General features: G+C 42.2%; 4 protein-coding genes across 5 annotated transcripts; 1 reads left to right on the plus strand and 3 right to left on the minus strand.

Annotated features, from left to right (window-relative positions):
• Window positions 1–1,058: 1,058 nt before the first annotated feature.
• alox12 (arachidonate 12-lipoxygenase) lies at window positions 1,059–15,772 on the plus strand (the record flags this gene model as incomplete). The annotated part of the gene is made up of 14 exons (XM_079257658.1): window positions 1,059–1,205; window positions 2,176–2,377; window positions 3,678–3,759; window positions 3,833–3,955; window positions 4,030–4,136; window positions 7,470–7,642; window positions 7,791–7,934; window positions 9,090–9,293; window positions 11,051–11,137; window positions 12,741–12,910; window positions 13,461–13,582; window positions 13,790–13,890; window positions 13,961–14,131; window positions 15,593–15,772. 14 exons carry the CDS (start codon window positions 1,059–1,061, stop codon window positions 15,770–15,772), a joined length of 2,013 nt encoding a protein of 670 aa, XP_079113784.1.
• A 1,573-nt stretch (window positions 15,773–17,345) lies between these two features.
• On the minus strand, window positions 17,346–18,773 carry LOC306769016 (P2Y purinoceptor 3; the record flags this gene model as incomplete). Its single annotated transcript, XM_079257516.1, has 1 exon — window positions 17,346–18,773. The coding sequence occupies one exon, from the start codon at window positions 18,771–18,773 to the stop codon at window positions 17,346–17,348; it is 1,428 nt and encodes a 475-aa protein (XP_079113642.1).
• A 6,213-nt stretch (window positions 18,774–24,986) lies between these two features.
• LOC306768926 (schwannomin-interacting protein 1) lies at window positions 24,987–38,990 on the minus strand. Its single transcript, XM_079257405.1, has 7 exons — window positions 38,492–38,990; window positions 35,362–35,604; window positions 33,555–33,679; window positions 31,124–31,223; window positions 30,925–31,044; window positions 26,113–26,230; window positions 24,987–26,039 (listed from the first exon to the last, which is right to left on the minus strand). The coding sequence occupies exons 2-7, from the start codon at window positions 35,602–35,604 to the stop codon at window positions 25,939–25,941; spliced, it is 807 nt and encodes a 268-aa protein (XP_079113531.1). The 5' UTR covers window positions 38,492–38,990; the 3' UTR covers window positions 24,987–25,938.
• A 3,717-nt stretch (window positions 38,991–42,707) lies between these two features.
• On the minus strand, window positions 42,708–79,413 carry ache (acetylcholinesterase (Yt blood group)). Of its 2 annotated transcripts, XM_079257464.1 has the most exons (10): window positions 79,305–79,413; window positions 76,829–76,952; window positions 56,840–57,326; window positions 56,513–56,736; window positions 56,174–56,434; window positions 54,168–54,390; window positions 53,713–53,955; window positions 49,422–49,611; window positions 48,457–48,626; window positions 42,708–46,364 (listed from the first exon to the last, which is right to left on the minus strand). In XM_079257464.1, the coding sequence occupies exons 3-10, from the start codon at window positions 57,267–57,269 to the stop codon at window positions 46,243–46,245; spliced, it is 1,863 nt and encodes a 620-aa protein (XP_079113590.1). In that variant the 5' UTR covers window positions 57,270–57,326; window positions 76,829–76,952; window positions 79,305–79,413; the 3' UTR covers window positions 42,708–46,242. The 2 variants fall into 2 exon arrangements, with proteins under 2 accessions (XP_079113590.1, XP_079113589.1); XM_079257463.1 differs by lacking the exon at window positions 76,829–76,952 and having other exon boundaries at window positions 79,305–79,410.
• Window positions 79,414–144,179: the final 64,766 nt, after the last annotated feature.

Raw genomic sequence — 144,179 nt, forward strand, 5'->3', positions numbered from 1 at the left:
TGCTTTGTGGACTTGAAGAAATCATTCAACAAGACAGCACTCAGATAGAGAGTGCTCCTGGAGTATAAAGTACCAATTCCCCATGAACGAGTTGTCCAGTCCTTGTATGACTGGTGCTAGAGCTTGGGGAACCTTGCTGGTAGTGATTTGTCTTAATTTTTGGTGGGAGTTGTACTCCATCAAGGCTACCCTGTCACTAATACTGTTCATGACGTTTGTGAACAGAATTTATGTTTGGTGGACTCAGTATTAATCTCTGCTCTTTGTAGATGGTGTGATTATGGGCTTCATTAGGTCATCTCCATTTGTTGCTTGAGCCAAATGTGAAGTGATTAGGATAAGAAGCAGAACTTCTAAATCTAAGAGCATGGTCTTCAAAAAGGGTAGAGTGTCCTCGCTGGGTCTGCAAAGACATCCTGCCCCAAGTGAAGGAATTCAAGAATAGTTTACGAATGTGGGAAAGGTGGAACAGGGGTTGGACAGATGGATTGATGCAGTGTCAGCAGTGATGCATTCCTTCCCTCTTATATGGTCACAAGCTGTGAGTAGTGACTGAAAGAATGAGATTACAATCAACCAAAAAAACCCTCTGCAGGGTGGGCAGGCTCTTCCTTGGCAATAGTGTGAGTTCATGGGGCTCTGAGTCAAGCTGCTGCTTTTCTGCACTGAGAAGCACTGGATGAGATTGCTCTTGGGCCTCTCCCTGGAAAGATGTTCCAGCCATATCCATTTGGGACAGAACTCCAGGGAAGACCCAGGACACACTGGAGAGACTATATAACCTGTTAACACCATGGCATCCCACAGACCAACTGGAATAAGTGGCCATGTAAGGGAAGTCTGGGCTTTCCTGCTTGGGCAGCTGCCCCCTCAACCCGAACCCTAGATAGGTGTGAAGAATTGAATTGAATTGAATTGAATTGAATTGAATTGAATTGAATTGAATTGAATTGAATTGAAATGAATTGAACTGAATTGAATTGAATTGAATTGAATTGAATTGAATTGAATTGAATTGAATTGAATTGAATTGAATTGAATTGAATTGAATTGTTTAGATGGAGGTGTACAGTGTAACAGTGGCAACTGGAACATCGGCCTATTCTGGCACCAACAATTACATCTTTGTGACCCTGGTTGGAGAAGAGGGAGAAAGTGAGCGGACACTGCTGGACAACCCTGGACTGGACTTCTGCAGAGGAGCAGTAAGTTCATGAAATCTTTTTAGGTAATTTATGATCTTCTTCAAATTCATTATTCCAGACATAAAGTTTACCCCAAAGTCGGCGATAGCCCAGCCAAGCCAAAACAACCTCATTTATAAATGCACTTTCCGATAATTACTGCTGAACAAAATGCTAAACATAGAATAATTGAGATGAACAATAAAACAATCAGAAGATAAAACAATAAAACCATTAAAAACAATGAAATAATTTAATAAAAACAATACAAGCAATAAAAGCTAACTCATTCTGGGTAAAATGCCAATGAAAAGAGGTGGGCATGTTTAAAATGTTTTTTAAACTGATCTTATGCATTAAAATGGCTGATTAGAGGGCATGATTAATCTGGCTCTAAACAACTTAAACTGTACATAGTTCTGGATTTACACAATGAAAACAAGGATAATATGAAAAACAGCTGACTGATTTGAACAAAATGACACAAAGTCTGGTATCTTAGACAATTAAAGGATTTGGATATCAGGTCACATTTCAAACTATGCTAGACATAAATTCCTATTTCTTCCCACACTAACCACCAGGTCACATTTCCTGCTCCATTTGCAATCAGGACACAATCTCTTCTACGCTTATCACCGGGTCACGTTTCCTCTGATGCTAACCATTAGTTCATAAGACCTCAGGTCATATTGGCCCCTAGCCACCTGGACACATTTCTGCTTACACAAGCCATCAAGTTACATTTCCCCTATGCTAGACCTCAGGTCATATTTACCTCTACCTTAGCCATCACGTCACATCTTCTTCTCATTCTAACCATCAGGTAACACTCCCTTCCCCTTTCATACTCAAAGGTGGCTTAAAACCACACCACAAAGAACTTACACTTGCTAAAGTGTCAAAATGTTTGTGCAGTGGAAGCTTTTATGTTGTAATCTGTGATGAAGTGTAAGTATTTTTATCCTACTTTCCTCCTTCTGTCCACCAGGTGGATCAGTACAAGGTGACCAGCAATAAACCATTAGGGTCCTTGTTACTGGTCAGACTGGAGAAAGAGAAGTACTGGGTTGAAGACAACTGGTTCTGTCGCTATGTGACCGTAGAGCCTCCAGGTGGAGGCAAAGGTCTGACTTTCCCTTGTTACCGCTGGCTTATAGGAGACAGCAAGGTGGAGATCAGAGAAGGCACAGGTAGGAAGAAATGTCCAAAACTGACATCCTGAAGTCTTTTCTCACAACTGTCTGCTTTCCTTGTGTATTTTCTTACATTAAGGAAACACAAATTTTCCTCAGGATTTAGAGAAATCAGACAACTGTCATGATGATGGATACTCAGATGCTTCCTCTTTGTTTCATTTAGTAAGGAAGATTGCACAAACATTTCAACCAGAATAGATTCCCAATGCCAAATCCAGCCTTTGAGAAAGACAGTAAACCCCAGTTTGATCCAACATAAAGAATGTTTAAGCATAAAGGGAGGACTAAATCAAAAAATGGAGAAAATCCAGGTCCAGGCACTCAAAGTGGTTAGAATTAAAAGGCTTTCATTAAAAAATGGGCAAGAATCATAAAAATACACCAACACGCCAGGATTTAGTCCTCCCTTCATGCTTGTGCAAACCTTTCCAGGAGCACCAGTGGTTGGAGGGATACCTGCAGCGCACCTGCCATCTCGTTTTTCATGAAGAATGTTTAATTTAATTTCATTTAATTTAATTTTTATTTAATTTGTTCTGTACAAATAAAGCAAAATGATTAAAAATATAATTAAAATTGATTTAAATTGAAATAAAAACAAATTTTTGGGCTTCTCTGTGGCACAGTGGTTTAACACTGTGACCTCGCAGCAAGAAGGTCGCTGATTCGATCTTTAGCTGGGACGTGGGGTGAACAGTGGTCTTTCTGTGTGGAGTTTGCATGTTCTCTCCGTGTATGTGTGGGTTCTGTCCAGGTTCTCCGGCTTCCTCCCACCGTCCAAAGACATGCATGTTAGGTTCATAGGTTACTCTAAATTGTCCATAGGTGTGTGTGTGTGAGCGTGAGTTGTTGTTTGTCTCTGTGTGGCCCTGCGATGGGCTGGCGAGCTGTCCAGGGTGTACCCTGCCTTTTCCCCAAAAGACTGGTGGGATGCCGTGACCCTTAATTGGACTGAGTGGTCAAAATGAATTAATTTTGATGTTGAAACTTGCAAGATGTCTGCTTGGAAGTGGACAACACCCAGAATAATTTCTGCACTTTGGCTCTTGAACAAAGTTCAACTGTTAAATTAGACAAAAAACTGTATGTCTTTCCACTGAAATCTTATGTTTATTCAAAATAAAATGTGATCTTCAGGTAACTGTACAATATTTCTTTCTGCTGTCTTCAGTGAAATACTGATTGTTTCTAAACAGCTTTTGAGATAAAGTTGGATTGAAATATTTACGTATATAGAGATTATATGTACTGAGGATCAAACTTTTCTGTCTTTCTTTTATCCCTGTTTCCGAAGCAAAGACAGTGATGAAGGACTCATCTCCTCAGCTGCTGACACACAGAAAGATGGAGCTGCAGGACAGACAGAGGACATACAGGTCCAACATCTCAGAGATTACAGTCGACATCCTCAGTGTTCCATCAGCTATTAATCTTATCACATTGTGTCAGATGGGTGTCGTGGTCTCCAGGGATTCCCCGATGTATCGATGCCGCAACGGAAGCAGACTTACATCAAGATGTTCGTTTTGACAATGAGAAGAGGAGCGATTTTGAAAATTCTTTACACTACGCGTAGGTGGTTTACTCATTCAGACATTTATCTTTACAATGAATAGAAAAAATAGAAATAAACCTTTTGCTTTCAGCTTACTGGAGCTGTCTCTGAAGAAACTTGCCGTCACATTTGGGAAGTCCTGGAATGACCTGGACGATTTCAAACGGATCTTCTGGAAGTTGAGAAGCCCCATAGCTGGTGGGTTGATACTTCTACAACTACTGCTACTACTTGTAGTACTATTACTACAACTACTGCTGCTGCTAGTGAGAAAGCAAACATTGAGTTTCTATTACCGTTAGGGTGAACACAACAGTGTCTCAGTTTGCTTTTCTCTGGATGTTGACAGGACTGAAATCTTCCCTGCATGTGAAGAGGTGTTATTATTCTGACTAGGTTAATGATCAATCTGAATACATGCTGACATCAGCATGCCTCATCAATGGAATAAAGTTTAAGGACGGACTTTGTTTGACACGGCCCTTCCACTGCTTGACCTGTTAAAGTCTACATGAAGAAAATGCGACTTTGCATTTAATATTTTCTATTGGAAAAGGTCACCAGCCAATCACAAGAATGAATGAATCATTAAAATCAAGAATCAGTCTAGATCAAATCAAATAATATTCTATTTGTATAGCTCCTTTCACACCTCAAGCAGTGTATACTGCTTTACATATATTAAAAACAGTAAAGTATACAAATATATGGACACACCTGATCAGTCACACACACGACGATACACCCCTAGCATCTTTGCATCAACCAGGAAAAAAACATTTTAGTGTTTTCTCAGGTAAAAATAATGCTTCAGATTTATTAAAATTATCATTGCAATGAGATAAAATGTTGGATCTAATAGTTTTGATCTTATTTGTGGAGTGATCTGCAAAGTCCTCACATGCAAAGTGTGATGGTGCCGTGGAGAACTTGCTAAAATCTCGGTTAATTAACACTAGAAGTACCGTAGTCCAGCCATTTGGTGTTTCTAACTTCCATGCACACAGGACAGACAAGTGGCTGGATTTTGAGCTAGTATCCAAACTGAGACACCATCTCAGGAAGTAAGTGGCTGATTTATTCCCATTGTAAATCCTAACTAATTAATTCCTCTACGACGTGAACGTTTATTCTTCTTAAAATAAAGACCGGTAGAGGTCAGTACATCCCATCTGCCCCTGACCAATCGGAGCCCTTCCCAAACCCCAGATCTAAAGCAGAAATAAGTGAAGGCAAATAAAAGTGAACATGTGAACCTCAGTTCGGCCCGACCGTTTCCATGTAAATTTAAGGGAGAATACTTTTATTTGAAATGATTTAATTTGGAATAATTAATTCCAAATTTAAAAGCATCATGGAGCCATTTTGCAACATCATTGTTTTTCTGAGGGTCGAAAGCAAAAACATTACTGCATCGTTTCATTTGTAGATATTTCTCCATGAGAAATTGTTTGTACCATGATTATCAAGTGTGATTTCTTGTAGCATGGGAAACTGACATGGCAAGCTTTTTGTGTTATTTTGTACTGATTTCAGAACAAAGTATTCACAACTTTTCCACTACAGTTGAGCTTAGTAGGAGGGAGACATTATTGATCTGTTTATTATTAAGACACGTTCGAAATACACATCCTAAAGACAGAAGGAAACAAAACTTTGTGGATAGTTACTCATTTAGTCTTCAGGAACGTGTTATGTAATGACTTTACATAAACGAGAGGTCATACTGTAGTCAGAGAGAGAGATTTCCATTGCAAGGATATGCACAGCTAGTTGAGCAGACTATGTGTTGGTATCCCTTCACATTTTCTGTCTGACCTATGCTCTGGATAGTATACAGTCTAACCTGCAGACCATGTGGAAAAGACAGGAGATGCCTGTTGAATATTTAGCCATTTTGTGAAAAATATTCATAAACTTTTCTTTTGTTGTTTTCAACAATCATACAGTGTGGTGTTGCACAAAAAACTAGTTTTAAAAATGCTTTTCCATTTACACAAAATTTCACATGAGTGATGCCGAGTAAAACGTATGTGAAAATGTGAGAAATGGTCAAGTGGACTGGGTGCGGTGCTTCCAGGCTCTTTTCAAACATACCCCTTCCCCAGATCCGACATTCAGTCAAGAGCTGGATGCAAGTTGCATCTGTGAAACACAAATCCTGTAGATAATGTCTGCATTTAAAAATGAAAGGTGGCCAGTTATAGGTTGTTGAGTTATTACTTTCAAACCACACAGCCTTTTGGATGTCTTTAAGGCATTTAGCAGGAGTAAGGGGCGTGGGATGGGTCACTGCTAAGCCAGGTCTCAGTGACGAGTGTCACTGCTGAATCAGGTTTCAGTTAACTATTTACAATGATCATCATTACAGACATTACAATAACATTTAAAAGGCATCTAAGAAGTCCTGTTGCAGTCTTACCAGATGATGGTTTATTAGTATTAATTTGGTGGCGTACTAAACTGCATTTTTGGCTGCTAATGATGACAGGAATGGGGTAACTATAAGGAAAACCATGGCTGGAATAAGATATGGTTAGACTTGGGAAATTATCTGACATAACAGATATTAACCGCAAGGGGTAGTTGATGGAGAACTGAAGGTGAATGCCCCGAGTAGGACTGCTCAGAAGAAGAGTCTGGGTCAACAGTTAGAAACAGATGAACAGTTTCAAATCCAAATTAAAATGGTCAATAAAACAACAATAAATGTTGGACAGGCTAAATGGATCCAGGAGTTAAGGCTCAGTGTCTGGACTGCTTTTTACTCTACAGTGGAATCTGGTCTGGACACAAATCTGGACTCTAATCTGGATTCTGGCCTGAACTCTAGTCTGGAATCTTGTCCTGTTATGTACAAAAAGTCAGATAAATGGATCTTTGAGTGGTAAGAAAATAAGAGTTGTGCATTTTTCATGGAAATGTAAAACATAACTTGGGTTTTTGAGCTAGTTTAGCATTGATGAACTGAACAGCACTGGATTACTGCAACCTGGCAACAAAGTCAGCATCCTGAGTGGAACCAATCCAACTCTGGAAACAAGATAGGGAGCAAGTCTTGTAAGATCCTGGAGCTGGTTTCACGGTCTACTGAACATATGAGGTGGTGCGAGGCCTGAAAAGATGTTCAATGATCTCTGAGCAGACTTTTTTCAGCAGGTTTTCTTTTCTGCAGAATGATAGAGTGAAATTATTCTTTCCATGGAACTTATTCCCAGAGAGATGAAAGCCACAGGTTTAAAGTCATTCACAACCTCACTGCCATGTTCCTTTGAGATGGCCCAGGCAGGTTTCTTACCACAAACTTTCAACATTCATTGTAGTCACTGAAAAAAAATAGCCATATACTTTGAAAAATATCCCCAAACCCCAGTAATATTCTGGCATCTTGGCAATATTATATGATTTCTCTCAGGTACAGTGTCTTTGCAGCTGGTTAAAGAGCTTTTCATGGAACATGTTGCAGGAATCAAATTCGAAATGCTTGAATATGTGCAAAAATAAATTTAACCAGTATGTGTGCATCTCTAGAGTACTGCATGATGCACTGGAAAGAGGATTGGTTTTTTGGTTACCAGTGCTTGAATGGGTCCAACCCAAGGATGATCCAGAGATGCAAGAAGCTGCCAGAGAACTTTCCTGTCACAGCAGATATGGTGCAGAGCTCCATGGCAGCCAGAACCACCCTGGACCAAGAAGTCAAGGTGAGGAAAGCCCTGAATATGTTTTATGACCAATCCAGTCATAATGTAACACAATAGATTTAACATTCAGTGATTTCTGCCTCGTTAATTGTAGTGTTCCCTGTCCTCATGATTTGTTCCTTGGTTTTCTGAATCTCTACTGGTTAAGGCCGGAAATATATACTTGTTAGACTACGCTATCATGGATGGGATTCCCACGAACACAATCAAGGGTAGACCTCAGTACATTGCTGCTCCACTCTGTCTCCTGTACCAGCACCCAGACAATGGACTCATACCTATTGCTATACAGGTAGGTCCTTCACTCAGATTATGTACCAAAACAAGAACAGAAGAATCCCAAAAACAGACAGCAAAAGGCCGGTTATTGTCTCTCTCTAAAACTTCAGTATATTATAAACTATAATATTATCTTTAAATAAAAGTAATATTGTTATCTAGACTAGGTTATAAGGTTACACCAACAAGCGCCAGCTCCCTTTCAGCTCAGTCAAGGAGGAGTTTACATGTTCACAGGAACGCCTCCAGTACTCTGGATTCAGGGATGTCAAAGTGTCTGGGGCAGGGATTGTTGTGAGGATGGGGTAGAGGGCAGCCAAGGTAGTCCTGCAAGCCGAGACCTGACTGGAGCATAAGGCCATCATTGCGATGGTGGCACAAGGTAGAACTGGACTTGGGAACTAGAAAGCAACTCAATACCAGTGGGAGGAAGAAGCAGAGGTTGATACAGGAGTAAGAGCAAGTGTCATTCAAAGAAGAGCGATACCAGCAGTGCAGTAGCCATGGGGCAACATGGCTCCTGGATGAAGTGGGAGCAGGCAATGGAGCGGAGAGTCACATGGAAGGACATCTGGCAGTGGAACCTCAAATTTTTTATTTGAGGTTCTACAATAACGTCCCAAGCCCATCCAACCTGCCCAGATGGGGAAAAATGGAAAAGCCTTGCATGCCCTCTATATGTTGTACAATTTCAAAAACCAGCCTGGAACTAATTACTTTGATGCGTTTCTGACATTAGATTCAAAATGAGTTAATATTTTCCATGGAATGTCTTTTCCACAAAAGTTTTAACATCTCAAATTTGTTTATGTTGCGAATAAAATATGGGTTGATGTGATTCTAATTCTAATACTTACACTTTAAACTGAGACCAAATGTTTTCAAAACCAATGTTAGAAAACTACTTTAGGGTAAAAACAAGAATACTTAAAAATAATTTAGTAGAAGTATTATTGTGTTTTCTGTTGAAGAACAGGACCACCTTCGTGGTTCATGATACAGACCATAAATCAGAAAAGTGAGCTCTCAGCAGTGACTGCCTGTAGCAGGAGCTTTATCTATCCAAACCAGCTTCTTGCTACACTAATGGAGCACCTGCTGGCAGCTCACCACGCCAGTTTACAGCTTCATATCCTTGTAGTAGTCTGAAGATCTTCTTTCTCCTCAGCTCGATCAGACCCCTGGCCTACACGCTCCCATATTCCTGCCCAGTGACCCCCATTTGGCCTGGCTGCTGGCTAAGATGTGGGTACGCCACTCTGAATTCCAGGTTTTCCAGCTCCTGTCTCATCTCCTCAGGACTCACCTGGTGGTAGAGGTGATGTGCGTCGCTACTCTGAGACAGCTGCCTGCTGCACATCCCATTTATAAGGTAAATGTCTGCATAATTTGTATCTGGGAAGTCTCTGGTCACATCAATCCAACCATGTTTTAGTGGACATACAGGAAATACTGTGTGAGGAAGATGTAAGATCTGTAAAAAGGTGCAAACATTTAAAGGTTTGTTGTAGAAATTTTATATTCTGGCCTTCCTTATTTCATATTATTAGAATATATTCATGATATTACTACTCTTCTGTGATTTGTTGCAAAGGTCATGCTGAACTTAGTGCTTTATCCTTAGAGATCTGGTGTCTGTTCTTTTACCCTTCAACATAAAGAATGTGTAGATGACCTGAGTGACCGTCATCAGGTATCTGGTATCTGATTATCACTCGCTCATGACAGGGATTGTTTATGCCCAGGAAGTGAAAGCGTCTGGAATCATAAAGGTGATTATAATTTAATGGCGGGGTCACCCTAACTGAGATGACCACTTTGAGTAAGAACAGGCTATGCTTGGTTTAGGACAACATAGATGTAGAATAAGCTTGAAAGGTGCTCTGGTCTGTGTGTTGATTAGAACCCATTCAGACTTTTGCTCGATCAGACCTCAGAACGGATTCTCTGAATTGCAATTTGTAGAACTTTGTTCATTTTACTCTCTTCAATAGACCTTGAAACCCTTTTTCGCTTCAGAACCAGACTGAAGTAAAAGGCTGTTTAAAGAAAAAATAAAACATCAGGTAGATTCATCATGAAAATGAGCAACTTATAAATTGTCACCCACAGCATTTGTATGGTTTTGCTTGTTGTGATTATTAATCATTTGTCTTTTCAGTTTTGTAAAAAGTCATTTTTATCTGATCAGAACAGAAGTTCCACAGATGTGCAGTAAATCTTTGCTGAGTTAATCAATTTTATCCTAATTTTAAATAAAATTTAAGACAGAACTGTAATTGATTGTTTGTGGTTTTAAACATAACATGTTTGAATTGTGTTTTTAATTCAATTTCTCTGTGTCAACTTGACAAATAATGGATTTTTTGGTTCATGTTTGATTTTCAGTTTAATCTACTGTCAACAATAACTCCTGAAATCTTTTTCCATTTTCATTTTTTATGGCTACCAGACTTTTGCACATATAACAAGTTTAGTTTTTCTGTGGAGAAGAGATCATTTATTGTCAAATAGTTTATAAGCTTATTTTGTAATGTATCTAAGAGGTTGCTTTAGATATTTGCTACCACAATATAAAGTTGTATCATCAGCAAACACCGCAACAGTTGCAAAACAAATGTAGATCTTTACTGAATAATATAACCAAAGTAGGCAACCCTGTGGCACCTTATGTGGTACCTTCAAGAACTCTGAATTACTGAATTGGTATTATTGTACATGCTAACTTTCATCACCACCGATGTACAAATCCTCTGTATCCATATTCATTTAGTATAATAAGAAATAAATTATGATAATTATCCAGAAAATATTTCTGTAGATCTAGAAATATTCTCTTATGTATTGCATCGATTATCTGTTTAGTAAACATCGGTTCAGTGAAGTGGTTCAGTCTTTCCTGAATCCACGTTTTTGTTCACAAAGTATCTTCTGATTATTGCTAGTAAATATATTTTCTTTAATTATTTGAAATTGAGGTAACTATTATATGGATTTATATTTCAACAGCAAAGGGTTATCACCATTTTTATGTGAAGGAATGGCTTGCTGTTTTCAGTTTGATGAAACAGATAGCAGATAGATCATTTTGTTATATTCCTATAAATTCCCTGTGTCTTCCTGCTGCAGCTGCTGTATCCTCACCTACGCTATACACTGGAGATCAACTGCAGGGGACGCACTCAGCTCATCTCCGCTAATGGCATATTCAAACGGGTTAGTGAGGCAGAAACACAAGATTATAAATTATTACTAATAATTTACTTGTTTAACAGGTTGTCAGGTCATTTCCAAGCTATCTGGACTCCATCACACTACAGAGAGTAGAATTCCAGTCAACATTTTAGCTCATATTTGTAGCAAACCCAACTTTTCACAGGATTTGCAGCTAATTTCCAGTTAGATGAGAGATGAATGCACCTGCACCACCAGTCCAATCCTTCATTCTGTTTAGTCAGACTCATTTCAACAGTGACATGGACCATATGCTTTCACTTGATGAAGTTTAAAAGAAAAAAGATTTTAAAAAATGGTAAACTATGAATGTTTGCCATTGTGTGCACATGCATGTCAATTCCACGCTTGAATCAATCTGAATTTTTTTTATTTCTGCATTGGGCCATTTATTTGTTCCTACAATCAGAAGTGTTAAGGAGATTTTAAGCAATATAATTAAGAAACATCTCCTACCCTTCCTTGAAATCAATAAAAGTAAAGCAGAATTTAATGAGGGATGTGGTTTGTAACGACTGATATAATTAAATATTAATTTTATAGTAATAAAGTTTTTTTCTTTTTTAAAAAGAAAGGAAAATCCTGTATATTACTGAGATATACGTGACAATAAACAGACAAAGCTCATAAAACTCATAAAAAAATGCATGTAGAAGCAGACTTCTAAGTTAAAAAAAAAAAAAAAAAAGACTGTTTAGCTTTTGTATTCAATATTTTAATTAATTTATTGTCCATCTGAGATTAAAAGCAGCTCTTTTATTGTTATTTAGTCACAGTTAACAAAAAAAAAAAAAAAAAAAAAAGTATGTTGTTTGTCCAGAAAATGTAACCTATGGAGTTACTAACCTGACAGGGGTGTCAAACTCCAGTCCGACAGGTTTTTGTTGTCTCCCTCTACCAACACAGCCGATTCACATCAAAAGGATCCGGCAGCTTCTTGTCAACCTATTTATGAACGTAGGTCAGGTGTGTTGGAGCATGGAGACAACAAAAACCTGTAGGATGCCAGCCCTTGAGGACTGGAGTTTGACACTTTTTTTTTTTTTTTTGACACTCCTGCTCTAGAAGAAGGTTGGGCAACTCTGGTTCCTGAGGGCTGCAGTCCTGAAGTGTTCAGAGTTTCCCTGCTCCAACACACCTGAATAAAATGAACAATTAGCAGACTTATGCAGACTTTGTTGTCAAGCTCTGCATCAGTCTGCTAAAAAAGTCTGATGTGTGTCAGGAGTGTTGCAGCAGGGAAACTCATGACACATAAGGTGCTGAATAATAAAAATAATAATGAAAGCCCTGAATAATAACATAAAATTAGAAATACAGCTATTTTACAACTATTTTACAAATAAAGTAAGGCATGCAGAAAAATGAACATATATACAAACTTTTTTTTTTGTTGTTAAAAATATATAATAAAAGTAAAGGTAAAAGTAATTTGTGTAGTTATTACAACAGGGGTGCCCAAGCCCAGTCCTAAACATCTTCTATCCTGCAACTTTTTGATGCAACCCTTCTCTAAGACACCAGACTTGGGGAAAACCTGCTCTACAACTCATCTCAGTGTTCAGGTGGTCATGGTCGTGTGCAGGTTGTGTCTACAGGTGGTGATGGCCTGTTGGCTCTGGCTCAGAGGGAATACAAACTACTGACCTACCGTTCGCTCCAGCCTCTCTGTGACTTCAGCGACAGAGGAGTCTCCCAGCTTCCAAACTACTTCTACAGGGAGCACAGCCTGATGCTGTGGGAAGCCATCTACAGGTAGCCGCCATGATTTCTACAACCCTGTTTCAATCAAGTCGGGATATTGTTTAAACCGCAAATAAAAACAGAATACAATGATTTGCCAATCCTTTTCAACAATAGGATGTAAACTGTAAAAACTCAGTATTGAAGTTGTTGCTGACACCTTGTCATCTTTAAACTCACTTTGCTCATATTTTAGCACATTTTTCCGTTTTTTAATGCATATACACACTTTCACATACACATCTGTCAAATATAACACTCAATTTAAATATTGAATTTAAATATTCAAACATATTAAAGCTAAATATATATTATAAATATAAATGTTATGCCTTAAATTTAAATATTTATATATTTACACTACCAGTCAAAGTTTGGACACACTTTCCTATTAAATCCAATGGGAAAGTGTGTCCAAACTTTTGACTGGTAGTGTACGCGTATATCGAAATCTTATGTCTCATATCTAAATGATAACTCTTATATATAAAGTAATTTCTTCTATCCCGAGTTGAGATTTGACATTCTGTGAGAGACCGATTTGGACTTTTTCCACCTCTAGTTTTGTCTCCGATATGATGAACCTGTATTACCAGTCGGACCAGGATGTTCAGGAGGACCCAGAGCTCCAGGCCTGGATCAGAGACATAACCCAGGAAGGCTTCACAGAGCTTCCCAACTTTGGTCAGTTCAGAACATCCTGGAGCTGTCACATATGATGTTTACTTATCTGTCTGGTTATGAATGAAGGATTTTCTGTGATAAATGAACTGCAGTAAATATTTTAGAACAATTTACAACATTTTGGGTGATTTTAGATCATTTTAGAATATTTCAGGTAATTGTAAGTAATTGAAGGTAAATTTATTGTTGAGATGTCTCCTGTTTCAGGTCTGGCCAATAAGCTGAGCAGCAGGGAGGACGTGTGCATGTTGCTGGCTGTGACCATCTTCACCAGCACTGCCCAGCACGCCGCCACCAACAACGGACAGGTGGGAGCTTTCACACAGTCAGTCTGAATCCACAACACTTCATTCACCATGTTCTTCTCTTTGTTCTTAGTTTGACTGGTGTGCTTGGGTTCCCAACACCCCCTGCACCATGAGACTTCCTCCACCGTCAGACAAGGACGCTGTTACCATGGAGATGATCATGGCAACCCTTCCCGACATCAGCCAGTCCTGTGTGCAGATGGCCATCACCTGGCACCTGGGCCGAGCCCAGCCCGATGCCGTGAGTCTGTTTGTTTCTCCGCAGTCTGAAGGTGACAGAGAATTAGTGGAATTATTCCTGAAAAGGACTTTTCTGATTTTCATTCCATGTTTTTTTTTTTTATATCTAACCAGAACAACCAAACAGTAATACAGACTCTTACAACGGGGGGGCAACTATGGTCCTCAAGAGCTTCAGCCCTGCATGTGTTGGGAGTTTCCCTGCTGCAACACACCTGAAACACATCAGACTTAATTAGAAAATTTGTGCACAAGTCTAAAAATGAATAAGGAATTAGCAGCCTGGTAAGTTGCATCAGGGGAACTCCTAACACTGGCAGGACTTCGGCTCTTTAGGACCGGAGTTGACCTCTCTGCTCTCCAAGTTTAAAAACTAAAATAAATTAATGACAACTCCTAAACAAGGACATAAAATGTTGCCTAAAAGCATCCAGCTGAAGTGGTTCTGGATGCATCTTGGAGGAAACCTCCTTGGAGGTTTTCCAGCCACATCGTACTGGGGGGGAGACACCCAGGCAGATCCAGGACCTGCTGGGTTGATAATACACTGCCCACCCATTTCAAAGCATTTCTGCAATGTCACCTTTATTTCTGTCCAGAAATTCATTCATTCATTCATTTTGTAGCGATTATGGTAACGTTGGACTCTTAGACCAGCTGTAGCAACCCCAGATCATCGCCATGCCCCTACAGGCTTGTACAGCAGGTGGCTGCATCACTGCATCCTCCTCTCTTCTTACCTGATGCTCCCAGGATAAATCTGGACTCATCTGACCACTGACCTTCTGCCGTTGCTCCAGAGATCAATCTTTATGCTCCCTAACAAATTAAAGCCTTTTTATTCTGGTCGTCCTCAGTGAGTGATGTTCTTTCTCCCCAACACCATTTAGTCCCAGTTACTTTAGCTTCCTTCACATTGTCCATGTGGAAATGTCCTTTTTTTCACTATCAACAAAACCATGACTTCTGCTGGTCGTTGTACCAAATGTTTCGGATCTGATTTTACCAAATGTTTAAGTGCTCACCTTCATTCAAGATGTCTTTCTGACTACATTTCTTCTGCCAAGAGGATGGTTCCTCCTTATCCTTCCAGTGTTTAATAACACATTGGACAGTTCTGAACCCAGTTTAACTGTTTCTGCATCTTTTCAGATGTTTTTTCTGCTTGATACAGATAATCTGACCCTTTTGAAACAATGAACATCTTTTCCACAACCACAGGTTGTGTCATCCTAGATGGTTGTTTCAGAAAGGAGAAGCTGTCGGCAGGGGTTGAATAATTTGTTGCATCTTAAACTTCATCATCACTGCAGGAATTATCCAATGAGAGGCATCTCAGTTATTTAAACCATCCCATTAAAGCCAGACGGATGGACAACCTCACTTCAGCATTAAAACCCCTTTTTCTTCGTGTACCGTTTTGTGTTCTCATTTCCAGCTGTTTTCCATTTTTTTCCCCCAGATTCCTTTGGGTCAATACCCGGAGGAGTACTTCACCGAAGGCCAGGCCCAGGAGGTGATTGACAGCTTTAGAGATAAGCTAAAGGAGATCGAGGACTACATCCTGAACCAGAATGCAGGTCTGGACCTGCAGTACGTTTTCCTCCTGCCCAGCCGCATAGAAAACAGCATCACTATATAGAACCGTTTTCTGGACTGGATCCTGGACCCGATGTGAGACTAACTGAAAACCGGACGTCTGGACTTGAGCTCAGCAGCAGTTTGCTGTGGTTCTGCACTTGTTGATGGAAAATGATTTTAATGTGAAGAAATGTCTGCTCCACAGTTACTGATCAAGTCACTCAGGAATCTTTTTCTGCTTTTCCTGCGTTCATCAAACTTCCTGTCCTCTCATGTCCTCTGCTGACTTCCCGTCTGTCTCTAACCCATACATGCTGTTCATGAGCCCTTCCTGCACACTCCAACTGTACTCTGCGATGTTTTATAGCCATGTGGTATGTAGCATATATATCGAGCCCTTTATCTTCATCGGACTTCTCTTCCCCTGATTTCCCAGTCCTCCACTAACTTTTCATTTGACTTCCTGTGTTACCTTTCTTTTCCTGTCTTCCCATGACTTCCTGTTATCATTCATCTTCCCGCCTTCTTCTGATCTCCTGTCTTCCCCTTGACTCCCTCTCTCCCCCTTGACTCCCTCCCTTCCCTGACTTTCTGCACTATTTCTGTACAACAAACTGCAGCTCATCAGATTCGGTTCTGGGTCTCTGATCCAGCTGGAGGACTCTCCATCTCTGTCATCTTCCAATGTGTCCATAATCCAGATCCTGGAAGTCCTGTCTTTGTTCCAGTCTGTGCTACTTTATTTACTCTTACATGGATCTTCATTTAGGACCTGATCCTGATTCACAACTTTGACTTGAACTCCAAATAAAGAATCAAAGTGACCTTGGTTGTCTGGACTTTAATAATCAGTGACACAACAACACGTCCATCAGTCTCTGCTAGCAGGACCAGTGTCATTCCAGGAAAACAAAGAAAACTCCACATTTCCCAGATAAAGATTATTCCAAACATTCTTAACCAGACAATTTTCAGAAATCTGTTAAAAAAAAAAAAAAGATAAAGAAATCTGCTTATATATATATCAGAAGGTTTGTTTTCTTATGGTGATGTTAACAGAGAAGATACCTCTCCCCTCTCAACCGAACTACCTGCTTCCAAGTCAGCAAACATAAACATGGCAACAAGGTATGATGAAAACACATCTGAACAGTTTTACATTTAAACATAAAACAAAACCTCTCAGATGATTCATTTTTTAGATGCTGAATAACAACAGACCTGGCAACATGTCTGAGGGCAGCATTGACACAAATAAAGTTTATGAAGATGCTACAGTGGACACATTTAATGCAGAGCTGCAGGATGCTTGGAGGGAGAAAAGGATCATAATGATAAACTAAACAGTGAATAATTGAGGTTTAACACAGTCTTTGTTGATCAGATCATTTATTATTATTTATGTTTGGCTGAGCGGTTAACAAACAGATTTACCTCTACTTCATTCACTCTTTGCCCATTCTGAATGCTGGACAAAGAAAATATCAAGTGTCAAATTTTATTCATGTTGAATTCAGGTCAAATCTAAAATTTAGCTTCATTCAATCACACATCATCAACTTGATTAATCTTTAATCATCGACTATGATACAATGTTTATTCATTCTATCTATCTATCTATCTATCTATCTATCTCATCCAACCACATATTTAACTTTTGCTCTGTTTGTATACGATGACAGGCTGTGAAAGGCATTATTGTCCTTAGTGTTAATCTGGTCTTCCATCCCTTCTTCTTCTGCACCCTCTGCTTTTCCCATCATCCTCAGCGGCACCAGAAGTCCATCGTGTTGTTGGGGGTTGGGGTTTGCTTGGCAGCAGTGGGCGCCAACCTTGTCTTTGGTCAGGAAGTACAGCAGGGCATTGAGCCATGCGTTGAATGAAGCTAAAGGCCTGGTGATCTTGTAGCACATTGACACTGTGGTCATGGTGTGACAAGGGACTTTCCTGAAAACCTTCAACAGGAGAAAGATGGTTCTAGTAACATGGAAAGGGAAGAAGCACAAAGCAAAGAGCAGGGTGATGGTGATGATGGTTTTGATAGATTTTCGTCTGCGGCTGGCATACGGGGAATGAGCACCAAGGAATACAGAAAAGCCCTTGTCCTTTCCCACTGCCCGCAACACTCCATTGCTTCCTCTGTCAACTATAGCAGAGCTGTTTCTGTCCCTCCTATGCATGTCTTCAAGGCCTCCATCTCGTGGACCTGAGTGGGATGAGGGATGGGAATGCAGAGATCTAAATATGGTCAGAACTACGTGGGAGTAACACCAGGCAATAACAGAGAAGGGTACAAAAAAGCCAAGCAGATGCAGAATAATTCCATAGGGTACATAATCAAGGAACTCTTCATCTATGGCATCATCCCAACAGTTCTGGTACTCCTCAATGACACCTCTCCAGTTGCTGCCATTACTGCTGATGGATGGTATGACATGGCTTTGGTTGTTGCTGATTGCACTTGTATTCTCCCCAAGTCCTGCTAGCCTTGTCACACGACCAGTCTGAGCAAACCGGAAGATTGGGCAGGTCAAAGCAAACACTACGATCCAAACCAGGACACAGGTACACTTAACCACTTTCCTAGTTTCAAGACTGATCACCTTCATTGGGTGGCAGATACCAAGGTATCTATGGACAGAGATGCAAGTGAGGAAGAAGATGGAACAGTAGAGGTTGAAGTAGAAGAGAAATCGGACCAGGCGGCACATGAAGTCCCCAAACACCCATTGGTCACGCATGATGTAACTAGCCACAAGAAATGGTAGAGACAGGCCATACATAAAGTCTGTAGAGGCCAGGTTGACCATATATATCAGAGAGGGGTTCCAGCGCTTTGTCTGGCGGAAGGAGCGGTAGAGGACCACAAAGTTGAGGGTAATGCTAAAGATGAAAGTAAAAGAGTAACAAATAGGGAGGAAGATGTACTTATAGGACTCATCTATACTGCAAGATGAAGTGGGAATGGTAGAGGACATGGAGGGAGAGGGAGAGAAGTAACTAAGGACATCATGGAATATGGCCGCACTGGTGTTTGGAGTATCTTCACCTCTGGATGTCATTGTGAGGGACGACGATATTTTCATATGAGAGAGAACTTCAAGATGGATGTAGCTTGTGTTAAGATTCGTAAAGGTTTCTTCTCGGTCATCCTCACATCCTGGGTTATAGACTTATATACACTTGATCTTAGATGCGTTCGGCCATGAAGAGGTGTTAACCTGGAAATAAAGACAAGTATGAGTCAGTTAGTCAGGGTTGTTACCACATTGCTTTATTTCTGATGTCTAAAGTCAAGTGTATAGCTATTCAACTCTGGCCCTTATGGGCCAATGTCCTGCAGATGTTCCCTGCTCCATCACACCTCCTTTATAAAACTGTGCATAGCAACATTAACAACAGGCTGCATACGTGGAAAAAAAAGAGGAAATGTGCAAAAAAGAAAAAAAAAAAAGTTCCTGATCTATAAAGCAGTGTGCATGCACATCCCACGCCAGTTTCCCTTTATAAATCAGAATCAATACTGAATTTGGCGCACGTGAAGGAGCATCTTGTCACGCCCATGTTGGCTCCAAAAGGTCAGGCGAACCTCCTTGATAAATATTAATCGATCTGACAAATATTAATTGATCTGATATTAATTGTCTAATTTTAGACAACGTTGTAGAATGTAAAAATATTTGATCTGGTGGACGCGGGATGGACATCACCAATGTCAGAAAGAGGAGCATCAGCTGGTGACAGATGCTGTCATCATGTCTCATCAGATTACCGGACAGTTCCAGAAAGTAGAAATAAGACATTAAAATGGACGGAGAAAGTGCATCACTGTCCACCGGAGGAGTGTGTTTGCCAGGGAGGAAAGGGGGGCTGCTGCCCACTCCCACAGATTAGAAGCTGGTAGGGAAAATGAATGAGTCCACAGAGGCAGTGATTCCACCTTTGGCCCCCCAGCAGCCGTGTCCTTGCAGAGGGTACAATAATTGCCATCAAGGAGGGGGATATGGGGAGAAATAAAGACCAACCTGACAGAGTCTCTATGGATATACACGTCCACTGTGCGCCTTTATGCATTGGGGTGCAGTTTATATCTAACCACTCTATGCTGTGTACATCTGCAGCTGGAGGAAAACACCCTGACTACAGCCTAATGGTGGGCACGGCGACCACCTCATTTTATTGTAATGATTTATTTAGAACTTTATTTGTATGGCAGCTTCTGTAACGACGTATTCATTGCATGAACTGGCTTTCCCAACATGTAACTATTTCATTTCAGAACATGTGTTAGTGGTTGATGTTCCTATATTTAGTTCTGATCCAGATTTCTTTCAAGGTGGAGGATCAATATCAAATCTGCATTTTCCTAATTTTTGAAAATAATGTTAAATTTAAAATATTTAGTGTGAAAGTTTTTATTTAATTTTGTGCAAATGTCTTGAATTTCCCAGTTTCTTTAGTTTTATTTTTCAGTAGTTTGTAGCACCTTTTTCCTGTTTCTCCAGATTTTTTTCATACAGCAGGGTCAAAGTTGGCGTGGAGGTAGAGATATTTCACTGCCAAGCTGCATTTTTCTAAATCCCAAAAGTTGACTATAATTAGCGTAGCCTACGCTGGATTTTAGCCTACGCTTTGGATTTTGTGTGCCAGCTTTATAAACAAGGTCCCTTAATTTGGATTAAATGTTTTTTTAAACATGACACTAAAATGGAAACAAACTATTAGTCTTTGTGACAGACTCCTACTGACAACCTAAATATCCAGTTTAACCTGATTCTTTGCCAAGTTGTCTGTTATGTGTTGACACAACTCTGCTTCAGGGTCCTTTTTTCTGCCTGAAGGATTTATAGGTCAGAGGTCCTCAGGAACTGGTCTGGTACCAGGACTGAAAATGTCCAAAGGAAAACTTTGTAGTTAATAGAATCTTGTCTCAGTTTATTTCAGGTATATGTGGATGTAGCGTAGTGCAAACCAAAGAGGCCCTGTCTGGACAGACGCTAGGGTCCCATCTGAGGACCTAAAAGGTGTATTTATGCTGTAAAGTTAATGGTCTAAATCTCCTCGGATTAAAAACTGCAAGGTCTTTCTAAAATATTATAAAACTATCAAGGTAAAAACTTTCAGATAAGTACTGTGGAGGGTACAACAACAGTACCTCTGATGTACCAGTCCACCAACAATCTTCTGTAACCCTTCGAGTCTCAATCAGATAGCCGACCTTATTTTCTGAAAGCTGGCCGATAGGAGGTTATTTTACAGCTTGTGTCTGTCTGTCTGTCTGTCTGTCTGTCCACCGGCCTGTTTGTTCGCAGCTTTACAGAAATAACCTCAGATATTTCTGACTTTTTTCTCTGAAAATTTAAATTCCATAAAGTTTTTTTCGACACAGGAATTTTTAAAGGATTCTTCATTATTTGGGTGGAAATGAGCTTCCTGGCAGCGGTCTGCACTCTCAAAGTGCTTTTCTGGTTTATAGCCATAAGCACGATAAATTTGTTTTCTTGGATCATACGGAGGGTAATAAATGGAAAAAGCCTATCATTTCCGACCCCCTCCCCCCTCTTCAGCTCAGTCTGTTTGACCTCCTGTCGCATGCTGCTGATTCCTAGTGCTTGTTTGCCTTCCTGTGTACAAGGGTATGCTGCTGATTCAGTCCCTTTTCGCCTCATTAACTCAGCAATAAGTAACCATACTTCCCAAGGCTCCATGCATCCCTCTGACTGCCTCAGCACTGTCATTGTGATGCCATCTTCACTCACATTAACTGGGCTGGATCCAGAGAGGAACACCAGCAGCAGCTCTGCATATTCAGATCAGCACCAGGGCAGGTCTAAGCTGTCCTCCTCCCACACAGCTGCTTCATCGCCTGGATCTGCTGCTCTCTTATAGAGCGGCTATAAATAGTAACATGCTCTATGTTAATGTGGGACCTCCAGGCAAACGTTCCTGCAACACATATTCATGACAGGACAACACAATAAAATGTGTTAGCGATTCATCCTGCAGCCTGTTGCAGACTCATCACCTTTCAGAAGATCAACAGCTTTACGGCTTAGACCTGTGATCTGGTTAAAAACCGGCTCAGCTACTAGTTAACCTGCTAACTCGGGAAGTTAGCAAGCTTGAATATAACCTCTTGATCTGTGAGTGGTTTCATAAAACAGCTAGAGATGATCTGAGCCTGAAACTTGTGCATCTTCCACATGCATGACGCCCAGCAGGTCCCTTTCAGATATCACAGACATGATCGCCTGCAATAAAACGGGTATAAAACATTTAACATCCGTGTTCATGGCAAAAAACTGAAGCGTAGTGCAAACGTTGTTGTCAAGGAATGATTTTTAGTTTTATCTGTTAAGATATCAGACAGAAGGAATCAATGTTTTACATCAGCCAATCGAGCCACCATGTGGCCATTTTTGTAGTTCTGTTAAAGACAAGAAGCTTTAGAATAAAACTAATTTAACACTGTATAAACTACGACGCTCGGCTGGTTTTTTAATTCCATTTCTGAATCCAAAACAGCAAATAGCACAAAATTGTTCTTGTATAGTCGCATCTAAACTAAAACCTTTATCCAGGCTTCACTTTTTACTCAAATTCTATCAAATCTGGTGCATTTATAGCCGAGGAGTTCCTGCATCTGAGTGGATGGAAATATTAGTCGCAACTTGATCATGTTGGGGGAAAAAAAAAAGAGTAAATTCACATTTTGTCTCTGATTTACTGTATTTTACTCCGGTGGACACACTAGACCACATTTCTGACACTGGAAATCATCTTTTCCTGGAAGTTACACCACAAACATGCCTCCAAACATAATTATTATGGAGCTATTTCTCATTTACTTTGTACATTGTTTTTAGATGTTTTTCCATAAAATGTGTACAAGGTTTAATGATCTTTTTAACCATTCCTCCAGATTCCTGGTTTCTTTGGATTTTAACAACCTGACAAACCATTCAGGTCTGTTTTAATCGAACCGGACGGATTCCTGATTCTTCTCATGTTGTCTGGAGTTGATCTCTTGTTAGTTCCTACTCTGATGATCACAAACTGGTTAACTCATTAAAGATGTCCAGTTAACTAGAACTCTGCTCATTGTCTCAGTGTTTCTACAAGACATCATAAAGATGTCTTCCCATGTCCACTGCTGAGACGTCTTGTCTAAGTAAACTCATGCTGCTGGCAGATCTGAGTCCAGACTGGAAACTGTTTAACAGTCTCTTTGCCACCACCTTGGTTTTTTTCTCAGATTCTTCAGAAGTTTTAATCTTCCACACTAGATCTAATCCTAATCATTTGGAGCCAATCAGTTCATTCCGGGTGTGTTTTTATACTTTCTTAAAGAACCATTTCTTCACCGGATCCTTCAGGGCTTCTCTGTTTTAGTGCAGTGGCAGATGTTCTAAGCTAAATGCACAGCCAGGTCTCCTATCACTCGTAGCTCAGATAAAATGGAACTGCATCAAACTCATACATACCTGCATCACTGCAATCTGGTTAAACAAAGAGATTACCTGAGCCAGCTGTGGCTTTTGTTCCGTGTGACTCCCCGTCCATCGGCGGCCCTGCAGCAACTTGCAGGTAAAAACCCAAAAAGCAGAAAATGAAGCAGGTTTCAGGTTGAGCTGGACGGCATCCTGGAAGGCAGCTCTCCGCTTGACTAACAGCAGTTGGATCGGGCTGATCAGTGACAGCTTTTAACTCATTCTGCTGCTTATTTGACCAGTCCGAGCTGTTTCTATGGTGACCCAGTCCCTCCCCGTCCCTCACCGCATGTCATCCTATTCCTCCACACTTCACCTGTTTTTGTCACCTGTTCATCTGCTGCTTGTTTTGTAAGGAAGGCAGATCCTCTTGAAAACACAAAGTCATACTTCGGTTTGGCTCCACTGAAGAAAAACAATCTAATGTAGGACATTCTTATTTTGATCCAGTCTGAGCAGCGTGTAAAAGCCAGGATGTGGAATCCTGCAGTTTAATCTCATTATGTTTCCTTGTTCCCGAGTCAAGCTGGAAAAATCCAAATAAATTCTTCAAACTGGGGAAGTTAAAATAATTTCAGACATAAAAGCTGTAAATGTGAAGAGCACGAGATCAGATGAAGTTTGAGGAAAGAGGAACAACATTCCTACAGTCAAGTAAAAGGGACTAAAATATGACTTTCCAGTACCCAGCAGGGATCACAGGGATGCACCGACGTTTTAACCATTTAGATACCAGCTACTGATCTGATCAATGATCCGCCAGTGGCAGAAAACGAGAAGAAGAATCATTCTACCTGAGCCGTAACTCTTATATCTAAATGAATCACTAATTCCTGCTTCTTATTGGATCATCCCAGCATTAAAGAGGCCAACGACCTCTCTAGTCACGGTTTAATTAACTGGCTGTAAATCATGGAGACACTGGCAACCGCTGTACTGGTTCTGTCTTCTTCCAGGAATTTTATATTATCCTTTCAAAAATGAAAAAAAAGAAACCAAAACTTTTTCTTTAAAAGGGAAAAATATTGCCTGATAAAGTGGAAGGTCAGTAGAAAGTGTTGGGGTTCAATTTGGAAATAAATGTAGATTTTTTTATTACCAAATAAATAAACTGTTGTCTGATTATTGGATTTTGTGCAAAGAAAGAAAGAAATGATAAAAAGAGAAACATTTAATCCCAGAAAGATTTATGAAGACATAAGTTTGTATCCTGACAGTAAACTCTAATTGTGTAGTTTATTCTTGTGTGTTTTCTTTTGCTTTTAAAAAAAAAAACCCGACGGTCAGATAAGTTCAACGCAGTTTGGACCGTCATCACCGTGTAGGTGGAGCAGAAAGCTGCGTAATGTGGCTTCTCTCAGATGGAAACAAACCCAATCAAAGCTTTTCCAGCTTTTATTGTTGACACTGCTGCCACCTGCTGGTGACCTGGTCGGTACTGGTCAGTACTGGTCAGTACTGGTCGGTACTGGTCCAGGATCTTTAACCAAAAGGACTGCAGTCTTTTACAGACATGTTTAAGCTTCGCAGGACTTCCTGGGAAATGTAAAGTAAACTAATAAAACTTCCTTTTTCTTACTTCCATGCGTTTTATTTTTTATAATATTTTTATTCCCAGTTTCTGCCGGGATGGGGAACGACCATCCTGACACAGAATTAGATGCATTTTTAATTTAAATCGCCGACCAGGGAATAGTTGTACTCATTTTTTACCTCCAGGTGTTTGAACCTGTGACATGGAGTCAAACAATCCTGAATGATTTTATTTGTCATTTTATTGGATATTTTCTGGACATATAAAAATACAATGTTTTTAAAGGATGAGTTAAAAAAAAGGACCAGATATTAGATCAATATAAACACTAAACATATTACACTGATAAATGATGGAAAGTCATTAATTACTAGCCGGTGATCCATCACCATGAGTGTGTTTTTTACCAGGTTAAGGATTTTTATAAAGGCAGATTTTCTTCTGCAATATTTCCACATCTGCAGGGAAACCTGTGTTCATGCCTAAATCCTGCTCAGTCAGGAAGGACTGGTTAGTGAACTACGGTTAGTTCAGCAGCGCTACAATGTTTTCCTTGTTTATGGACTGTTAACAACAACAACAATAAAAAAAAAACAAAACAAGATGATCACCGTAAACGTTTGCTCCATCTCACAACTCGGTGTTTTTACAGAAATCCAGCCTCTTCCCCACTTCCAGACCCATCGTTGTTTGGACATGGAGTTCAGCTTTGCAGACCAAATGTTTGGAGGAAAAACTTGGAAAACCATCTGGAAATGTCCATGTTGATGCCTAACATGTTAACAGACCCAACGGTGGGTCCGCCGCCCCCAGCAGTAGGACCCAGGATCCAAGAACAGCATCACAGAACCAAGGGTGGGACCAGAGATTCAATGGTGCCACAATGGACCCAATGCTGGCCCCACAGAGGCACCGGTGAACCCCCAAACCCAAAGATGGAAGCAGGGACCCCAGCGCGGTACTTTTACACCGACCGATGGAGAAAAACGGGGTTTCCTTTAAGTCAGGAAGTGGAAACAAAGAGTTCTGAATGTGGACCGGCTCACTGAAGTGATTCTAGTTTTATTCTGGTGAGAAGTGAACCAGATCCCATCTAGTGTCCAGGACCGGGGTCCTGGAGGATGGATGGTGAGAAGGAGCCTCACAAGCGTCTCGTTCCATCCTGGTTGAGATGCTGAACCTCAGCTGGTCAGAGTGGGAACTTCATATGGACGTCAGGTCCTGGACCTCCAGCAGCATGGCATCCTGCTCCGTCCTCAGCTGGTCTCTGACGTGGAGACGACTCACCAGTTCCGAGCTCAGGTCTGAGGGACACAAAGACACGTCAAAGACACGTCAACATGGATTTTACAGAAGAAGACTGAAGGCAGTAGCTACCTTGTATGGTCTTGCTGAGGGATGAACAGAGTCCACTTAGGTCCTCCACACTGAAGTTCTGCAGATCCATGAAATCCACGTGTTTCCTCAGAACCTCGGGTTCTCTCCGAGCCGCGGTCTGAAAAGAGGAGTTGCTTCATGAAGACCTTTACATCGGCTAGACCAGGTGCAAAGAAGATCCGGAGACGGGTTACGTCAGAGCCAGAACGACCAAGACCAGAACCAGCTCACACAAGAACGACCAAGACCTGAACCAGATGACACTGGTAACAGTTGAGAGTAGAACCAACCAAAACCAGAACCAGTCAAGATCAGAGCTAGTTCGGAGCCAGTGGAGACCAGAAACAAGCTGAGATCGGAACCGGAGACATTCCCGTCTGTAAATTCAGGGAGACAAAAAACCTGAAACGGCCGTAGCTCCAGGTCCAGGATCCTGACCTGAGACCAGGATCCTGACCTGAGACCGACAGCTTCAAGACCAGGATCCTGACCTGAGACCAGGATCCTGACCTGGAACCATGATCCTGACCTGAGACCGACAGCTCCAGGTCCAGGATCCTGACCTGAAACCAAGATCCTGACCTGGGACCATGATCCTGACCTGAGACCGACAGCTCCAGGTCCATGATCCTGACCTGGGACCACGATCCTGACCTGGGACCAGGATCCTGACCTGAGACCGACAGCTTCAAGACCAGGATCCTGACCTAGGACCAGGATCCTGACCTGGGACCACAATCCTGACCTGGGACCGACAGCTTCAAGACCACGATCCTGACCTAGGACCAGGATCCTGACCTGGGACCACGATCCTGACCTGGGACCGACAGCTTCAAGACCACGATCCTGACCTAGGACCAGGATCCTGACCTGGGACCAGGATCCTGACCTGAGACCGACAGCTTCAAGACCACAATCCTGACCTAGGACCAGGATCCTGACCTGGGACCACGATCCTGACCTGGGACCGACAGCTTCAAGACCACGATCCTGACCTAGGACCAGGATCCTGACCTGGGACCACGATCCTGACCTGGGACCGACAGCTTCAAGACCACGATCCTGACCTAGGACCAGGATCCTGACCTGGGACCACGATCCTGACCTGGGACCGACAGCTTCAAGACCACGATCCTGACCTAGGACCAGGATCCTGACCTGGGACCATGATCCTGACCTGAGACCGACAGCTTCAAGACCACGATCCTGACCTAGGACCAGGATCCTGACCTGGGACCACGATCCTGACCTGGGACCGACAGCTTCAAGACCACGATCCTGACCTAGGACCAGGATCCTGACCTGGGACCAGGATCCTGACCTGAGACCGACAGCTTCAAGACCAGGATCCTGACCTAGGACCAGGATCCTGACCTGGGACCACGATCCTGACCTGGGACCGACAGCTTCAAGACCACGATCCTGACCTAGGACCAGGATCCTGACCTGGGACCAGGATCCTGACCTGGGACCACGATCCTGACCTGGGACCAGGATCCTGACCTGAGACCGACAGCTCCAGGTCCAGTATGGGACCATGATCCTGAACTGGAACCATGATCCTGACCTGAGACCGACAGCTTCAAGACCACGATCCTGACCTAGGACCAGGATCCTGACCTGGGACCAGGATCCTGACCTGGGACCAGGATCCTGACCTGAGACCGACAGCTCCAGGTCCGGTATGGGACCATGATCCTGAACTGGAACCATGATCCTGACCTGAGACCGACAGCTTCAAGACCACGATCCTGACCTAGGACCAGGATCCTGACCTGGGACCAGGATCCTGACCTGGGACCAGGATCCTGAACTGGGACCATGATCCTGAACTGGAACCATGATCCTGACCTGAGACCGACAGCTTCAAGACCACGATCCTGACCTGGGACCAGGATCCTGACCTGGGACCAGGATCCTGACCTGAGACCGACAGCTCCAGGTCCAGTATGGGACCATGATCCTGAACTGGAACCATGATCCTGACCTGGGACCAGGATCCTGACCTGAGACCGACAGCTTCAAGACCAGGATCCTGACCTAGGACCAGGATCCTGACCTGGGACCACGATCCTGACCTGGGACCGACAGCTTCAAGACCACGATCCTGACCTAGGACCAGGATCCTGACCTGGGACCAGGATCCTGACCTAGGACCAGGATCCTGACCTGGGACCAGGATCCTGACCTGGGACCAGGATCCTGACCTGAGACCGACAGCTCCAGGTCCAGTATGGGACCATGATCCTGAACTGGAACCATGATCCTGACCTGAGACCGACAGCTTCAAGACCAGGATCCTGACCTAGGACCAGGATCCTGACCTGGGACCAGGATCCTGACCTGGGACCAGGATCCTGACCTGAGACCAGGATCCTGACCTGAGACCGACAGCTCCAGGTCCAGTATGGGACCAGGATCCTGAACTGGAACCATGATCCTGACCTGAGACCGACAGCTTCAAGACCACGATCCTGACCTAGGACCAGGATCCTGACCTGGGACCAGGATCCTGACCTGGGACCAGGATCCTGACCTGGGACCAGGATCCTGACCTGGGACCAGGATCCTGACCTGGGACCACGATCCTGACCTGGGACCAGGATCCTGACCTGGGACCAGGATCCTGACCTGGAACCACGATCCTGACCTGGGACCAGGATCCTGACCTGGGACCAGGATCCTGACCTGGGACCAGGATCCTGACCTGGGACCAGGATCCTGACCTGGAACCAGGATCCTGACCTGGAACCAGGATCCTGACCTGGGACCACGATCCTGACCTGGAACCAGGATCCTGACCTGGGACCACGATCCTGACCTGGGACCACGATCCTGACCTGGGACCGACAGCTTCAAGACCACGATCCTGACCTAGGACCAGGATCCTGACCTGGGACCAGGATCCTGACCTGAGACCGACAGCTCCAGGTCCAGTATGGGACCATGATCCTGAACTGGAACCATGATCCTGACCTGAGACCGACAGCTTCAAGACCACGATCCTGACCTAGGACCAGGATCCTGACCTGGGACCAGGATCCTGACCTGAGACCAGGATCCTGACCTGAGACCGACAGCTCCAGGTCCAGTATGGGACCATGATCCTGAACTGGAACCATGATCCTGACCTGAGACCGACAGCTTCAAGACCACGATCCTGACCTGGGACCAGGATCCTGACCTGGGACCAGGATCCTGACCTGGGACCAGGATCCTGACCTGGGACCACGATCCTGACCTGGAACCAGGATCCTGACCTGGGACCAGGATCCTGACCTGGGACCAGGATCCTGACCTGGAACCAGGATCCTGACCTGGGACCACGATCCTGACCTGGGACCACGATCCTGACCTGGGACCACGATCCTGACCTGGAACCAGGATCCTGACCTGGAACCAGGATCCTGACCTGGGACCACGATCCTGACCTGGGACCGACAGCTTCAAGACCACGATCCTGACCTAGGACCAGGATCCTGACCTGGGACCAGGATCCTGACCTGAGACCGACAGCTCCAGGTCCAGTATGGGACCATGATCCTGAACTGGAACCATGATCCTGACCTGAGACCGACAGCTTCAAGACCAGGATCCTGACCTAGGACCAGGATCCTGACCTGGAACCAGGATCCTGACCTGGGACCACGATCCTGACCTGGGACCACGATCCTGACCTGGGACCAGGATCCTGACCTGGGACCAGGATCCTGACCTGGAACCAGGATCCTGACCTGGAACCAGGATCCTGACCTGGGACCACGATCCTGACCTGGGACCACGATCCTGACCTGGGACCACGATCCTGACCTAGGACCAGGATCCTGACCTGAGACCACGATCCTGACCTGGGACCAGGATCCTGACCTGAGACCAGGATCCTGACCTGAGACCGACAGCTCCAGGTCCAGTATGGGACCATGATCCTGAACTGGAACCATGATCCTGACCTGAGACCGACAGCTTCAAGACCACGATCCTGACCTAGGACCAGGATCCTGACCTGGGACCACGATCCTGACCTGGGACCAGGATCGTGACCTGAGACCAGGATCCTGACCTGAGACCGACAGCTCCAGGTCCAGTATGGGACCATGATCCTGAACTGGAACCATGATCCTGACCTGAGACCGACAGCTTCAAGACCAGGATCCTGACCTAGGACCAGGATCCTGACCTGGAACCAGGATCCTGACCTGGAACCAGGATCCTGACCTGGGACCACGATCCTGACCTGGGACCACGATCCTGACCTGGGACCAGGATCCTGACCTGGGACCAGGATCCTGACCTGGAACCAGGATCCTGACCTGGAACCAGGATCCTGACCTGGGACCACGATCCTGACCTGGGACCACGATCCTGACCTGGGACCACGATCCTGACCTAGGACCAGGATCCTGACCTGGAACCACGATCCTGACCTGGAACCAGGATCCTGACCTGGAACCAGGATCCTGACCTGGGACCACGATCCTGACCTGGAACCAGGATCCTGACCTGGAACCAGGATCCTGACCTGGGACCACGATCCTGACCTGGGACCACGATCCTGACCTGGGACCACGATCCTGACCTGGAACCAGGATCCTGACCTGGGACCAGGATCCTGACCTGGGACCAGGATCCTGACCTGGAACCAGGATCCTGACCTGGGACCACGATCCTGACCTGGGACCACGATCCTAACCTGGGACCAGGATCCTGAGATGAAATCAGGGTTTTCAAACCCTGGATCCAGAACATCTCTGATGTGTGTGGAACCAGCTGTAAACTGGATCTGGAACTGGAGGACTGAAAGTGTGGTCTTACCACAGCTTTGTGTTCTGGTCTCAGCCGGTCTCGGAGACTCCTCAGAGCGTTCCTGAAGCCTCTGGGTTTTGGAACTTCGGCCGTGGCAGGAAACTGCTGGTTCTTCTGGACGAATGTTTTCTGCCAGTGAAGAGAAGAAGGAAGTCACTTTCATCTTCTTCCTCCCAGTTCAGCCGTCTCCCACCTGCAGCGTTGTTACCTGGGAGTTACTGCTCTCTCCCTTCTTCTCCTCCTCCTCCTCTTCCTCACTTTCACTGTTGTTAATGAAGCAGAGCTGGAGATTCATCTGAGTCTGGATGCTGGAAAACAAACAAGACGTGACTGAATCCAGGCGGGAAAACGTTTCCACCACTTCAGATTAACAGTGAGCATTTTCCCGTTAGAGCCGCTTAGCTATTCACGATGACGTTTCACCGGGGGGGGGGGGGGGGGGGGGGGGCTCTTTTCTGAACACTAACAATAAAACCTCCAGTTACAGATTCAACAAATTCCTGGTTTCTTTCTAACCTGGGATCAGAGTTTGTTGCTGGTTCCAACTGTAAACTCATCAGACCAGAGTCACCTCTGCAACACGTCCTGAGTAAAATGTTCAATCAACACTGAGGAACATTGTCCCAGATAGCACTGTTGGGCCAAATCTGGGCTACTTTCAGCACTTATGGCTCAGTTGTAGTATGGAGGATGTGTTGGCCAGAGATAGTCCACATAGAAGAAGTCAGTCCAGGATCCTATCAATTAGGTCTGGGCAATTAATCGGATTTTTATCTCAACTACGATCTGGGTTTTCATCGATCATAAAAATAAAAGGGTGTGATTATTTTTCTCTCTGCAGTTTCCTCTCCTGCTGTCTCCAGCTGCTAATCGAGCGTCTCTGGCGTTGCAGCGCTGTGCTGTAAACTCCTCCCACAGCCGCTTTGCTTTCATTCAGACACTGTTGCCAACTTGGAGACTTTCTCGCTAAATCTGGAGACTTTTTTTGTTAAAAGCGACAAATCTAGCGACTTTTACTGGAGTTATTAGAGACTTTTCTGGTGTTTTGGCGACTGACTGGAAGGCACATATTGTTCTGCAGTTACTGTAAGGAAGGAGCAGCGGGAGCCTCTCCCGTCCTAAAGCACTCCCAGGCGGCCAGTCTCAGTCGGCTCCGGCTGCAGGTCAATGTAGAATAACTGCAGTAGGTTGTGGAAGTTCACCTAAACATAGTTTATACCATTGTCAGTGACAACTGGCTGCGTTATTTTCGTATACATAATTAGGCGAGTTAAACACTGTAATATCCCTCCGTTATGGGGCGTTACCATAGCAACGCGTTAACCAGCTGGTTCAGATCAGCCGCCTTATAACAGGTGAACGAGAGAAACGCGCTGCAGCCTGACAGCGGTTGTTTGGTATAAAACGTACATCCAGGCCAACGTAAAATAGTTCCTATAAAAGCAGTAAAAGCGGATTAAACAACTCTGAACCGTGCATTAGACAGTTATAATGTACGACACGGAGTCCAGAACACCACGACGCGCAGCGTTGTTTAAAAATACTGGATAATCGTGTTAAATAATTGAGATCTTAATTTCAGTCAAAATAATCGTGATTATAACTTTTGTCATAATCGAGCAGCCCTACTATCAATGTCAATTTTAGTACATCTACACAACCAAAGCTTCCAAAATGCTTTACAAAAACCAATAAAGTATAAAAACACAGCAACAACGTGAAGGTATAACAGAAAACTGCAGTCAGCTGAAGAAAAACAGACCCAGAGCATGATGTTTCCACCCCCATGCTTCACAGCAGGAATGCAACATTCTTTCTCTTCCAGGTTGAGTTTTTACCAAAACGTTCTATTTAGGCTTTCATCTGCCCATACGACATTCTCCCAGTCCTCTTCTGGATCATCCAAAGGCTCTCTGGCAGACTTCAGAAAACTCCTGGACATTTATGGGCCTAAGCAGGGGAACAGGTCTGGTACTGCAGGATTTGTTACTTTGTTCCCAGCGCTCTGCAGGTCTACTGGGTTCCCCCTGTATGTTCTGGTTTTTTCTCATAGTTTGCGTGATGATTTTGACCCCAGAGGATGCGACCCTGCCTGAAGCCCCAGATGGGGGGAGATTATCAGTGGTCTTGTTTGTCTTCCATTGCTTCTACAGTTGATTTCTTCACACCTAGCTGCTCACCTCCCTAATCCGTCTTCCCAGCCTGGTGCAGGTCTACCACTTTGTTTCTGGGGTCCTTTCACAGCTCTTTGGCCACTGTGGAGTTTGGAGTCTGACTGTTGGAGGTTGTGGACTGGTGTCTTTTATACTGGTGACGACCAGTTCAAACAGGAGCCATAAATCCAGCTAACAAGTGGAGAAGTTGCAGGTCTCTGAATTCTTGCTTGTTTGTAGGCGACCAAAGATTTATTTTAATGAGGATTTTACCAAATATTTCCTTAAAAATCCAACAATGTGATTTCCTGGACCCCCCTCCAGGTCTTTCTCAGTTTGTCCTGAGAGGTCCTGGTGTTAACTTTATAAAAACATGAATCTGGAATAAAAAAAAAGTTGATGTTTAAAAGCAACGACCAAGTTTCAGAGTGAGGAGACAAACAGCGTGACGTCTACATGTGGTGAGTTCCAGCTTTGGGTGTGTACCGGGATGTGAGTGCCAGGACGTGACTGTTGCAGGCATCATTGCCATCCTCCCAGCTGTCCGTTCTCCTCCCTCGCTCCTCCGGCCTGATAGCCATGTTTCTGCTCCTCTCGTCGGGAGGTCCACCCTGAAAAGCAGAACATCTCTGTATTGAAGCAAGCAGTCTGTGTCCTAATGCAGAGCTGAGGAGAAAATATTTCCTCGGCCAATAGTCTTAATCTGAACTGGGTTTTTATCCAAACTCAACCTATTGAAAACATAAACATACAGAAAAATCAACATTCAGACTGATAATAATCTCGGCTGTATTTGGTTGTATAATATTAAACTACAGGAGATTCAATAGAAAACACTGAGTAAGTCTTTCTAAGGTCTACAACACCAACAGCTGTGTTTACTGGTCCATAGAAGTTGACATTAATCTCCTACTTTCCATTCTCAGTTTCTATTTCTTGTGTTCTTTGAAATCATTTTGCAGCTTTGAGGTCTGAACAGAGACAGGAAGTCTGAAATGTTTGTGTGAAAGCAGCAGCAGCATCTCCTGTTGCTGGAGAGGACAATAACACACCAACACAGAGAGAATAGTTTCATCAGGTAGGTAAAAGCGAGAGGAGAGGAGAGGAGATGAGACAGAAATAGTATAATGGTCACTAGAAGCCCACTGTGGGCCTTTTCAGCACATCAGCAGTTTGTTCACTCAGTGTTCAGTAAGTAGCAGCCGGAAAGCGCCTGATAGGAACTTAAAGTCGTGATACCAATCATTTCCAACCGTTTTTCAAGCAGTAGAAACATTTATTATCTATTAACTACCAACCAATGTGCAACCACCTGGACGGTAGGGCTGGGCGATATGACGATACATCGCTTGGATGAGAGAAAATGTCGATCATTTCATATGAGGCTCTATTGTTTACACCACGATAAGCTGCTTTACTGCAGGATTTTACGTCAAGATGTGCTTTACGGCATGCAGGCTGCAAGAAATAAACAAACATGGAGGAAGACGGTAGCAGACGTGTTTCAGAGGATAATTCACTAAAAGATGAGCAGCCGACCCAAACTGATGAGCTTGTTCAGAAAAGAGAGAAATTTCTGTCGCATGGATGCAGTTTGGATAGAAAAAGACCAACGTGGAAACGACAAGAGACGAGTTCACAGTCCCAATAACGGACTCTTCACCTGCGTAAGAATCAGGATAAAGAATAAAGTCAACCAGCAAAAGCAGCAAAAGCTGCAAAAGCTGCATCAAGTGGAGGCGAAAGGTCAAAATAAACTCCAGACCAAACGCTGCAGCAGGTTTTTACCACTGAAACTTCATACGGCCATAGTTCCCCCAGATGGAAGGACATCACTGCTGCCGTTGCCAAGGCAACGTCTGACACATCACTGATGCCTGACACAACATTACACAGTTTTATATCATTATGGGGATATTAAATGAGCGATATCGGGATGGGAGATTTCAGTCGTATCGTTCGGCCATAACAACAATAATCCCGCACAGACGTCCACATCAACTAGAGCTCACAAAGTTCTGGACTGGACCGGCCCAGAACCAGATCAGTACCAGAACAGTAGATCTGTGGTCTGAGAACCAGACGAGTCCTCAGTCTGGTTGTGCTGCATTTCATCAGACATGCAACGAATACACTCCTAAAGTCAGATATCTGACTCGGAAAGTCTGGGAAAACCCACTGGCTTATTCCAGATCTGACTTCCAACCGGAGTCGGATCTGGAACGCACCAGTAGTTCAAGTCTCTGGGCTCTGAACTGGATCCAGTCTGGATCCGGCACGTCTGATCTCTGACCTTTGCCTTCTTTTCCTCTTCCTGCTTCTCCAGTTCAGCGATGCGCAGGCTCAGAGCCTCCCAGTGCATGATGGGAAGTCCCAGGTTGTCATGCTCGAAGCCTTCCTGCCAGACCGCCCCGTCAGAACCTTCATTCTCCTCTTCGACGTCAGCCTCCTCATCGTCACTCCTCCTGTTATCCTCAGCCTCATTGCTCTCCTTCTCCTCCCCCTGCTGCCTCCGTCGCTCCTTCTCTCCCTCCATCTGTAACACACACACACACACACACACGTTGGTTAATATTCACCAGATTATCCACCGTTAACTCACCGACCTGCTAGTTATTCACCATAAATAATAATAATAATAACAATAATAATAATAATATTGCTTCACAAACAATACATAAAAACAGGGAGAATGCTCAGTTACCACACACACACACACACACACACACACACACACACACACACACACACACACACACACTAGGGGTGGGAAAATCAAATCAAAAAATCAAAAATCAGGATTTTTTTGTTTTCATTCTACAAAAATCAGCAATATCAAAGAATTGTGAGAATCTTAGTTTAAATCAAATCACCACCAAAACATCGGAATCGAATCGGGACAAAAGCGTATTGTCACAGCCGTAACACTTGATTTGTATGTTGTGTGACTTTTCTCAGGGTTTGTTTGAACCAAAATGATTCAAAGACACGTCTAACCTACACATAAATCTGTAAAAAAGGTTTTTAATAAAAGTAAGTAACCTTCTGCCGGCAGAACGCCGGCTGGCAGCGTGCATCACGGTGTGCTGGAAGCAGCTGCAGAGCATCACCGTATGCTACACACTGAATCTTGTTTCACAAGGGAAACGGAGAAAACCAAATATTTCCTATCATCTCTAGAGGGTACAACCATGACGGTACTTTTCTTGGCTTTTTATTCAGGTTTGCATTGGGTCCCAGACTGAGATCAGACCAGAGTCGTACTGGTAAAACGCAGTGTCTTCCCCATAACACAACCAGTGGCCTCTTCCGGGAAGTCCAAACTCTCGGCATGTTAACCCTGAGTTGGGAAAAACCATGTCTTACCCAGTCCTTTACCAGTAACTATGAAGAAGACCTCACTGGCAGGTCAAGAAGCTCTGAGTTTCAACCCGTCTCCTCCCTCCTGAAGCCCGTCAGACATGTTTGTTTGTATCAGCACCACTCCTGAGATTTACAAGCTGAATTAATGCACAATTATTTATGAATGTAATTTCTGGGTTCGTTTTGCAGTTACTCTGCTCCTCTGGTCGAAGATGTCCGACATGACGCGCAGCGTAAAGGAGAGGATGCCTCAGGAAGGTTTGTACTTGTTGAAAAACTTGTGTAAATGAAACTTTTCTTCACAACATCGGTCACGTAGAACATTTGAGAAGGACAACAGTATCTGAATTCATCAGGAAGGTCCTCACACATCTTCTGAAATCATCATACTGTGGGTCTCTCTACATCCCAGCAGTATTTGTCTCCTCACCCTCCTCTTCCTCCTCCCGCAATGTAGGACATCATTCTGCTTTATACTTTAAATAACCAAATGTGGCAAAATCTGAGTAATAACTACTATATAAGGCTGATATATGTTTATGTTAAATCAGTTTACTACATGACAGAACATGTAATGGGTTAAAATAGCATTTGTTGGAGTTAACGTATTGATGTATAAATAACCAGAGAATATTTTATTTATCAACCAGCGTGGAATAAATATAGATGATGTCCGATAATGATCCAGAACAATACACAACCTTACTAAAAGATTTCAACTTAACTGTCAGTTTCTTACATGTACATTTTTCCCCGGTTGGACTTAATCATAATGAAAAGATTTTAACTTTACCCACGTTACACTTTTAATCAAGTTAAGATTTGATCAGGGAACAAGTGGATTCAAACTTTCACATCGACTCAGGCAGCAGTTTTACTAAATACCTCTTTGTATTGTCTTTATTTTAAATAAAAACTTTTTCAACTGAGTAAAATAAGAAGCTTTTTGTCTGTGGTTACCATGGTCAATCCAGGTGTCATAGATGACAACCCATCATCTACGATACCTGGACTCACTCAATCAGCTTCTAGTTTGCTTTGGTTCTGAACTCTGGGTAAAGATAATCAGGTGGATGGAACCAACCAACTAAATGTAGAAGATCTGGGTAAAATAGGAAGCTTTTTGTCTGTGGTTGCCATGGTGAATCCAGGTATCATAGCTGCAAGGCCGGATTATCCAATGGGCATTACACAATTTTCACAATGTTGCAGTGGGGAAGGGGGTCTCTGGAACACTGGGCCCAGGGGCCTGAGCACTTTTAATCCGGCCCTGCATAGATGATGGGTTTTGTTTTGGTTCTGAACTCTGGGTAAAGATAGTCAGGGTGGACGGAACCAACTAAATGTAGAAGATCTGGAAGCAGAAGCTTAGAATAAAAGGAATAATAAGTTAAGTCCGAGTTTCTGTTTGTTGAAGCTCCTCTTTGGAACAGAAACCAGTTCCACTTTCATCTGGCAGAAAAGACAAGTCATCAGCATAAACATTAAAAAAGAAAAGAGGAAGAATTCCGCCCTGCTTGACGTTGTCACAATGAAATGAGCTGTAGCGGAGATGCCCCGTTGTATATCAGCTGGTGCACAAAATGCCGAATCCGGACTAAACAGGCTGGAAACCCCTCTTTAGCTCGGCTTCTGTGATGACTGACTATCAGATGCCACAGAGGCATTTATGAAGTACAAAAACTAGTCTACCTGATAGTTATCCACAACTAACCCACCGAAGTATAACTTATTCACCGTAAACTAGTCTACCTGATAGTTAACTTGCCTACCTGCTAGATATCCGCACAGTTAACTGACTGCCCTGCTAGTTATCCTTCGTTAACTCACCACACTGAGCTGCTAGTTATCCGGTTAACTCACCACACTGAGCTGCTAGTTATCGGTTATTTCACCACACTGAGCTGCTAGTTATCCGGTTAACTCACCACACAGAGCTGCTAGTTATCCGATTAACTCACCACACGGAGCTGCTAGTTATCCGGTTAACTCACCACACGGAGCTGCTAGTTATCCGGTTAACTCACCACATGGAGCTGCTAGTTATCCGGTTAACTCACCACGCTGAAATACAAGTTGTCCGGAGTTAACTAAACTCCAGTCGCTGGTGGTGAAGTCAGGATTTTTGCCACATCGTCAGCTCGTCCCGTGGCTCCTGCTGCTCATTTCTGGCTCCGATTTCCAGTCCAGTTTTCCTTAAGTTTCCCAGCAGCCTTCCTTAACTTTTCCAACCCAGTTTTCCTTAAGTTTCCCAGCAGCCTTCCTTAACTTTTCCAACCCAGTTTTCCTTAAGTTTCCCAGCAGCCTTCCTTAACTTTTCCAACCCAGTTTTCCTTAAGTTTCCCAGCAGCTTTCCTTAACTTTTCCAACCCAGTTTTCCTTAAGTTTCCCAGCAGCCTTCCTTAACTTTTCCAACCCAGTTTTCCTTAAGTTTCCCAGCAGCTTTCCTTAACTTTTCCAACCCAGTTTTCCTTAAGTTTCCCAGCAGCTTTCCCTCCTCTCCAGGTTACTCAGCGGAGCAGCTGGAAGTTCGGTCCACATGCAGCCCTCCTCGGTCGGAACCGTCCACTCATCGTCTTTGTTTTCCGTGTTTTTCCACAGCCAGGTTTCCACCCCTGTCGGTCCACGCATACGGGGGAAAAAGGGGGAACCAAATCACAGTTAAGGAATGTCTTGGAGGGAACTTTGCGACCGCAAGCTGACGAACTCCACAGCTGAACTTCCTGTTGGAATCTTCAAAATAAAAGTCCAGATGTTGTGGTCCAGCAAAGATCTGGACCGTCTGGATCGGATCAGTTGATAAGTTTTTGATCATACTTAACCCTTTATAAGGTACTCAATGAAATACCTTGAAATTAGAAATTTAAAACCTAAAATTGTCCTTCTGGTATGGTACTAAGACCATTCTGTTGTTACATTAACAAAAATAAAAAGCTTAATGTTGAATATGAAGTGATCAAAAATAGTCACTTGCCCCTTCTGAAACTTTGTGGAGCCTGAGCTCTGGAGCAGTCAGAAAAGTTGTCGTAAAAATCTACCATTGGTTCTGTAGCTAATGTTTACTATTAAAAAATCCGTCCTGCCGCGATGCTTTCCATCTTCCACATCAACCAGAACAGTGGCTTCCATAAAATTCAGTCCTGAGAAGACTTGCTTCCCTCAGCACCTCTCTCTGCAAGGGAATGAAACATTTTCCGGGTCGTCTTGGGGGCTCTCTATGAGGAAAACTTTATTTTTTTGCAGGAGATACACAAAACATATTTTACTGAGATATTGAGATATTTATTTTTAACAAGTTCAATGAACTATTTATTTAGGTGAATCCAGATGTATTTCATAGGATTATAATTCTGGTTTGTGGGTGACTCAATCAGTGGCCCCTGCGTGGTCCTCGAACCTTCTCTGATACATAGTTTTTAATTCATTTTCATATTTCTATTGTCCTAACCAGGGCAGGATTAAAAGTGCACAGGTCCCTAGGCCCAGAATGTTCCAGGGGCCCCTTCCCCATCGCAACATTGTGAAAATTGTGAATGATACACTATAAAAGGACATTTCTAACATCTCTCAGCCAGTGGTACCATTAGCAATACACTAAACACTGTGGTGTAACTACCTGCCTTCTATGTACATTGTGTTTCATGTCCAAACTGCTGGTGTATGACCTACTTGGGCCCCAAGTGGACGTGGGCCCCTGGGCCTATGCCCATAATGCCTATTGGATAGTCCAGTCTTGGCCCCAACAACGCCCACCCATGCATTACTTAATATTTAGTCTTTTTGCATATCTTATTCACAGGGACCACTGATTTAGTTGCAATTCTAATTTCTTAATTATGGCCCCTTTTCTGTGATATTCTTATTTTTATGTTTTTACCACAGGGAGGTGTGTTTCCTTTTATTCTTGCTCTGGTTGTGTATAATGACAATAAGGCATTCTATTCTATTCTATTCTATTCTATTCTATTCTATTCTATTCTATTCTATTCTATTCTATATTGTGAGGAACCAAGCTGGCAAAGGAAGAGGAACACGAGTGGCTTTAACAAGAAACAGGTTTTATTTGCCCCAAATAACATTTTAACAAAAAGAATAAGGCCTTTAAAAGATGTCACCTTAACAGCACCTAAATAAAAGTCCTAATATAAGTTTTTAACTTTAAACTATCAGATTAAGTAACAGAAAAAATAAACTTAAACTAACTGACCTGACAAAGGAGAAACAAAGGGGAACTTAAATACTGGCTGATCAGACCAGTTACAAAATCACAAGGGGCAACGCGTATTAACAAATAAAATAGAAGTAAATGAAAATAACAGTTTAATTATTAAAAAATAAACTACTAAAAAAAAAAAAAAGAAAAAACAACAACTACTCAAAAGTGGAAAAAATATGACAAACATTTAAAGAAACTAAACTAAACCTGTCTTTAAACAGACTCGTGGCACTTCCTGTCCCCTAGCTATTTATTCCAGTTTACTCCGGCCCCCCAGTGTTCACACTGTTCCCTCCAGCACCAGTAAGCAGGAAAAAGGAAGGTAAACAGTTGAAAATACAACGGCTCCTCAATGCTAACAAAAACCCGACTGCAGCATTTCAGCAAAGTCTAAATAATATAAAGAAATTTGATTAAATCATTGAACTGTGTTGGTGCTTGAAGTTAGTCATTAGATGTGTGGATGTAGGTAAATGTGTCATGTTGAATTATGCTTGTGTGTTCATTGCTAATTCAACAGTGACAAATGTGTTGACTTAGCAAAATGGTCCAAGGAGTTAGTAAATTAGTCGAATGAGTTAAGTAGTGGTAAGAATTATGGGAGTAGTCCTCAAAATGTGTGAGGTAGTCCGAGGAATTGGTAAATTGTGTACAATAGTACACTAATGTTTAACCCAGACCTGTAGCTCATGTGTGGAATAAAGATGAGTCTTTAATCTATACTGATTTTTACCATTTGTTGTTGCTTCTTACTACTTTTTCATAAGCTGTTTGTATTTTTTTTTTGTTTTATGTAAAGCACTTTAAATAGTCTTGTACATAAAATGTGACGCATAAATAAACCTGCCTCGCGGAGGAAAGTAATCCTGATGAGATTAAGTGAAGTAGTCACTTAATGCGGCTCTACGATGCTATTTCGAGTTTTCTGAGCTTTCTACAGTGTTATAGTGCTGAATACTCATTAGACATATGAGTGGCGCAGTTTTTTATTAATCACCTAAACACATGTTTGAGTTTTCCAGCACTTTCTACTTTTGGTTTCCATGGCGACGGAAACAAATGGTTTTAGAGTTCTTTCTACTTCGAAATTTTAGTGATGTCCCGGGGGAGGGACTCAGTGATTGGTCACCTTCTCTAGATCTTCTCTGTTTGCTTGTTTCGAGAGGGTCTTGGCTACAGACTGGAGAATGAGGCGGGGCTCGATGTCCAATCCCGTCCCCTCAACATTTTGATTGGTGGCCACTGCTAACCCTCACTCCATCTGCTAACACCAATTGCCTGTCTAACCACGCCCACCGGGCATCAACCACGCCCAGTTGACAACCAACTCCGCCCAATATCCAGCCCCGCCCCATTCTCCAGGCTGCAGTCGGGGTTTATTGCTGGTTTCTGGCAGAGGCTGATCTGAGAGGATCAATACAAAATGAATGAAGGGGTTAATGGAAAAATGCTTGATTATTACTTGCCCTTCTGGACTTGCATATTAAAATAAATGAGACTGAACTGTGCATGATAGACACTTTAAGTTGTCTGACAAATGTGTAAAGTAGTCCTATCAATGCTCAATACCCAAGTAAATGTGTCAGGAAGCCAGTGACCAATGCTAATGCCAAACTTTTATATCAATGGCCAAAGTCAGGAGAATCAAAGGAAAGCTTACAAATTTACCTCAGAGACACCAGTGGAGAACAGCTGGAATAAAACTTTCGACAAGACAACAAAAGTAAAACATGGTTTATGATTTAGGCTACAAGTGCTGAAGTCAAGAAGTGGTAAATTATATTATTTAGAGTTCTAATGTGATTAGTGTCAGGCTAATAAATGTGAAAATAGTTTAATAACCTACTTCTGACTGTAACATTGAGGATTGAAGGAGACAGCGTGTTCTGCTTCATTTTAGCATCTTTACATTCAAAGCTCTGTTGGTTTTCTGTTGTTTTCACAGCCAGCATTGTTTGAGTTCTGCCGCATGCTTAGATGTTGGAACAATGGTGGATGCAGATCTTGGGACTAAGGTGGAGGATGCAGTTTCAGGCTGAGACTCAATAAAAAGTCAGGTAGACAGATGCAGCAGGGTGTCTTTATTTCTGTTGCTATAGCTTATTCAAGTCAGCATTCATGATACACAGCGACATACTAGGAAGCTACAGAAGCTTTCAGCACTTACAGAACCAGTGACTGGAGCACACAACAGTGAGGCTGAGGATTGAAACAAACCAAATAGAAACGTACAAGAAAAAACTATCATGGCACTCATGTTCAGTTTCTACTCGTGATAATATTGCTTTAAAAAACACAAGTCTTTCAATCCTCATGGCCATTCATGGTGTTATGGTTCCACATTTAAATATCAAATATATTCCTTTACTGATGTGTTTATGTTATTGCTAACATCAAACATAGCTAACATTAGATATATATTTCTTATTCTGATAATATTTGAATTGAACAGTATACAAAGTTTACAGAAAATAACAGTCCTAGTTTGGCAGGATATACTGAGATCTGTGGAGTTTGGAGTGGTAGGCCACACGGTTCATAACGTCACCCAGACCGGACACCACGTCTTCAACAGGTCTGTCATAACGAGACGGGGATGACTTTGCTTTGCAGAAAAAAAACAAACAAAACAACCCTCTGAAAGTATTAATTCAGTGTGAACATGACTGTAACACAGACACATAAAACTAATTCATATTTGACTGTTTAATGCCTTTTTCTTGTAGTTAGTGAATTTTTGTTTTGAGTCTTTTTATGTTAAAACATAAAAATCTAGTCTAGCTTTTTTGTCAGAGCATCAGGTTTGTATTAATTTAGTCTCTACGCAGCTTAGTCCAATTCAGGGATGCAGGAATCCATCCCAGCAATCAGCAGGCAGGAGGCAGGGTACACCGTCGCAGGGAACCAGTCTTTCAACAACCAGAATTTGAAGTCCAGTTAACCTAACATGGAAATGTTTGGGTGGTGGAAGGAACCCGGAGTACCACTGTTCCAAATCTCCCCAGCAGAGGGGCAGACCAGCAACCTGCTTGCTATCACATCCTGATCACCTCCTGTTTGCACATTGCTGTGTGTCGTCTGTAGATGGCAGTAGTGGTTTGGAAAGAAGTTAGTCTCGGGACAGCGAGACTAGCTTCTCTAACGGGGTCAGAACGGGGATGTGGGTTGGTGGGGTTGGCGAACACACCTGAGCTGCTCCACATACATTTGGCTTTCTGTGGTGTCTGTTTGGGTGAACCTGTTGAAAAGTTTGGCCTACCACAGTCCAGGACATGCACTGGGAGGAGGTGGCTGGGGTGATGGACGGAGGTGGGGCATAAGCAGGATTTCTATTGGACGAAAGAAGCTGGAGGAGCTGTCACTCACTCAGCCTTTGACACATGCAGTCCTCACTTGTAGTAGACAGAAGGTACAATCCTTTTTTCATATATAGTTCTTTTTAAAGCTTGGCTACACAGCTCTGAGCCATAAATAGGAGCTTCACATGCCAACAGAGACGCTTTGCTGGGACAGCCTTCAGCAAATTAGGGTACTGACATTAATAGTACACACACAAGTTGTTTGTTTCACTGTCCCTGTGAGGACACCCACTGACATACAGCCTTACCTCAATATCAACTTTTAGACAAGTCTAATCCTAAAAGCTGGCTCTATACACACACACACACACACACCTACACGCACGCACACATACGCACACACAGGTTAAAAGTGGTGATAGAAACATGCACACAAATGACAGAGTAGCACACACTCGGATGGAGGGAGAGTTCTGGAAAACTGCAACCAGAATAAAGCATGGCAGCGTAGAGATGGGATGAAGTAGAAATATGCTGAGTCAATAACTCAGACCAGTAAAGGTAGGGACCTGTGGTACAGGAACCAGCCACCAGGGGGCTCCTCTGGCCGCCAACAACCAAACTAGTTTCTCTGTGAGTCTGTACTGGTTTCACTGCCACCATGAAGTGAAGTGAAAACAAAGAAAAGCACCATTCCATTCGTCTTTGGTGGAACCCCCAAATATGACTTTACTCGATTCCCTGACCGTCCAGACCGTCCCTGGATCAGATGAAGACTGCTGGTTTGTTCCCAGTTTGACTATATGGCACATTCATACAGTTATGTAATGATGGACATCTCTGCCTATTCATCTCTCTGTTACATCTCCTCCCCCTCAGTTCTCTTCCTTCCTCCTCTCTCTACCTTTTCTCTTCCATTTTCCATCAATCCATCACGTCCTGCTGGCTGGCGGGCCAGAGGCTGAGCCAGCGCTCTGCCACATTATCTCACTGCTGAGTGAATTACTCTGCCTCCATTAGACTAACAAGAAAGCCGGAGGATGAAGGTGGGGGTGGGGATGCAACTACGAGCTGGAAGAGAGAGAGGGTGGAAGCATGAAGGACAGGAAAAGTTAGATGAGTTGGAAGGAAGGAGGGATGTTGATGAAGAGCTCTGACACAAGAGTGAGAAAGGGAATTGAAGGATGGAGGGCTGGAAGACAGAAGAGGTGGGTGGAGGCTGGTTAGGGAGGAAGATGACAGCCAGAGAGGAGGATTAAAGCAAAGGAAAACAAAGAGGTGGATTGCAGAAAAAGGAGAAATGGTAAATGGCTGTACTTGTATCGTGCTTTTCTAGTCATGCGTTGACTACTCAAAGCACTTTTACACTACATTTCACATTCACACACGGCACTTCTATTGTTACGGAGTAAGTGCTCTCTCCTATCACTCCCATTCATACCTGATGAGACACATCGGGAGGTAAGGTGGGGTTCAGGGCCTTGTCCAAGGCATGACACGGATGTCAGGTGGTCAGGGGAAGCATGGAGTTGGGTGGTAAATACTCTGCCCCACAAGCAAAACAAAGAGGTGGAGTTGGAGAAAGAAATGGGAGGACGGCCGTGGAACGGGAAAGAAAGTGGGAGATGGATGGATGACAGGAAGAAAAGAGGAAAGGATAGACAACAGGAAAAAGTGCCATCTCACACAGAGATGTTCATGTAGGATGTTTTAGATGTGCTGGACATCACACACAGTTTCTGCTTCTTTTCCCATGGAGCTTGAATGCAGCACCGACATAAGTTTTTTTTCCTCTCACGCTTGAATGTGACACAGTGTATGGCTTCATCACGTGAAACTACAGAGACAGAGAAAAGCCATGACAGCCAACGGGAATACTGGTCCTAAAATACAAAAAGGAAGAAGAAGAAAGGGACAAAACGTCTTCGACAGAGACATGAACAGAAACTGGAGTGGAGTCCATAAAACACCAAAACCCTGAAACTCTGGAACAAAGGAATCTTCCAGAAAACTAAACATGATGACATAACTGGAGAAAAAAAACAGTAATTACAACTTAAACACAAACACACAGTCGAGGTAATGAGATTTCTTCTATAATCCCCCAAGTTCCCTTCATTACACACACACACACACACACACACACACACACACACACACACACACACACACACACACACATGAATCCATAAAAACACATCAATAAATAGAATAAATAACACAAATAAAGAACAGTGCTTGAGTTGGTGTGTTTTGAAATAAAAGAGGTTCACTGAGGTTCCTATCCTCAGGTTCATCAGAGGTCGGTGCAGCGCTCCTGCTTGCTGTAGTGGTCAAACTGACTCTTCCAGTGCATCATGTAGGAAGACCAGCGATGAAACTCCACCTTCCACTGGCGCTCGGCCTCATCGATGTTGTCTGAGGGGTAACAAACAGGAAACTGATGTTAACAGCCAGAGCCTGAAAGGCTTCACTAAACTTAAACAGAGCAAGACATTTTGGGCACATTCACATCAACCTTTTTTTTTTTTTTTGTCTTGTCCAGGATTTAAACAAGCAGAATGATGGTCTAGATGCAGTGTTCTGCTGAGTAAATTTACTTTACCACGGGGAGCTTTATATCTATCATGATCCCCTTGGTATTCTGGATTTTTTATTTATTTTTCTATTTATTTTGCACAATTGTTTGTATTACAGAGTTAACATAATACTGCTGGACTGGACCGGAGAGGATAGAAAAAGGATAGAAAGAGAACCAAAAAAGAGGAGAAAACAGAAAACACCTTGTAGAGAGAGATAGAGAGAAACATACATACATATGCACATACACACATACACCTATACATGCATCTACATACACACTCATATACACATATAAGGCAACTACAGATTCATGGTCCTTCTGCAGGAGGTCAAAGCCAACAACTGTCAGGAGCACCAGAAACTAACAAGTTAAATATAAACCCGAAACACAGAGAGAAAACTAGCATCACATGTTAGTGAATAAACCTGCAGACGACTCAGTAACAGTGTCACATGCAGAACATACAGAGTGGAAAGTGTTCAGAGAAGAGTGATCATGTCAATGTGGCCCCACCCACACAAAGGCAAGAGGCAGGCCAGGAGAACCTCAAGACCCGAGCAACCAGCAGCTGCCCCCAAGCAGAAACCCCAGCCACCCCACCCAGGTACCAACCCTGCATCCACCCAGAAGGTGGCCCCATCCAGAGTCCCCCATAGTCAGGGGGAACAGGCCCCAGCGGGCCCGGACCAGCAAAGGCTGGCTCCGCCATGGAACACGCTGCCCAAGGGCCCCAAGAGCCCGAAAGCATGCAAAATAGTGTGTGAATATTCATTGTGGCAGATGTACTAACTGGATGCAGACGTGCTATTTTGCACCTTTGAAAGATGCAATTCTCCGTGTGCACTGTTAGTAAATCAGCTTTTGCAGGTTTTTTGAGTGTGCAGTGAGTTTGCACACATTTTGGTACATGCACATTTTCAGTAGATCCAGAGTATTTCACAGCCTTTAGTTCTGCTCTATAAGTTGTTGGAGAATGCCCCATGATGCACTGGGCTCCTCTCTGCTCTCTTCACACCATGAAGAAGCATTTGCAGGGATTTCTGGCTTATAGTTATTTTACTTGAGCCCTCTTGCCAGTCCTGGAGCAGATGTAAAAACAGAACAGAAGGGAACCACAAATTGAGCCCTGTGGTATGGAAGGACTGAGCCGAGCCAGTATGATGATAAAATGATTTAAAGTGACTTAGCTATGAAACTGTGCCCTACAGAGAATAGTGGTTTTAGACGTGTGGCTCTGACTTTCACCCCGCTAAAATCTGGAAAAGTTATAGGGTCCTAATTCCTTTGACCCACTCTAGTTTAACACTAAAGCCTGTTTATTTTAGCTCAAGTCTAAGAAACTTCATCCTCATTGTCTGATTTTAAAAAGCAGCTGAATGTGAACTTCTTTTTACTTCTTAACCAACAGAAGTCAACAGGTCAGCCAACAGTGCCTTCTCAGAACCAAAAGTCATAAACACATGGAGGTGTGAGAGCTCTCTGGTTATGTTTTCACCACCAACAAACAGAAGCTCTTGCAGCCACCTCGACTGAACAGTAGAATTGTTTTGTTTCACACTGTCCTGAACCATAGCCTGCTTTATCGTATCACATCCATTTGTTTCTTATTCTATTGCATTGCATTGTATCCTTTTGGATTGGATCTTATCATATTTTATCCTGTTGCACTGAAATGCATTGCATCAAATCATATTTCATCATATTGCATTGTATTGTATTATATCACAAGGCACTTTATTAAATCATACCAAATATAATTTGCTATTGAACTCTATGAGATCCCATTGTATTGCATCTCACCGTATGTTGTTGCATTGCATTGTCAGGATGCTCATCTGAAACCTGTGTGGTCTTTGGTTGCCACCATGCTATGACTATGTCTGAGACTTGATGTCCCGGCTCAGGGTTCAGTGTTCAGTCATTTACCAGTGATGTTGAGGAGGCGTGGCAGGAAGCGGTTCCAGAAAGCACACATCTGGTTGCGTAGTCCTTTGTGGATTTTCAGTGGTTCAGTGTTCAGTCCCACATGCTTCTGTTCGCTCACCGAGAACGGAGGCCAGCGTCTCCCCCGGTCACTCAGACCTTCATTGGGATTTCTGAGCAGCGGAAGAGACACAGATTGGAGCAAAACTTCAGTTTTACATGTGAAAGCAGGTACAACTGCTTTAAACTGTTTCATACACAGCAATGAGATCAACTGTTTACCTTGTTTTTCTATGATAATGGAGTTCATGATGTCACAGAGCCAGCTGACAAGCCAATTCACCATCATGGACGGCCATGTTGGACTCTCAGTTTGACTTAAGGGCCAACACACCTGACTCAGATGACTGGATCATTCAGAGGTTTTTGAAGAACTGTTGAAAATCCATTTTGTCTGGATCAGGTGTGTTGGAGCAGAAACATCTACAAGGTGGAGAACCAGAACTGAACATAATCTGGATAACATGAACCAGAAAAGTCTGGACATCTTCTGGTTCTGCTATGAAATGATCTGATTCAAACCAGTTTAACCAGAGCACTGACTGGGACAGAACGAGTCCAGGTCAGGTCATATCAGGTAGGACTGCATTAAAACCGATCAGAGCAGACAGTAATATCAGATGTTCAGATCAAATAAGACTGGGTCAGATCAAACCAGACCAGACTAGATCCAACCAGGCCACAACTTCCAGTGAGGAAGTTTGTCTTTGGATGGGAATGGTTTGGAGCTTCAGATGTTTTATACCAGTACCAGGTAACTTATTCAGGACCAAAGTGACCAGATGTTGGACTGCTGTTGGTCTAATCTAACTTAAATGATCTCATTTGATGGAGCAGATCAACCTAACGGAGGCAGATCCCGATGATCTGCTTTGTCGTCTGTGGTGGACTCACTAGTTTGTGCTCACCCCGTTCGTGCGAAGTTGGCCCAGTATTTCATCATGCGTCGACTCAGCTTCTCCTCTTCCAGGGTGTAGTTGAGTCGTTTCTCCAGTGGCAGGCCAAAGACAAACTCGATCTCGTAGCCGTGGATCACGCCCATCCACTCAGGCCAGGCCAAGTTGGACGCCCGGTGGTCAAACAGGTAGAGGTAGACTCCTTGTGCGGAGAGAAAGGAGAACATGGATCATACTGGTGAAGTGGTGTGAACATGTATTACAGTAACAGCTGCTGGACAATAAGAAGATCTGAAGAATCTGAACAATTTCAATCAATGTTGTTGATATTATTATTGTAAACCCATTAAGTTGGAGTGTTTTGAATTAGGGTAAAACCGTTTTATAGCTTATTTATTCCACAGTTGCCGGTTGAGGCATATTTACCTAGAAATCAAGCAAGCATTTATTTTCTTGTCGGACCAGTCACAGTGGAACTATGTCTGGTTGAACAAAGCAGTTAAATCCGGTCTTGAAATGTGCGAAACAAGGTTGGAAACTTGGAGCACTTGTCATATATGACTTGAGGTCCTACAATGGACTGGTGTTGAGTTGAGGCCCTGTGTATCTTGCTTCTCACCCAGCGATCTCTGGGATAAGCTCCAGTTTCCCCACAGCCCTTAACTGGACTCAGCGGTTAAAAAGATGAATGAATGAATGAATGAATGAATGAATGAATGAATGACAATGACTTGAGCTAAGACAAAAATACTTAGCACTTTACTGTGATATTATATAACTTCTGCATGAGAAATATTTTTGAAGCCCTTTGCGGCTCGTAGCAAATCACTGACATTCGTCCACAAAGGCCGCATCCCATTCAGTGTAAGCAGTGCTGTATTTAGAAGATTTTCTGAACTCATTTAAATGTACTGTAGGAGCTGCTATTCTAATTCCTCTCTGTAATAATGATTAGAATGTTACGAAGGCAGATGAATACACGTTCTGTTCTTTATTTTTAATTTGACCAAAATGAACACATCAGTGTTTTAAGGGAAGTTGACTAGTTTACTGAACACCAGGACTCCACCAGATGACCAAGACAGCAGGGACAGTTTATGATACGTAAACCAGGTGATGAAACAGCAGTGATAATGCACATGGCCATATGTTTATAAATGTAACAATTAGTGTATGCTGTGTATGTGATGAAAACACAATTTTATGCATTTTTCAATTGTGAACTTTTCCTACACCAGGTGATGAAAGCAGAAGTAGTGCGAGTACAGACAAAAGGAGCAGACAACTTTCTAGCATCACTACGCCGACTGCAGTTTGCATTTACTCCCATAACTTTCACATTCCACTGTACACATTTATAAATTTGATTTACGTATATATTTGTTGTGGTTCAAATCATGAATGTTTTTTTGTGAGAAAAAAGTTTAAGTCTTGTTTTTTATTGGGTTGCAAAAGTTTATAATGTAAATACTTTTCTACATTATTTATATATTCATATATTATTATCTATGTATTAAATACCATTAAGTGTAACAGTTAAAAATAGTTAGAAAAAATGGTGTTTTAGTTAGAACACTGCAAATAGCTTTGTGGTATTAATAAATTTAATTTTCCTTAAACAAGAAAAATGTGTTTGCTTTTTGTCATTACTTTTGACCTGATGTTCCATATCAGCATCAGACCCAAATTTCTTTCAGTTTTATGAGCTTAGACACAAAAAAAAAAAAAAAAAATTAAATAAATAAATAAATAACATATATATATATATATATATATATATATATATATATATATATTCAAGCTTTTGGAGGGTTACACCTCCACCAGTCATCTATGACCTGACTACATTCCTGCTTCAGCCTGGTGGGGATTGGCTCCTGTCCCTATCACCTGGAAACACCCCCCAGAACCTCTGACATGTGACTGAGTGGTCTTCAGTCTTCCAAGCCAACCACAGGAACTGCAGCTTTATTATAAAACAGCTGTCTCCCCACCATGTTTTTTGTGGACTAACGTATGTTAAAAAAGTGAAGAACGACTTCCTGCTGTTTATCTACTGGATCAGGGTTCAGTCTAAAGTCATATTTTAGATTTCTGCTGATCTGCACCACAATTCACTCAACATTCTTCGCTCTTCTTCAATTTAAAAGACAGATGTGCAGACATCTGGGGTATAAACTGTAAAAAAGGACCATAAGGATGGTCCACAAGACAATCTTCTTTTCTTAAAATCAAAATTTAAATTGTATTATTCTGCTCTTCACATTTACTTTACACTTACTCAACCTCCAACTGTACGGATTATGTATGAGACAAAAAGAAAGTCACTCTCAGGAAAAATCCAGAAACTGTTTCTTATCAAGAAAGGGGATAATAATCCAATGTTTGTATGACTCTAAAAGTTACTTCTGTCTCAGTTTGTGGAGTGAAGTTGATGAACAGACTTACTAAATAGACTCACTAAATATTGCACTTATTAATTTTTACTAATGAATATGCAGGAGTATACAGATCTGTAGAGAACTGAGCGGTCTACTGGGTTTATATAAATAGAAATATATAAGTAACTGTAATTAGGGTTCAGTTTAAACTTCTGTAATTAGGATACAGGGCAAATCTTAACAGGGAATAACAATGGTGATTTTTATTGATCGTGGAGACTTAGGAGTAAATAAAATAGTTTTACTTCACAAACTTGTGGCTGGGTGATATGACCAAAATCTCATCCTGATATCACTCATTTTATATCCCCATAACGACATACTTAACAATATAAAACTGTTTGGGGCTGCACGGTGGCACAGTGGTTAGCACAGCAAGAAGGTCACTGGTTCGATCCTTGACTGGGGAGGGGTTTGGTCTCGTGTATGCGTGGGTTCTCTCCGGGTTCTCCGGCTTCCTCTCACCATCCGAAGACATGCATGTTAGGTTAATTGGTTACTCTAAATTGCCCCTAGGAATGAGTGTGAGTGGTTGTTTGTCTCTCTGTGTGGCCCTGCGATGGACTGGCGAGCTGTCCAGGGTGTACCCTGCCTGTCGCCCAAAGCCAGCTGGGATAGGCTCCAGCTTCCCTGCAACCCTGAATTGGATTAAGCGGTTTAGAAAATGAATGAATGAATAAAACTGTTTGTGTAATTTTATTTAGGTCATCAGTTATGTGTCAGACGTTGCCTTGGCAACGGCAGCAGTGATCTCCTTCCATCTGGGGGAACTATGGCCGTATGACGTTTCACAGGTAAATACCTGTTGCAGCGTTTACATCTGGAGTTTATTCTGAGCTTTCGCCTCCACTTGACGCAGCTTTTGCTCGTTGACTATTCTTTATTCTGTATTCTTTATCCTGATTCCTGCGCAGGTGATAAAATGAGTTAATTGTGGCGGAGTCCGTTTTTGGCTGTTGTCGGCTCCACGTCGGTCTCTATATCCAAACTGCATCCATGTGACAGAAATATCCTTCTTTTATGAACAAACTCATCAGTTTGGGTTGGCTGGTCATCTTTCAGTGAATTATCCTGCTCTGAAACACGTCTGCCACCATCTTCCTCCATGTTTGTTCAGGTATTGCAGCGTGCCATAAAGCACATCTTGACGTAAAATACTGCAGTAAAGCACCTTATCGTGGCGTAAACCATAGAGCCTCATATGAAATGATCGACATTTTCTATCGTCCAAACAATATGTTTTGTCATATCGCCCAGCCCAATGTGGATATGTTGTTTGCTTTTCTTTACTTGGATTTTTTATTGTTTATTTACTATTGAATTATTCATTCATTCATTTTCCGAACTGCTTAGTCCGATTAAGGGTCGCGGTGAAGCTGGAGCCTATCCCAGCAATCATTGGGCGAGAGGCAGGGTACACCCTGGACATGTTGCTAGTCTGTCACATAGAGACAACCAACCATTCACACTCACTTCTAGGGATCATTTAACCAGTTAACCCAACATGTGTGTCTTTGGGAGGAAGCCAGCGTACCTGGAGAGAACCCACGCACACGCAGCCAGAACATGCAAACTGTACACTGAAAGGCCAACAATTCAAGCCTCCCCCCAGCCAAGGCTTGAACCAGAGGCTCGAACCAGCGACCTTCTTGCTGTGAGGCTACAATGCTAACCATTACATCACCCATTTAATCCTTTTGTAGAAACTCTCCCCTAACAATCTTAGCATTTTTACCTCCTGTTTCTCCCCAGCAGCACCAGTGGAAATAGTCGACATAAAACCATGATTAAACCATGATCAGTTCAACCAGGTCATCTGGAGCCACACCAACTGCTGCAGGAGGTACACACACACTTCTCACCTTGTGAGTTTCCTGCATTGTTCATCAGGTTGAAGCCGCCGCCTGTGTTGGCCTTGATGGCATGGTGCTGAGCGTAGCTGCGGGCAAAGTGGGCGAGTGGGCAGATGACGTTATGGTCTCCCACAATGTCGTCCAAGGCGTCGCGGTTCTTCAGCCCGTTGTTTTCATCCATCCAGTCAGTGTACTGCAGCACCACGGCCTCCAGGCCGATGTCATTGGCGTGCGGGACGCTCAGCTTCACACCTGGCAGGTAGATATGAATGAGTCAGAGGGTTTTGTCTTCTGATCACAGGAACAGACTCCAAATGCTGCTTCCCGTTGTCAGGGCAACGCAGGATCCTGCAGGACCAAGATCAACCTTCCACTTCATCACCTCTGATACGAACATCTCTGAAATGAGTAGTAATCAGCTTTTAGATGATTGTTTTTATTTTACTTCCTCATCTTCTTCATACCTTCCAGGAAGTCGTCTCGGGGGATCAGACTCTCGTTGTCCTTGCTGAAGCCCGGAGCTCCGTACAGCAGGAAGTAGGAGCCCTCGTCCTGGTTGACGCCAAGCAGGATCTGGGTGTCCTTAAAGTTTCCTGAGTTCAGCATGGCCTCAGGAGTGTCGGGTAGAACCTCACCATCCACAACCGGCACAAAGGAGAAGCGGAAGAGAGCCGACCAGGGCAGAACCTGCTCAGAGGCGGACGACATGAGCACATCGAGTGGACAGAAAACACAGGGCTGCTGGGCTGAGGCAGCAGGATAGCTAGCATCAACTTCAGGATTAAAGACCGGGACAACAAGGTCATTTCAGATGCAAAAAAAAATAGTTCTTTCTGTAAAAATGTAAAAAATATCACCAAGACACAAAAAATGTTCCTCATTCACCGACTGTATTTACCAACATGTGTGTTCTGGAGAACTTTTCACAGAGATTACAGCATTAATGACAATCTTTGTTTCCTGGATTGTTTCCCAGGTCAGTATAAATCCTACAAACACTCAGGAAGACTCTGAGGAACTCTGAGGTTCTGGCACATTTGGACAAAGCCAGAGTTTGTGTTTTCTTTACTTTAATTCGTTGAAATATAATAATAACATTACAGTAATGATTTGGTGAGATTTTAAAATACCTTTTGGAAATTGCAAAACATTTTGTTATTTTAAGATAAATATCAGATATGTCCTAACATTATCATTTCTGTTAAAAGGAAAGTTAAATATTCTTCATTCAATTCAGTCAAAAACTACTTGCAATAAAGACAGCATTTGATTTTATTTTTGCTCTTCCTGAAAACAGATATTTTCCTTATAACACAATATCACTCCATAAATGTCCAAGTCACCTGAGGCTTCCAGTTTCACGTCCTGAATGTGGCATTTAATTTAAAATGAACTATAACCATGTTTTTTATCTCAATAATTAGTTTAAACAGGAAATGAAGTTTATTCCCAGGTAACCTGGCTAATCACTCAGCAGGAGAAAATTTCCTTTACAAACTTTAAAGGTTCAATATGTGTAATGAACATTTATTCTTCACTGTACCACTTCCCTCTCTCTGGTGGTCCTGACATGTTCATGAGACTAGTAGTCACATATGATTGGTTAAAGATTTGTTTTATGCCGTGCAACAAATGAGAACGCTTTAAATCATTATCACAGAAAAATTCTCACTAATTTTATCTTTAAGACATTTTCAGGAAGTAACCATAGATTGGGACGAGCTGGTGTGTCCTTTTAGTATCACCAGTCAAAGGGAAAAGCCTGACAGCATGTTCATGAATCCAACAGAGTTTTCATTCGGGCTGCAATGATATGCTTTTCTCCCGATTCGATTCCATTCCGATTTTTTGGGTGTCGATTTGATTTTTTGCGATTCTCACAAATGTTTGATATTGCAGATTTTTGTAGATTAAAAACAAAAAAAAATTGTATAAAAACCTTTTTTTTGCTCGTCATCTTTCTTCATTTCAATGAGGAAAAAACAAGACAGTAGCCAGACCATCATTTTTCTGCTATAATGCCCAAGAACACAAGTAAAAAGGTCAATAAAAACAGTAAAAATGACAAAAATTTTATAGTGCATTAATTTTTAAAAATTTTTTTTTTTAAAAGATTTTTTTAACAAAAAAATCGATTTTAAAATTGTGAAGCAAAAAATCCTGATTTTTTAGTTTTTATTTAACAACTCAAGAACATATTTAACATTTTTTGTGTTAGTGTCAGGTTGCCAGAGATATTTTCTAGTTTAATTAGTTTTTGTCAAGACAGCTTTATTTGTATAGTGCTAATCCACAAATACAAATAAACCCCCAAATCCACAAATAAAAACAATATGATCCAATCAATATGCATGCAAGCCAGTTAATAAAAATATTAGCCTGACTGTGTCTGATAAAAATAGGAGAATAACTCTCCTGATTGGCTGATTACTGTGCAACCTAAAACAGAACTTCACAGAGTTCGCTTTACCTGCCACTCCTGGTCGATGAGCTCCTGTGGGCTTTTACTGCGCAGACAGTCCACCAGCTCTGTGTCGTTGCCTCCATTGCAGCCAACCAGCTTGGCCAGCAGCGTGGCCCGTCGTCGGGCCTCAGCAGGACTTACCGAGGCCCAGGGACAGTTGGGGACCCCACTCTGTAGGATGGCCCTGGTGAAAGTAGGCCTGCTGTCTGGAGATAAGAGGTGGAAACCCACCGAAGCACCACCAGCGCTCTCACCAAAGATGGTCACCTGTTGGACATGATGAAGATAGATATATAGATAGATAGATAGAATATCAACTCTCAGTAGCAGCAGCATGATATAAACCTGCTTTGGGTTTCCACCAAAGAAGTGGATGTTGTCCTGCACCCACTGCAGTGCCATCCTCTGGTCTAGCAGACCCACATTCCCAGGGGCTTCGGAGGAGCCGTGCAGAGCGAGGAAGCCGAAGGCACCGATTCGGTAATTCATGGAGACTACGATGACAGTCTCAGTGTGAGAAAGGTAACGTCCATCATACACATCCAGAGAAGAAGAGCCACTGTAGAACCCTGTAAATGTGGAGAAGACAGTTTGGTGTGGCATACAGGCCACTCCGACAAATCCCGTCTGCTCAGAAACCTTCCTTCTGAGACTATGTTGGACTTAACGTACCTCCACCATAGATCCATACCATCACCGTCAGGTTGTGGGGTCTGGCTGACGAGGGCACCCAGACATTGAGAAACAGACAGTCCTCACTCATCTCTCTGTTGGGATTCCACATCTCACTGCCTTGGAAACCTGGGAACGACGTGTCCACAAACTGGTAACAGGCTTTGGGGTAGTCGTTGGCCTCTAGCAAACCTGTCCACGGACGTTTCGGTTCTGGAGGGCGGAAACGTCGCTTTGCAAGAGGCGGTTCGGCAAAGGGGATGCCCAAGAAGGCGGTGACGTAGCCTCGGTCGGGCACCGGCTGACGGATGCCTCGAACTCGACCTGTACGTGTTTGAACAACAAAGTCGGCCTCCATCTGGGAGGAGCAGTCAGGGACAAAGGACAGGAGGAAGACTGAGCAGAAGAAGAGAAGAGTGGAGGACCACATGATGTCTGAAGCTGTGATCGTGACTTCCTGTTTGATTTGCTGGGGTTCTCCTCAGATCTGCAGAGGACAGAGACAGAGTAATGTGATTACAGTACAGAAGAGTGATGGAGAGCAGACGAAGAGAGGAGGGATCAGATGAGGAAAAGCATGAGAACACAGAGGCAGCAAGACAGTGTGGAAGTGCCATGACGTTTCAGAGATCAGTAGAAGCCAGGAGCTTCAAATCAAAACGATCACATTTACATGTGTAATCTCTGTCACATTACCTCTTAGGCCTAAGCATTACTATTGAGATTCAGGGCCATTTCGGCCATCCATCAGGACCCGGTGTATCATCATGACCATGAAATACAAGCATTTTTCCCAGGAAAACACCAAACAGCAGATTATCAAATGGTTTTATTACATTGCGTGAAAAGGGCCAGAATCCTGACATATCTGTCAGGGATATTTCCCTAAATATCTGAAGAATCCGGACCATTTCTGGTGCATTTTGAGATGTTTCATGTCTGGTGATATACAGACATAAGATACTGCATGAGGACATATTGTGTCCGGACACAAGGTGTGTCTGACTTTTGTCATATGTGATATGTGGTCACATCTGGAAGTATCTGTGGTCAAGATACTAAACAGAGCAAGAATCTTGAAATATCTGTATTTCTCTGAGTCTCAGAAGAATCTGGACCATTTCCGGTAAATATCCTCAGTGGTCAACATGTACCATATCTGGTGATATATGGACATAAGATACTGCATGAGGTTATATACTGTGTCCAGATACAAGGTGTGTCTGACTTTTGTCATATATGAGCTCCGAATATGACCTGCAGTCACGTCTGGAAGTAGCCGAGATGAAGATACTAAAAAGAATCTGAATCCTGATTTGTCTGTAGGGTATATTTCTCTGTGGCTTATAAAAATCTGGGCCATTTCTAGTAAAGTCACAAAACGTTGACATTTTTCTTTCTTGATATGCGGGTTCAGGATACTTGTGCAGATAATGCGTCAGGATACCAAACAGAAGGCCAGTGGAGCAATGACTAAAACCACATTTTTTGTGTTATTTATTGTGTATTCTTTTTACAAACACACGCAAGTGAGCAGAAAAGTTCATTTGACAGCAAAGAAAATTCTTAAATATCAGTCTTATTATACAAATTTGACCAATATGATGTTATATATCAATGGAGGATTTATTGCTGGATGAAGCACATGACTAAATACATTTTGCTAATGGTTCGATCACAAACATATAACATAGTTTCTTGCCTTCTTGTAGAAAAGACTACTTTAGACGTCTTGCAGCTGTCTTCAGTGGAATGAAAGAGGCCTTTGAACATAGCAAATGCGTCATGGGGAAATCAGACATTGTGAATGTGTTGTGGCTGCAGTCAAAGGGAAACTATGAGAAGAGGCATGTTAAATTGTAGATAAGTTTACACCTTCTTGTGCTCTCTCTTTTGTAACAGGGATTGTCCTCACAACGACCACTTCAATGGCAAATTGCTCTGGGCTTGGCCACAATGCCAGACAATGACATGCAAACCATTTTGGGTGTCTTCCAGAGCAGATTAATCTCTGTAAATCTTCCAAGTCAGAAACTCTGAATTGCAAATGTTTTGCTTAAGTTTACAGAGTGAACTTATGTTTTCCTCTAGAGTATGTTTTCACAAAGAAGTAGCTAAATTACATGTTCATCTTTTGATGACTTCAAAATGTAGCGAGTTGGTGGTCGTCTCATCAGATGGAGGGAAAAAAACAAAACAACAGTTTTCCATATAGATCTGATCAGTATAAATTTAGTCTAAAGTTGCAGTAAAACAATTTTAGTTGTATGTATTGATGAACTTATTGCAAGTAATTTGGATGTAAAATGGGAGTAAATAAGTTTTCTTCTTTCCACCTTTTAGGAAAAACTCTTTTTTTCCCCTGATTTTGTTTCATGGGTCATTGTTTGAAAAACGACAGACTCTTGTCTCCTCTGTTTTGCTGTAAATACCACCGTCTGAAATACAAAAAGCAAACAGTTATACAGTGAAGCAGGGAAATAACTCAGACTGAAAATTGGTGTACTGAATGTATGTGTTGCAAGCAGATTTGCCTGCTGTGAATCTGCTTGCATTCTAGGAACATGTAAATTACATGTGATGACTCGGATGTAATGAAAAGAAGTATTGAGCAGATAGAATCTATTTCATGACAAATTAATAACAGTTGAGACATTTGTTTCCCATGTCAGTGCACCATGTATACCTATAAAATTACTAGATAGAACCAGGTATGTACCAAGTAAAATGATAGCTACAGATGTGAATAAAATTATTGGTACCCTTTGGTCAATCAAAGAAAAACTCACAATCGTCACAAAAAATAATTTGAATATGACAAAAGTAATAATAAATAAAAATTTGAATGAATTTAACCAGTGAAAGTCAAACATTGCTTTTCAATCATGCTTTAACAGAATTCTATGAAAAAATAAACTCGTGAAACAGGCCTGGACAAAAATGATGGTACTCCTAGAGAAGACTGAAAACAATGTTACCAAAGAAACATGTTACTCCAAAGTGTGTCCACTAATTAGCATCACGGGTGTCTACAATCTTGTACTGAGTCAGTGGGCCTATATGAAGTGGAACTGTTTGCCAAGTAGGCCAAAAGAACACTGTCTCTCCTGGAAAGCATGGAGGAGGTTCTGTGATGTTCGAGGGCTGCTTTGCTGCATCTGGCACAGGGTGTCTTGAATTTGTGCAGGTACAATGAAATCTCAAAAGTATCAAGGGATTCTAGGGAGAAATGTGCTTGCCAGTGTCAGAAAGCTTGGTATCAGTTGCAGGTCATGGGTCTTGCAACAAGACAATGGGTCAAAACACTCAGCTAACACAAGAATGTCTATGAGGAAAACATTGGATTAAAGTCACCTTCTATAAGTCCTGACCTAAATCCTATTGAGCGTCTTTGGAAGGAGTTGAGACATGGCACCTGAAAAAGGCACCTTTCAAATCTGAGAAAACTGGAGCAGTTTGCTGAGGAGTGGGCCAAAATACCTCCGGGGAGGTGCAGAATTCTCATTGCCAGTTACAGGAAACATTTGATGGCAGTGATCGCCTCAAAAGGTTGTGCAACCAAATGTTAAGTTAAGGGTCCTATCGTTTTTGTCCAGGCCTGTTTCACGAGTTTATTTTCATATAATTATGTTAAAGCATGGCTGAAAAACAATGTTTTACTTTCATTGGTTAAATTTCATAGAATTTTTATTATTTTAGTCAGATTCAAGTTATTTCTGTGACCATTGTAAGTTTTTCTTTCATTGACTGAAGGGAACCAACAATTCTGTCCACATATGTATAGTTTTAGATCAAATGCAACTTTGAGTACATGACCTGTTGACTTCCTAGAGTCATCATTGTAATCAACAATGTGGTATGGCAGTCTCATCAACTGAACGGGGAAAAAAAAAAACCCATAATATAATCGGCCAAGTTTTCACATTGTCTGCTATAACAGGAAGTTATTGTTGACCTACAAAAAGTTTTTACCTACACACTTTCTGCCAATATCCATGCTGCCTCTCTCCTCCATCTGACTAAAAAAACATGCAGTACAATGACAACAGGAGATGGATCAGCAGCTGTTATCATTGTGTATAATTTTGTTTTACAGACATTTAAGAGCAGTGCTTACTACAGCTCTAAACCCCTTTAACCCATTAGAACCGTCCTTGATAATTCTGCAATTTAATTTGTTACACAGATGTTCTACATCTACATGTGTGTGGCAACGGTTGGTGTGGTGCTGAACTCCAACAAACAGATTACATTGAAAGAAAGTATATTAACAACATAATGCAAGTAAATCTCAAATAATGTGTAAGATGGCTAGACATAGGGGAGGCAAATAATTGATAAATACTAAATATCATTGTTGTGTTATGGTGTAACAGCAAAGGGTCACTTACCACTTTTCACATTTCTGATGGCGGTAAAATGCTGCCTGAAACATCCTTTCCACAGTGATGGCAAAAGCTTCAGTTGTCTTTCCTTCCACAGACATGCTGCTTTTTTTAAAACAGCAAGCAAAAAAAATTAAATGACTCCAAACTAATCTGTTGGACAAATCCTGAATTTGCTGAATTATCTAAAGGCCTGGGAAATTGGATGTTAAATGGAGAAGTGTGATTGGGTCACTGACTAATGTAAATTATATCAATGTAAAAATAAAAACAATTTTTAAAAAAAGACACAAGGAGTTAAACATCTGAAATAAAGAGCTTAATAAAAAATACAGAACATTTCATTCAGTGAGGTTTCTCTTAATTTAATCTCATACTTGATTATTATTTGTTTTTGTCATATTTCTATCATCACTTCAGAGGATTTTAAAATCAGAACTTCATGTAAAGCAGTTTGTGTTTAGCAACGATGTCCATGACGTTTTTCCAAAGCTCCAGTAAAAAAAAATGTGATTGGCTGCATCATTGGCGTGCCTCAGTTGCTTTCTGTCTATTGGCTGCAAAGTCACATGACCGGACTGTTTGAAAATAATGGCGGGACGCTGACGAGCCGCTCCTTAGGAAGAAGTGGAAAAAGAACAGCTCAGACAAACTAAAGTAAATACTGAACAAATAAAACAAAGAACGGGAGACATGAAGGACTGCAGCATGCTGACACTCTCCAACAAGGCGCGACGACGCAGGAGTTTGCGTGAAGTTCGGACGTCCTTCTCGTTCCAGCATCGCAGAGAAGCCCACACCGGGTCCGGGAGGGGTGGGGGCACGTGCGGTTATTTTCAGGTAAAACTACCTCTTTCAATCATTCAGCAATGTTGGTGTGTTCTACTATAGAAATATTTCTTCCAATCTGCCAACGTCATATGTGTTAATGTGTTAATTAAAACCAGAAGGAGCCTGAAGAATGAACAGTTAACATGTAGGAGAGATGGAAGCAGGGAAGATGAGAAACATGCTGAACAGGTAAGTTGTTTAAATTAAATCTGCAAATGTCTGTTTAACTGAACTTTGATAAACCAGACATTAACAATTCAGAGTTGCATTTTCACCAAGGTTTTTTTTTTCTTTTAAATATTATTATGTGTGTGTGTGCGCAGTGAAACATCATGTGCTGAATGCTGTTTATAACGTGGTATGTGTGTGTGTGCGCGCGCGCGCGCGCGCGTATATATATATATATATATATATATATATATATATATATATATATATATATATACACACACACATGCATTTAAATAAAGTATGTAAAAATATATATATGTCTATAAAGGTTTAGTTATACAAAAGTTTTAGGAAAGTTTAGGTGCATTATACTGAGTCTGTTAATATGTACAATATATCCAGACATGGCCTGTGGTAATGAATTAGTTAACCTAACTTAATACTTTGAGTATACGGTCTGTCATAGATGGGTGTGAATACCTCATACTCAGTCAACAAGGATCCCATGTAATGATAAACACTTGTGTAGCTTGTGTGTAGGTGCACCTAAAAAAAAATCACCCGTGTCTGTGTGCTTTAAAGAGCTTTATTCTTGTTTTCCATCTGTCTGTCCCATGTTTTGAAGATACCTGATGTCTACAGACCCTCTGACAAAGCCCAGTACTCACCTCTCATCTGTAATATCTAAACTGATGTCTTGGCTATGAATATAACTGAAAGTTATACGCTTCACCTTCAAGTTTAGTTTTTGTCAAGCATTTGTCTTTTGATTATTTTTAAATAGATATAGTTTGGAGAAAGCTGAAATTAATTTGTTTTTCTTGTTTTTCCACAGTTATTCAAGAAGCAGGTGAAAATTGACAAGGACATCTGGATGAAGATGACCTCACATATTGAAAAGGAGCAAAAGCAAACTTCAGGAAAGCAAGGAGGAAACACCATGTTATAATTAACCCTCACCAATGTGGCACTCTATCTAGCATGCTGTGGTCATCAACAGATGCCTAAAGGCCTTGTATGAGAAGAGGAAGGGAATCGCACTGAGGTCAACACTTGCAAAATACTGTGCTGGCTTCACAAACTGCAGTCCCTGTCCTGCAAAAAGCTGCTATGGATATGCTGTGGAGGAAGAAAGTAATAAAGACTCTTAGGAGACTTCCTTTCTCTGCTGCATTTTGTATTCTTCTGTTGATATTTTTTGCTAGTGAAGTATGGTGTTTATTTTGAAATATTTATTGTGAATTCATTTTTTAAATTAAAATGTTTGGAGTAAAATGGTTTGCTGTCATTTTTACCTGAATATTGTTGATTTAGAATATATGTCAGAATTCTGACCTCTTACGTGACTGGTATCCTGGCATCAGAAATCACCAGAATTGACTTGAATAGAACCTGGAGATATCCAGACTATGGATATCACTTGTGTTTGGTCTGCAAATATGGATACAGGCCACATATACAGAATCCTGACCCCAGATATGATGGATATATCCACATCAGATATCACCAGATTTGACATGAGTAGAATCTGGAGATATCCGGACTACAGATATCGCTTGTGTTCGTACTGCAAATATGGATACAGGCCACATATACAGAATCCTGAGCCCAGATATGATGGGTATATCAACATCAGAAATCACCAGATTTTACTTTATTAGAATCTTGAAATATCCTGTCCGGATATCTCTAGTGTAGGGATACTCTCCGAATATGGGCCTTGACCAGTATCCCATATCCGGAGAAAATCTGAACTACAGATTCTACTAGTATCAAAGTGGTCCCATACTGGGAGTTGATATGTTCCTGACATGACATCTGAAGCTGTCATGGTTGGAGAGTATCCAGGACAGATATCACCATGCTTGAGCCATATCTGAGGGTATCCAGGCAAAGATATCTCTGGATTCTGGGGGTTTTCGCGCAGTGTTAGTCAGCGACTTGTGGTGTTTTCATTTTAGACCTTATGGTGACCATACAACACAATGTTTCACACAAACAAGGTCAGAAATAGATTAATTATATTCAAACTGGCAGTCGTGGCTGTGCGATGGACTGGTGATCTGTCCAGGGTGTAGCCTGCCTCCTGCCTGCTAATTGCTTGGAAAGGGTTCAGTGCCCTGCAACCCTCAATTCCTTTAAGCGATATCGAAAATGAACGAACAAACTCAAATGGCACCAGTCCTTCAGGCCACAGATCATTTTCACATGCACATCCTGCTTCGCTCTAAGATCACAGTTCAGTTCTTTTTCGGTACAGTAAGGGAACACATGCAAAACGTGAAACTGAGTATCTTTGGTGTAAATATGAACATGTCTAAATATTTAAAAATGAAATAAAAAACCAAACAGAAACAGCTGCTTGCAGTGAATTCTCCAATAAAAGATTCTTCAGTAAGACAAATGTGGCATAAATAGAGATTTTTCTCCTCTATCTTAATGAACAGCATCTAAACATACATATTATATGGTACAGCGGGATGTTACCAGAAACCTACCAGACACATTAAGAGTTTTAATGATGACAAAAGTGGACTAGAAGAAGTACTGGGTACAGTCATCTTTATATCTGGAAGCTGAAGGAATTTACAAGTTACCAGTTTGGAATTCTAAGATTCCTTTGTCATTCCTGGCAAGAATTGATTGGAACTCCACATGTGAAGTGGGCGGGGCTGTGGGCGCGATGGAACTCGAACACAGCTTGGCACAAGACTGGCAGACTGCTTTTGTCTAATCCATTTCACTTTGTCCACAGGTCATTGGGAAGCCAAAGTTCTCCCAAACAGGACGTTTCAACAACAGAAAGGTATTCTGGCTCCCTCTGGCTCTGGTTTCTCCTTGAAACTTTCGCTAACTATAACCAAAGGCTGGGCTGCAGTCAGTGCTGTTGATTACGAAGGAAGCATACGCAAGGCAATTACCGGTAGTCTTCCATGTGGGAACCCTGTTCCATACCAAAAAGTCCAAATATGGATAGATGTAGCCCTGTGATGGACTGGCGAGCTGTCCAGGGTGTGCCCTGCCTTTCGCCCAAAGACTGCTGGGATTGGCTCCAGCTTCTCCGCGACCCTGAATTGGATTTAGTGGTTGGGAAAATGAATGAATGAATGGATACATGTACCAATGTATTCATAATATCCAAAGAGCTGGTTTTTATTTTGAGGAGAAAGATGTAATCACAACAATGATCAAGACTGTAGATGATAAAATGTTTCCTGACAACAAGCTTAGCTTATCTGCTGCAGTAATTCTTCTTCAGTTTTACATGAAAAGGCCGGTATAGTTGAAAAAAAAGTACTGTAATAAAAAGTACTGTAATATACAAAAGTTTGGCCATACTACCCAATCCATATTGACCTGAAGATGAGCATGTATTATTCAGTAATGTAATAATAACTGAAATAATTACAGTTATTACAGTTCTGCTTCTTTTTAAAGTTTATTTGAGTAGAAAACCTCAGCTGAAGTTCTAAGTATAGTCTGAGCACATGTCTTAATGCTTGATAAGATATTTGAGCTGCAGTGAACTAATGTTGTTACAGACTCTGTACAACTGGACTCAGTCACTGAAGTCTCCCTTCTCTTCAGCCGTTATTCCCTCCATGCAAGTCGGACTTCAGGACGTCCACTGGTTTTTGTTTCTGAGAATATAATGAGTGTGACAAACAGCTGCCTCCCGTCCTCTAAAACACCTCCAAGCTGATCCCACCACCCTGACAACCATACGTTACTAAACATAAACAACAGGTGGAGGACAACTGTCTTTAGCTCAGCAGCTATTTTACCAGTTCACTTCAGCAAACCTTCTCTGCGGCTTCATGCATTTACTTAAGCAGAAACACCATTTACACAAGTCCCTCCTCCACTTTTCACACTTTGTCTTTAATTAAACACACACTGATAAAGTCTAAATTGTTAATAATTCAACAACAATCTTTTAATGAATATTTGAAACTGTAGTAAAGATTCTAATAAAAACTTTTTTTTCCAAAAGGATTCAACATCAGCTGATTTTAGTCACCCTTCAGATGAGTCCATCACATGGCAGATGAAATTAACTGACACATACAAGTCTCACAAACGCCACAACAAAGTGCATCAGTCAGAAATATTTCCCTTCTGCATCAGAAAGACAAATACAAAATAAAGAAACTGCTGTAAACAGCATACATCTACAAAGAAAATTCCAATTAGGGCCAAAATTAAGACTTTTGCACACAACGTTGTTGCAAACAGCACACTTGGGAAGACAAACTTTGTCAATAATCAACTCCAGTTTGGGTTGCTGAGCCAGTTACCTGTGTTCAGATCTCAGGGGTTGTTTTTGCTAAGGGTGGTGTGGGCAAGCACCAATCTGTGAAGGGGAGCACCGTGCACAAGAGAGGAAGAAATGTGTGACAACTACATATATTTTAAAATGCTCGAGAGCAAAAGAAAATGTTTAATTTCCACCCATTTCCATGTCAAGTTATGGGGATGGGCACCCCTAATCTGTGGTGGGACACGTCTCACCTGCTGCTGACAAAGTTGCTTCACAGTCAGCAGCAGGAAGCAGTGCACGGTGGAGGGGGGCGGGGGTCTTGGACGGTAATTAATGCAGAAGCAGAAGACACTTGGGATTACATCAGAGCAACCAGTGTTAGTTGAATCAAGTACTGAATGAAGGATGGAAAATAAAAAGTCACCAGGAGTCCAGTTCAGTATGAGAAGGAAAGAATAAAAACAGACTAAAGATAAAGGTGTGCACTGTGTTAGTATTATGACTGCAATGAAACGACTAAGCCACATGGATTTGTGTTTATTAGCCTCTTGCTAGTAGTACCTAAAAGTGATTAGTGATTAGTGATTGTATACTTTGGGGGTGCAGGGTGTACCCTCCCTCTCACCCAATGATTTCTGGGAACAGCTCCAGCTTACCCAATGGCATTTAATTGGACTAAGCAGGGCAGAAAATGGAAGGATGGATGGATGTATGATAGCATGTTTATTTGAAATAGATAGCTTATGCATGTTCAGTGTGTTAGACTTACATATTGTAATGTAAACCCAGGGGTAAATATTATAGAGCACTTTCTGCTACTAGACGGAATAAAGAGCGGTGCACATCCTTCCCCACTCAGGACTCTTCAGAAATGGTCCTGGATTCTCTGGAGGAAAAGCTATCTTTCGCCACAGGTGTGTATCGCTGTTGTCTGTTGATTACATTTAAGCAATAATGCTGGTGCAATAAATGTGTGAAAAAATAAATAAATTTGTCACAAATTTATAAATTCCAGGTCTAAACTAATGTATTGCTGCAGAGAAGGAGGTGAAGTGGAATTTAGAGGACAGCTTTGTGTACTGTAAGGGGGGGGGGGGCTGAAAATGCTAGGCTGGAGGAGCTGAAGAGGTTTAGAATGGAGTTGTCACGCTTATTAATAGCAGTGACAGCTGCATGGCATGAAAACAGGGAGGAATAGGAAGGGGGGTACCTGACCATCTACTGCAGGCTTTGGATGCTAACAGCGTCTTATATTCAACACAACAGACAAGGGAGGGGTGGACTCTTAACTCAGTCATCGTTTATACTGGGGATCACCAACTCCAGTTTTTATGGGCCAGTGTCTTGCAGGCATTAAATGTTTCCCTGATGCAAAAATCTGATTCAAATAAAATGAAACCAAAAGCTTGTCGTCAAGTTCTGCACAAATCTATTTATGACCAATGGACACATCAATACCTGCAGGGTACTGGCCATCGAGGACCAGAGCTGGTGATCCCTTATTTATACCAAGCTGTCTGAAAATATTACCTCATGTACAGGAAGACTTATTTACAACAAACTGGAATCCCAACACAATTCTCCAAGATGACAACATTAGCTCCTACAGAGTGGGGCTTGTTGGGGACTACATCCTGCCTGCAGTTCTGACTCTCAATCCTTGTCCAGTAGTTGATGAGTCTCCATTTCATCTCTACATTCAGATGGTAGGATCTGAGTTTGATGGAAACATCATGAAAGCATGGATCCATCCATTGGATCAGCAGCATCTCACTGCTTGTTCATTTTTATGAGCCCCCACAAAAAATGCTACTAAATTCAAATTTAATTTGCAATCCAAGCGGAGCTGGAGAGTGACGTCAGTACAGCAGACGGCGCTGTGCCTTTTCGGAGAAAATGATAGATACACATTGCTGCATCTTTCAGGATGGTTTATAAAACATGCCACCATGTTCAAAATGTTGGCAGCCAGAATAAAGTTGGAGGATTCAAGTCGACCTCCCATGAGCTCACCATCTGTGGGAGGAACCGTGGGGGTCGGGTGCAATGTGAGCTGGGCGGCAGCAAGGGGCAGTGACCCTGGCGGGCTGCAGAAACTGGCTCTAGGGATGTGGAACCCTGAACGGCACATCCCAGTGGGAGGAGACCCCAGGGAAGACCCAGGGCATGTTGGGAGGATTGTGTCTCTTAGCTGGCCTGGGAACACCTTGGTATCCCCCCCCCCCCCCCCCCCCCGCAGAGTTGGCAAATGTGGCCGGGGAGAGGGAAGTCTGGGCTTCCCTACCTAGGCTGCTGCGACCCGACCCTGGATAAACGGCAGAAAATGGATGGATGGATGGATTCAAGTCGCAGCAACTGACAGTGTGGTTGCAGCCACAGTTTGAGTGTGTGCAATCACTCTGTCAGTGATTTCTGCATTTCTCCTAATGCATTTTAACTTTTAAATTTGACATTTCTATTCTGATTTATGGTACAGAATTGCTTCCATAGATTAAGACACGATCCATACATGTTTTATTAGAATAAAAACCATCATTTTATTTTCTATGTCACAAAGGTCATGTTCACACTGCAGGCCTCAAAGCTCCACTTTTCTGCTCAGATCGGATTTTTTTGCTTGCTTGTTCACATTATATTATCTTCAGACTGCGGTGTGAACAGCTCAGCTGAACATTAATGACGTGCACAGACCGGTGTTTACAGACACAAACATGGAGGTAAACTGTACTATCATTTTCTGGCTTCTGGTAAAACAGTGCGTTGCAGCAATCTGCAAATGTGTGACTGGATTATGGTAAAAAGAATGAAGAGGAAATATGTTATTCTGCCATGTTGTCCCTACTCGGACTAACTGCAGCATGTGGATGTGGTGTCAGAGCCAGGAGTGTTGGGATCAGGATGCAAGTGGTTTCACAGAGCTGGCTTTTCCAATTCTCTAGAATGTGAAGAAATACCTTTTACACATCGTCAACAAATCAAGACTTTTGACACCAAGAAAGTTAATAAGAGTTGGGCTGTACTGGTTAGGAACAACAACAACAAAGATGAGATTCAGGTCAATATAACTGTCGTGTGGACAAAGCCTAAGTCCAACTCAGGGTCACAGGGAAGCTGGAGCACAGCCCAGCAATTAGCAGGACACACCCCAGACGGGTCGTGGAGCCACAGTCCATCACGTAGCCAACACAGAGACAAACAACCGTGCACACCCAGGGAGAATTTGGAGTGACCAGTTAACCCAGCATGCATTTTTATGGGCAATGGGAAAAAGCCAGAGTACCCCAAGAGAACATTCTCATTGGTCGCCTCACTCTGCAGTGTTTATCCTACTACACATGTACTTGTCGCAGTGAAACTAATCCGCCTGTGAACTTCATAGACAAATTCCTCATTCTAATTTGAGAAGTGACACACTTTCTCCTCACCAGGTCCCTCCTTCCAGTTTCCCGTCTCTACCCTTCTCACTTCCAAACAGAAGAATTCCTCATCATCCTATTTTTCCATCTGTTGGAAGTCATGTCTCTCTTTTTTCTAAAATTTAGAAACAATCTTAGATTAAAGGAGCCACGTTGCTGCATCATCATATGAAAGTAAAATACAGTTTTTTAGATATTTACAACTAAAGAGATTTCATTCACTCTTTTTTAAATAAAAAACTTTTTAGAATCCTTAATAGAATTTACAATGTTTGTTTGGTTGATTATTACTTGATGGTCTGGGTCTTGTTCCAGAGGCTGATGCCTGCTGTAGGAGTGAACTCCTGTATTCTACCTAAAGAAGTCTCTGTCTGAACACACCGTTTCCTCATTGTACTATGTAAAGAGTTCCGACCCATAAGTAGGGGCCGATCCCTACGGTGGTCACAACATAACTTCAGGGGACCACTTTAATATAAATATAACCCACTTTTTTAAAAAAAATTGGGATTTTTAATCAGGGCTGTCAAAAATAATGTATTAATGCAAAGATTATTCTGTGGAATTAGTATGTTAACAGAGCTCTAGAGTGCCACCATTTTGGTCTGCAGTGCAACTAAAACTTTGCTTAATGTGCTGAACTTTTTTTTTTTTTGTAGTTGTCTGTCGGCGTATTCTGTATTCATTTCCTACATACCCAAGTTTAGAGAAGAATAACACCATGATAAGAAGCCAAGAGAACCTCTGATCCACTGCTGTACACCGCGTTGTGTCTTAGTTTGAATTGAAGAGTGTCGATATCTCGTCTGGCCCTGCGATGGCCTGGCGACCTGTCCAGGATGTACCATGCCTTTCACCCAAAGACTGCTGGGATAGGCTCCAGCTTCCCCGCAACCCTTCATCAGATTAAGCGGTAGGATAATGAATGAATGAATGAATGATATCTTGTCTGGCAGAGAAAAATGCAGATAAGAATCATGGGACCAAGTAGAATAGGATGAAATGTGATCTTACTGTCTTACTGTCTACAATCCTCACCAAGTTTTCACTGTGTCTGAGCAAAATGAAGCAAAAAAAATCTGAATTAGAGGTAAATTTGACCACTCCAGTCCTCCATCTGGCCAGGATCAGGTCTCCTCCAGACATTCAGCACCAACTAACACGTCATATAGGAAAAAAATGAAGAAATTCAACGCTATGCAGCTCTAGAATATATATAATGTGCTGATATTAATAAAACCCACAAATAATATTTGAGCTAATTTAAGCTATAATACTATAATACTACTGAAAAATTAAGTCTAATGTAAGTCTAGCTGTTTGTCTTGTTTTTCAATGCACACTCGCTGTCCACTGAAGAGAGTGCAGTCACCTGTGTGTGCGCGCATGTGTTATGCATGACACTGACATTCGGTCAGTGTCCTGATCATGACATAATCTCTATGTGTTATGATCAAAAGACTTGCTTTGGGCCATGTCTCTAACGTTTGGGAACCTGTATAAATATGCTAGCTAATGTGACTAGCCACGCTCTGACTCTCACTGTTGCCTTCGCAATACTCCAAGAATCTAAGAGCATGCGATTCGTGCATGAAGAGGGGCATGCACAGAGGGACTGAGGGGAGAGGCAGCTGAGTTTGACATATTACTATTCAATCATTTAGAACAGGCCAGTTAAAATGATTGAATTGTTTATTTTCAGTCTTGTTTGTTCCACAGGTGACATTTTTCTTTATTTTTGTGTTAGACGTTATATTTAATTGGCTGCAGTCAAAGTGTGAAGAGAATTTTAAGCAATATAGTAAAAAAAAAAAAACTAAAAAAAAAAACAGTCCTGGAAAATATCTCCTACCCCTTGACTGTATGTAAAAAGATGGACGAAGCCTCCGTGACGTCACCCATAGGTTTATAAAGAGCTGAATTAAAGGTCGGTGGGCGGTTCCTACCATCGCCATCTTAGCAGGGGCATGCGCGTTATCTCACCTGAAAAATACAATTAAGGGCAAAGAGGTGGAGCTGAGAGGGGGGCTGTGAGCGTCATGGTGGATGATTGACATTGAGTGAACGCCGAGCAGCTTGTAGCTAAGAGCTAACTGACCTAACCCGAAGATAACAGGAGCTAACCAGCTAACGAAGGTAAGCAGGCTAAAGCTAAGTCATGTTGTTAACCGACTAAAAACCACGGTTGCTCTTACTTGAAGCGGGGAGATTGGGTACCTGTCAATCAAAAGGACATGCCCCTCAATATGCCAAATTTTGAGATTAATTTACTTTTGAACGGAGAGTTAGAAATAAGGTCACTCCCTCCACAGTTTTCATGAAGGTAAACCTGACCTATTAAACCTAAAATGGATTTTTGTACCAGGCTGTAAACATGTTTATTTCTGCTGTGAAGTTGGTCTTTTTAACATGGGAATCTATGGGGATTTGCTCTGTTCTGCAGCCCCTAGTGGATGAAGGGGAACTGCAGTTTTATGCACTTCTGCATAGGCTTTGCTTTTAACCGCCAGAGGTTGCCGCTTGCTCCTACTCTAACTTTAAACTGTTTTACAACCACACTCTCACTCACTCACTCACTCACTCACTCACTCACTCACTGGAGCTGCACTACTGGGCTGGACTATACTGACAACACTGCAACCTTACATTTAGAGGAGGATGATCCATTTTATCTTTCATACAATAAACCACAATAGATACTAGTGTATGTTATCTTGAGCGTTATAGCTCCAAAAATTTGGGAATAACTGGTGTAGAGGATATAAAGAATAGCCCGTTATGTTCAGCAGCTGGTGTGGCATTCGTCTCTGGACAAGCAGGTCCAGATCAGTCCCCAGAATAGAACCAGAACTTCTAGATCTGTTTGTTCAGTTTTTCAGCACATTCACATCAGCCTTTTTGATTCGCATCCGAGTCCGTTTGCTTGGAAAGTCCGCTTCGTTTGGGGAAATGTGAATGCGACAAACAAATTCTGATTGGGACCAAAGAATCGGACTCAGTCTGCCTACAAACGCAGGTCTCGGCCCGTTTCAAGTGGACCAAATACAGGAAGCGTGCTCCAAAAAAAAAAGTCACCTCCTGCTTTTGACGTAGCATTGCATTGTGGGTAAATGCATAGCAATCATGTTAAGAGTCCTCTGCCTCATCTGTTGTTCATACTGCGTCCATTGTTACGGTGTATTTCTGCAGTATACTTGCATAAGTCACAATAAAAAACCCAAAACACTGATAGTTGTTTAATTTGCAACCCTGCTCAGTTTTCTGAAGAGTTTTCTTCTTCACACGGGTTTTGTCCTCTTGTGCTGCACTAAATACTAGTGCAGCACCACCTTTGGTGGGAATGGGGATATATTGTAAAGGTTTCGCTTGTTTGTTTAGTGTAGCATGAACGCAATCTCTGTCTGAATGGACTGAGCCTACAACTGAGCCGAGTCCCCAATCGGACCAAGTCTAGTGAACTCTCCTGATGTGAATGCACCCTTTAGCACTGTTTCCACCAAGGAGTCCAGAGTGGGTACACATTTGTCTTCCCACAGTCAAAAGCTAGAAAGGGTACCAGATTATCTGAACCAAAACACTTTTTGGGACCCTTACCCTGGGGTCTCCAATCTTACCAATCCAATTAAAAATGTTGGAGCTTGACACACTGCAATCCACTGGTGGAAAGAATGGTCATTCCTGTGTGACACTCCAATAAGGAAGAACAGCGCCATGTTTATCTAAGTGAAGAAATAAAAGAGACAAAGATACCAGAAAGTGTGCAATAGCAACAGTTGTTTATTCTAAAGATGAAAAACTGAACAAGAAGCTACTACACATGTAATTAAACCCCCCACAACACAGGTGTCAAACTCCAGTCCTCGAGGGCCGGTATCCTGCAGGTTTTTGTTGTCTCCACGCTCCAACACACCTCACAATTTCATAATTAGGTTGACAAGAAGCTGCTGGGTCCATTTTATTTGAATCAGCTGTGTTGAAAGAGGGAAACAACAAAAACCTGCCGGATACCGGTCCTCGAGGACTGGAGTTTGACACCTCTGCCCTACAACATCCTTAAGAAAAACAGGCCGAAAAAAAAACACGAATCACAGGAAATATCAGCAACATAAAAACAACATGAACAAAACTGTAGTTATTAGTGATTAAACCCACAAGACAACATTGGCATTATCAGCCTACAGGTTAATAAATCTGGGCAACATATCAGGCATGAATTGATTAGTGATATTGCAAAAGCAACCCTGTGTCCTCTAAAAAGCACAAATACAAAGACAACATTTTCATACGTTGCATGATGTAATAAATGCAACGTATGAAAATAGGTGCTCTACGTGCTGACTTTTCAAATGATGAACCATTATAAGGCTTTGCTTTATGGATATGTTTTTGAGTTGTTGTGTATTTTTTTTTTAACGCAGAGTTTAGCATTGAAATCAGTCTTATAATACAGGCAGAATGTCCTCGTATCGTCTCCAATAAACGGCTTCAGCCAGTTTTTAATTCAGGGTTTGATTCCCACTCCTTTCTGTACTTTCTAGACATGACGAGCTAGATAAATATGCTTGTGTCACACACACTGTGGATGAGGTGAGTAAGTGCCAGAGGCTGTGAATGTAACCAAATAGAATGAATTATTTTTGCGTGATGTCCCACTCTGTAGGACGGGGAGAGACTCTCGTTCGTAACAATAACTTTACAATATGCGCTTTAAAGTCAGTCGCCAAAACACCAGGAAAGTCTCCAATAACTTCAGTAAAAGTTGCGAGATTTGTCGCTTTTCACAAAAAAAGTTGCCAGATTTAGCAAGAAAGTCGCCAAGTTGGCAACAGTGGCTCCACACTGCCTCTCATGACGTAGCACATAGCTCACGTTATGTACGTAACTAGGTGCGCTTGCTTTAACTCTGTGCAAAGCGGTGCAGAGTCGAGGAGGAGCTAAAAACAACTGCGTGACAACAGGATACTCGAATATGACGAATATAGGCATTTTCTGTATCGCACAGGGGACTAGTCACGATATCTCCAGTATATTCGATATATCGCCCAGCCCTACTTAGAATATTAATTAATGAACTGAAAATGTGTTTTCTTGTTCTGTTGTAGTGATTTTTAGATAAATAAATGACAAATTATCAATGAATAACAATAACAACAACAACAATTTGAGTTGTTGGTCTGGAGTTGTTGGTGATGGCCGCAGGTTGGAACAACCTCTTGTCTCTGTCTGTATTGCACCTGAAGAAGCCTCTGTCTGAACACACAGTTATGCTGAACAGCTTGGTGGCAGGAAAAAAAAAAGACCCTGGGAGCGCATGTGGGGATTTAAATAATAGATAAAGGCAGTCTGCTGCCAGTGTGTCTCTGTGTGATGCTACAGCCGTTTAATAAAAGGCGACAAAGAGATGGCGCCGATCCTTAGAGTGAAGTAAAAATATGATGGCATTGGTGTTGACCGTGCTCCGCCATATATATGTTGTCCCAGCAAAAGCCTTGGCAGTCACTTTAGCCTCCTCATGCAGGAATCATGTGACTGCAGCTGTGTGGAAAATATGGTCTGTGTGGATGATATAGCAGCAGCTGATGTGGAGGATTAAAATAACTTCGATCTAAAACAGGTGAACTGGCAATCTGTATCAGACACATCCACCCGGGAGAGTGTCGTTACTCATGTTATGATGCATTAATATCATTACATGAGCCCATCAAACAATACTTCCTGTAAGCTGAGTGATCACTATACCAGGTTGCTCGTTTGTTTACCAGTTTTTCCACTTCTGATGGATTAAAATCAAATTTAAGATCATTGCAGGATTCAACACTGTCCCAGCACTTCAAACTAACACTGATAGAGAACCTCAATACGACAGCTGTACTGAAATACACACACAGTATAACTGTTTTTCCTACATTATAATTAGTCTGGTTCGACTCCTCAATGTTAGTTTCATATGTCCAACCTGCATACATGCCTAATGAAAAAAATGAGCTCTGCTGAATCTGTAGCTTTAACAGGTAATAATATACTAAGGATGCACCAATACCGATACCAGTATCAGTATTGGCTTAATGCCATGTGAAATAAATGCCTTGAATGTTAAAACATGACATTTTTTGTTCCACTAAAAGCTAGATCTTTGTTTCAACATCACACATTTATAGTTGTATTTAGGTAAAATGTGTCAAACCAAAATAAAACTTGCTGAAATTGTTAGATCTGTAATGTTATATCTGTATTGGTGAGGTAACTTCAGAAAGTATGGGTCATTTATTAAAACCTAATGAAACCTTAAACAGTTAAAACAGCAATAATAACCATAGTCACAATAATGTTCACATAAACAGACTTGGTATCAGCAAATATCGGTATCGGATCAGAACTCCCAAAAAGTGGATCGGTCCAACCCTATAATATACCCACTGCAGCATTACAGTGGGAATATGACACGTCATTAGGACTAAATACTGGCATGGAAAAATATAAAAATAAAATACATTTTCAATTTCCCTCTAGGGTAAATAAATTACTTTTTATTTAATGTCATGGCATAATTTAAACAACATGACAACTACATTCCACTGTGAAGTCACATTTTCAAACCTCGTCATGGACTAATTTTCCTTAAATCTTTTTTTAATGTCCTAATGTAGATAGTTTCATTCAGGGGGAGCTCTAAATGTTTTTAAAGTTCAGATTTCAGATGTTGATATTAATAAAACCTGCAAAGAATATTTTATCTATTTTAAGCTGTGATATGTCTCAGAAATGACAACAATGATGGTAGAGTCTGCTTGTTTAGCTGCATCTCCATGATGAACATGAAGCTCTTACATGAGGGTGTCCATCTTAACGTCCCTGGGAGAGAGTAAAAATAATAAAGGCTGAAAATTTTCTGATCTTTCTGTCTCATCTGACACACAGCTCTCACCTGCCGAGTCATCTCTGCATGGACCTGTCCAACGATAAAGACCTCAGCATGTCCACTGATCACCAGAGAAGGTTTCCTGAACATATTTGATGGTCATGTGTGAGACATAAAAGTGAGTCAGGACCTACGAAGACATGCAGACAAGCATCTTTAGGCCTTTTTTTCCCTTTAATTTGTTGTCACAACAACAAAATACAGAATCCCAGCAGATACTAACCCACTGCATGCAAACAGAAATTAATATGAAACCCAACAGAACCCACATCATCGATCAGCTGAGACATTGGTTAGCTCTGCAGACGGCCGGCTGCCAAAAGCCAATTTACTCTGATTACTTACTGATGCAATAATTCAGACCACAGTCAGCCGCTGCCGCTGGGAGGAAGAACGGACTGCTGTGTGCTGAACCAAACACACACACACACACAGTACATCAACCAAAATATTCTTTAACATGTCAAAAAGGCTCCTAAAGAGGAAGTAAAAACAGGTTTAGGTCACGACCAACCATGTTAGCACATCTAGCTGTTTAACTGCAGATAACACAAATATCTAACTGGCCAATCACATGGCAGCAAGTCAAAGAACGTAATCATGGACATGGTTGAGACGACTTGCTGAAGTTCAAATTGAGCATCAGAATGAAGTAGAAAGGGGATTTATGTGACTTTGAATGTAATTTGGCCGATGGTTTGAGTGTTTCAGGAACTGCCGATCTACTTGGATACACAACCATCTCTACAGGTTCCAGACAATGGTCCTTGAACCTTGAAGCAAACAGGCCCATGCCGGGTGCCTCTCTTGTCAATTAGGAACAAGAAGCTGAGGCTAAAATTCACACAAACTCAACAAAACTGGACAACAGAAGATGGAAAAACACTTCCTGGTCTGATGAGTCATTTCAGCTCCACGTTCAGATGGTACGATCCAAATTTGGTGGAATTAACATAAAAAGATGGATCCATTCTGCCTTGGATCAACACTTCAGACTGCTGCTGGTGGTGTAACAGTGTGGTGGATATTTCTTTGGTCCTCTTTGGGCCTTTTAGTACCAGCATGGTATATTTTAACCCTTAGAACGGCACCCCCAAGCACTCTCACTTATATCATCACCAGTTTCTTGGGAAGAGTAGTGTGGAACTGTGTGGATAGGTTACCCTTAAGGTGATTTACAGAGTTTTACTAGCATTTATTTACTGTCCAGGAGGTTTACAATCCAGTCACAAAATGGTGTGATGTACAGACTCCATATGGTAAATCAACAATTAGTGATCCATGATAACTCCAGTATTTTCATCATAAATTAAAAATCTTTTCACTACTATGTTGCCAAGTTGCCTCTATTTTGGCCTATAATTATGATGACAAAGCTTCCTGTCAAACTTTCCACCAGATAGCTTAATTGGATGGTAATGTCTGATCAGGAGCAGCCAGGGATCAACAAGTGAGCAGAAAGTTCGACGTCTGTTTGAAGAGAACAAAAATAATGGCTGGAATATTACTGGAATAAAGACAAGAAGACACGATTAATGCAGTGTGATGCCAACTAGTTGGAGTTGGTTTTGTGAGGATGGTAGGTAAATAGCAACATAAATAACTGTAAAAAGCAGTTGGATGAAAATGTGTACAATGTAAAATAGTTTCACTCTGTTTGTTTCCAATATGCCAATATTTGTTCCTCCTGAAAGCCAAGACGTGACAGAAAGATACACAGATGAAGAAAGGATTGGTCACTGTTGATCTGTGTCATTTCTGTAAACTACTGTAAATAATCCTTTCTGTTTTGTTGTTTGGGCTGGCCTTTATGGTGCTACATCTATTGATAGATTCATTTTACGCCATTTTAGCCTCATAATCTGAAAACAGAGGCTCTTCTGTCGCCTCGGATGAAAAAGGCAGAGCTTCCAGCTGGATTTTTATCTTTAAAAACCAGTAAATCAACGTGAAGACGACCCTCTGTGACCCATAACATGTGCACATGTTGCACCGAGAGGTGAACGCGCACTGCAAGATGACACCATCCACACACACATGCACGCACCTGAGCGCACGTCGCGCCACTGAGGCGCGTTGCGCATCGATTTCCAGACTGTAATAAAATGCCACTTTAAGTCCGGCTCGGACGGGTCAGCTTCAGCCCTGCCTCGGTAACTCAGGCCGGTTCGGACAGTTCGGTCGATGCCCAGCAGTGCGCGCGGTGTGTTCCAGTGTGTGCGCGGGGTGCAGCTCGTGCACAGGCTGTGGGCAGTGTTCTCTCAGCCATATTCTTGCAGATTAACAGTGTGTATGTGATTTGGGCTGCAGCACCACAAACCCGCCTCAGACGGGTTCCCCAGAACCTCAGGTTGTTCGTAACCATGGTAACCACTGGCGTGACGAAATTAACATGGATCTGTCATACACGGGCTGTCTGATGTTTACAAGATGAAACATGTCCAGTAACATGATGATGGAAACAAGTTGGATTCTGTCTTACCGGTTGCAGCTGGGCGGCTCCAACGGTCCGGTCCGGTCCGGTCTGTGGCCCACTCAAAAGGTTTCTGAGCACAGGACCGACCGCGAGCTGTCCGATGAGCTGAAACTGCACCAAGAGGAAGCTGCAGCTGCTGATAAATACTGCGTGGAAACAACGCCGAGACTCCACGTATCGCGAGAACACCAGAGATCCTCGTTTCCAGATACCATCAAGGTTAAAACACAGAAATTTACAGAAGAAACATCTGCACGAACCAGTGCAACCATACAAACCAGTTTAAAACCAGAGAATCATTAAAGACATACATGCACAAGTTAACAATTTACACTTCAGTTCTAAAAAGAAGATTCTTATAAACACATATGTACCTATGGCATATCTAACTTAAATTCTTCCTAATCAGTTTAGAATACCTTCACATAAGTATTCTACAGCATATTATATATTGGATGGCTGATAGTGACTGGAAACAATAAAAGTTGAGAAACTAAGGATTTTAATTTATTTTATTAAATTTATTAAACATATTGATAAAAGAAAATAAATAAAATTTATGAATAAATTTATTAAATTTTATAAAACATTCAATATACACAAACTGAAAAACTCTAATACACATTTTAAAGTCTTCTACACTATTTACAATAAAAACTATTTACAGTGCAAAAATATTTACAATAAATAACAATTTGCAAGTAAAATAAGAGTTGAGAACTATATACAGCACATGTGATTGTACTTAATTTTTTAATTTAGCAGTTTGTCTATCAGATCACTTAATGCTCCTGGATATGTTTAAAATTTGGACAGTGGCCTAATATCTTCTCATCATTCTCAGCCAGTGTTCTTAGTAAGAATCTCCCTGTTTGGGCAGTAAACTCTTCCTTTGTACTGGCTATGGCCAGTTTCTGTGGTACGGGGCTCTCCACATTTAGTGCATCTCTTGGATGCAACTGTCCTTGTGTATCTGCGCTTTTCTTTTGTACTGTTTTGGGTTTGAGTAGGGCGAGTGGGAGGCTCGTCATATGGAGGACAAATGATGTTTTGAGTAGCAGTCTGGAGTGGTGGAAGAAGCATTGTGTTGGCTGCTTCAGTGGTTGGAGGCATAAGAAGTGATATGTAAAAAATGGTTTGAGATGCAAGTGGTTTTGGCTGAATGGTTGTCAGCTCTGCTCTGTCTCTGACAACAAGTTTCGTTTTTGCCAGCCCTGCAGTGTCAGGAGGCATGTTGTAGGTGTGTTCATGCATATGTGGTGTGACTTCAGTGGGCCTAGTGTTTGCTGGTAGTAGTGGTTCATTGGCAATGGGCCGCTCGTCAGGCAGTGCCAGCCCTTGCATTAGAATGGCATCATCTTGTGCTTTAAATCTTTTATTATGTGTGGTAGAGTGGTAAGGCCTTAACAAATATAACTGGACAACAAAAGGTAAAATGAGAAAGTTAACTTTTATTTAATACTAATGCCAGACAACACCACCTGGGGCACAGGGCTCCAGGAAATAAATGCAGGGTCGCTCCTGTTGAAATAAGAGACGTGGGAGGGAGTTTAAACTATTTAATACAAAAATTTAAAAGCTAAAATTAACAGCGTATAAAACCCACTGTTAAGACCTATTTAAAAGCAAATAACTATATAAACCAAAGCAACCAGGCCAGCTGGGACCACCAGTGGAGGGCAGCCTACAGGGAAGGAGTGTCCCGGTGTGTTGCCACCTCTTACCTTATAAATACAATCACACTTCACTGCAAACTAACTGTGGAGCCCTCCTATGCCCAGTGCATCAAACAAACCAAACCAAACGTGAGGGTCCCCAACCACGGGTGCCTAGCCCATCCACCAAATGGTTCTCAGCTGCCTAAAGGAAACAAACAAAAGAAAAATCAACTTACAAAACTAAAGCAAAAGAAACAAACAGAACTCATTAAAAGAGACTACAATAAAATTATGCCAATAAAAACAGCAGCAGGTGGATCACCCTGAGTAAAACCAAGCCAGGAGGAAGAGCACAGAGGGCAGCCAGTCACCACCACCAACACAGAATCAGCCAGCAGAGAAGAAAATCAGCAGGTGTCTTATAGGTACCTGCTGATTAGCAGGGAGGGGCCAACCTGAGCCACATGACACCCATGTGTGCTCACCACCACAATCTACCCCACCGATTTGAATCGGCGCCCCGACGATTACTGCCATGGTCTAAAAATCAAAGAAACAGACCCTGATACCTGGGAATCAGCAGCCCCTATTGCCCTACTCCTTGCTGTCTGAGGCAGGTTATGAGGATTTGTATGTCTCCCGGCCGTTGAACGAGTGGACCTTCTCAGGGGGGGCTGTCCATCTGATGAGGGAATGGCTGTATCTGCAAGTTCTACAGAATAGGCTGCCCTTGCTTGTGATGAGGGGAGCTGAGGCGGTGAACTGCGTTGAACCTCTGCAGTTGGACCAGGGATCACACCAAACCATTCACCATCCACCGTAGATTCTCCCAAAGAATCAGGTTCTTCTGACTGCAATTCTTCACTCACATGACAATCAGCAGAAGTCAGTTTACACTTTAGCAGTGAGCGGTGAATGTGTTTTACCTTAGTAGGGTTGTCAAGAGGTGCAATGGTGTACACTGATCCTTCTGTTGCCGGGGCTCGCAACACCTTATATTCCACAGGGCTCCAGACATCTCTGATTTTATGGCGACCTCTGAACTGGACATCCTTCATGTAGACCAGCTGACCTTCCTGCAATGGAGAACTTTGTACCTTTTTATCATAGTGCTCCTTGCGCAGCTGGGCCTTAGCTTCCAGATGTTGTGTGACCCCCTCAAAGGCGTGGTATAGTCTTGTCTGATGTTCCACTATCCACTCGTGTACAGTGCCAGCACTTGGTTCTGTTACTTGACCCAGAAGAAAATCCACTGGCAGCTGGGGGTCTGCACCAAACATCAGGAAGAATGGCGACTCTCCTGTAGACTGATGTGCAGTGGTGTTGTATGAGAAGGTAAGTGATGAGAGATAGCATGACCAATCCCTCTTCTTGTTAACAGGCAGTGTGCGGAGAAGATTATGCAGTGTCCTATTAAACCGCTCACACTGGCCATTACCAGCAGGATGATATGGGGTAGTCCGACTTTTCTCTATCCCATAGATCTGGCAAAGCTGTTGAATGAGGCGGCTCTCAAAATTTCGCCCCTGATCAGAATGGATACGACTTGGCACCCCAAACTTACAAAACCAGTCATTTACCAGCACCTTGGCAACAGTCACTGCTGTCTGGTCATGAGTTGGGATGGCTTGGGTAAACTTAGAAAAGACATCCGTCATAATCAACACATTTTCCATCCCATTCCTTGCAGGCTCCAATATGGTAAAGTCAATGGCAAGGATTTGATTTGGGCGGGATGCAAGCAGATGACCCATATATGCATGTGCAACTGGTTGAGTGTCTTTAGCCACCTGGCAGCGTTCACATTTCTGGCACCACTGCTTGATGTCTTGATGCATTCCCGGCCAGTAGCAACGCCGCCGGACCAAGTCAGTGGTTCGCTCTACACCCTGATGTCCATGTTCATCATGTAACTGATGCAGTACCTGGCTCTGTAGTGATGTAGGCAGTACCAGCTGTAGGCGCTCTTGTCCCTCTGGGTCACACACTCGACGATAAAGCACGCCATCTTGCACCACAATTTGATCCCACTGTCGAATAAGGACTAAAACATTCTTGGTGACCTGCCGACGTTCTGCTGCATCAGGACCTCGCTTCCTTGACCAGAACTCCAGGAATGTCTTGATAGTGGGGTCAGCCTCCTGTAATGCACACAAATCTGACTGGGTATGACAAGGAAAGGCAGAGATGACAGCTTGAGTGGCCCCACAGTTCTGATTAAAATTAGCTGTCCGTTTTAAAGTGTCTGGGACCTGAATACCAGAGGTTACAATCTCCGATGTACTTGCAGGTGCAGGGTGTTGCCTGGAGAGAGCGTCAGCATTCTTGTTGTTTCGACCAGGCTTATACTTTATGATGAAATCGAATGTTGCCAGCTGCGCAGTCCACCGCTGTTCAGTTGCACCTAGCTTTGCAGTGGAGAGGTGACTGAGGGGATTGTTATCTGTGTAAACCACACATTTTTGACCCATCAAATAATCCCGGAACTTCTCAGTCATAGCCCACTTAAGGGCCAGAAATTCCAACTTCATGGAACTGTAGTTATTCATATTGCGTTCTGTGGGCCTCAGGCCACGACTAGCGTAGGCTACTGGTCTGATTTTGCCATCCTGTTCTTGGGAGAGAACAGCACCAAGTCCATTATAGCTGGCATCCACCTCTAGAATAAAGGGCAAGGAAAAGTCTGCATAAGCCAGGACAGGAGCGGACACTAACCTCCTTTTAAGGTCTTCAAAGCTGCGCTCATGTTCCTCTGTCCATGCTGCAGATAGGGGACTTCCTGCAGGCTTTCGAGACTTTGTTCCAGTTTGCCCAGCTACTAGACGATGCAAGGGGGCTGCCAACTTGGCAAATCCTTCAATGAAACGTCTGTAGTAGCTGGCGAATCCTAAGAAGGAACGCAGCTCGGACACAGTGTTAGGTCTTTTCCATTTGGACACTGCTTCTATCTTACCAGGGTCTGTTGAAACACCATGCTGAGAAATAACATGACCCAAGTAGCTCACCTCCGTTTTGAAAAAGGCGCATTTTTCTAGCTTTGCCTTGAGACCCTCTTTCTGCAGGCGACCCAGTACAGCATCCAAATGGCTCACATGTTCCTCTACAGTGGAAGAGAAAACAACAACATCATCCAGGTACAGCAATAAGGACTGACAGTGCTGGTCTCCAAAGATCCTCTCCATTAATCTTTGAAATGTACTTGGGGCATTGCATAGCCCAAAAGGCATCCTGTTCCATTCAAAGAGGCCAAATGGTGTACAGAAGGCAGTCTTTGCTTTGTCCGTTTCAGTGACTGGTACTTGATTATACCCTGCAGCCAAATCCAGAGTAGAAAACCACCGAGCTCCTGACAACACATCAAGTGACTCCTCAATGCGTGGTAAGGGAAACGCATCCTTTCGTGTTTTGCTGTTCAGGAGACGATAGTCCACACATAGCCGAAGGCTGCCATCTTTCTTTTTGACCAGCACAATCGGAGAGGCATAGGGGCTGCTACTTTCCCTGATAACCTGTGCTTCAAGAAGTTGACGAATGTGGGCCTTTGCCGCTTCATAATCTGAAGGGGGGATGCGTCGGAAACGCTGACGCACTGGTACCTCATCCAATAAAGGAATATCGTGGGAGATCAGGTTAGTACAGCCTATATCGCCATCATGAGCTGAAAACACACTATGGTATTTTTTTAACAGGGACCTCACCTGATGTCGTTCTTGTTGCTCAAGGGCCGTTAGATCAACTGTGTCAATTCTGTCTTCAACTGAGCCGTTTACTGAATGAGAAGCCACTGTAGCAGTAACCTCACCCTCCTGAAGACCAACTGGGGAGCTGACAAGATGAGCAGTACTTATTGTACCAAGGACAGTTCGAGGATACAGCACAACATCTTGGGTCCCTACATTGACAATGGGGATATAGACTGTTCCTCTGTTAACCCGTAACAGTGCTGGGGATGCCAAGAGCCCTGAAGGTATACCAGTGACAAGTGGTTCAAACAGGACATCATCCACTGCATTGCATTTATGACAAGAGGCCACAACAATTTTCAAAGTGCCTCCAGGTATTCTACACACACGTCCCCCTTTGACCTTCACTTGTCCAGAGTAATCTGGGTAGATATTAACCTTTACTTGATGACAATGCTGAAGAGCATGCCGAATGGAGACAGGGGCCTGCAGTACATTTTGTGACTCAAAAAGAGCTTGGCCATGTTCAACAAAGAGTTCATGGTAACATTCCTTAATTATGTTCATTCCTAGTACTGCTGGAACTGCAGCTGAATCATTTGAGTCCTTAACCACCAGCACCCCTCGCTTGGCTACCTCTTTACCACAGAGCTGCACATCTAGCTCAAGGTAACCAATGTAAGGAATTGCCAGCCCATTAGCTGCACTCAGCCGCAACCAATTGCAGGAGCGGAGCTTATCTGGTCCCCAGGGTTCAAAGTTCCTCATGAAGAAACCCTCAGTTATGGTGGACACCATTGACCCAGTGTCCACCAGACATGGAACCTCAACCCCACCCATGAGTACAGTTAAACAGGGACAAGCAGAGACCAAATTCTCAGAAGCGGGGATGGGTTCTGAGCCTGCAGAGGCCCCACCTGAACTTTGGCTCAACAGTCCAGGGGGTAAGAGTTTCCCTGCTCCTGTGCATCACCCAGGTTATCGGCAACTACAGTTCTAGACATTGACTGTTGTGGAACCACCTGCTGGCTACTACATTCTCTTGCAAAATGACCAGGTTGCTTACATCGTCTACAAATAAATGTTTTATTAGGATGCCTTGGCCGATGACTAGGGGCAAGATTAATTGCTGCAATAGTCTGACTTAACTGGTTCAGCTGCTCTTGTTGCTTTCTGAGCATTTCCTTTAACTCATTTAGCTCAGACTTACTAGACAGGTTACCTGGTGGTTGGTTGTGGTAACCATGACTGGGCTGACACCTCTGAACAGTTTGCTGAAAACCAATAGCAGAAGGGACCGAATAACTTCTACCTCTCCCACCGCCTGGCATACCTTCTTGCTCCCACCTGATTGCCTCAGTGCGAACATCTATCAGGGTGGCGTCACAGTGTGTACGGACATACTGCTTCAACTCTCTGCGAAGAGAACAATCAGACACATGCTCCACAAACTGATCTCTAAGTAGCACATCTTTGTTTAAAACACCATTGGGGGTCTTTCGAGCTACTCTTTCCATTAAACACATCAGTGCATGTGAATATTCTTGCAGAGTTTCATCATCTTGTTGTTTCCTAGAAAAGAAGTCCTCCTGCAAAGACACGTAGGACCTTGCACACCCATACAACTCCTGCAAAATGGCAAGAATAGTTTCTGGATCCTCTCGCTCCACCCGGGAGCGATACTTGATCTCGTTTCTGGCCTCTCCTTCTAAATGGTCGTAAAGGAAAAATGCTTTTTCAATGGATGAAAAGTTCCTGGAACGAAAACAAGACTCCACCTCTTCAACCCACTCAGCCAATCCAAGTCCAGTTCTGCCCCTGAATACTGGGCACTTCCTATCTCTGGGAAGATAGATCAGTCTTTCCATAGCTGGAACAGGGGCCTCAGACTGGACAGGTCCTAAAGACCTTGCAGAAGAGTCACTTGTCCCTGCTTGAGTTGCATCTTCGTCTTGACGAAGCTGTCGGTTCTCAGCTTGCAGTTGCTGAACCAGCTCCTTCAGATGTGCAATCTCCTCTGCCATTTAGTTGTGCCAGTAGGCCAAGCTCCAGAATCTGCAAGACCTGCTGCTGTTTTGGCAAAAACTAAACTAAAAACAACTTACTAAAACCTTAAAGACAAAACCCCCCACACGTCTCTTTTTAGGAGATCCTGCCGACAACGCCAGAATGTGGTAGAGTGGTAAGGCCTTAACAAATATAACTGGACAACAAAAGGTAAAATGAGAAAGTTAACTTTTATTTAATACTAATGCCAGACAACACCACCTGGGGCACAGGGCTCCAGGAAAAAAACGCAGGGTCGCTCCTGTTGAAATAAGAGACGTGGGAGGGAGTTTAAACTATTTAATACAAAAATTTAAAAGCTAAAATTAACAGCGTATAAAACCCACTGTTAAGACCTATTTAAAAGCAAATAACTATATAAACCAAAGCAACCAGGCCAGCTGGGACCACCAGTGGAGGGCAGCCTACAGGGAAGGAGTGTCCCGGTGTGTTGCCACCTCTTACCTTATAAATACAATCACACTTCACTGCAAACTAACTGTGGAGCCCTCCTATGCCCAGTGCATCAAACAAACCAAACCAAACGTGAGGGTCCCCAACCACGGGTGCCTAGCCCATCCACCAAATGGTTCTCAGCTGCCTAAAGGAAACAAACAAAAGAAAAATCAACTTACAAAACTAAAGCAAAAGAAACAAACAGAACTCATTAAAAGAGACTACAATAAAATTATGCCAATAAAAACAGCAGCAGGTGGATCACCCTGAGTAAAACCAAGCCAGGAGGAAGAGCACAGAGGGCAGCCAGTCACCACCACCAACACAGAATCAGCCAGCAGAGAAGAAAATCAGCAGGTGTCTTATAGGTACCTGCTGATTAGCAGGGAGGGGCCAACCTGAGCCACATGACACCCATGTGTGCTCACCACCACATATGCCACTGTATTAAAGTGGTCTGATTTACAGTTAGAAGTTGCAAAGTTGTATTTTTCATTATAATCCCATTACTTAATTTTAGTTGTCGAATCTTTTTGTAATCGTTCAGAATTAGTCACCATCTTGAAAAAGTTTGGTGTCCAATTTTTTTGGGGCTACTGTGAATGTTGCACAATCTGATGAATATGGTTTCAACTAGCCAACTTCAGTCTGGCCACTGAGCAGCAGAACCAGTAGAACAAAGTACACATCTTTTAGTGTTTTCCACTCCTGCATAAACAGCCTTCTTTTTGGGAGATCTAAATTGACCGGTGAGCAGATGTTCTTGATGTTGTGCTGCATAAGATATCCTGTCCTTATCTTGTTGCTCCAAGTTCTGCCAAAGACCCACAATGGTGCTGGCTTGCTGTTTGGTAAGCATCAGACCTTTTTCATTTCTCAGCTCAACCAAGTACCCTGCAAGCTCATCAACTCGATCCAGCCCTCATCCATCTCTACTGCCTCTTCTACTTCTATTGCCTCCAGCAATGTGTTTGCCGCCTCAGAATCTGGTGCCATACCCTGTAGAGGTTCGTTACTCTGCCTCAGCAAGTACTGCCCTCCAATCAGTTCACCTGAAAATGCAGATTAAAAAAGATAACTATAAAGAAACAGATACAGGACAATGAGCATTAATTTACAATTAAAAATAAATACCTGTGTATTTTGCAGGTTGTGTAAAGGAGGGAACCAACTTTTTTCCAAACACCTTCTCATAATCTGTGTTCACGCTATGAACCAGCTCCCCCGAGAATGTACGCAAGCCAGAGGCTTCTGTCTCCACAGCAGCAGTTGCCCTGTTGTGGTTCCACCGATGTAGCCCATCCAATATGTAGATCTGGAAGTTCAGGGAATTTGCACTGGTTCCTGAAACAAATAAAAACCATTAGAACATACAGTACAGATGACACAGAATTTATTAGGTGACAGTGGAATGACTCCAAAGATGTTGAACCTCTGGCACAGCACAGGGTCTGTAACTGGACTCCTCCTTTGGAGATGGTGCCAGTCTGTGTGTAAAGTGTGTAAACACCAGGTGGGTCCTGAATGTACTTTATATGCCTCTTCTGAACATGCCAGATGTGCTGCATTCTGATGGGGTCCAGAAAAAGAACACCAAGGGCATCCTTCCTCTTGTTCCTCTTGATGAGCTCTCTGATGAGCTGATCCAACAGCTTGATGGTTTGCTCTTCTCCCCAAGTCCTCCTCCTCCAGTGGAGGGCCAACTCTTCTTTAGTTATTTGCCGATCGAACTGCTTCTCCGTTAATACTTTGCCTCTCTCAGCTTAGTAAAATCAGCAGCATCCCACTCAGAGATACATGCTGACATGCGAGCCATGAAAGTGGGGTAGAGCTGGTGTGCATCAGTGGTACATAGTACAGCAAGGCGTCACATTACGTGCCAGATGTCCAGGCGAACAATCATACTTGGCCATCCACTAAATCTGGCCTTCAATTTACTTTCATCCACTTCCTTGCAGCAGCCACAGTCCACAAAGAGTGCAACAGGAGTGTCTACGCCTGCAATTTTATACCTGGAGAATCATAAAATAAGTTAAAAAAAAAAAAAAAAAAAAAAAACAACAAAAGAAAACAAAAAAAACTATTAACTACAAATATATGTTATAGTAAATACTAAACTAAGGAGAATATATAACTGCAAATGTATACAAAATGCAACTTTTGCACAAAGGGAATTGGCATTTACCCAGCGGCAAAGTGTACTCTTGGCGAGATTCATAGTTTATTTTGTAGGTAATAACCAAGGCGTACACTTTTGCACCTTACAAGTTAGCTAATTTGAGATCTTTCTATTTAGCTACAGTTGACACAGTTTCCACTCAACGTGAAGATGAAGTATTTCTTTATCTTCATGGATTCCTGAAATATTTCTGTTTTTATCTGAGCTGGTTTGGCAACAGATCTGTTCCACAACAGAGGAAATGGTATAGCAGGTAAAAGGTCATAAGGTTAAAACTAATATCACTAGACACTAAATGGTTAAAAAAAAATCTTATCTGTCACATCATTTGCATGAAATGGATTTTCGCAAGCAGTAGAAAATAGATGGATGGGTTCTCATCTGTTAACTATAACAACATAGAATACTAGATTTGTAGTGTTGTGCATTCTTTATATTGCTGGTGATTTTGGTCCTCAACTCAAGTTGGAATTTCTTGGGTGGCAAACCTTGGCCATCATCCTAAAGGTTTTCAATGTCTTGCTGTTCCAACACACCAGATTCAAATGACTGAATCACTGTGAAGATTTTGATAAGCTGTTGGATCATTTTGATTTGAATCAAGTGTGCTGGACCAGGGATACATGGAAAACTTGCAGGATGCCGGGCCTCGAGGACCAGGGTTCCCCACTCCAGATATACACTAAACATTAGTTTTTCAACAGATGCATACAACCTCTTCCAGACCCACTAAGAAGGCAGACTAGCCAAACAGTGGTAAAGGTAGTTCCTCAATGGTACAAATTGTAAAGGTTATTGCTTTAATAAGAATGAAAATATATAATGGGAGTAACTTGTATTTGCATAATTTGCTACAGTAGAACGTCCTACAGGTGACTCCACAACTACAAGTCAAAAAGCCAAAACTCACCTTTTCTTCTGTAAATATGAGTGCTTGTGTTTTAAAATGAGTCACAATTATCAAGATAATACAATTGTCTTACCAACACTTTTTTATATCTATTTTTATATTGACGCAACGCGATGATTGGCTATGGACCTGAAAGATTGAACTTGCCTCCCAATTGGTCATCAAATTATTGACGCACTCAGTTGATAGTCAGGAAAAGATGGAATTCCAAAGGCAATTGGACGCCAAATCCTGCTTTTCCCAGGTACTGCTACGGGAGACTCAGAGAGATCCTCCAGAGGGGGGAAGACAATTTCCACCTGGCAGGGGTGGGCTGGGGCCCCTTGGGTCTGGGCGCTGCCTCCCTCCTGGCTGGGGGGCCTTGCCTGGGCCTGGGGGGGCCTTGGTTGCCCACGGCGTGCCATCGGAGATGGAGGGTGGGCTACGGGTGTGTCCTTGTCCTTGGGGTAGCCCCTGGTAGCCCCTGGTAGCCCCTGGTGTCATTGTGGTGCCGACCTGCGGTGGTTTTGCTCTGGGCGGGCGGGTCCCGCTGGGTCTTGGTCTGGGCTCTGGCGGGAGGGTATGGGTGGTCTTGGGGCTTGTGTGGTGCTAGCTCTCAGTCCGGCCCGCGCTTCGGCACTCGGTGCCTGCCGGGCCTGCTCACCATTGCACTCTGCTACTCGGTGCCCCTGCCTTGTCATGCCCGGGGGTTCCTGCCTGAATGCTTCCTTTGCTCTGGGTTCAGGGGACAGCAGCTCTCCTTGCTTTAGCTGCCTGGGCTGTGTTCGGTGGGCCTGCTGGGCTTTGGGGGCCTTGGGCTCCTCCCAGACACTTTGGGCCGTGGTTGCGCATCCCTTACTAGCACTCAGTTGATCCTTGATGGCATGACCACAGGTTGCATGCACATCCCCACAAAAGTGTTCATCTTTCCACCTACTTCCTACTTAATGTTGCAGATGTTTATCTGTTAAGTCTTTCTGCAGGTATATTCAGTGACGGTTGTTTGTGTGTGTGTCTACTTTTTTTATTTTTTGCATGTCGTTATTACCCCACTTTCTATATCTTGTTGTACTGTAATACTATAGTATTTTTTGTTTTTGCAAATACTGTGTTTACAGCAGCTTAGACACACTATTTTCTCTTCTTTCTTTTCCTTTTTTCGTTCTTCTGTTTTCTTCCCTCTCATTTTCTTTTCCCCTGTCAGGTCCAGTGCTGCCATATCAAGTCCAATGATGATTTCAATAAAAATAATAATAAAAATATTCAGAATATCAAGAGCAGCCATATGCATGACATGTCTCTCTTGACAGAGCAAATCTGTCTGGCAAAAAGATGGCACACAGATTGCCGTACTGTATGCTGTGATGCTGGACAGGACAGGTTTTAAAAAAAAAAAACGGAAAATTTCCACAATCCAAGATCTCAAGGTCCAAGAACAGTCCAAGGTCCACACCAAAAAACACAAGAGAGTTGAAGAAATCCAAGGAGCAAGCAAGAGGCAGGGTCAGGATCAGGCAACAGGTGGTCCATTCATACCAACAAGGATGCAGCAAAGATGGTGGTAGGGGACAGGCAGGGTCAAGACAATGATCATCTAAAAATGAAATAATTCTATTTATTTCTTTCTGCCTTGTGTAGGCACTACCTACACTGACTGCACACCACTAATAGCCTCGTTTTGATAGTCAGAAATAAGCTAATTGATTGACTCACATTTAGTTTAATAAAACCAAAGCACCACAATGAATTGGGCTTTTAGGCTTTAGTGTTCATAAAATAATGTAATGTTATATTGTCTGAAAGGCTGATATTACAGAAACGTGTAGCAGTTACAGTGCTTACATAAGAAGTTTAAATCATTTAATTGGGAAATTTGCATTATACCATGAATATAGCCTAGTAATGTAGGCTAAATTTCAAATTTGCAAAACCTGAATAAATAGCTCATTGCTTGTGTAGGAGTAACAATGTTTGCTTCAGTTTTGCATTGGTATAACGGTATAAACAAATAGATTTTATTTACTTAATATTCAGCATTCAAAGGTAAAATGTTTCTCAGCTTTGTGATCTTTTCTGTTTTTCTTGCAGGTCTCCCCAATGTGTCTGCCTGTTATAAAACATTTCAAACTCTTTCAGTCTTTCAGTCACAACAAAACTGGACAACTCAGACTAGACATTTATATTTTTCACTATGTTGCTACAGTTACTTAGGACAAATGCAACTGAATTAAAGTAAATACACAACTTTACCATATACACAGTTCTGCACGTGTCTTTTGAATATATAATATAGAGTTGATGTAAAGAAAAATGAAGTCTCTAAAAAACAAAATGTCTTAATTTTTTGTGTCCAGAAATAAAACCAATGCTCATTTTCAATGTAATAAAATATTTTTCACTATTTGTTATGGATTCTGTTGACACAGTAGTTGTTTTCTGGGCTATATGTGGACTCTGATGGTTTTGGAGGTACTAAGGAAGAGCAAGCCTCCACAGAGCTGTCCTCATCTTCATCTGTCTCCACTATGAGTTGATGCCTCTTCTATGTGGGTATTCTGCCATATATCAAGAGCACAACTGGTATATTTGAGAGCATTACCAATTGTAGTCAAGCTCAAAGTTTGTACTGCTGTCAAAACACTGCTCACACTCAAAGTCTGTTTTCACACAATTATGTTTTGCTTGGTCTCAAAACAACCTTTCTGCTCTCACGTCTATGCTTAATCAGCCCAATAGTCTGCTCTGCCATGGAGTCTGGCTGTGGCACACATAGTTTTGTTCCTCTGGGCTCTGGATTGGAAAAAGAAGTGAGCAGCACCTATTTTTCAGCCAGTTCCATTTTGAAGGTAGGGAATATCAATATCAAACATGCATTTTCTCCACTTTTGCAAATTCTGTTGTAGACTTCAAAAAATTTTGTGAAAGTTTATCTTTGATTTTGCACAAATATTGCAAATTTTGAAGAATTACTTTGGTTTTACTCTTCTGCTGTTGGTGTTGGCGTTTCTCCAGATTTTGTGTGGTCAGAGTTGGCGTGGAGGACGAAACCTTTCCCTCCAAGTCGTGTTTTTATAAATTGCTAAATTTGACTATTATTGGCATTTTGTACGTACAACAGCTTTATAAATGAGGTCCCTGGTTTGGTGTGTACCTATGTTACTTTAAGTGGTTTTCAGTCCCTCTTTTTTTCCTCCTTAACACCCAGCTTTGGGTGTTTGGAAAATCCTACAGAATTTATTAGTTACTACTTGTATTTCATCCTAACATGTTTCTGTTTTAAATCATCACCTGTCAGGATTTTGATAACTTGATAAATGAACTTTTTCTGTTTTTAAAATCTGGTATTAAAGTAATGGTCTGTCTCAACAGTGACATACACTGGAGGAATATAAAACTACAACTGCCGGGAGTTGTCTCCAGACACCATGTTTTCATGGCAGCACCATCAACTGCACAGCCCTTAAAACACAAAATTACTGTTATATTTTTAAACATATTTTAATACAATGTGATGTTCTCAGTGACATAGTTGCGAGGATACACATTAAAAAACTATTTATAATATTCTGACTTAATAAAACTCAAGATATCTTATTATAATGTTTTTTCTATCAACTCCAGGACACAAATGTTTCTTCAGTGAAGATGATGCCTCACTGAGAGGAGTGGACCAGAGCTTATCTATGATAAATAAATATTGTAGTAATTTGTGAGGATTAAGTTATTTTTTTGACACATGTAACGGTACATGTTGTAGAGAGTTTAAAGAGTAAAAACATAACACTCAATTGCTATGGCCATATTTTCTTCAATCAAAAGTTCATCCCAAAACTTTTACTCAAGATGTTATCATTGATGTTGATGGTCCCACAAACCTGCTTTAAAACTCAGGGAGACCAGTCTTTTAAAGCTGTCGAGTCCCATCTTTGAAATTAGCTTTTACTGAACTCAGTAGATGCTTTTAAAAATCTCTGAAAAACATATTTTTTCGGGCAAGTATTTTAGTTCCAAGTAGACTCAGTGGTGCTACTGTTCTGTACTTATATTGCTAAGTTTTTCTGTACCTCGTATATTTTATTGTTGTTAAGCACTTTGTGACCTTGTGTGGGTGAAAAAGCGCTATATAAATAAAGTTTACTTACTTACATTGGGCACAGATGTGAACTCTGAAACGATCCATGTGTAAAACGTATTTTTTCTGCTGCCTGACCTCTTGTTTCACAGTGTCACAATGAGCTTTTGTGACTGTGAATGTATGGATTAATGACAGCAAACATGGATTAATTGATTTATTGGTTCATAATATGTGTGGGTGTAGAAACCTGGAGTCTTCCATATTATGCTCACCTGTAAAGATATGGAAGAAGTAATGGGTTTAACTGGGTTTAATGCTGCTGAATGATATTGAAAGAAATTGATGTTTTTTTACTTACCTTTGATCGTCTCAGGACTCTGCAATGGACTGGCGACCTGTCCAGTATGTACCCCGCCTTTTGTCCAAAGACTGCTGGGATAGGCTCCAGCTTCCACGTGACCCTCCATCGGACTAAGCAGTTAGCATAATGAATGAATGTCTCAGGAGTAAAGAATGGAGAAAAGACACCACAGGTGTTTAGACGCCTTTCAGTGATTCCAGGGGAGGGAACTGAAGCAGTGGATTAAGTTAAAGGGGAGTTTCTGGGGAATAATTTCCTATAATTGGGTTAGGCATTGATTGGATTATGTAAGTGAGTTTGTTGGGTTAGTTAGGGTTATGTAGATATATATGTATAGTTTCTATTAAACTGTTAATGTAAATACATTTGTGATTTCTGTGTATATAGTTGTCTGGGAATGGTATGGTCCAGTTAAGCTTGGTTATATAAGCAGGCAGTTTTAATCATTCTGGTTTGTTCTTTTGGTGGAGAAAATAAAGGTTGACAACTTTACGCCCAGTTAGTTGCCTCTTACGTGTGTTCTCCATGATGGTTATCTCTGAGACTGCTCCCTGAAGTTCACACGTAGTTTGAGCCCAAAGAATTCTGGACTCATCCTGAATCATGTTTAAGCAATGAAATTAATTAATGAATCCATTAATGGAAATACCTGGTATTTTGATAAATTCAAGAAGTCAGTCAATATTTTGATTATAAAAAGAACAAAAAGAGTGTTTTCCTCAGTACTGAATTCCACCTAGAGGGTTTTTGTCGAGTGTGTTCTCCAGCTAACCCAAAGGTCCAAAAATGGAATGAAGTCCTTGTTACAGCTTAGTTTGTAATGCACGTTACTGAAACAATCCCACAGCAAAAGCATGCCTCAAGTAGTCCATCCATCCTTCCATCCATCCATCCATCCATAATCCATGGTTAGGCTGCTGCCCCCGCAACCTCACCATGGAAGCTCAGACTTCCCTTTCCCCAGGTACATTTGCACGCGCTGCGGAGGATCGGTGGAGGGAAATCCCAAGGCATTCCCAGGCCAACCAAGAGATATATGCCCTCTAGCATGTTCTGTGTCTTCCCGGATCTCCTCCCTCAAGGATGTGCCTGGAACACCTCACACCTCAGAGAAGCATCTAGGAGGCATCCTAACCAGATGCAGGACCTCACTCCCAACCCAGAGGGGACGATCCATCCTATTTTGGCAGAGGACCATGGTCTCGGATTTGGAGGTGCTGATTCTCATCCCAGCAGCTCCCCATCTCCACTGAACACAGTGTTGACAGATTACTGCTTCCTCCTCCTGAGTTGCCGGATAGTTTACCAGAATCGCCGTGAAGCCGCCAGGAAGTCATTCTTATGGCTTCGCTGAACTCCTCCCATGCCCCAGTTTTGCCTTGGTGACAGCCGAAGGCAAATCCTGCCTTGCCTACTGATACCTATCAGCTGCCTCCAGAGTCCCACAGGCCAAAAAGACATGATAGGACTCTTTCTTCAGATTGACAGCATCCCTCACTGCAGGTGTCCACCAACAGGTTCTGAGATTGCCGCCACAACAGGAACCAACGATCTTATGGCCACAGCTCCCACTGGCCGCCTCAACAATAGAGGCACAAAACACAGTCCACTTGGGACATGGTTGAAGCTCTGCTGTAGGTGGGAGTTAAAGCTCGCTGTGACAGGAAACTCTGCCAGACATTCCTAACAAACCCTCACGACATGTTTGGGCCTGCCAGACCTGACCGGCTTCCTCCCCCACCGTCTGAGCCAACTCACCACCAAGTGGTGATCAGTTGAGACTCACAACCCCTCTTCACCTGAAATGTCCAAGAAAATGGGAGTACCTTCCAACATTCCCTCCAAGGACTTCAGAAAGAGTGGGTACTCTGAACTGCTGTTTTGTGCATAAGCACAAAAACAGTCACGAGCCATCCCCTCACCCAAAGGCAGAGGGAAGCTATCTTTTCGTCTACTGGGGTAAACCCCAATGTCCAGGCACTAAGCCAGGGAGCAATGACAATGCTCATACCCGCTTGGCACCTCTCACCGGGAACAACTCCAAGGTCCAGCCCTTTTGGAGGGTGCTGATTCCAGAGCCAAAGCCATGCATCAAGGTGAGTCCAACTATGTCTAGCCTCTCAACCTCTTACACAAGCTCAGGCTCCTTCCCCAGCAGAGAGATGATGTTCCATGTCCCTAGAGGCAGTTTCTGCTGCCGAAGATCGGACTGCCAGGGTTCCCGCCTCTTTCTGTCACCCAGCTCACATTGCACCCAACCCCTATGGCCCCTCCCGCAGGTGAGCCCACAGGAGGGTCTTAAGTTTTTTTTTTTTATCATGTGAGACACATACTACATATACTACCTCAAGAAATATATGTAGTATATGTCTCACATGGTAAATGTGAGGTTGTTACAATGTCTTAACTCTGTACTGCATCCTGACTTCCTCTGGATGAGTGTTGTAAATGAGAGAAGGAAAGTGAAGGCTAAATTGGCAAGCAGGGAGCATTGGAAGCACTGCAGAGAAGAGTTTTAATTAACTTAAGTGCCTTAAAGCTGACCTGTGCTACCCCTTACATTAAAACACTCACAATCTGTGTGTGTGCTCATGTACATTTGCCAATTTTAAACCAACAGAGAGAGAGATTTAGCAGGAGGTAGGCAGCAGCTAACTAGTTATGCTTTGTGTTGTTAATATCCAGTTTAATTTGCAATGGTTTCACTAAATCCAGCATTAATCATATGGTTTGTAAAATGGAAGAGCTAAGCTCAGAAGAACAAAACTATATGCATCTATAAATATCTAACCAATAACAACTCTGATATTGGGTTGCTTTCAGGCTCTTGGGGCCCTCGCTCTGTCTGCCCTGGGCAGCTGGCACGCGGCGGGGCTTGTTCCCGCTGACTGTGGGGGACTCTGGCTGGGGCGCCCATCTGCCACCTCCTGGGTGGGTGCGTGGCTGGCTCAGGGATGGGGCTGTTGGGATCTGTGCTTGGGGGTGGCTGCCAGTTGCCTGGGTCTCAGCGTCCTCCCGGCCTTTGTGTGGACGGGATCACATTGGCACAATTAATCTTCTCTAAACCTGTTTCACTCTGTATATTCTGTATGTAACACATTCACAGAGTCATCCTGTAGGTTTATCCACTGACAACAGGTAGTTTTCTTTGTGTGTTTCCTATTTATATTTAACTTGTTAGTTTCAGGTGAGGGCTGGCTGCATGGTGGCATAGTGGTCAGCACTGTGGCCTCAAAGCAAGAAGGTTACTGGTTCAATCCTTGGCTGGGGCAAGGTTGGTCAGTGGCCTTTCTGTGTGGAGTTTGCATGTTCTCCCCATCTGAGGATTCCAGCTTCCTCCCACTGTCCAAAAACATGTATGTTAGGTTAATTGGTTACTCTAAATTGCCCATGGGAGTGTGAGCATGAGTGGTTGTTTGCCTCTGTGTGGCCCTGCAATGGACTGGCAAGCTGTCCAGGGTGTCACCCAAAAGCCAGCTGGGATAGGCTCCAGCTTCCCCATGACCCTGAATTGGATGAAGCAGCTTAATGAATGAGTTTCTGGTGCTCCTGACAGTTGTTGGCTTTGTCCTATGAATCTGTGGTTGGCCAATGTGTATGTATTTGAGTATTCATGTGTATATGTATGTACATTTCTCTCTTCTAGGTGTTTTCTCTCTCCCTACTCTCTGTCTGCTGTTTTCTCTTTTTCTTTCTTTCTTTATTTATTGATTTTATTATTTTCTTTCTTTTTGTGTTGTCTTTTCATCATCTCTGGTTTGGTCCAAAAGTCTGTAATACAAACACAAAATAACACAAAAACACAAAATATGCAAAATAAATAGAAAAACAAAATAAAAATCTTGAATATTAAGGGGCTCATTTTATCTATAAAGTTCCCCTTTGCAAAGTAAATTTGCTCAGTAGAACACACCATCGAGACCACCATTCTGCTTGTTTAAATGCTGGACAAGACAAAAAAAAGAGAGAAAAAAAGAAACTTAAATCTGCATTTCCATTAAGTTGGTCAGCAGCAGGAAGCATGAAGTGCTCTGAAACTCTATATCTTAGGTCCTTTGGACCTAAAATAACACAATGGACTAACACCAGCAGATGACATGGCACCCATACCATCACTGACTGTGGACGCTTTAAACTCTACCTCAAACAACATGGATTCTTTGCCTCCCCTCTCTTCTTCCTGTTTTCCAAAGGACATGCAAAATTTACTTTAATCAGACAACATAACTTTGGGCCACTCAGCAACAGTCCAGTCCATTTTGTCTTTAGCCCAAACAAGATGCTTCTGACATAGTCTTTTGTTCAAGAGTTGCTTGATGCAAGGAATGAGACAGTTGAAACCCCTGTCTTGCATATATCAGTGCACGCTGGATCCTGAAACATTGACTCCAGCTGCAACGCTTGTGATTCTCCACCACATGGGTTTTGTTTCACAATCCTCTCCAGGGTGTGGATATCACTACTGCTTGCAAACTTTTTTCCACCACATTTTTTCCTTTTCTTTACCTTTCTTTTAACGTGCTTGAACACAGAGATCTGTGAACAGCTAGTCTCTATAGCAATGACCTTTTGTGTCTTGCTCCCTTGTGAAAGGTGTCAGTGGTCGTCTTTTGGACATATGACTCAGCAAGATGTTTGCTGCTAAATTTTGTCTGTGCAGAGTCCCTGAGGAATTCTTTGCAATTGTTTTTTCCTAATTGAAATCAAGAAAAATCACCACCAAAAAAGTTTTGTTTATAGTTTGTTTAATCTACAAAAATCCACAATATCGAAGAATTGTGAGAATCGCAATGTAAATTGAATTGGCACCCAAAAAAATTGGAATTGAATCGAATCAGGACAAAAACATATTACAGCCCTACTTTTTATTATCCTTCATTCAGCACTTCACTCAACGAACACCCTGGTTGTTTTGAAGCGTCTTCTGCTTCTGCATTAATGTACTGTGTGTTTTACATGTTAAGAAAAACTTTAGCAGTCCAATTAGTTTATTTATCACTGTCAGAAAAATAAAGGTGAATAAAACCAAAACTTTGTTGAAATACAATTTAATGGGAAGAAATTTGGATCTAAGTGTTAATTGCGTTGTGGCCTGCCATCTGAGACCCCTCGCTCCCCTCCACCTTGCACTTCTTCTGTTGCTGATCATAAGCAACTTTTTCTGCAGCAGCCAATGAGATGTGTCCCACCACAGAATATAGGTACTCATCACCATAACTTGACATGGAAATGGCAAAAATTGAACATTTTTTTTGCTCTTGTTCGCTAGTGCATTCTTAAACACACATATTTTTCCATCTCATGCCCGGTGCGCCCCTTCACAGATTGCCTGTACTTACATCACCCACAGCAGAAACCACCCGATCCTGCTTCTAGCCTTCTAATTACTGGGATAAGCTTCAGTCCCCCCATGACACAGACTAAGCCGTATAGAAAGTGAATGTTTTGTACCAATAAACTTTAAACTCCAGTGAAGTTGAGATGTTGTGTAAAACATAAATCAAAGCAGAAAACAATGATCTGTAAATACTTTACAACTTGTATTCATTTGGATGCACCGCAAACACACAATATTTATGTTCAAGCTGACCAACTTTATTGTTTTGACTAATTGTCCAGCTTTGTAGGAAGAGGTCTTTCACATTTTTCCTTCAGTTTTTCAACATTCCTGGGTGTCTGTTGTTGTTTTCATCATGAGGATCATGATGTTCCTATTCCACCTCATCCCAAAGCTGCTTTGTTGGTTTAGCATCTGGTGACTGTAAACGCCATTAGAATAAAGTGAACTCATTGTAATGTTGAAAGAAACAACTGGAGATTATGTGAGTTTTGTGACATGTTGCAGTATCCTGCTGGAAGTTTCCATTGGGAGATGCTGCACTGTCCATAAAGGGATGGACATGGTCACTAACAATACTCAGCCTGAAGGAGATACATCAACAGGAGGTTGAACTGGTGAAGCTGATAATAGTGGATGGCTGGTGTTGTTTTGATGCAACATATTGACATCCTGGGAAACTATAAAAAACAGGAATTAGAAAGAATTTGTCTAAAGAAAATCTCACTGTGATTATCTAACAGAACACTCGGATTATTATTTTTTTTTCTGCTTGTTAAACAGCAAGAAGTCCCACAATCAGTTGCTGAGTTAATATGACTGTTTTCTTTATCTCTTTCACAGCTGCAGTTTCCAGCTCAGCATAAAAGCCAACAGCTCTCAGAGAATTAAAGAGTCTTTGCAGGCCCCGGCTTGTTTATTACATAATCAATAGTCTAACTAGAAAATGCAGATACAGTTCATCGTCATTTACACTGCTGCACACCACAATGAATCCACAGAGAAGCTTCTGCAAACATTTTATTTCCTACACTCATCACCCGCAACCAGCCCAGGCAGATAGGCACCTCTCCTGGTTCTGGTTCTGATGGCAAAAAATTCATTTGTAAAAGGATTTGAAACAAACTTTATTTTTCTCTCATGAAAGTATTTGACACCCATTTACTTCCAAACAACGTTCATCAACATTACCACTTTGTTTTAAAACAATAATTCAGCTTTATTTACAGTAGATTATTTGGAAATGCATCTCAAGCCTTCAGCCAGGAGGTTGAACTCTACAGAAAATAGACAACAACTCTAAGCATACAGCCAAAGTCGTCACAAAGTGGCTCCAAGGCAACAAGGCCAATGTTTTGGAGTGGCCCTGACAAAGCCCTGACTCAGCTACACAGGTTCTGTCAGGAGGAATGGGCCACGATTCCAGCAGCACATGTGAGAGTTAGTGAAAGGATGCTTGACCCAACTCCTACAGGTGTGCGGCTCTAGCTCAGGTGGAAGAGCAGTTGTCTTTCTAGCTGGAATGTTGGGGGATCAATACCATGCTTCCCCTGACTATGTGCTGAAGTGTCCTTGGGCAAGACACTGAACCCCAAGTTCCCCCCCCTAGTGTGCTTGTCAGGGTATGTAAGTTGCTTTGGATGAAAGCATCAGCTGAATGACTACAGAATCAATTACAGTCTAAAGGCAAAGCTGCATAACACTATAGAAATGTATATAAAGTTATGATGTTGAAGAAAATAATGAAATCTTCACTAAAATATTCTTTCTCCCATGACTGCATGACTGAGCAAATAGAAATCATTTAGGTAATCCTAACTGAGCTAAAAGGGTAGAGGTTTGGTCTGATTTACTTTTGTTCTTCACTGCCTGCTTGGAAAAAGCAGAAGTTCTTGTTTGCCTCATGTTCTGTAGATGTGGAAAAGCCAAAAGTTGTATTACACATCAAATTAAAATCTTAAAGAAATTATAGACATCTTCAACTTCTGCAAATTTACTGAACAATTTAAAGATTTGGAAAACCCTAACTATGCTGACATGGTTACATGAAACGTAAGTTAAGCCAGCTAATGGCTTCTGGTCCACATCAGACCTGCAACACACTTGCATATGCTGTAACTGAGCCAGAAGGGCCAAAAGAAGCCCAGATTTGGCCCAGATTTGTCGGCTATTGTATCCTACCTCCAGGTTTAAGGGTGTTGCTAAACACCTTTACAGCTTTAGTCTCAGCATTCACCAAACACTCACTCTTGTCTCTGATTCAAACATTCATTTCTGACCAAAGGACAGAGAATTTAAAAGAACCATCAGTCAGGCAGGTGTACAAATGAGACCATAGAAAGTAAATGTTCATGAGCTGGTAAACGTCCAGCTGGGCAGAGAAACAGCTTTCTCAGGCTAATCTGTAATGGTGTAGATCAGACTGTCTACTGCTGAGCCAGGCCTATTATCTAAATGCAACTGCAGCAACACTGACTTGCTATAATCCATCAATCTTCTTCACGCTCCTCCCCGTTCTCCTTTTCCAACATCTACTGTTTTTTTGCTACTCGCTGACTAATATGATAATAATATTTGGTCACTATGAAACCCATTTCCCTTTCAAATGTAGAAATTTTATTGACACTTCCATCATTTTATCCAGTTTTTTCAGACTGGAAAACAAAAAGTAACAAACCCTGAATAATAAAAGTTATCTACTTCATGATCAGACAACATAATGCTCCACCATGATCGAGGATGAGAGTCATATAACAGTTTGTCAAGCAGAGTGAAGCATCCGGGTGTTTGTTTGTTTGGTTTTTTTTTGGTGGGGGGGCGTCATATTTGCTGTCTTTGAAAAGATAGATTAAAGAAATGAAGTGTTTTTAATCTTGGGATTGGGATCATATCTTTTGAATGAGACACACAATCCACCGGGCCATCATCCTTGTACACATCTACCTGCTTGTTAAATGAAAACGCCCCTTTTAACTACATGGGCAGAACAAACAAATCCGTTGGCAGATGACCTCAGAAAATGTTCCAACTTGATAAATAATGCTGATGTGTAGCCTTTATCTAAGTTCAACAGATATCTTTGCATTAATGATTCCTAAAAAGAAAGCTGCTTGAGGGAATGAATTTATCTTTCAATCCAACTACTTGGTCTTATTTGTTAAGACACCCTGAATAGACATTGGGAGTGTCTTAATCCTTAGCCTAACCCAAACCCCAACTCTACTCTGCAACTACAACAGGAAGGACGTGTGTGAAAAATGATGGCTTTATTAACTTTTTAGTGTTTTTATTATCCATTTTGCATTGAAAGATGCCTCCCTTGTTTTGGCAAAGTCTCTTTCCATCAGTAAACATTCTCCGCTCTAATTAAGCAACAAACTCCTCCCGTCGTCACCAGTTCTTATCGCCCAGCTGATGGTAAAGGAGCGGACCTACTGGTGTTCACAATTGTTTTGGTTTTTACCAGAATCTGTCCAGTATGAGCTGCAAACATGGTGGCCAGATAGCCACCATGTTAATCTACATCACTTCTTCTCCTGGCTTCACCAGATGCTCCGTTTGAAGTACTCTGAAAACATCAGCTTTGGTTTAAAGCTAACAATGCTAGTGTGAATACATCCTTAGTTCAGTAAATAAAGTCTTGTATGTAAAGTCTTGCATTTGAATGATGGTATACTGACTGCAGAAGACTGTATCCACATTGAGTTGCTTGTATTTCACTCATTCAACCCACTGCAGCGTAGAGGACTCTTGCTCCTCTTTATTGTAGTTCAGCCATGTGGACAGACTGCATGACTTCAAGGCTGAGTGAATATTCACAATAATTCTCATATAAATACCTCATTTTTCCTCACATAATATGTCTAGAAACATTAAATATGGATGCAAGGGACAGATTGACGTATTCTCTTATAATAATTATTAATATAAGGTCCAGGTTTTATGGTTTACAGTTTTATTTAGTCAGACTAAATTACTACAGAATTTCAGGGCAGGATTTCTTCACTTTACTGCAATGTTTAGAGGCTGGAAAAAAACTAGACTACAGTGAACCCCAGTGGCTCTTATCTGTGACTGCACACTTATCATTTAGATGTTCATGGAACCATCAGAAGGAAAAATACCGGCTCGCAGCACTGATCCACACTTCCAACCAGACACTTTGTAAACCTTGTAACTTTCAATCCAAGCATTAACCTAATGTGAGCAAAACTGGATGATTCCTGGGGTCAGCATACAGTGCTCGATGCATGTCGGCGCTCTGAGGGTGTTGACATCTTTAGAAACCAGACATTGTAACTTTGAATGAGTGGATCCATTTCTCATGTGATCATGTGACCTGCTTTGCAGCTCCCCCTCTGCAGAGGGCTCTGCTTTGTGTTACTTTTTCCTCCTCTTTGAATTAAACTTTGTTATGGTTGAAAGAAGTAAGAAGATGAAAACAGAGTCTGAAGAGGCCATAAAGAGAAATTATCTTTCCCAGGGTCCAGGGGCCTCTTTTATAAAACTGTGCACAGCAACGATGACAGGTGGCGTTCGTGTGGGAAACAGGAAATGCGGTGCAAAAAAAACAAAATAGGAAGAATTTTCTGGAGGTAGAAATTCTGATAGACAATGTTGTAGAATGTAAAAATATTTTATCTGGTGGAAGCAGGATGGACATCACCAACGCCAGAGAGGCAGGAGGAGCATCAGGAGGTGACAGATGCCGTCAACATGTCTCCTCAGACGACCGGACAGTTCCAGAAAGTTAAAATAAAGTCATCAAAACATTAAAATGGAGGAAGAAAGTGCATCACCACCCACAGGAGGAGTAGGTTCGCCAGGGAGGAAAGGGGTGCTGCTGCCCACTCCCACAGAAGCTGGCGGGCAGTGGAAGCTGGCCAATAGAGACGCTAGGCTCCACCCCACCACTCACCACAGCAAAAGAAAACGAATAATTAAATAAAATCATTCAAAATATATGTGAGTAAAGTTCTTATTGTCTAAGTTCTGTGTAGCTACAGAGGTGAGATAAAAGTTAAATGAATGGTGTTGCTCCCTTATAATGTTTTTAATCTTAGTGTATTATTCTGAAAAGTGGGCAACACACTTAAATATAATGTACTTTTATAAAAGTACTGTGTCAGTTTGCATTGTCCTTTAAATTCAATAAACACATAATTGATAAAAACAATTAGTTTCCATATATTATTATTGTAATTAGATTATAAATTTATATTGTAAAGCTAACTTGTATCCATTTCGATGTTGATTTAAATGACTGCATTCATGTTTTAGGTTCTCCTTCACCAAGCATCAGGGGCCTCATTTACTAAGCTGTCGCACACAAAACCCGGCGTGCGCCAATTATTGTCAACTTTATGGATTTATAAAAACACAACTTGGCGGTAAAACGTCCCGACCTCCACGCCAACTCTGACCCTGCCGTACACACATCTGGAGAAACGGGAAACTGCGACACCAAAGGCAGAAAATAAAACCAAAGAAATGGTGTGAAGTTTGAGACATTTGTTCAAAATCAAATATAAACCTTTACGCGGAGAGCCGTACAATAACAGCATTTGCAAAAAAACAAAAAAAAAACAAAAACAAAACGCACATTTGATATTGTTCCTCCACCACATAAAACATCAACCACTACGTGTTATAAAAACAATTTCATACAGTTAAGTCATACAGAAGCTGCCATAATAATAAAAGTCTAAATGAATAATTGCGTTAAAATGACGTGTCGATAAACTTCCCTCAGTGGAAGAATGAAGGAATAAAACAGTTAGAACATTTAATAGAAAACAGGAACTTTCTCCCTTTTGATATAATTACTTCACGATATGAAATCAGCAGCACAAAATTCTTAGAATACCACCAACTTAAATCTATTATAGGTAAGAAATGCATCCCTGATCAAATAAACTTGCAGCTACCTATCAGGGCTGCAGAATTCTTAAATCTCAATGCCCCGAAACTGTTATCCAAAATATATAGATTACTATCAAAGCTAGACGATTCCATATGTCTCCCAACTTCTAAATGGGAAGCAGACTTATCCAGTAACTTTGACCAAAATGAATGGTCACAAATCTGTTCAAATACATTTACAATGACTAAGAATTCTGCATAGAACTCATTATACAGGACACAGGATGTTCAGGATGGATCTGTCACAATCAAACATCTGTCCACACTGCACTGGCAACACGACTGACAGCTACTACCATGGTTTGTGGTCTTGCCCACCTGTCCAGGAATTCTGGTTTCAGGTATGTAAAGATCTGTCAAATTGCTTCAAATGTAACATCCCTACAAACCCCAAACTGGGCCTACTGGGTCACTTTGGTGAAATTAACATAGAATTTAATTCTGCAAACTTAATCCTCACCAGTTTATGTATTGCAAAGAAAACTATCCTTCTAAACTGGAAAAGCAAACAAAGTCTGTGTATCCAGCAGTTCAGAAATCTCTTATTAGATCACATCAGTGTCGAGATGATGTCTGCCTCCTCAAGAGATCAGTCAGCTGAACTTTATTCCCTCTGGTCCCCTGTGATCAGCTCCATCACTTAGTATGGGGGGAGAATGTGACCTTATTGCGCTCGGGGTTGGTGGCCGGTTGGGGGTCTCTGGGGGCTGTGGGTCTGTGGTGGGCTCCTGGGGGGGAATTTTGACTGCTCCACTGCTGGGATGGCAAGGTTTCTAGCCCTACTGTGGACCTGGATGGGCCAGCGGCTGGAGTTGCCGCGCAGCGGCGGGGCGAGGTCGCTGGCGGGTGCTGGGTTGGCGGGCTTGACTCCGTAACGGGCGCCTGTGCCGCCGTGGGGTGGGCTGGGCGGGGTCCCGGGCTCCGGTGCCCGGGGCTGTCCCCTGTCTCTTGGGGGTGGGGAGGGGGCTGGGCTGACCTGGACCTGCCGCTGCGGCGGCGGGCAGATACATGCTCTGGTGTCTGGTTGCGACCCTGGGACTTGGGGAGTGGGGGGTGTTTGATAGTGTGGATGGGATGTGTGTGTGTGGAGGGGTGTGTGTAGGGTGTGTGTGTGTTGAGGACTGGTGGCGGTACATAGGTGCATGGATGTGTGTGGGTAGGGAAGTGTGATGATGTGTGTGTGAGGGGGAGTGGCGGTGGTGCATGTATACGGCTTTGCGTGGGTGTGTGTGTGGGGTGTTGTCTGTGTGTGTGTGTGTGTGTGTGGGGGGGGGTAGTGCCGTGGCGAAGCATGAATGCGTGTGTGTGTGGGGGGGGGCGATGGGGCAGGGGTGTATGTATGGGGGAGTGGGTGGTGCATGTGTGTGGTGGGTTGTGCGTGACAGTGGCGGATGTGCGTGAAAGTGTCGATGTGTGGACAAGGGGGGGCTTCATGTCCCCAGGTGGGGGTGTCCTCTGTGAGTGAGGGGGCGGTGGACAATCGGTCTGGGATTCCCCTTCTGCTGCCCCGCCTCCTCTTTGTCCTCGTGCCCCCCTTCTGCATGTGGTGAGTTGGTCCCCTCTTGGGTTGGTGATGACTCTCTGGTTAGAGTCGCCGAAGGCTCTGGTTACGGGGATGGCTGTCCCCGGCTTGTCCTGGTCCTTGGGGGGCCCTGGGAGGGGGGGCATGCCTAGTGCTGCTGGCGGCTCACCTTCTGGAGGAAAGCTCACTTTCCTCCAGACTTAAATCCCTCAACCCCTCTTCCTCCCCGCTCCCCATCACACACAGGCAGGGTATTGGGAGGTGTGCACGTGGCGCTGGGTGGTGAGAAAGGCCATCAAGGTGGTCTTGATCGCTGCACCCAGCCTCGGCTCACCTCCCAGTTTTAATTACACTTAGACACCAAACACCAAAACACTGACGACTCACATGATTGGGGGGGGGGGCGTGCGGTGTATGGTGGGCGGGGCTGCTTAGGTGGTCCCTCTCCCAACACCGCGTGGCACTTCCCTCTATTTTAATTGCAACTAATACATACTTCACAATCAGTCATAAGCGGGGGGGAGGCAGGGGCGATAGGGTCCTCTCATGCCCCTATTCTCGGGGCTTTACTGGGGGAGGGTATGGGTGGGGGAAGAGTGCCGTCCATTAGACCTAAGTCTGGGCTGGCCTGGCTGTAGGAGGGTTGTCGCCGGCCCTGGGGGGGGGGGGTGCTGGGTCAGCTGCATCTGTGGGGGGGTGGGGGGGGATGCTGGGAGTCCTGTCCTCTGCCCCCTCTGGGACATCTCGCATGGGACATGATGGAGGGGTGAGGTGAGGATGTGTGGGAGCAGGTGTATGGGGTTACAGAGCGCAGAACAGAACTATTTTTTCCACAACCAGACACGCCGTGGTGTAGCGGCCATCGGGCCATCTGCTGATGTGGTCTGAGAGTGGGAGGCCTGCGGTTCCACCTTGTACCCCAGCTGAGGTGTCCTCACAGAGGAACCAATAACTGCCATGAAGGAGGAGGTGCAGGAGATGGAGAGAAATAAACACCACCCTGACAGAAATGACACTAAAGATAAACATGAATAAATGAGAATTCTCCACCTCTGATGTGTTGCATCACTTCTAGACATAAAGCAGCAGCGTTTGGTTCCAACGTGAGAGGATGATTGACAACACAATCATTCAGATTGGATGATTGTTCAGGTGAACGCAGGTGAAGCGCTGACGTCATTTAGTACCTTGTTATGTAGCGTCTCCACTATCTGCACACATCTGCAGCTGTACAACAGGTTTCCTCCTGGGCATGGAGGCACCTCCACCTGCCTCCATCTGCCCGATGGCCGCTACACCACGGCGTGTCTGGTTGTGGAGAACATAGTTCTGTTCTGCACTCTGGGTTGGGAAAAGGAGTGATCAGCCCCGACCTGTCATTCATTTCCCTTTGGAAGGTGCCGGCTTGACTCCATGCGCCATGTTCATCCACAGGGACAGATAAGCCACTGCGCGCCTTTATGCATTTGGTGCATTTGCAATTTATATCCAACCATCACTTCATGTTTTGTACATCTGCAGGTGGAGGAAACACCCTGATCAGCCTGATGATTTTGATGTAATTATTTATTTAGACCTTTATTTGTACTGCAGCTTCTGTACGACTTATTGTGTGAAATGACTTTTATAACATGTAGAACTGCTTTGTTTCAGAACAGATTTTAGTGGTTGATGTTTTACGTGGTGGAGGAACAATATCAAATGTGCTTTTTTTTTTGTTTGTTTTTTTTTTTTTGCAAATGCTGTTAATGTACGGCATTCTGCGTAAGGGTTTATGTTTGATTTTGAACAAATGTCTCAAATTTCACACCATTTCTTTGGTTTTATTTTCTGCCTTTGGTGTCGCAGTTTCCCGTTTCTCCAGATGTGTGTACGGCAGGGTCAGAGTTGGCGTGGAGGTCGGGACGTTTTACCGCCAAGTCGGGTTTTTATAAATCCCAAAAGTTGACTATAATTGGCGCACGCCGGGTTTTGTGTGCGACAGCTTCATAAACGAGGCCCCTGGTCACCTTCTCAGAGACTGTCGTTCTTATTTTTACAAAATAAAAGCAATATTTGTAAGTTTTGACAAATAACTACTGTGATTTGCAGGTGTTTCCATTGAACGGTCTTTTGTGCATAAGCTTGTTTTCCTAAAATCTTCTCTGACTGACGAGTTTACGAGAATTGCGGCTTATGCAAGGTAGACATGTAGCGTTATTCTGGGGGTTTCTACTTGCTAAAGAGAATTTGTCACAGCATTTTTGAAGCCCTTCTCCCCCATTTCCATTTGTAAAACTCTGAAATATGCTGTTGTTTGTTCCACACAGCGCCATTTTTACTGGGAATTACCTTTGTTTTCTAATTCTCTGTTAAACCAAAATTTACATAATTTGTTTCATACCGCACCATCTTTTCTGGAAACAAAATAATCACATGACCCCTATGTCATGTCCGGGACACATAAACGTGAAAAAAGTGTTTCAATTCGACTTTTGTAGTTTTCTTATATAACAAAATGTTTGAAAAACCACCTCATGAGAGGGTAAAAACTTTTTAGCAATATTTGAGTTTTTTTTTATGTAGATGTTTCCATTAGACGTTTTTTTTATTTCAATATATAGGTTTTTCACAACTCTAGAGGTAAAGAAAACAAAGCTAGTGTTAATGGACTAGTATTTCTTCGATAGTCATTAATATATCTTAAACACAGCCATTAAATCTCATTGAGTAAAGAAATCCTTTCTTCATTCTTCTGATATATTGATTAATCAACAGCACAGTTTGACTTAACCAAGTTCCATATATTCACAGTATAAACTTTGGTTTAACATCATATCTACATATTTTCTTTTTCTGCTTTCATTTATAGCTTAACTAGTTTGCTAAACAAAAGCTATACAGATATAGCATCAATTTTAACTGTTGTCTGGGTTTTTTTTTGTCTACTAAATTCAGTTCAAATAAGAACTAAAGTAGCTTTCTGAGTAATCTAATGGTGTAATTTATTTCCCTCAAAATATTAAGTGGTTCACTGAGTTTTTTTTAGGTATGTATGCTATAATGGTTCAAAACAAACAATGGGTCAAAATTAAATCTACAGCGAGGCCAACTAAAGTACGCAGCTTCATAACTATGTGCTTAAGTTGAAGCTGCATATGTGCTTTTAACTGTGTTTCAAAAGTGTAGTTAGGTCATTTAAACTAATCATATGTTATATGTTACTGTCATATAAATAAAGGTGTGAAGGTTATATTTGGTCATCTTACAGCCGTGATCCAAGTAATTCGAAGACTCCCCTGTGGCAATTATAACACTTTGTATTTTGGTTGAGAGAATAATGCAAAATAACGACAAAGACACGACTGTAGAGTGCATCTGGACACAGTGTGAAGAGGTCAGAGAAGCAAAAATCAAGCCTCCAACGTGGCAGCCACCAAAGTAACAACATCATAACCTACTGTGAGTACTGAACAGCTATTCTCTCTGAAAGCTGCTTCATTCTAGGTACAGTTGTACACGGCTGGCTAGCGTAATATCAGGCTCATAGTTCATTTCAGTTTAACCCACTTGAACTGGAAGAAAAGTTATTTTTAGATGCAAGCCCTTTTGATGTTTCCCAAAAATCAATATCACCTGACAAGCTACTGGATTTTTCCTTCCATGACATTTACATCTACCTGATACATAGCCTGTCTTCATACCCTGCTTGTTGCTGTAGACCGATATCCAAGCTCAGCTAAGAACTGCTATCTCTATAGCAAGATCTTCATATTAAATGCTAATCAAATGCAGTATATCATATAGCTATAGTCATAGTCATAATCTAATCACAATCTTCTGAAATATTAGTGTATGACATTTTGTACACAACATCAAATCCAATTAGAAGCTGATAAAGCAAGTTTTCCTTGCAGCATTAGCTGTGGTTACATACATCTTTAGTCACTTGAGGCGAAATGTACACTGAACACAAAACTACAGTCGGCATCCAGTTAGCTGTCATGATAGTTGAAAGCCATCTTCGACAACGTTCTTTTTCTTTTGATAAGAAATAGAAAGAAATATCTGTATCTCCTTCCTTGTTGTCACTCTCAAATGCACAGCATATGGACAGCATCTTCAACAACCTGAATGAGTCACTGTAGCACCAGCTGCCAGTTCAGGTGCTTAACATTGAGGTGACCAGAGTTTGAGTGTGGCGAAGCACATCTGTGGCATCAGCTGCAGTCTATCAATACATAAACAACATGGAGACAATTGAAACAAAGTGTAAATCTATTAGTACAAAAGTAATCAAAACATTGTTAAAGTCATGATCTGTCTTGAACTAAAGCAGTTTACACTCAAAATAAAAGGGATATCCATAATGTTTTTTTTGTTGATCAATGTTGCTGATCAGCAATCTGAACAGGTGATAACAACCTGCTGGACCTACTAGGAGGGTCCAACTCGCCCATACGAATGGGCTGATAACTACTGATAATGTCCATTCATTTGAGTCACATGTGAATTGGGTGTATGCTCTGGTGGTTCTGAACACTGTTAAAGACCTATCTGGGTGAAACCTGCCTCTCTTTGGAACCTAAGATTGGCTGCAGAGGTGGCCTTGAGCAGGATGATAAAATTATTATGCAACACTTCAAGTTTTATTGACCACAGAAAGCCATTTTACAAGCCACAGTCACAAAGCAACCCCCAGATTAACCAGCTTTAATGTTATCACACATTAAGATAAAAACAGGGCAATTCTGGGTTTTATCAAAAGACATTTAGATGAATAGATGGGCATCAAACCAGCAGATGCAAGGCAAGTTATATTTTTATATAACACATTTAATTTACAAGATAATTCAAAGTGCTTCATATAAAACATTAAAACCATTTCAGATGGTGCAAAGAAATTATTAAAAAGTTGTCAAAGGAAGTAAGAAATTGTAAAAATCACAATGAAATCATAAAGTAAAATCATTAATAGCAACAGTATAAAGTTACCGTGCAGATTTCATGCATAGGCACATGAGAAAATATATTCTGGGCCTAAACTGTTCTGGGAATAGAAAACCATCACCAGGGTTTTAAAATCTGTTCTGTCTGACTGGAAAGCAGTCTAAAGCTCTTATGCCATTATCTGGACAGTTTAGTCCAGTTAAGGGTTGCAGGGAAGCTGGAACCCATCCCAGCAATCGTTGGGCAAAACTGGACAATTTAGAGTACCAAATTATCCTAACATGCATGTCTTAGGAAGCCTGAGTACCCAGAGAGTACCTACACATACACTGGGAGAACATGCATTCCACAAAGAAAGGCCACCATTGGAGGCTCAAAGCCAGTGACTATGACTGACTGTGTGCAGAAGTGTCCTTGGGCAAGACACTGAACCCCAAGTTGCCCACCAATGTGCCTGTCGGGATATGAGTATGTGTGTGTGAATGGGACTGCTGGTATAGGCTTCCTGCTCCCCTGCGACTCTTAATTGGACTAAATGGTACGGATCATATGTGAATGAATGAATGACTTTTTTTTTTACACTGGAATGGATTTTTAAATAAAGACTTTGATTCTTTGATATTTATTCATAAGACTAAAATGATATTAAGAACAGCAGCACATTGTAAGAATTAAAAAGTCATTACCTGAATTGTTGAAGAGAGACATAATATTAAGCAAAGTTAGCTATGTGAAGTTTACACTGGTGTCTATTGTGTGACTGTGTATTTGGTGTGGCACTCAGCTTTGTGCTTCCTCAACTTACCGTCCATCCATAATGCCTCCATTGTGTCACCATTACTCCTGTCACAGCTTCCAAGCCGTAAGCCAGGTTCTGCTTATTCTGACTACTGATAGGTTCTCCTTCTGTCACAGGTCTATGTAATTCCCCAATTAGTCCATCAGTTGGATGTGAGAAATCCATAAAACCAAGCAATCCTAAACACATAATTAAAGTCAAATAAAAACAAACCACAGTGCTCACTTCCACCCTGTGACACATAAAGGTTATGAACAGAATTTGTAATAAAGGGAAATGAATCCACCTTACTGCCGGCAATGCAGACCTAGCTCTGGCATGGGTCGTACAGGGACCAAACGACTCATACAAGGTGTTTTGGTATCATGACTACAAACTTAATAATCAAATTGTGGCCTAGACTGTCCTGATGCCAAGTGTACATTTGGAGACTCTTATGATTGAACATTGTGTTCATTATGGACAATCTGTGTGTAACCGGCATGCTAAAGGGAAGCTTAAGGTCCCTTTGGAGCTGCCGTAGCTGGAAAATGGCATATTTCTAGGTTGGTTGCACACTGGTGCAGAATTTTAGGCTAGCATAAAAGCCAGAACACCGCAGCTGCAGGTGTAAGTTTGTGGCTTGCTGTACCACGGTTCGGTGGAATGGCATCTTGCTGGGTAGACAATCAGTCTTTTTACTTTTGGTGTTTAGCACATGCTAAATTGTGCTCTGTAGGTACTCGTGTAGCACCTAACAGGTGCAGTACCTTAATGTGGGTTAAATGCTCTGCTGCGTAAAAGGTATGGCATTTTTTATTTTTAGTATGTTATATTTATGGTAGGAACATTGTCAATATTTTTTTACTTATAAAGGTTGATGTACCAAGGAACCAAATGTTTCAGAGAGGCCAAACTTTTGCTACGATGTCGTTTTGTTCTGCTGGTTAATTGGTTTTAAATGGTACTTAATTTTTACCTTTTTTTCTGTAAATAATATCTTTTGAATTTTCCCTCAGGACTTTTGGCTGCCAGACCAGTGAGTTGTGCAAGGGCCATCGCAATGGAAACAGCTAGCAGTCGAGTTGGGGTGGTGCAAGCTGTCATTTTTACTGCTATTGTTCTCCTTGTTTTTATCTATTCAAAAGCATTGAATTGCAGGTATCATCTTTATGTTTTATTACTTTATACTGCATTGTAAAGTGATGTCTTTTGTTTGTTTGTTTTATAGTTTTATGGGATGGAGTTTGGGTCAGGCCTATCATGCCAGTCTCCACTCGTGCCTTCTTTTCTTATATTGCATCCTTAGCATTCCTCCTGGTCACGCTCCTTCAGGTCTTACTGTTATTGCTCACATTACCAGCAGAATGAGTAAGGTCCCAGAAGGAACGCATTCCAACACTCCAAGAACTGCAAAAAGGGTGGGTACTCTGAACTGCTCATTAGTGCATAAGCACAAACAACAGTCAGGACCCATACCTGAACGTATGGGAAGGTAGGCCTCTCATCCACTGGTGTAAATCCCAAAGGACAGGCACCAAGTTAGAGGACAATGAGAATGCCCAGACCTGCTGAGTGCCTCTCACCTGGAGCAACAGAGTGGATGACTGTCCAGCCCTTCTTGAAGACACTGGTTTCAGAGTCCAAGCCATGTGTCAATGTGAGTCTGACTATATCCTGTTGGGAACGGCTCAATCTCGCACACCAGCTCAGACTCCTTCTTGGCCAGAGAGATTATGTTCCATGTCCACAAAGCTTGCCTCTGCAGACAGGGATTAGACCGCCAGGGTCCCCGCCCTGGGCTGCCACCCAACTCGCAATGTACCCATTCCCTACGGCACCTCCTGTGGGTCCTGTGTACTCTAGCATCACTCTACCTCTTCTTCATCTTCATCTTCATGTCGCTTATCCAGGGTCGGGTCACGGGGGCAGCAGCCTAAGCAGGGAAGCCCAGACTTCCCTCTCCCCAGCCACATTTGCCAACTCTGCGGGGGGGATCCCGAGGCGTTCCCAGGCCAGTCGAGAGATATAATCCCTCCAGCATGTCCTGGGTCTTCCCCAGGGTCTCCTCCCCGAGGGACGTGCCTGGAACACCTCACCAGGGAGGCATCCAGGAGGCATCCTGACCAGATGCCCGAGCCACCTCAACTGGTTCTTCTCGATACGGAGGAGCAACGGCTCTACTCTGAGCCCCTCCTGGATGACCGAGCTCTTCACCCTATCTCTAAGGGAGAGCCCGGCCACCCTGCAGAGGAAACTCATTTCAGCCACCTGTATAGCATCACTCTAACTGTTGTAAAATAAGCAAAGAAATTTATAAACAACTTTGTATGATAATTTTGACACTGAAACTTTTATTGATGTGAAGTGCACAAAAAAAATAAAATAAAGTTTAAACAGCAGTGGAAATTCACAATAACTTCTGTCTGATATTTCATGTCATCCTCCTCCTGCCTCAGATCATTGTCTTCATTGGCTGACAGGCAAACATGCTCACTCAACAATCAGCATCATCCAAAAAAACATAATAAATATTCATCATGCAAGGAAAATTTTGGATTTTTACTTTTTATATAGAAATTATATTTGTAAACATTGACAAAAGTGCTGATACTGATACATTCTCCCACCAGGAGACACTGCTGATGACTTTTCTTTGTACACAAGTAAAAGAGGGTGGTAGTAAATATAAGTTTGTCCAAACCTTAGCAGCAGGAGGTCAGAAGTAACTGGAAGAGGTTTTACTGGGACTGCCAGCTGGTGGATGGTGGCTTTTAGTGCTTTCTTAGCCAATTACTTGGCTCTGTCCAGGTGGATGACAGGTAGCACTCAGCAGGACCCAATCCTTGGTGGCTAATGGCTAACACTGGAAAGAGGCGAACAAGCGGATGAACTGCTAATGGAAGCCAGGAATTGGCCTGGACATCACTAACTGCTTTCTTCTTGCTTGTCTGGCTTTAACCAGGTGGACTTTGATTAGCACCCACTCAGTCAACAGGACTGCGTCCTGGTAGCTAACAGCTAGCACCTGCTAAGTTCAGCCTCAGAAGTGAGCTCTTCCCTTCTGGGGGAGTAATAGCCTAGTGACTACTAAGGTTGGCTTGAGTCTAGAGCGGGGATTCCCAATCCTGGTCCTCGAAGACTGGTGTCCTGAAAGTTTTCCAAGTGTGCCCACTGCAAGACACCTGATTCAAATTAATGTGTATTTAGCAGACATGTGCAAAGTTTGTCTGAGTCTGAGTCAGGTGTGTTTCAGCAGAAACACTTGGAAAACCTGCAGGACACTAGTCATTGAGGACCAGGCTTGGGATCTCTGGTGTAAAAGACCCAGGTTTAAGTTCCTTGGGAGCCAACAGAGGTGGACCACTCTGGGTCCCTGAGCAAGTCCCTCACATGGCATTGATATATGGCAACCCGCTGGTCTTTAGTATCTTGTGGTGGTGAGTAATCAGACTAATTTCCCATTTAGGATTAATAAAGTAAATATTATTAATAAATATGGTCATGATGGATGACATGTACACCCTAACTGGGATGCACTGCTGGGAGATTTTGACCATATGAGGAAATTATGAGGTAACAGTGACCAGGTTATTGACAAAAGTCACAACCAAGAGTTTGACACGAGGGTAAATCAAATTCCTATTGCAAAGAAATTTTTAAAATATGTTTAAATCTCTTTTTTTTATTTAGCTTTGTGTGATTGAAGGATTTAAGGTGATAATGGTCATCTGTTCAGTCGAAACTGGTCATTAAAATGTGACTTTTTAGTTTTACACAGTCATGAAATGAAGTTGGGAGACATAAAATGTTAAACAAAGACAAATACCTTAACATTATTGGAGAACTCTGGGCATAAATCAGTTAAAAACATAAAAATCCAACAGGTATAAATAGTTTGAGAAAAGATTTAAATAAAGTTCTAAATAGTTAAAATTGAGAAAAAGATGTCATTGCACAAATCAGACATTCCATGATGTCCTGACCCAAGGTATGCCGATTGTCATCTGCAGAAAGACAGAAAAAATAACTGTTAGAAAGAGAAGTAGAAGCAGAAATATGTTACTCCATCTGTCTGTCTATAAAGACCTTCTGGTTATGGTCTCTGTCCAGTTGGGGTGAATATGCACGATTATAAAACGAGTAATCTCGGCCGTACGGTGGCAGTGGAGATGAGCCAGTTGAGGGGTTCAGATGGTGGAGAGGCAGCGACTGCCTAGAGGTATATGGATCCTCTTTATAGACATTGTCACGTATAAATGAAGGGCTCCTTGAATCTCCTGAAAACAATAAAATGTGAATTAATGAGTGGTTAATAACACTCATCTTTGCATGAAAATGCATCCATCCATTTTCTACAGCACTTATTCCAATTCAGAGCCGCTGGAAGCTGGAGCCTATAGCAATGAGCAGCATTGTACACACTAAACAGGTCCACAGTCAATTGCATGGCTCATAAAAATACAACCACAGCTAAAGGATTTTTCGTTCCAATTAAGGACCCATAAATCAGGATAAAAAATTATATATGCCTGAAACAAACATGCAACAAACTATTTACATACAGTATGTACACTTTTCCCTCCAGGTGGTTTTTGCTATTTACAGTTATGCTACAATTTAACTGGTATCATCACAAAACCAACTGCAGCTTAGCTGGATTTTACCACCACTGTGGAAGATGGAAGTAATACTATGGAAAAAGAAGCCCAATGGAAGTTGAGAGAAGATATTAAAAAAAACCTCTGAGTAGAAGTACTTAAACTGGAGAGCGGAATCTGTTATCAGTATCAAAGGCAGTCGAATGTGTTCATTCACAGCAAGTTAAAGACTTACTGTATTTCTGTGTTTCCGCTGGGCTGGTGGGTCGGGACCATTCAAAGTCCTCGTTCAACCACTGGTTCACCAGTTTTTCTTTCACGTCTTTTTTTCTGCAGAGACAAAGATTTCACATTTCATTAGAGATAATCCCAACCCCATTTCTATGTTTCAGGTATGGATTTACAGTAATGATGTTGTCTGCAAAGAGGTTTTACTCAAGAATGACTGTCAGGAGCAAACATTGAGGAAGAGTGGAATTACTACAGGTAACATTAGGTAGTTTGGACATCTTTATGCCACCCTGGCACTGTCCGCTGATTTCACACCTGTATCACTTTTCAAATAAAACTTTATGATAAGTTCAAAGTCAGCAGATTGTTATTGGCATAGTAAATTACTTCAGTTATTTCTCAGATAAACGGGAAAGAGCTGTATTATTTTATGGTTATTTCTGTAATCCAAAGAACTTGGTAAAGTTGTACAAGTAGAACTTACTGTGATTGTCTGCGCTTGTTGAGCAGCATATATGTGGTCAGCACTCCCACAACCACTAACAGCACCGCCAGGGTTGCACTTAAACCTGCATAGAACCCTGTCCTCTGGATTGGCAAAGCACAGTCCTTCCCCAGATACCATGTAGAATCCACATTATAACACCTGAAGGGAAAAACAGAAGAAAAACAGAACATAGACACTTCAGATGAACCGTTTTATGCTTTAATTCTTTTCATGTTAGAAAAACACATTAAAAACCATCCTTGTTGGTTCAACATAGAAGGTTTATTTAAAACCACGTGACGTGACATATGAGAAGTAAACAGTCCTAACAAATATTTCATTTTATGATCATGAAGGAAAGTTAAATATTATGTAAAAAAAAAAACAACTAAATGGTGAAAACCAACACCTCAAGCTAATTCTTCTTCCTTCAAAGAGCATTAGTGGGCAAACCAATAGAACTGAAACTGAACACCATCCTTTCATGGAAGATGTAGGACCCCTGTTTTAATTCTTCTCGACAACAATTCAGAAGGTGTTTGGAACAACAGTAAACAGCTGAGACTACTTACTGACACACTGGTCCGATGTCCCCGTACAGTCTGCATTTTCCTCTGCTGTTGCATGTTTTAGGATCTGGATGCAGACTGTCACAGACGGTAACACAAGTCACGCTTTCTTCAACAGTTATTGGACTGTAGTACTCTGCAAGGTCTGCAGCAAGCTTTTCACACACACCTGCATAATAAAGTGACATTTAATACACTGTCGGTAACTTTATTTTTTTAAAAAAGACATCCACAAAACCCCTTATCACTTTAGATTTTCGTGTTTCCTTTTTTATTCTTATTTATTTATTGGTTTGTTTTGTTTGTTTGTTTTGCTGTCTGTATAATTGAACTTCCAGACACTCAGGACCAGCTAAAGGATGGCCTGGTCAGTCACAGCAGTTCATTCAGAGACAGATTTATTTTGCCATGGGTTGTCACCAAAAATCTTCCAAACTGCTACTCCACCCTCCCTGATTGATATTTTATAAGTTACAATAAGCATTTTAGTTTACATGCTGTATGTATTTCATGTGACAACCCTTTACTTACATCTTGTACTATAACTTGTGTAAGCGCATTAATGTCACACACCAAATTTATTGACTTCCTTAGAAAGATTTTTCTGCTCCCAGGCTGTGTTGTTTATTTATTTATTTACAGAAAGTAGATTTAGTTTTTTTTTTTTTTGTTTGTTTGTTTTTTTCCCCCCCAAAAAACATTTTCTTCAGCAGGTAGAAAATATGGCAAGGCCTGTTTATGCTGCTGTCAATGAGCAAACAAAAACAAAAACAAAAGCTGACGGCTCAATATCTGTGATATGGAGAAAAACTTTGCTTTTGTCTTAAATCACCCCCTTTTTTCATGGCCATCAAACAGCAGCTTTCTCTGGTTACAAAGATTGCATTCTTACCTAAAACCACATTTAAACAAATTTTAATGATTGTCAGGAGCTTGATTTTGAGCCGAACTACAAATAAACATGTTGTGAACTCAGAGTTAAGCCATGCTCACCATTAAGATTCAGATCCGTTCTATTCACTGTGATGTCTGTGACCTCATAGGGACAATCTGTAAATGACACAATTTATTAACTCATTTTAAATGATGTAGCAGCAATTGATGTATCCAAACAAAATCGTGTAATAAATGGAGCCAGACCAACAGATGTTTTCCTCACCTGTTGTGCATTCTTTAAGGTCAGTGATGGCCTCTGTCACTGCACCAACTCCAACGTCATACACTGCTTCATAATTTTTGTTTGGGATTTCTAAAACCACATCGTGTGTCACACTTACACTGAGGAAGACAGAATTTCATAAATTAGTAAATATTGATATAAATCAATGGAAAGTCAAAATATGCAACACTTGTCACAAGACTGAAAACAAGGTGCAGAATTTCTCTCATTTCTAAGTTTAAGTTTGCACTGTTCATCTCAGAGTGCTGAAAAATGTCATGAGAAAGAGGCAAGGTTACCATGACAACAAAAACAAAGCCACAGAACTTTTCCCGTAACTTTTACAGACAAAACTACAAAACAGATCAGGGCTGCTGAAGACTGGAGGATCTAATAGCATACAACACTGTGGATACTGCTGACAGCCAATCAACAAAAAGACATATTCCGTTTACACCAGCTATCACGAGCTTAGAATTATCTTGCAATGGCATCAAACATCTCTAACATTGAATTAGACGGTGAAGAGATGGAAAAACCTCTATCAGAACCAGAAATAAAACCTCCATCAGAACCAGAACTAGGAAGGATGGCCAACTACCTGGGCTAGTATTAGTTTAGTTTAGTTTAGTTTAGTTTAGTTTAGTTTAGTTTAGTTTAGTTTAGTTTAGTTTAGTTTAGTTTTTGGTTTAGTATTCCATAAATGAATACTTCAAATATTTAGTGTAAAATTTACCTGTAGAATGTGTATTGGTTTTTACTCTACCAATATTATATGTTGTCTACACATTAGGCCTCCAGAGGCTGCCTGGGTCTGCTTCTATTGTGAATGGATATGTTGAATAAAACTGGCAGGGCATTATGAATGATTTACCCGTCTCTTCTTGTTAAAAAGGCAGTCATTCCTCCAGCTGATGATCTCATCTGAAATGAAGGTTGATTCATTAATGAGTTTGATAATATTTGGTCTTTGGTTCAATGCCTAGCTGTGAAATGTCAGCCTCCATTACCTCCTTAACGATATCATCTAATAATCTGGCCAACGGATCTCCACGGCTGAAAGGAGAAGAGAGAAAACCATAATACAAATTGCCATGACCATAACGAAAACATTTACTATTGAAACTATTACTGTTTTTGTCAGATTGAAATAAGCAAATAGGGAATATCAGAATGCAGAGTTAATAGATCCTTACGTCACATTTTTAACAATAACTTCTTTGAAGAAATTGATGTCCTTTTGCTGGTAATATACATTCATCTGAAACAGGAACACAAGGTTGTTTTGAAATTGTCACAATGGAAACTTAGATATTCCTATTAATTAAAAAACTTTTTTCCCTTAATAATCTACTGATTTTCTATTAGTTGTCCATAATTTTGTAAATTATCACTGACCCCTTAATGCTTGAATTTATTAAAAATAATATGTTATCAAAATTAACAATTTAGCAATACATAAGGAAAAAATAAGAAAAAAGGCTATAGTGGAAAAAAGACTAATATCAAATATTAAACAGACAAAAAATAATGTATGTAAAATGGAAGCGCACATAACAGTTAAAAGTAAAAAATAAGTAGTTTGATGAAGAAAACTACAGAAGGTAAACCCAAAAAAGTAGGGAGGGTGGACTGGGACTGTCTAGTAGGGCCAGACATTTCAGCAGCTAGAGCTGCAGCTTCAGCCACCTAAACGGGAAAGCTCAGGTTTGGATATAATCCCACATTAAGAATGGCTCTCGCTTGGCCGCTGAGATTTTCTGGCAAACTGTTCAGGGAGTCCGGAAGCGGAATCAAGGCCCTTACCTAGTGTGTTTGGTCTAGTGGCCAGGGGAACTGCTAACCCACACTAGGAGACTTTGTTGGACAACAAAAAAGAGGACATTTGGAACCTCCTTAATTGAGCCTGCATGTTCTCCATTAATGAGACAAGTCCCTACAACTTTGGGGAAATGGGGGAAGATATATGCACCACATATATTGGTATAGGGCACAGAGGTTGTTCAAAAGCTTCTCGGTGGCAGGTCTCAAGGGATGAATGCTCTTATGGGATGATTTGAAAGTCCAAAAATCCATGAACAGAAGGGAAGTTGTTTATGTTCAGTTGTTAGAAATTAACAAATAATTGTTGAACCCTTTAATTTACCTCTTCAGTAAATTTTCCGACAAACGCTATATATTCCGGTGATGTTATCTCATCATACTTTTCATTGTACGGCTCATTGATCCCAACATTAACAATCACCGACCGGTTGAGTGTCTCTGCAAAGAAAAACAAAGATATTGGACACCAGAAGTGAGTATTTAATGAAACATGTCCATAAAGTCAGATTTAAAATATAAGAACAATTTCAATAAAAGACTACCTGGTTCAAGGTTTTCACGAAACTCGCATAATCTCCCACTAAATCCAGGCAAACATGTGCAGTTGAAGCCATTGAAAGACCCACCATTTTTGCACTGAAGAGGTTCTATTGTTGTAACTGCTTGAGTAGATAAAGGTTTAGAGGATGGACTGGTTTGTTCAGAAGTTACTGTACCAGTGGGTTCTGTAGTTTCAGAGGATGGACTGGTTTGTTCAGGTACTGAAGTGGTCTCAGATGTCCCGGGAGTTACTGTACCAGTGGGTTCTGTAGTTTCAGAGGATGGACTGGTTTGTTCAGGTACCGGGGTGGTCTCAGATGTCCCAGGAGTTACTGTCCCAGTGGGTTCTGTAGTTTCAGGAGATGGACTGGTTTGTTCCGGTACCAGGGTGGTCTCAGATGTCCCAGGAGATCCTGTACCAGATGGTTCTGTAGTTTCAGAGGATGGACTGGTTTGTTCAGGTACTGAAGTGGTCTCAGATGTCCCGGGAGTTACTGTACCAGTGGGTTCTGTAGTTTCAGAGGATGGACTGGTTTGTTCAGGTACCGGGGTGGTCTCAGATGTCCCAGGAGTTACTGTCCCAGTGGGTTCTGTAGTTTCAGGAGATGGACTGGTTTGTTCCGGTACCAGGGTGGTCTCAGATGTCCCAGGAGATCCTGTACCAGATGGTTCTGTAGTTTCAGAGGATGGACTTGTTTGTTCAGGAGTTACTGTTCCAGTGGGTTCTGTAGTTTCAGAAGATGGACTGGTTTGTTCAGGTACTGGGGTGGTCTCAGATGTCCCAGGAGTTACTGTACCAGAGGGTTCTGTAGTTTCAGAAGCTGGACTGGTTTGTTCAGGTTCTAAAGTGGTCTCAGATGTCCCAGGAGATCCTGTACCAGATGGTTCTGTAGTTTCAGAGGATGGACTTGTTTGTTCAGGAGTTACTGTTCCAGTGGGTTCTGTAGTTTCAGAAGATGGACTGGTTTGTTCAGGTACTGGGGTGGTCTCAGATGTCCCAGGAGTTACTGTACCAGAGGGTTCTGTAGTTTCAGAAGATGGACTGGTTTGTTCAGGTACCAGGGTGGTCTCAGATGTCCCAGGAGTTACTGTCCCAGTGGGTTCTGTAGTTTCAGAGGATGGACTGGTTTGTTCTGGTTCTGAAGTGGTCTCAGATGTCCCAGGAGTTACTGTCCCAGTGGGTTCTGTAGTTTCAGAGGATGGACTGGTTTGATCTGGTGCTAAAGTGGTCTCAGATGTCCCAGGAGTTACTGTCCCAGTGGATTCTGTAGTTTCAGAGGATGGACTGGTTTGTTCAGGTACCGGGGTGGTCTCAGATGTCCCAGGAGTTACTGTCCCAGTGGGTTCTGTAGTTTCAGGAGATGGACTGGTTTGTTCCGGTACCGGGGTGGTCTCAGATGTCCCAGGAGTTACTGTCCCAGTGGGTTCTGTAGTTTCAGAAGCTGGACTGGTTTGTTCAGGTTCTAAAGTGGTCTCAGATGTCCCAGGAGATCCTGTACCAGATGGTTCTGTAGTTTCAGAAGATGGACTGGTTTGTTCAGGAGTTCCTGTTCCAGTGGGTTCTGTAGTTTCAGAAGATGGACTGGTTTGTTCAGGTACTGGGGTGGTCTCAGATGTCCCAGGAGTTACTGTACCAGAGGGTTCTGTAGTTTCAGAAGATGGAGTGGTTTGTTCAGGTACTGGGGTGGTCTCAGATGTCCCAGGAGTTACTGTACCAGAGGGTTCTGTAGTTTCAGAAGATGGACTGGTTTGTTCATGTACCAGGGTGGTCTCAGATGTCCCAGGAGTTACTGTCCCAGTGGGTTCTGTAGTTTCAGAGGATGGACTGGTTTGTTCTGGTTCTGAAGTGGTCTCAGATGTCCCAGGAGTTACTGTTCCAGTGGGTTCTGTAGTTTCAGAAGATGGACTGGTTTGTTGTGGTTCTGAGGTGCTCTCAGATATCCCAGGAGTTACTGTACCAGTGGGTTCTGTAGTTTCAGAAGATGGACTGGTTTGTTCAGGTACCGAGGTAGTCTCAGATGTCCCAGGAGTTACTGTCCCAGTGGGTTCTGTAGTTTCAGAGGATGGACTGGTTTGATCTGGTTCTAAAGTGGTCTCAGATGTCCCAGGAGTTACTGTCCCAGTGGGTTCTGTAGTTTCAGAGGATGGACTGGTTTGTTGTGGTTCTGAGGTGCTCTCAGATATCCCAGGAGTTACTGTCCCAGTGGGTTCTGTAGTTTCAGAAGATGGACTGGTTTGATCAGGTTCTAAAGTGGTCTCAGATGTCCCAGGAGTTACTGTCCCAGTGGGTTCTGTAGTTTCAGAAGATGGACTGGTTTGATCTGGTTCTAAAGTGGTCTCAGATGTCCCAGGAGTTCCTGTACCAGTGGGTTCTGTAGTTTCAGAGGATGGACTGGTTTGTTGTGGTTCTGAGGTGCTCTCAGATATCCCAGGAGTTACTGTTCCAGTGGGTTCTGTAGTTTCAGAGGATGGACTGGTTTGTTCAGGTACTGAAGTGGTCTCAGATGTCCCAGGAGTTACTGTCCCAGTGGGTTCTGTAGTTTCAGAAGATGGACTGGTTTGGACTGGTTCTGAAGTGGTCTCAGATGTCCCAGGAGTTACTGTCCCAGTGGGTTCTGTAGTTTCAGAGGATGGACTGGTTTGTTCTGGTTCTAAAGTGGTCTCAGATGTCCCAGGAGTTCCTGTACCAGTGGGTTCTGTAGTTTCAGAGGATGGACTGGTTTGTTCAGGTTCTGAAGTGGTTTCAGCTGTCCCAGGAGTTACTGTATGTAGTGGTGTAGTCGGCTCTCCTGTTACCATCTCTGTGACAGTTGTAGGATTAGGTTCTGCACTGGTTACATCCTTGATTGAAAACAGATCTGTGGACCCAATAAACAGTCAATTGGAACCTGTTTCATAAATTTCTATTGTTTCATGTTTTATTTAGGACTGTGGAAAACAAAGTAAGTTGAGCTTCTTTCTGCAGTAGCACACATTTTCCTTGAAGTGGTCAAGAATAAAATTAAATGCATGAATGTGTGAGGGGTTAGGGGTGTGTGTATGGGGGAGTGTGGTGGTGCATGATTTGTGGGGGGTGGGGATGTGTGTATGGGGGAGTGTGGTGGTGCATTAATGTGTGGGGGGTTGTAGTGGAGTCTGGGGGAGTGAGGAGATGCATGTGTATGGGGCATAGGGGTGTGTGTATGAGGGAGTATTTGTGTAGGTTGAAGGGTGTAGTGGTAAGTATGTATGGGGGTGGAGGGGCAGTGGTTAGGAAGGGGGTAGGGCAGAGTTGAGAGAAGTGAGGAGTTTTCGAGAGGTGTCTTAGGGGAGGTAAAATGAAGAGAAGAGAGGGGGAGGGATTGGAGCGAGAGTGGTAGGAGTATTTTTACTGGGTAAAAGAATTCAGGTAAGTGTGTTGGTGAAGGGATGGAGGTTAGGGGTGGGTGTATGTAGATGGGTGGGGTATGCTGGGGGGGGGGGGGGGGGGGGATTTTGGGAGGCATAATGTGATGGGTGTGTATATGATGGAGTGTGCTTGTGTATAAGGAGGAGTGTGAGTGTGGATGGAAGGTGGGCGAGGGGGTGTGTATGTGTGTAGAGTGAATTGTGTGATCGGGCATGTGTGTAAATAAAGGTAGAGTATGTAAGTAGGGGTGGGGTAGGGGATGTCTGATGGGGCATGTGTGGGTGTGTATAGGTGAAGGGATGGGTTGGCCTAACGTGTGTGTAGGGAGAAATGGGTGAGTCGAGATGGGGTGGGGTGTGTGTCAAGGAGATAGTGTGTGAATGGGTACTGAGTAGGGTGTGCGTGATCAGGAGTGTGAGGGTGTGCTGATGGGGAGCGTGTAAGGTAGGGTATGTTATGGGGTGTGTATGTGTGAATGGAGAAGAAAGTGAGGGGAGGCAGAGGGGTGGGGAAGTGCTAGATGGAGTGTGTGTAAGGGACAGGGTGGATAGGGTATGTGTAGGTAGGGAGTATGTGGGTGTGTGTGACTGTAGGGGAGCGGGGTCTTGGTGCCTGGGGAGCACAACTGGTGCGCTGGGATGCGGCCTGGCTGCAACTCAGTGGCAGTCTGGGTGTCCTGGCTCCCTGTTGGCATAGGATGGGTCCTCTGCCTGTGCGGTAGGGGCTTGCCTACGGGCTCTTGGGGCCCTGGGGTCCGTGCTCTGTTTGCCCTGGACGGCCAATGCCCGGCGGGGCTGGGCTTTGCCGGTCCGGGCCTGCTGGGGCCTGTTCCCCCTGACTGTGGGGGACTCTGGCTGGGGCCCCCCTCTGCCACCTCCAGGGTGGGTCCATGGCTGGCTCTACAGTGGCTTTGGGTCTATGCTTGGGGGTGGCTGCCGACTGCCCGGGTCTTGGGGTTGTCCTGGCCTGCCTCTTGCCTTTGTATGGGCGGGGTCCCATTGGCATTATCACTCTTCTCTGAACACGTGCCACTCTGTACGTTCTGCATGTGACACAGTCACTGAGTCGTCTGCAGGTTTAATAACAGCAGCTAGTTTTCTTTCTTTGTTTCTGATTTAGCTTGTTAGTTTCTGGTTCTCCTGACAGTTTATGGCTTTGTCTTCCCACAGGAGGAATATGAATCAGATGTGTGTATGTGTATAGGTATATATTGCTGGTTGTGTATGCATGTGTATGTAGGTTGTTCTCTCTTTCATTCTTTCTTTCTCTCTCTCACTCTTTTACTCTTTACAAGGTGTTTTTCTGTTTTCTCTTCTTTTCCATTGTCTATCAGTCCCTCTTCTATCCTTTTTAATTCCGGTCCAGCATTACAAACTTTGTAATACAAACAATTGTGCAAACAAATAGAAAAATAAAATAAGAGTCCTGAATATTAAAAGGAGAATTATAACGCATTATATCTATTCAGCTCCTCTTGGCAAACTAAATTAGCTCAGCAGAATACAGCATGTGCTTTCAATGAAAAGCCCTTCCTGATGCAACCCTCTGCATTTATCCAGGCTTGGGACCAGCCCTCAAAGAACAATCCTTTTTGGGGGCTGCAGCATTGCAGGGGACTAGGACTCAAGACGCTGACCATCAGGTCACAAGACAAGCAGCTCTACCACCTAAGCCACTGCCAACCTACTGTCATTTACTCAGTTATGTATATAAATGACATTTTTATCCCATTGAGTATTTTAGGGAAATAAGATTAAAAATTTTAAATAAAAAATTTAAATATGGTAATTATTGCACCGCATTAAATTTTGTTTTTTTGATCATATGGTGTGAACTTTTTTTGTTTTTTTTTAAGTAAATTCGACATGGTAATAAACTTTTTTTAAGGATTTTAAAACACTTCTCACATTTGTCTATTCAAATATAAAATTAAGTCTGAATATTTCAAAGCCAAATCCAGTTGGGTTTTGCCAGAAGTATTGAACAAGAGACCATCTAAGCCAATTTGTACCCTGTACATACAATATTAGATACAAATAAAGTGATAAGAATCTGTGGTCTATTTTGACTTCCACCTACTGAACATTAAATGTACTTCAAAATTCTGTTGATCTAAAATCACTTATAAATTAAATATAAATGAACCAACAAACATATTGTGTTGGTACAACATGAAGTATCAAGCTAAGAGTTAATTAAACTTCTCACCCATGTCACAGCAGCATGCTTTGAAAAAACATTTATAAAATAAAATACAATCATAAGGATAAAACCAAATCTCAGAGGAAAACACTGGCGAGTCTTACCCTCAGAAGAACAGAGGCAGACGAGTAAAGCAGAGAGGAGCAACAAGCATGAAGAAGATCCCATTTTCAGGATAGATGCAGAGCTGAATGTTGACAAGACAAAATGGCGTGCATGCCTTGTAGGATTTATAGATTATTGACTTCAGATGATTAGCTGTTTCAGTCAGAATCCACCCAGTGTAAGGGTGAAGAGGAACGTCACAGAAAGAGTGGACATGTTATCAAACCAGCTCAACATTACAAGTTTATTGCACTTCCACACCTTTTCTTACGTCTTTCAACATCATTATTTCGCCTCTAATTACTCTTAGTTAGTTATTCATCATGGTGATGGTTAGAAAAGTCTTCACCACACAGCTGAATGCAGGTTTCAGACAAACCATTCACGCAACATACTGTAGATGTTAGTTGAAACTATGAAAAAAACCTCCTAAAATTAATGTAATTTTTTTCTGTGCAACAGTGTCTTATCTCAGATCCTCTTCTCAACATGATCCCATATGAATACAAGGACATTTCAGGGGGGGGGTGAAATGCCTCTTGTCTTCTTGTCTGACAGCAGCTGGATCACTGTGTGTCCATTCTACCTTAAATTCTCAGGTAAGGACTTCAGCAGCAACATCCAGAGCATCTGTTTCCTTCACAGTTCAATTCACTGTTCAGTTCAAATTACTTTTAAAATGCAATTCACAAAAAAGTGAGATTTAAAAAATCTGCTTTGGGGCTTCTCGTAGTGTATGTATTTGCTGACATTGTATTCTGTTAAATTCATTGTGGTTGGATTATAATACAGCTAAAACAAACCCATTATATGATGCAATTTAATCCAATTTATGATACTTAATAAAAAATAATTACCAACCAAAGGATCGGATCAAATCTTCTCTTCAGCTCAATCTTTCATCCTGAGCTGCATGAGAAGACCGTGGAGAGGAAAGCCTCCATCAGAACAAGAGTCAGAAATAAAAACCTCTGTCATAACCTGAAGAACTTTTATGCTTATGAAGAAGATCTCAGTCCATGTTGGTTTGTCCACAGTTTTCAGTGGTGGCCTCAGTTGTTGTGGTCTCAAGTTGGGCCTGACTGGGTTTCACCCGGGGCTCAAACAGCCCATTTAGTCAGCCTACATGGGCTTTTAAATTTGCCCTGTTAATGCCCATGCTTACTTAGCCCACCTACATCCCTTAAGGGGGTCATGAAGCCAGCCAACATGGACTTCACACTGAAACCTCTTGTGACCTGCCAAATTTGCCCAGTTCAAACCCACTCAGTACCCACATAGGCCACATTTAACCCTTATGGTCCCCAAATGGACATGAAAGCTGTAAAACACATTGGTTATGCGCACCAAGTTGGGCCCCAGTAGAAAGCCCGTCAGAACCAAGTTGTTACTCAAATTTGTTGTCAAACACAGATGAGTATGCTGTTGAAACTGCAGACAAGCCCACATGGGACCCTTATCTCTCAATCTAACCCCACATGGACATGCTGGCTGGGATGTTAGGACTGCTGTTCCTTAGAGTGTATTAGAATTTGCACTGGTTCCTGAAACAAATAAAAACCATTAGAACATACAGTACAGATGACACAGAATTTATTAGGTGACAGTGGAATGACTCCAAAGATGTTGAACCTCTGGCACAGCACAGGGTCTGTAACTGGACTCCTCCTTTGGAGATGGTGCCAGTCTGTGTGTAAAGTGTGTAAACACCAGGTGGGTCCTGAATGTACTTTATATGCCTCTTCTGAACATGCCAGATGTGCTGCATTCTGATGGGGTCCAGAAAAAGAACACCAAGGGCATCCTTCCTCTTGTTCCTCTTGATGAGCTCTCTGATGAGCTGATCCAACAGCTTGATGGTTTGCTCTTCTCCCCAAGTCCTCCTCCTCCAGTGGAGGGCCAACTCTTCTTTAGTTATTTGCCGATCGAACTGCTTCTCCGTTAATACTTTGCCTCTCTCAGCTTAGTAAAATCAGCAGCATCCCACTCAGAGATACATGCTGACATGCGAGCCATGAAAGTGGGGTAGAGCTGGTGTGCATCAGTGGTACATAGTACAGCAAGGCGTCACATTACGTGCCAGATGTCCAGGCGAACAATCATACTTGGCCATCCACTAAATCTGGCCTTCAATTTACTTTCATCCACTTCCTTGCAGCAGCCACAGTCCACAAAGAGTGCAACAGGAGTGTCTACGCCTGCAATTTTATACCTGGAGAATCATAAAATAAGTTAAAAAAAAAAAAAAAAAAAAAAAACAACAAAAGAAAACAAAAAAAACTATTAACTACAAATATATGTTATAGTAAATACTAAACTAAGGAGAATATATAACTGCAAATGTATACAAAATGCAACTTTTGCACAAAGGGAATTGGCATTTACCCAGCGGCAAAGTGTACTCTTGGCGAGATTCATAGTTTATTTTGTAGGTAATAACCAAGGCGTACACTTTTGCACCTTACAAGTTAGCTAATTTGAGATCTTTCTATTTAGCTACAGTTGACACAGTTTCCACTCAACGTGAAGATGAAGTATTTCTTTATCTTCATGGATTCCTGAAATATTTCTGTTTTTATCTGAGCTGGTTTGGCAACAGATCTGTTCCACAACAGAGGAAATGGTATAGCAGGTAAAAGGTCATAAGGTTAAAACTAATATCACTAGACACTAAATGGTTAAAAAAAAATCTTATCTGTCACATCATTTGCATGAAATGGATTTTCGCAAGCAGTAGAAAATAGATGGATGGGTTCTCATCTGTTAACTATAACAACATAGAATACTAGATTTGTAGTGTTGTGCATTCTTTATATTGCTGGTGATTTTGGTCCTCAACTCAAGTTGGAATTTCTTGGGTGGCAAACCTTGGCCATCATCCTAAAGGTTTTCAATGTCTTGCTGTTCCAACACACCAGATTCAAATGACTGAATCACTGTGAAGATTTTGATAAGCTGTTGGATCATTTTGATTTGAATCAAGTGTGCTGGACCAGGGATACATGGAAAACTTGCAGGATGCCGGGCCTCGAGGACCAGGGTTCCCCACTCCAGATATACACTAAACATTAGTTTTTCAACAGATGCATACAACCTCTTCCAGACCCACTAAGAAGGCAGACTAGCCAAACAGTGGTAAAGGTAGTTCCTCAATGGTACAAATTGTAAAGGTTATTGCTTTAATAAGAATGAAAATATATAATGGGAGTAACTTGTATTTGCATAATTTGCTACAGTAGAACGTCCTACAGGTGACTCCACAACTACAAGTCAAAAAGCCAAAACTCACCTTTTCTTCTGTAAATATGAGTGCTTGTGTTTTAAAATGAGTCACAATTATCAAGATAATACAATTGTCTTACCAACACTTTTTTATATCTATTTTTATATTGACGCAACGCGATGATTGGCTATGGACCTGAAAGATTGAACTTGCCTCCCAATTGGTCATCAAATTATTGACGCACTCAGTTGATAGTCAGGAAAAGATGGAATTCCAAAGGCAATTGGACGCCAAATCCTGCTTTTCCCAGGTACTGCTACGGGAGACTCAGAGAGATCCTCCAGAGGGGGGAAGACAATTTCCACCTGGCAGGGGTGGGCTGGGGCCCCTTGGGTCTGGGCGCTGCCTCCCTCCTGGCTGGGGGGCCTTGCCTGGGCCTGGGGGGGCCTTGGTTGCCCACGGCGTGCCATCGGAGATGGAGGGTGGGCTACGGGTGTGTCCTTGTCCTTGGGGTAGCCCCTGGTAGCCCCTGGTGTCATTGTGGTGCCGACCTGCGGTGGTTTTGCTCTGGGCGGGCGGGTCCCGCTGGGTCTTGGTCTGGGCTCTGGCGGGAGGGTATGGGTGGTCTTGGGGCTTGTGTGGTGCTAGCTCTCAGTCCGGCCCGCGCTTCGGCACTCGGTGCCTGCCGGGCCTGCTCACCATTGCACTCTGCTACTCGGTGCCCCTGCCTTGTCATGCCCGGGGGTTCCTGCCTGAATGCTTCCTTTGCTCTGGGTTCAGGGGACAGCAGCTCTCCTTGCTTTAGCTGCCTGGGCTGTGTTCGGTGGGCCTGCTGGGCTTTGGGGGCCTTGGGCTCCTCCCAGACACTTTGGGCCGTGGTTGCGCATCCCTTACTAGCACTCAGTTGATCCTTGATGGCATGACCACAGGTTGCATGCACATCCCCACAAAAGTGTTCATCTTTCCACCTACTTCCTACTTAATGTTGCAGATGTTTATCTGTTAAGTCTTTCTGCAGGTATATTCAGTGACGGTTGTTTGTGTGTGTGTCTACTTTTTTTATTTTTTGCATGTCGTTATTACCCCACTTTCTATATCTTGTTGTACTGTAATACTATAGTATTTTTTGTTTTTGCAAATACTGTGTTTACAGCAGCTTAGACACACTATTTTCTCTTCTTTCTTTTCCTTTTTTCGTTCTTCTGTTTTCTTCCCTCTCATTTTCTTTTCCCCTGTCAGGTCCAGTGCTGCCATATCAAGTCCAATGATGATTTCAATAAAAATAATAATAAAAATATTCAGAATATCAAGAGCAGCCATATGCATGACATGTCTCTCTTGACAGAGCAAATCTGTCTGGCAAAAAGATGGCACACAGATTGCCGTACTGTATGCTGTGATGCTGGACAGGACAGGTTTTAAAAAAAAAAAACGGAAAATTTCCACAATCCAAGATCTCAAGGTCTAAGAACAGTCCAAGGTCCACACCAAAAAACACAAGAGAGTTGAAGAAATCCAAGGAGCAAGCAAGAGGCAGGGTCAGGATCAGGCAACAGGTGGTCCATTCATACCAACAAGGATGCAGCAAAGATGGTGGTAGGGGACAGGCAGGGTCAAGACAATGATCATCTAAAAATGAAATAATTCTATTTATTTCTTTCTGCCTTGTGTAGGCACTACCTACACTGACTGCACACCACTAATAGCCTCGTTTTGATAGTCAGAAATAAGCTAATTGATTGACTCACATTTAGTTTAATAAAACCAAAGCACCACAATGAATTGGGCTTTTAGGCTTTAGTGTTCATAAAATAATGTAATGTTATATTGTCTGAAAGGCTGATATTACAGAAACGTGTAGCAGTTACAGTGCTTACATAAGAAGTTTAAATCATTTAATTGGGAAATTTGCATTATACCATGAATATAGCCTAGTAATGTAGGCTAAATTTCAAATTTGCAAAACCTGAATAAATAGCTCATTGCTTGTGTAGGAGTAACAATGTTTGCTTCAGTTTTGCATTGGTATAACGGTATAAACAAATAGATTTTATTTACTTAATATTCAGCATTCAAAGGTAAAATGTTTCTCAGCTTTGTGATCTTTTCTGTTTTTCTTGCAGGTCTCCCCAATGTGTCTGCCTGTTATAAAACATTTCAAACTCTTTCAGTCTTTCAGTCACAACAAAACTGGACAACTCAGACTAGACATTTATATTTTTCACTATGTTGCTACAGTTACTTAGGACAAATGCAACTGAATTAAAGTAAATACACAACTTTACCATATACACAGTTCTGCACGTGTCTTTTGAATATATAATATAGAGTTGATGTAAAGAAAAATGAAGTCTCTAAAAAACAAAATGTCTTAATTTTTTGTGTCCAGAAATAAAACCAATGCTCATTTTCAATGTAATAAAATATTTTTCACTATTTGTTATGGATTCTGTTGACACAGTAGTTGTTTTCTGGGCTATATGTGGACTCTGATGGTTTTGGAGGTACTAAGGAAGAGCAAGCCTCCACAGAGCTGTCCTCATCTTCATCTGTCTCCACTATGAGTTGATGCCTCTTCTATGTGGGTATTCTGCCATATATCAAGAGCACAACTGGTATATTTGAGAGCATTACCAATTGTAGTCAAGCTCAAAGTTTGTACTGCTGTCAAAACACTGCTCACACTCAAAGTCTGTTTTCACACAATTATGTTTTGCTTGGTCTCAAAACAACCTTTCTGCTCTCACGTCTATGCTTAATCAGCCCAATAGTCTGCTCTGCCATGGAGTCTGGCTGTGGCACACATAGTTTTGTTCCTCTGGGCTCTGGATTGGAAAAAGAAGTGAGCAGCACCTATTTTTCAGCCAGTTCCATTTTGAAGGTAGGGAATATCAATATCAAACATGCATTTTCTCCACTTTTGCAAATTCTGTTGTAGACTTCAAAAAATTTTGTGAAAGTTTATCTTTGATTTTGCACAAATATTGCAAATTTTGAAGAATTACTTTGGTTTTACTCTTCTGCTGTTGGTGTTGGCGTTTCTCCAGATTTTGTGTGGTCAGAGTTGGCGTGGAGGAAGAAACCTTTCCCTCCAAGTCGTGTTTTTATAAATTGCTAAATTTGACTATTATTGGCATTTTGTACGTACAACAGCTTTATAAATGAGGTCCCTGGTTTGGTGTGTACCTATGTTACTTTAAGTGGTTTTCAGTCCCTCTTTTTTTCCTCCTTAACACCCAGCTTTGGGTGTTTGGAAAATCCTACAGAATTTATTAGTTACTACTTGTATTTCATCCTAACATGTTTCTGTTTTAAATCATCACCTGTCAGGATTTTGATAACTTGATAAATGAACTTTTTCTGTTTTTAAAATCTGGTATTAAAGTAATGGTCTGTCTCAACAGTGACATACACTGGAGGAATATAAAACTACAACTGCCGGGAGTTGTCTCCAGACACCATGTTTTCATGGCAGCACCATCAACTGCACAGCCCTTAAAACACAAAATTACTGTTATATTTTTAAACATATTTTAATACAATGTGATGTTCTCAGTGACATAGTTGCGAGGATACACATTAAAAAACTATTTATAATATTCTGACTTAATAAAACTCAAGATATCTTATTATAATGTTTTTTCTATCAACTCCAGGACACAAATGTTTCTTCAGTGAAGATGATGCCTCACTGAGAGGAGTGGACCAGAGCTTATCTATGATAAATAAATATTGTAGTAATTTGTGAGGATTAAGTTATTTTTTTGACACATGTAACGGTACATGTTGTAGAGAGTTTAAAGAGTAAAAACATAACACTCAATTGCTATGGCCATATTTTCTTCAATCAAAAGTTCATCCCAAAACTTTTACTCAAGATGTTATCATTGATGTTGATGGTCCCACAAACCTGCTTTAAAACTCAGGGAGACCAGTCTTTTAAAGCTGTCGAGTCCCATCTTTGAAATTAGCTTTTACTGAACTCAGTAGATGCTTTTAAAAATCTCTGAAAAACATATTTTTTCGGGCAAGTATTTTAGTTCCAAGTAGACTCAGTGGTGCTACTGTTCTGTACTTATATTGCTAAGTTTTTCTGTACCTCGTATATTTTATTGTTGTTAAGCACTTTGTGACCTTGTGTGGGTGAAAAAGCGCTATATAAATAAAGTTTACTTACTTACATTGGGCACAGATGTGAACTCTGAAACGATCCATGTGTAAAACGTATTTTTTCTGCTGCCTGACCTCTTGTTTCACAGTGTCACAATGAGCTTTTGTGACTGTGAATGTATGGATTAATGACAGCAAACATGGATTAATTGATTTATTGGTTCATAATATGTGTGGGTGTAGAAACCTGGAGTCTTCCATATTATGCTCACCTGTAAAGATATGGAAGAAGTAATGGGTTTAACTGGGTTTAATGCTGCTGAATGATATTGAAAGAAATTGATGTTTTTTTACTTACCTTTGATCGTCTCAGGACTCTGCAATGGACTGGCGACCTGTCCAGTATGTACCCCGCCTTTTGTCCAAAGACTGCTGGGATAGGCTCCAGCTTCCACGTGACCCTCCATCGGACTAAGCAGTTAGCATAATGAATGAATGTCTCAGGAGTAAAGAATGGAGAAAAGACACCACAGGTGTTTAGACGCCTTTCAGTGATTCCAGGGGAGGGAACTGAAGCAGTGGATTAAGTTAAAGGGGAGTTTCTGGGGAATAATTTCCTATAATTGGGTTAGGCATTGATTGGATTATGTAAGTGAGTTTGTTGGGTTAGTTAGGGTTATGTAGATATATATGTATAGTTTCTATTAAACTGTTAATGTAAATACATTTGTGATTTCTGTGTATATAGTTGTCTGGGAATGGTATGGTCCAGTTAAGCTTGGTTATATAAGCAGGCAGTTTTAATCATTCTGGTTTGTTCTTTTGGTGGAGAAAATAAAGGTTGACAACTTTACGCCCAGTTAGTTGCCTCTTACGTGTGTTCTCCATGATGGTTATCTCTGAGACTGCTCCCTGAAGTTCACACGTAGTTTGAGCCCAAAGAATTCTGGACTCATCCTGAATCATGTTTAAGCAATGAAATTAATTAATGAATCCATTAATGGAAATACCTGGTATTTTGATAAATTCAAGAAGTCAGTCAATATTTTGATTATAAAAAGAACAAAAAGAGTGTTTTCCTCAGTACTGAATTCCACCTAGAGGGTTTTTGTCGAGTGTGTTCTCCAGCTAACCCAAAGGTCCAAAAATGGAATGAAGTCCTTGTTACAGCTTAGTTTGTAATGCACGTTACTGAAACAATCCCACAGCAAAAGCATGCCTCAAGTAGTCCATCCATCCTTCCATCCATCCATCCATCCATAATCCATGGTTAGGCTGCTGCCCCCGCAACCTCACCATGGAAGCTCAGACTTCCCTTTCCCCAGGTACATTTGCACGCGCTGCGGAGGATCGGTGGAGGGAAATCCCAAGGCATTCCCAGGCCAACCAAGAGATATATGCCCTCTAGCATGTTCTGTGTCTTCCCGGATCTCCTCCCTCAAGGATGTGCCTGGAACACCTCACACCTCAGAGAAGCATCTAGGAGGCATCCTAACCAGATGCAGGACCTCACTCCCAACCCAGAGGGGACGATCCATCCTATTTTGGCAGAGGACCATGGTCTCGGATTTGGAGGTGCTGATTCTCATCCCAGCAGCTCCCCATCTCCACTGAACACAGTGTTGACAGATTACTGCTTCCTCCTCCTGAGTTGCCGGATAGTTCACCAGAATCGCCGTGAAGCCGCCAGGAAGTCATTCTTATGGCTTCGCTGAACTCCTCCCATGCCCCAGTTTTGCCTTGGTGACAGCCGAAGGCAAATCCTGCCTTGCCTACTGATACCTATCAGCTGCCTCCAGAGTCCCACAGGCCAAAAAGACATGATAGGACTCTTTCTTCAGATTGACAGCATCCCTCACTGCAGGTGTCCACCAACAGGTTCTGAGATTGCCGCCACAACAGGAACCAACGATCTTATGGCCACAGCTCCCACTGGCCGCCTCAACAATAGAGGCACAAAACACAGTCCACTTGGGACATGGTTGAAGCTCTGCTGTAGGTGGGAGTTAAAGCTCGCTGTGACAGGAAACTCTGCCAGACATTCCTAACAAACCCTCACGACATGTTTGGGCCTGCCAGACCTGACCGGCTTCCTCCCCCACCGTCTGAGCCAACTCACCACCAAGTGGTGATCAGTTGAGACTCACAACCCCTCTTCACCTGAAATGTCCAAGAAAATGGGAGTACCTTCCAACATTCCCTCCAAGGACTTCAGAAAGAGTGGGTACTCTGAACTGCTGTTTTGTGCATAAGCACAAAAACAGTCACGAGCCATCCCCTCACCCAAAGGCAGAGGGAAGCTATCTTTTCGTCTACTGGGGTAAACCCCAATGTCCAGGCACTAAGCCAGGGAGCAATGACAATGCTCATACCCGCTTGGCACCTCTCACCGGGAACAACTCCAAGGTCCAGCCCTTTTGGAGGGTGCTGATTCCAGAGCCAAAGCCATGCATCAAGGTGAGTCCAACTATGTCTAGCCTCTCAACCTCTTACACAAGCTCAGGCTCCTTCCCCAGCAGAGAGATGATGTTCCATGTCCCTAGAGGCAGTTTCTGCTGCCGAAGATCGGACTGCCAGGGTTCCCGCCTCTTTCTGTCACCCAGCTCACATTGCACCCAACCCCTATGGCCCCTCCCGCAGGTGAGCCCACAGGAGGGTCTTAAGTTTTTTTTTTTTATCATGTGAGACACATACTACATATACTACCTCAAGAAATATATGTAGTATATGTCTCACATGGTAAATGTGAGGTTGTTACAATGTCTTAACTCTGTACTGCATCCTGACTTCCTCTGGATGAGTGTTGTAAATGAGAGAAGGAAAGTGAAGGCTAAATTGGCAAGCAGGGAGCATTGGAAGCACTGCAGAGAAGAGTTTTAATTAACTTAAGTGCCTTAAAGCTGACCTGTGCTACCCCTTACATTAAAACACTCACAATCTGTGTGTGTGCTCATGTACATTTGCCAATTTTAAACCAACAGAGAGAGAGATTTAGCAGGAGGTAGGCAGCAGCTAACTAGTTATGCTTTGTGTTGTTAATATCCAGTTTAATTTGCAATGGTTTCACTAAATCCAGCATTAATCATATGGTTTGTAAAATGGAAGAGCTAAGCTCAGAAGAACAAAACTATATGCATCTATAAATATCTAACCAATAACAACTCTGATATTGGGTTGCTTTCAGGCTCTTGGGGCCCTCGCTCTGTCTGCCCTGGGCAGCTGGCACGCGGCGGGGCTTGTTCCCGCTGACTGTGGGGGACTCTGGCTGGGGCGCCCATCTGCCACCTCCTGGGTGGGTGCGTGGCTGGCTCAGGGATGGGGCTGTTGGGATCTGTGCTTGGGGGTGGCTGCCAGTTGCCTGGGTCTCAGCGTCCTCCCGGCCTTTGTGTGGACGGGATCACATTGGCACAATTAATCTTCTCTAAACCTGTTTCACTCTGTATATTCTGTATGTAACACATTCACAGAGTCATCCTGTAGGTTTATCCACGGACAACAGGTAGTTTTCTTTGTGTGTTTCCTATTTATATTTAACTTGTTAGTTTCAGGTGAGGGCTGGCTGCATGGTGGCATAGTGGTCAGCACTGTGGCCTCAAAGCAAGAAGGTTACTGGTTCAATCCTTGGCTGGGGCAAGGTTGGTCAGTGGCCTTTCTGTGTGGAGTTTGCATGTTCTCCCCATCTGAGGATTCCAGCTTCCTCCCACTGTCCAAAAACATGTATGTTAGGTTAATTGGTTACTCTAAATTGCCCATGGGAGTGTGAGCATGAGTGGTTGTTTGTCTCTGTGTGGCCCTGCAATGGACTGGCAAGCTGTCCAGGGTGTCACCCAAAAGCCAGCTGGGATAGGCTCCAGCTTCCCCATGACCCTGAATTGGATGAAGCAGCTTAATGAATGAGTTTCTGGTGCTCCTGACAGTTGTTGGCTTTGTCCTATGAATCTGTGGTTGGCCAATGTGTATGTATTTGAGTATTCATGTGTATATGTATGTACATTTCTCTCTTCTAGGTGTTTTCTCTCTCCCTACTCTCTGTCTGCTGTTTTCTCTTTTTCTTTCTTTCTTTATTTATTGATTTTATTATTTTCTTTCTTTTTGTGTTGTCTTTTCATCATCTCTGGTTTGGTCCAAAAGTCTGTAATACAAACACAAAATAACACAAAAACACAAAATATGCAAAATAAATAGAAAAACAAAATAAAAATCTTGAATATTAAGGGGCTCATTTTATCTATAAAGTTCCCCTTTGCAAAGTAAATTTGCTCAGTAGAACACACCATCGAGACCACCATTCTGCTTGTTTAAATGCTGGACAAGACAAAAAAAAGAGAGAAAAAAAGAAACTTAAATCTGCATTTCCATTAAGTTGGTCAGCAGCAGGAAGCATGAAGTGCTCTGAAACTCTATATCTTAGGTCCTTTGGACCTAAAATAACACAATGGGCTAACACCAGCAGATGACATGGCACCCATACCATCACTGACTGTGGACGCTTTAAACTCTACCTCAAACAACATGGATTCTTTGCCTCCCCTCTCTTCTTCCTGTTTTCCAAAGGACATGCAAAATTTACTTTAATCAGACAACATAACTTTGGGCCACTCAGCAACAGTCCAGTCCATTTTGTCTTTAGCCCAAACAAGATGCTTCTGACATAGTCTTTTGTTCAAGAGTTGCTTGATGCAAGGAATGAGACAGTTGAAACCCCTGTCTTGCATATATCAGTGCACGCTGGATCCTGAAACATTGACTCCAGCTGCAACGCTTGTGATTCTCCACCACATGGGTTTTGTTTCACAATCCTTTCCAGGGTGTGGATATCACTACTGCTTGCAAACTTTTTTCCACCACATTTTTTCCTTTTCTTTACCTTTCTTTTAACGTGCTTGAACACAGAGATCTGTGAACAGCTAGTCTCTATAGCAATGACCTTTTGTGTCTTGCTCCCTTGTGAAAGGTGTCAGTGGTCGTCTTTTGGACATATGACTCAGCAAGATGTTTGCTGCTAAATTTTGTCTGTGCAGAGTCCCTGAGGAATTCTTTGCAATTGTTTTTTCCTAATTGAAATCAAGAAAAATCACCACCAAAAAAGTTTTGTTTATAGTTTGTTTAATCTACAAAAATCCACAATATCGAAGAATTGTGAGAATCGCAATGTAAATTGAATTGGCACCCAAAAAAATTGGAATTGAATCGAATCAGGACAAAAACATATTACAGCCCTACTTTTTATTATCCTTCATTCAGCACTTCACTCAACGAACACCCTGGTTGTTTTGAAGCGTCTTCTGCTTCTGCATTAATGTACTGTGTGTTTTACATGTTAAGAAAAACTTTAGCAGTCCAATTAGTTTATTTATCACTGTCAGAAAAATAAAGGTGAATAAAACCAAAACTTTGTTGAAATACAATTTAATGGGAAGAAATTTGGATCTAAGTGTTAATTGCGTTGTGGCCTGCCATCTGAGACCCCTCGCTCCCCTCCACCTTGCACTTCTTCTGTTGCTGATCATAAGCAACTTTTTCTGCAGCAGCCAATGAGATGTGTCCCACCACAGAATATAGGTACTCATCACCATAACTTGACATGGAAATGGCAAAAATTGAACATTTTTTTCGCTCTTGTTCGCTAGTGCATTCTTAAACACACATATTTTTCCATCTCATGCCCGGTGCGCCCCTTCACAGATTGCCTGTACTTACATCACCCACAGCAGAAACCACCCGATCCTGCTTCTAGCCTTCTAATTACTGGGATAAGCTTCAGTCCCCCCATGACACAGACTAAGCCGTATAGAAAGTGAATGTTTTGTACCAATAAACTTTAAACTCCAGTGAAGTTGAGATGTTGTGTAAAACATAAATCAAAGCAGAAAACAATGATCTGTAAATACTTTACAACTTGTATTCATTTGGATGCACCGCAAACACACAATATTTATGTTCAAGCTGACCAACTTTATTGTTTTGACTAATTGTCCAGCTTTGTAGGAAGAGGTCTTTCACATTTTTCCTTCAGTTTTTCAACATTCCTGGGTGTCTGTTGTTGTTTTCATCATGAGGATCATGATGTTCCTATTCCACCTCATCCCAAAGCTGCTTTGTTGGTTTAGCATCTGGTGACTGTAAACGCCATTAGAATAAAGTGAACTCATTGTAATGTTGAAAGAAACAACTGGAGATTATGTGAGTTTTGTGACATGTTGCAGTATCCTGCTGGAAGTTTCCATTGGGAGATGCTGCACTGTCCATAAAGGGATGGACATGGTCACTAACAATACTCAGCCTGAAGGAGATACATCAACAGGAGGTTGAACTGGTGAAGCTGATAATAGTGGATGGCTGGTGTTGTTTTGATGCAACATATTGACATCCTGGGAAACTATAAAAAACAGGAATTAGAAAGAATTTGTCTAAAGAAAATCTCACTGTGATTATCTAACAGAACACTCGGATTATTTTTTTTTTTTCTGCTTGTTAAACAGCAAGAAGTCCCACAATCAGTTGCTGAGTTAATATGACTGTTTTCTTTATCTCTTTCACAGCTGCAGTTTCCAGCTCAGCATAAAAGCCAACAGCTCTCAGAGAATTAAAGAGTCTTTGCAGGCCCCGGCTTGTTTATTACATAATCAATAGTCTAACTAGAAAATGCAGATACAGTTCATCGTCATTTACACTGCTGCACACCACAATGAATCCACAGAGAAGCTTCTGCAAACATTTTATTTCCTACACTCATCACCCGCAACCAGCCCAGGCAGATAGGCACCTCTCCTGGTTCTGGTTCTGATGGCAAAAAACTCATTTGTAAAAGGATTTGAAACAAACTTTATTTTTCTCTCATGAAAGTATTTGACACCCATTTACTTCCAAACAACGTTCATCAACATTACCACTTTGTTTTAAAACAATAATTCATCTTTATTTACAGTAGATTATTTGGAAATGCATCTCAAGCCTTCAGCCAGGAGGTTGAACTCTACAGAAAATAGACAACAACTCTAAGCATACAGCCAAAGTCGTCACAAAGTGGCTCCAAGGCAACAAGGCCAATGTTTTGGAGTGGCCCTGACAAAGCCCTGACTCAGCTACACAGGTTCTGTCAGGAGGAATGGGCCACGATTCCAGCAGCACATGTGAGAGTTAGTGAAAGGATGCTTGACCCAACTCCTACAGGTGTGCGGCTCTAGCTCAGGTGGAAGAGCAGTTGTCTTTCTAGCTGGAATGTTGGGGGATCAATACCATGCTTCCCCTGACTATGTGCTGAAGTGTCCTTGGGCAAGACACTGAACCCCAAGTTCCCCCCCTAGTGTGCTTGTCAGGGTATGTAAGTTGCTTTGGATGAAAGCATTAGCTGAATGACTACAGAATCAATTACAGTCTAAAGGCAAAGCTGCATAACACTATAGAAATGTATATAAAGTTATGATGTTGAAGAAAATAATGAAATCTTCACTAAAATATTCTTTCTCCCATGACTGCATGACTGAGCAAATAGAAATCATTTAGGTAATCCTAACTGAGCTAAAAGGGTAGAGGTTTGGTCTGATTTACTTTTGTTCTTCACTGCCTGCTTGGAAAAAGCAGAAGTTCTTGTTTGCCTCATGTTCTGTAGATGTGGAAAAGCCAAAAGTTGTATTACACATCAAATTAAAATCTTAAAGAAATTATAGACATCTTCAACTTCTGCAAATTTACTGAACAATTTAAAGATTTGGAAAACCCTAACTATGCTGACATGGTTACATGAAACGTAAGTTAAGCCAGCTAATGGCTTCTGGTCCACATCAGACCTGCAACACACTTGCATATGCTGTAACTGAGCCAGAAGGGCCAAAAGAAGCCCAGATTTGGCCCAGATTTGTCGGCTATTGTATCCTACCTCCAGGTTTAAGGGTGTTGCTAAACACCTTTACAGCTTTAGTCTCAGCATTCACCAAACACTCACTCTTGTCTCTGATTCAAACATTCATTTCTGACCAAAGGACAGAGAATTTAAAAGAACCATCAGTCAGGCAGGTGTACAAATGAGACCATAGAAAGTAAATGTTCATGAGCTGGTAAACGTCCAGCTGGGCAGAGAAACAGCTTTCTCAGGCTAATCTGTAATGGTGTAGATCAGACTGTCTACTGCTGAGCCAGGCCTATTATCTAAATGCAACTGCAGCAACACTGACTTGCTATAATCCATCAATCTTCTTCACGCTCCTCCCCGTTCTCCTTTTCCAACATCTACTGTTTTTTTGCTACTCGCTGACTAATATGATAATAATATTTGGTCACTATGAAACCCATTTCCCTTTCAAATGTAGAAATTTTATTGACACTTCCATCATTTTATCCAGTTTTTTCAGACTGGAAAACAAAAAGTAACAAACCCTGAATAATAAAAGTTATCTACTTCATGATCAGACAACATAATGCTCCACCATGATCGAGGATGAGAGTCATATAACAGTTTGTCAAGCAGAGTGAAGCATCCGGGTGTTTGTTTGTTTGGTTTTTTTTTGGTGGGGGGGCGTCATATTTGCTGTCTTTGAAAAGATAGATTAAAGAAATGAAGTGTTTTTAATCTTGGGATTGGGATCATATCTTTTGAATGAGACACA

This window comes from Telmatherina bonti, assembly GCF_933228915.1.
Source record: "Telmatherina bonti genome assembly, chromosome: 18".
Lineage (NCBI taxonomy): Eukaryota > Metazoa > Chordata > Actinopteri > Atheriniformes > Telmatherinidae > Telmatherina > Telmatherina bonti.

What these genes read in the sequence shown, in the direction of transcription:
- ache (XM_079257464.1), bottom strand. Translation starts at nt 57,269, where the DNA reads ATGTGGTCCTCCACTCTTCTCTTCTTCTGCTCAGTCTTCCTCCTGTCC. An exon ending in TCATCGACCAGGAGTGGCAG is followed by an intron (nt 54,391 to 56,173) that starts GTAAAGCGAACT and finishes GCCTCTGAGCAG; the next exon opens with GTTCTGCCCTGGTCGGCTCT. An exon ending in CAATGCAGGAAACTCACAAG is followed by an intron (nt 49,612 to 53,712) that starts GTGAGAAGTGTG and finishes TCTCCGCACAAG; the next exon opens with GAGTCTACCTCTACCTGTTT.
- LOC306768926 (XM_079257405.1), bottom strand. Translation starts at nt 35,604, where the DNA reads ATGGAGGGAGAGAAGGAGCGACGGAGGCAGCAGGGGGAGGAGAAGGAG. An exon ending in GAGAGAGCAGTAACTCCCAG is followed by an intron (nt 31,045 to 31,123) that starts GTAACAACGCTG and finishes CTTCACTGGCAG; the next exon opens with AAAACATTCGTCCAGAAGAA. An exon ending in GACCAGAACACAAAGCTGTG is followed by an intron (nt 26,231 to 30,924) that starts GTAAGACCACAC and finishes TCCTCTTTTCAG; the next exon opens with ACCGCGGCTCGGAGAGAACC.